General features: G+C 35.2%; 2 protein-coding genes across 5 annotated transcripts; both read left to right on the top strand.

Annotated features, from left to right (window-relative positions):
• The first annotated feature begins 48064 nt into the window (after positions 1-48064).
• LOC149829414 (uncharacterized) lies at positions 48065-97257 on the top strand. 4 transcript variants are annotated; one of them, XR_016433702.1, is made up of 11 exons: positions 48065-48221; positions 64732-64830; positions 64974-65365; positions 76811-76874; positions 76972-77025; positions 85493-85561; positions 85701-85766; positions 85851-85919; positions 86270-86350; positions 86845-86967; positions 97092-97257. XR_016433702.1 is itself a non-coding variant. In XM_090015926.1 (10 exons), exons 1-9 carry the CDS (start codon positions 48111-48113, stop codon positions 86330-86332), a joined length of 987 nt encoding a protein of 328 aa, XP_089872052.1. In that variant the 5' UTR covers positions 48065-48110; the 3' UTR covers positions 86333-86337; positions 86845-87196. The 4 variants fall into 4 exon arrangements, 3 of the variants coding, with proteins under 3 accessions (XP_089872052.1, XP_089872051.1, XP_089872053.1); XM_090015926.1 differs by lacking the exon at positions 97092-97257 and having other exon boundaries at positions 86270-86337; positions 86845-87196; XM_090015925.1 differs by lacking the exon at positions 97092-97257 and having other exon boundaries at positions 86845-87196.
• A 1502-nt stretch (positions 97258-98759) lies between these two features.
• Positions 98760-101882, top strand: LOC149829413 (acetyl transferase 1-like). The gene is made up of 2 exons (XM_090016185.1): positions 98760-99167; positions 100926-101882. The coding sequence occupies exons 1-2, from the start codon at positions 98760-98762 to the stop codon at positions 101880-101882; spliced, it is 1365 nt and encodes a 454-aa protein (XP_089872311.1).
• Positions 101883-144179: the final 42297 nt, after the last annotated feature.

Here is a 144179-nt window from a genome sequence, read left to right as displayed (position 1 = left end):
TAGTACGTAATGACTTTTAATATTAATTTATTGAAAATGTATTTTATGTACTTTAATATAAAAAATTGCTTTCTTATTCATTAAAATTTCAAAAAAAAATCCATGTTCTCATGTCCTTTTTTTTTTTTCAAAAAAACAAAAATAAAAATCGAATCTGCACGCCCGACTTTCATTCATCATGTGACGGGTGATACCCGTGTCCTTGTGACATTTTGTCAAAGCCAATAAGAGCAATGTATCTAAGGTCACGAACTCAGCGACCACTTAGTGGCAATTTAGCAATATGGCACGATAACGTGGTAGCAAACTGTTATACGATACAGATTGTAAAGAATATCTGAAATAGGAAACAGGAAAACCTCTGAAAATTATGGACTACTGCATCTTCCTTTCATGTGTTTCTAATATAATTGTGCATTTTCAAGGAATATTTTATGAAGCTTGATAGTGTGCAGAAAAAAAAATATTAGTGCCATGGGAAACTCGTCTCTCTTTTTTTTTTGTGGGGGGGGGGGGTTCTTAGAAGTTATAAATATTGTGTACACGTGTAGGAACATCATTAAGGACAATTGACATATTTTGCAATTGTGATAGATCCAAAGAGTACGAAGGCAGAGCACTTAACAAATTTGTTGGCGTTCTTTAGCTCTAAGTTCTTTGGTTTGGTGATTAAAATACCTGTATCCTAGCACTTTTGGATTGATTGTGTAATATTAAATAATTAGGGCATCTTGTTAGCTTTATATATCTGACACAAGGGAGTAATGCATCGTCCTCATTAAAGCAACGGTAGTGTGCACGTTGCTCGATTAACAATGGAGTCTGTTATTAAAAGAGTCAGATCCGTTCAAGTTACGTTTGAATGCTCTTTTGTATCTTAAATGAAAGCGATTTTTCACGTGATAATTTAGTATATTTGTGAATAATTGGCTAGTCACAACTGTCCCACATTTACAAGTGTTTCACGGACACAGCACTGCAGATGCCACTATGGTAGGGGAGTTGGAACAATTGTAGAAAAATGTTTTGGCCAACTTTAGGTGAGGAAGCTGTTTGTATGGATTGTGATAAAGTTGGACTCACAACACAAAGGAGGCAAGCACAAATTAAAACTTGTAGAACAATCAAGTCAAGACATAGATCAATTTGCTGCGGATGAAGAAAAGTGAAACCTAATTGGCACATAAAATAAGAATAAAATGTAATATTAATTTCTATATTTGAACATAATAACCTATAATCCAAAAGTTCAGGAACGTAAGACATCAGCCTCAACCTTTCTAAATAACAGATGGAAAGATGCCGTTCTCGTTTAGGACTTTGGGATAAAGCTGCAAGAGCTAGGTTTAATTTGGAAGATGGACACTATGTTCTTGTGCAACATGTGGAGCATGAATATCAAGACCCATTATGAATCAATACTAGGAAAAAACTTGAGAACCATTACTCTTTTAAGTACTATTACCACCACGGAGGTCACCCACATGGCCACTCTTTTAAGTATTATTGTCTAAGAGTGCAGGTTGAATGTGGCTAATATGAAGATCATAAATCTGGGTTTCCTTCGTATTCTGACTATGACCATCAATACGAATTCCAACGAGTTTTTCAACTCTCTAAGAGCTTGTGCATGTGTCATTCGTGTCAACCATAGTGGATTTGAAAAGAATATGCATGAATTATTCATTCATCAAGATATTGAAATTGCAAAATTAAACTATATGCAATGCATTCTATTCTAAGCAGAAATGTAAATTCTTATTCCAAATATTACAACTTGATATTACATTGAATTGAAATAAAATAAAAATAATAAAAGAGCTAAGTCCTTCACTTGAGTAATCCTGCAAAACTAGAAAACAAGTTAGCTCAAAATTGTAGGTTTATCTGGATTTATTCGAAAATATTTGGAAATTATCAGATATTATCCAGATATAAACCCAATTCATACCTCCCTGATATAAACATAAGAAATAAATGATGAAAATAAATGAAAAATCCGAAAATAAAGTTCAAAAAATTGAAATTGGGGTCAAAATACCCCTGATAGCAAGACTATGGCCTTAAAATCAGAGTTTTTTAGAAAAATATATTGTAAAATGAGATTTTGAAATTCAAATAAAAATAAATCAAACATAATATGATATAATATGATTAAAAATATGAAAATCAAAGTTTGGAAATTCGAAATTAAGGTAAAATGACCAAAATACCCCTGATAGCAAGACTATGGCTTTGAAATCAGGGTTTTTTGAAATAATTTTTGTAAAAATGCAAATTTTGAAATTCCAATGGATGCAAATGAGATGGAAAACAAACATAATATGATTTAAAATGATTATATGCATGGTAGAACCCTAAAAATGCAAGAATATTATAAAATCATTGAATTTCGCCTTTGATTTTAAAAATTAACTAACACAAAAGGCAAATGAGCTTGAAATTGGCTTAAATTTGGCATGAACACCTAGACTAACCTTAAGAATAGAATGGAATGCAAAATTTTATTTTTTTGGTATTTGCTAATATGGAAATTCAAATAAAAAACCTAAATTATATGATTTTTGCCTAAAAAACTAGATTTTCTCTAATGAAAACTGAATTTCGGATACTAACCTACCATAGAAATCTACCAAATTTTATGGGGTGATAGAAGGCAGTCAGACAAAGATTTTTTCCTTTTATAGATTCAAAATTTGACCTATGGTTGGAGATCTACAACTCTGGCAAGTCAGATCAAAATCCGATGATTCTAGAACTTGAGGCAGACTGATAGGGATTTACAAAAATTCAGAGAAAAATGGTAAACAAAGACCAAAAACTCTGAAATTTTAAGGGGAGGTCTCTGACACACAAAAGAATAGTTCCTATTTTGACAGTTTCAGCATTGGACCTATGGGTAGGGAGGACACAAAAGATTATCAGACCTCTAATTCTAATAAAATCGGATTAACAAAAATTTCAATAGTGAACTTGTAAAATCTAGAAAAATAGGAATCTGAACCCTAAAAATCATAAAATTTTGATAAATAGTATAAGAGTTCATGAGGAACAACTTCTTTTTTTATAGTTTTGGCATTGAACCTATGGATTGAAGTGCCACAGCAGATTAGGGTCGGTCCAGACCCTGACAAAGATATAACCAAATTCTCTCAGAGGTTTGAAATTTCAGGTTTTTTACAGAGACTAAATCTGTTTAGAAAAATCCAAAAAAATACTAGAAAATTACATGTTTTATCAGGGATCTACAATATTTTTTTAGAGAAGGATTTGGATCTCCCATGGGGGAAATCTCAGACCAAAACCCTGCTAAAAGGGAATCTGGAATTTCTAGAGGGTTAAAAACCTGATCTAGACTTCTATTTGTTCAGTGGGATTTCGAAACCCAAATGGATTCAAACCTTTGGCAGAAAATCAATAATATATAAACCTATTTACCATAAAATTCCTATGATTTATTGACAAAAAAAGTTACAGGAAATAATGACTGTCATATATACTAAAACCAATATCTAGAAGTCTTAATGTAAGTCTTAGTAACATTAAACAAGCTACCTACAAAACCATAAAACTAATTTAATAAAGTGCTTAGAATGCATATTTAACATAAAATAAAAATAAATGCATCAATGACCGGGAAATATGAACCACATTTATACATTTTTTTTGGCTATGAGAAGAGAGGGATCCATGGATCAGACGGATCCTCCTCTCTCATATAGCAAAGCATGACATATATGTAAATAGAAAGGAAAAACAATAAAAAAGAAAAAAACAATCAAATAACAAAAATTTTGCCAAAATGAAGGATCTTACCTTGGGAAGGGAGGCCTTGTTAGATCCGGTTGAAGGGAGAAAACTTGGACTGGTCGGCTACTTGGAAGAAACTGACTATGGCTGCCACCAAAGGGATGAAGAGCACCCTACTGAGATCGATTGGAGGATGGAGGCTGCAGTTTCAAGTTTGAAGGAGATGGCGCCAATTGAAGATGATGCCCAAAGTCTTGGAATTTGCAGGTGTTGTTGCTCCAATGTTGAAGTGGCTGGACCGGCTACAGTTGAAAGGGAGTGAAGCTATGGTGGAAGCCGCAGCTGTGATGGAGCTGGAACTGATTGATGATGCAAGGGGAACCGGCTAGAGGAGATGGTGCTATCGTTGATAGAGGCTAGGGAATGGCTGGACCTATTGTAGAGGAGGCTGCCTTAGAGGTGGCTGTAACCCAAGGGAGAACCAGTTGCTGTGGTGGATGTAGCAAAGGGAGAGAGAGAGAGAGAGATGATAGGCTTCAATGGGAGAGAAGAGGCTGGAAAGGCCAGCCGTATGTGTCATGGGAAATAGAAAGGGGAGTTAGGTTTTTAAGAATGAGAGGAAATGAGAATAGGAAAGGAGAGTGTATGGGCTGGAAGGAGAGAGAAGGTTAGAAAGAAAAGGAGAGGGAATAGGCCATGCGTGAATTCTTTTTTGTTTTTTGGGGAGATAAAGAGAGGCAGCCATGTGATACTTAGGGAATATGGAAAGAAGACCTAGGTTTTAATGAGAGATGGATTTAAGAAGGAGAGGTTCAGCCGTGCCTTGCTTTAGGTATTAGAAAGAGAGAAAGAAAGGAGAGGGAAAGGAGGGAAAGAAAAGAAGGAAAGAAAAGAAATAAGAGGAGGAAGAAGGAAAGGAAAAGGGGAAGGAAAAGAAGAGGAAAGGAAAGAAAAATCTGGAATTTTTTGTTTTATTTTTTATTATTATTATCTTTTACATGTGGCACCACCTTGGAGTGAGCCCACATGGTTTTTCAAAAAGGGTTTCAAAGTGGGCACTACTTTGGAGTGGGCCCACACAATTTCTAAAAAAAGAAATTTTAAAACCCAAAAAGGTTTCAGTGTGATGCCACTTAGAGTGGGTCCCACTTATGACCAAAACAAAAAAGGGTAAAAAATGATTTTATAAAATTCTTCAGAAAAATTTTGGCTATTTTTGGCAGTTTTTGAAATAAGCTCAGAATTTGAAGTTTTGTACCTCGTTGTGGAGCAAATACAATTTAGAATTTGAAAAACCAAGTTTGAAAAGAATTCATATTGTTTTCTCAGGAAAATATTTCCAAATTTAGAGTCTTGGGGGTAAAAATATGAATTTTGAAAACCCAGGGTTTGAAATTGATTTTTGAAGACTTTAAAATTCAAATCTAGATTGAAAATTTTAAAACTGGAGTTCTGGATCTCGAAAATGCAATAAAATGTGATGAAATGATATGAAATTCCATGCAAAATACTAACCATGGATGAAGAATTTTGGATATTAGACCCTGATTGACACCTGTATCAGTTCAAAAAGTGATAATTTTGATAAAATGTGCAAAATGGTTCAAGAAATGATTTTTGTCTCTGTCGGACCCAGAGTGACACTGAAAATTGAGAATTGAATTATCAGGAAAAGCTACCATTTTTAGAGAAATGGTCACTAGAGTGAAGTGAGTTGTAGACTAAAGCTGGAACAGAGATCAGTAATATTGAGATGAACTAAAATTAAAGCTCATACACTAGATCGACTGATTAGACTCAGCTCAATTTCAGCTAAATGAGCTAAAATGGGCTAAAAAGGGCTCCTAGACACTTGAAAGTGGTTTTGAACTGAAACTAGACCACTTAAACTCCTGGTGAGCTCAAACTAGACTCGGAAGAATATGACTGACTAACACAGAGACAATTAACTTGGATTTGAGTGAGAAATAAACTCATTTTTTAAGAAATGATCCCATTTTGACAAGAATGGTTAGAAATGAACATGGTCTGCTCATTGTGAGCTCAGGTGAGCTAGAAATGACTGACATTCTAATTGTTCTGAGCTTACAAATGAGCTTGGTTGACTCCGACTGACCAGGGGTCTGGGATGACCTAGGGGTAAAATGGTAATTTTCTAATAAGAAGGGTAAAATGGTAATTTCTTAAGATAGACTCAGGGTTGGACTCCTATACTGACCTACCAGGGTTGGCATCCACACGAGGGGGGTTGTCTGAGAATGGATGAGAAACATTTAGGGTGTTTACACGCGGGCTTGCAAACCTTTAACCATTTAGCCATTTCCTTCAACTGTACTCGGATTGGATTGTCCACTGCTTGATCCTTTGGTTTGTTGGTCTCCCCTTGTCCATGAGAAGATTTTTGAAATGCCTGCAAGATTTTACATTCTTTATCTATGTCTTTCGCTAATTCGGCTTCATCAAAAGTATCCTCATGTTGAATGCGCTTCTTGGATATTTTTACCGACTTCTTGACTGTCTGACCCTTGACCTTCTTCTTGCTAGAAATCTTCTCTAAACTGGCTCCAGCCTATTCACTCATCATCTTTTTCATCATTTTTTGGAATAGGGCGTACATCTAAGGATCGATGTTATCCTTGGTTTGCTGACCTTAGCTCCTAGCTGACCGAGGGGAGTCCATCTCTTCTTCTGAGGCTGTTGAATATACGATATGTTGAACTGGTTTAGTTTTCTTTCTTGACCTCATCTGAACCATTAAATACCATGAACGCTCTCTGCAGAGTAAAAGTGAGGGTTAGGTTCTAAGAATGATTTTGAATGGGAAGAAAATATTTGTTGAGAATTTGGTAGACAATTGGAAGGATATCCCATTACTAAGAATTGAGTCATCATTGGAATCACGACAATTATGTTATCATTCTTTGCAAGATAAACAACTAAAAATGTGCCTTGTTACATAGGCAAGGTCGTCAAACCATGCTAGAATGAAAATTGGAGGAATTTATTAAAGAAAAACATGATTAATAATAGACTTGACAAAGAGGGGGCAAACAGACAATTTTCCACCACTTATGATAGTCCACAGACACTCTAGAACCTGGAAAAAGAGTAAGATTGACAAAGGAATCCCATCCATATCTGGCAGAATGGTATGCTCCGGTCCATTACACTGATGCGAGATCGAACTCTGACATGATCCCTGATAGTAGTCGAGCTTCTACGCACTTCTATCTTTGAGAAAACTGCCTGATGCATTGCTCTGGATGGTAGTAGACACAGAAGAATGGACCAAATAGCTTGAACCGTTTGCCATATGCATGTGTATCTGGGAGGGGATATCTGACGATCAAAGTAGTCACACACTACTTCTTCCTCTTGGAGGTTATTGATCAAGAATCGGTATTGCGCAACTGAAAGAAGCTCTTTGTCATTGTACTTGAATGAGCTAGCTTTGGTTGGTACATGCTGAAATAACCAGGACTATAGTGCGTAGGTGCACCCTTCTACTAGAATTGATTCCTCGAGTGTGAAACGAGTCAACCCTCGGTATAAGAAAGTGAGTGTGGCCATGGCTATCAAGAGGCGGCTGGTCTGTCGACTTCTCCACCTTCGCAGAAGTTGAACTATCCTGACATCCACATAATTTTGTTTGTTTGGAAAAAAGGTCAGTAGCACAGTGCATAAGACCATTGTGTGTTGAATTCTTTTTTGAGTTGTTCGGGATAATGAGCTGACTTCTGTGAATGTTCCATACTAACGATAGAGCTCGCGCAAATTCACATATTCATTCATATATGCTTAAATTAGTGGCCAAGATTTATGTTCTGTCATGCGTGCTAAGGCATCTCGGGGGTCCAAACCCTTGACATTCATCAAGAATTGTTGCTCCAATGGATCTCCAGGCTGATCGGCTGGCTCGGATAGTCCCATAATCTCTAAAAATTTATCCATCGGTAGGGTCATCTCTCCCCACGAGAATCAGAAAGTACAAGTGTGTGAGTTCTACCGCTTTGCCAGTGCATGGATCAACTTGTCATTGATGGTATGCTTTTCCACTGCTGATGGCAGTTCTAACCCACAATTGCTGAGATGGTCTAAAAACATACGAAAAAAATTCTTGAGCCAGGAATAATACCACCGGGGAATGAAGGATCCGATGCTAAGAGTTTGATGCTCGGGAAGACCTTGTCGTACCTCGTAGGGGATATGGCCCTCAGGAAAGACTGAGTCAAGCTGACTGGATGCCATTGGAATGGAAAACAGGGAAAAAATTGGAATGAGACTTAGAAAAATATAGAAATTTTGAAAATTTGCAGGCAGGATAAAATGAAGCTGGAAACTCGAGATCCATAGGAACGAAAGGATGGAAAATCACCTAGAGTTTTGAGAAAAAGTAGATAATTTGGAAAAATCATTCAGGATTTTGAGAAAACAGAGATATTTCACAAAAAGATGGAAAATGAGGTATTTCAAAAAATCATCTAGTATATTTGGGAAAAATTATAAAAAATATGAGAAAATAAAAGAGAAAATGACTATAAGACAATCAATCGCATCCTGCATAAACAATAATGCACATACAACACTCTTTAAGAAGCTGACTCTAAATACATCAGTTTAAAAATGGTTGTAGGACCCTAATCTTGACTCTAGGCTCAGATCATCTATGTCCAATCATGTTATACCGATATACTCGTATCGAAACTCGAAGTACGTGGCATAAAATTTTATCTCCGGTTCTAGGCTTGTGTTTTTCCAACATCTTTGAGCGCCTGTCGATATACTTTGGACTATGGCCCTTGGTACGTGGCAGGGGGTGTTAGCCCAAATAAGTGGCCCAGTTGTGAGGCTTTATTCCATACTATGGTTCTGGAAGAAGGCCAAGCAACGTAAAGACCAGGTAGAAATAGGTGGGTGGTTTTTGAAATATGAGCACATGCAAGAAAATCAGAAGGCTCTAAAACCTAAAGAAGTAGAATTTTGAAAACTTTAAAGAAGCAAACAATGTTTACATACAAATCCTAGATTAAGGAGGGTTGTATAAGACCTAAGTCTATGTGAACATGAATAATTCCTCCTTAATTTGGTCCTATCAAACCATGCCTAATCTATATGTAATCCATGTCAGCTGGGTTCAAGTCTAGGCTCCTAGGTTCATATGATATTAGAAAGTAAAAGTTGACATTTTGTAGAACACAATTTTGATAATTGAGCTAAGTCAAGGCACATGATTGATCAAACGAAGACAAGTCCCATCACGGTTGCCAAACCTGTTATCATCATAAAAAATTTCCCTCCCTCTGCGAGAGAGAAATGATTCTGCGAGTCAAACTCAACCAAAGTTTTGAAAATGGTTTTTAAAAATTACTCACCTCCAATTTTGAAATTTACAGGAAAAATCTGTAGAATGGGACTCGCTTGTCGGTACAAGGTTCAACCATTTCTGGAGCCTTTACCAGAGGTAATTGAACCAAGGATCAAAAGTGTGCTCAGCTAGGCTTGAATATCGAAATTATGTTCTACTTCGTAAAATGCATGAAGAATCAGGCATGTGCTATGAGATTTTTGAAAAATGCATATTTTGAAAGATATGATGTTTGCTTCTATTGCTTGGAAAATAATGATTCTGGGAAAATCGTGAATTGCATTGAGAAAGCATTTCTGGAGAAAATAAAGGTCGATTTCTAAAGAAATAATGAGATTTTGAAAAATTGATTTCTGATAAAATCCCAATGACTTTGAGAAAATCGATTTCTTGGAGCTTTAAATCTTGAAATTGAGGAAGTTAGAACATTTGAAAATCATGATTTGAACTGGGGAAATATTTGAAACATTATTGAAAAGTCAGAGTTTTGAGAAAATCAATTTCTGAGAAATTCTTAGAAATTTTTGAGAAAATTGATTTCTCTAAATTAGAATTGGAAAGTAAGTCAGAAAAAGAGGCATGTGGCCCTGTGAAAGATTTTCATGATGCACTCTAAATTAAACGAATGAATTCTACTTTGAGAAATTGTTTGTGAAAAATTGAAATATGCAATTGGTTTTCGAAGATAGCCTAAGAGTGTAGGTTGAATGTGGCTTATATGAAGATGACAAATTTGGGTTTCGTTCGTATTCTAACTATGGCCATAAATATGAATTTCATCGAGTTTATCAACTCCCTAAAAGCTCATGCATGTGCCATTCGTGTCAACCATAGTGGATTTTGAAAATGCATGAATTGGCATTCATTAGATATCAGAATTACAAAAGCAAACTATATGCAGTACACCCTATTCCATGCAGGAAATGTAACTCTTATTTCAATATTACATTTGCTTTTACATCAATAAAATAAAATAAAAATAAATAAAATCTTCCTTATGAATATACATGCAAAACTAGAAAATGAGTTAGCACAAATATGTAGGTTTTTCTAGATTTATCTGATAATATCAAGAAATTATCTGATTTTTATCGAGATATAAACTCAATTCATACCTCCCTAATATAAACATAAGAAATAAATTATGCTAATGCATGAAAAATCAAAACTAAAGATTGAAAATTCGAAATTAAGGTGAAAATGACCAAAATGCCCTTGAAAACAAGACTATGGTCTTGAAATCAAGGTTTTCAGAAATAAATTTGATAAAAATAAGAAATTTGAAATTCAAATGAATGAAAATGAGATTGAAATCAAACATAAGATGATATGATATGATTATATGCATGCTAAAACCCTAAAAATACAAAAAAATATCACCAAGACATTGAATTTTGCCTTAATTTCGCGCGAATTAAACCTTTCTTTAGACAGTTTGACTAACACACATGACAATTGAACTCAAAATCACACCATTTTGACATGGACGATTAAATTGATCCTAAGAATAGAATAGAATAATAAAATCATTTTTTTGGTATTATTTCAATATGAAAATTAATAAAAAAACCCTAAAAATGCATGCTTTTGCCTACAAGTCTATACCTACCCTAATGACAACTTGATTTTGGGTACTAACTTACCATATAAATTCACCAAATTTCACAGGGTGACAGTAGACAGTTAGGCAATGACTTTTTCCTTTTACAGATTTAGGATTTGACCTACGGTCGGAGAATTATAACTCTGGCAATATCGATCGAAATCTGATGAGTTTAAAATTGATGGTAAACTAATAGACTTTCATAAAAATTAGGGGTAAAATAGTAAATAGTAACAAAAATTTCTAAAATTTTAAAGGAGAATTGCAAACAAACAGAGGAGCATATCATTTTCTTACAATTTTAGCATTTGATCTACGTTTGCAGAGGACACACTAGATTATCAGATACCTAAATCTAATGAAATTGTAATAACTGGAAATTAGCAGATCTACTTTAAATATCTATCAAAAATAAAAATATGAATCCTAAAATCCTAAAATTCTGAAAAATGACAGGAGACATTATAAGGATCAATTCCTCTTTTGACAGACAGAGCATCCGACTTACAGGTCAGAGAGCCATAATCAATTTAAGTCTGTTCAGGGCTTTGACGACCTGTAACAAGCTTGATATAGTGGTCCACAGAAACTGATTTTTGAAAAATAGCCACCTTTATTAGAAAAATCTAGTAAAATCCAGTTAAATATTAGATCTTTCCATTAATCCACTATATTTTAGAGATTGTGAATCGTATCTCTCATGAGGGAGATCTCAGATTAACAATTCTGCCTCCGGGGGATCCAGTGTTTTCACAGTGTTGAAAACCTAGTTCAGTATTGGATTTTAAAAATGAGAATACAGACACCAAAAGGACCTGGATTTTTTGCAAAAAATCGAGAGTAAACATGTGCATCTACCATAAAAAAATTATGATTTATTGATGAGAAATTAAACATAAAATAATAACTCGACTGGATACCTGAATTACCCTCTACAAACTAAAAGGTATATATTAATGAAACTAAACAAGATACCTATAAAACAATAATATAAATTAAATATGATGCCTAGAATGATTAAACTTACATGAAAACAACAATAAAATAAAAGAAAATCAGGGGGATGAGGTATTCATTTGATATAGCTATTGAAATGAGGGATTCAATCCATCGTCTGGATGAATCCTCTTATTTACGCTTGCTTCATTATGAAAAGTAAGAAATAAAATCTATTATTTCCTATTATCTAATACCATAAAGGGGGCCTTACACCACCGTAAACTTCAATTTTTAACAATCTTTACATCATTTTCATAAAAGCCACGTTTAAGGGATTTATTTCAATGAACAGCAAGGATGATATCATACAAAATAATAAAATAAATAAGGGGTTTCTTACCACGACATCCTCCCTTGCAGCAGATGGGCTGGCGGCAGCAATGGAGGGGAATCAAGAGGTTGCTGAAGCTACTACGTTTTGCTGTGTAGATGGTTGTCACCAAAGAAGGGGTTGCAGCAGTGGTAGCATCAGCTGAAGGAGGCTTGAAATGGCTGAAGTACTGGTTGAAGGGTGTCTCCTTGTGTTTGCTGGGATCGATTGAAGGAGTGTTGGAGGATGGAAAGAGCTTGAGAGAAGGATAGCAAAGAGAGGATGAAGCTGCTGCAAAGGGGGGAGAGAGGAAAAGATAGAAAAGAAGAGGAGTTAGAGTTGTGAGAGACTAAGTGCCCAGCCGTATGGTGCTTTGGGGAATTAGAAAGAGAAGGAAAGTAAGAAAAAGGAAAGGAGGGAAAGGAAAGAAGGAAAGAAAAAGAAGGAAAGAAGAGAGGGAGAAGAAATGGAAGAAGAGAAAAGGGAAAAGAAAAGAAAAAGGGGAGGGAAAAGAAGAAGAAAGGAAAGAAAGAGGAGAGGGGGAAGAAAGGAAATGAAGGAGAGAGAGAGGGGGTCAACCACCTTGTGGTCCCCACCTCTCCTAGCTAGGCTACATATAAAATAAAATAAAAAAGAATAAAAAAAGGAATAAGAAAGGGAAAGAAAATAATTTCTTTTTAAAAGAAAATAAATTTTTTGAAAATTTGGAATATGTCATCACATTGACATGGGCCCACACACGATTTCAAAATTCATTTTGAAAACCAAAGGGGTAGAATGATTTCTAAAAAAAAAAATTGGATTAAATGAGAGATTTTGGCAATTTTAGAATAAAACTCAAAGTTTGAAATTCTATACCTCTTTGCAGAGCAGATCCAGTTTGATAATTTTAAAATCAAGTTTGAAAGGAATTCAGTTTGTGTTCTCGGGAAAATATTTTGAAATTTAAAGTTCTGGGGGTAAAATATCAATTTTGAAAACCCAGGGTTTGAAATTGATTTCGAAAAGCTTTAAAATTTGAATCTGGATTGTAATTTTCAAAATTGGAGTTCTGGATCTCAAAAATGAGATAAAATGTAATGAAATGATGAGAAATGATGTGAAATGTCATGTAAAATGCAAACCCTAGATGAAGGATTTTAGGTATTGGACCCTGATTGACAGTTATACCTGTTTAAAAAGTGATAAATTTGGTAAAATGAACGAAATGGTTCGAGAAATAGTTTTTTGTCCTTGCAGGGCCAAGAGTGACACTGAAAAATGGGGTTTGAACTGGAATGAACTGAGTTCTAGGGTTTCAAAACTCAAATAAACTGACAAGACACTGACTCAACTAAACTCCTAGACTGAATGGTCGAGGAATGGTGTCATTTTCAGAGAAATGATCACTGGAGTGAAGTGAGTTACGAACAAGAACTGGGTTTGTGCTGGAATAAAGATCAGTAATACTGAGATGAACTAAAACTAAAGCTCAAACACTAGCTCAACTGACTCGACTTAGCTCAATTTCAGCTAAAATGAGCTGAAATGGGCTAAAATGAACTCCTAGACAATGGAAAATGGATTTGAACTGAAACTGGAGCACTTGAACTCCTGATGAACTCAAGCAAGACTCAGAGGAATAGGATTGACTGACTCAAAGATAATTAGCTTGGATTCGAGTTAAAAATGAGCTTATTTCTCAGGAAATAAACCCATTTGGCAAGAATGATCAGAAATGAACAGGAGCTACTCATTGTGAGCTTAGGTGAGCTAAAAATGACTGACATTATAACTATTCTGAGCTTAAGAATGAGCTTGGTTAACTCTGACTAACAGAGATCTAGGATAACCTAGGGGGCAAAATGGCATCTAAACTGAGACAAACTTAGGGTTGGACTCTTATACTGACCTACCAGGGTTAGCATCTGCAAGAGAGGGATGTCTGAGAATGGATGAGGAAAATTTGGGATGTTTACATCAGACCATTTCCTCAAAGTTGTTTTCAGACTTATTTCAAAATCACTTGAAAAAATTCAAAATTTCTGAAGCATTTCTCAAAAGCATACATATTTGCTTCTTCATAAGCACAAGCATGATTCAATGTGCATTTTAGGATTTCAGAATAATCACTTAGACAAGTTTAGGCAAAGCAAAAGGCATTAATTTGATCCTTGGTTCAATTACCTCTAGTAAAAGCTCCCAGAACGATTGAACCTCGTACCAATGAGTAAATTCCATCTCTCTATTTTTCCCATAAATTTTCAAAAATAGAGGCAAGTTAATTTTTCAAAATATATATTTTTTTAAATAAAGGTCAAGTGAGACCTTGCAAAAGTTTTTCTTTTCTTTCTTTTTCTTCTCTCTTTTTTCTTTCTTTTTCCCCTTAAAAAATGGGAAAAGGCGAAAAGGAAAATGAAGAGGAAAGAGAGAAAACAAAAGGAAAAAAATTGCAACGATCACAGTAGTGGCGGTCGTGATGGGACTCATCTTCGTCCAGTTGGATTTATACTTTTGCTTTGCTTAAAATTGTCTAAGTCATTATTCTACAAATGTCAACTTCATTTTCATGCAAACCTTAGGAGCCTAGACTATGTCCCAGCTAACATAGTGCATATAGAACTTAAGTATGGTTTGGTAGGACCATATTGAGAAGATTATTGCATGCTCACTTAGACTTAAGTCTAAAATAAAACACTCCTCAATTTAGGGATTGAATGAAAACAATGTATGCAAGTGCATGCTTTTTTATAAATTTCAAAATTTTATCTCTTTAGGACTCTGCATTTGAGCCATCTGATTTCTTGCATGTTGAGCATATTTTCAAAAAATATCCCCACCTATATTGTCCTGATATTCATGTTATTGGGCTGTCTCACTGAACTATAGTTTGGGAAAGAGCCCCACAACTAGACCACTTATTTGGGTAGACACCCCCCTGCCACGTACTAAGGGCCATAGTCTAAAGTATATCGGCAGACACTCAAGGATGTTGGAAAGTCATTGCCTTAGAATCAGAGAAATTTCTATGCCACGTACTTCGAGCTTCGGCTTGAGTATATCGGTGTATCTTGATCAGAATCAGATGATCTAAACCCTAGAGTTAGGATTAAGGTCCTACATGCCTTTTCAAATATTGCATTTAGAGTCAGCTTCTAGGAAATGTTGTTTTGTGCATCATTGCTTGTATAGCTTTGCTTCTTTTGTGAATATTACCTTGTAATCCTCATTTACTTCACATTTTTAAAACCCTTGATGTTTATTTCAAAATTTTCTCTATTTCACAAAATCCAAGTATGTATATTTCTCTTTCTTTATTTTTTCAAAATAATTTTTCAAACCCTTGATATTTTTTAAAACTTTCCCTATATTTCTCAAAATCCAGATTATATATTTCTCTCTCTTTATTTCTTTAGAATAATTTTCTTAAACCCTGGACATTTTTTCAAGATTTTCCTATATTTCTCAAAATCTAGGTATATATTTCCTTTTCTTTATAATTTTTAAAACCCCAGATATTCTTTTTAAAAATTTTCTGTATTTCTCAAAATCTAGGTATATATTTCTTTTCCTTTTATTCTTTTAGAATAATTTTTAAACCCTATACATGCTTTTTAAAATTTTGTTTTATTTCTCAAAATCTAGGTATATATTTCTTTTTTTCTATTTCTTTAGAATTATTTTCTAAAAAACTAGATATTTGTTTTGAAGTCTTCTTCTATTTTTCAAAGTCTAGGTGTATATTTTCTCTTATTTCTTCATAATTATTTTTTCCAAACCCTGGAAATCCTTTTTTTAGATTTCCAAAACTCCATGTGTATTTTTCTTTCTTCTTCTGATTTCTTCAATTTCTCTGATCCTGCCTGCAATTTTTTAAATGTTGAAATCTTACCATCTACTTTCCAAATTTTTCTTCTTCATATATGTCTCCCAAATTCTATTCAAAATTTTCATTTTCTCACATAAAATCTCTTTTGTCAAGAGATGCCTTTTTCAAGATTGTCAACCTAATTCTTAAATATCTCCTTCATCATCTCTTTTCTTCCAAAAATTCTTCAGTCTAAAATATTCCTTTATTTTGCAGAAAACATTGGCATTTCATCATGGTTCAGACAAGGACGGAAAAAGAAACTCTTTAACAACCCAGTGACAGTGAGGCAGAAGAAATGAATTCCCCCAGATCATCTAGGGAGTGGGGCCAAGAATTAGAAAGCGATGTTGATCCAGACATGTACAAAATATTTCAGAAAACGATGACAAAAATGATATCTGAATAGGGCAGGGCAAGTCCAAAGACCTTTAAGATCAAGATCAAGAGAAAACCCGCAAAAAAGCATGTCAGGATCAGTAGGAAGAGAGTTCAGCAAGACAACGCTTCTAAAGATACATAATCAACAAAGGAGGATTCAGAAGAAGAACAGTCTGTGTTCATTCCAAAACATCTACGACAGTCCAAGAAGGTGGCAGAAGAGCCTAAATTAGCAAACAAACCCAAATATGGGGTCCCTACAGAAGATCCAATCCAAGCACTGACCAAGATAGTCAAGGACTTATAGGTCCAAGACAAGGGGAAGAAAGTGTATACCCGGCAAGACTTTTATGTCAGATTAGATGGAGATGAAAGCTCGAAAAATCTCCCCAGAAAATTCATTAAGTTTGATGGATCAGGAGATCCCAAGGCTCACCTCGCGTTGTTTTTCGTGGAATGTGTCAGATTTAAGGAGGACAATTATGCTCTCTTCTTATGCTTCTCTCATAGTTTGGAAGGCATAACGACTAAGTGGTATGCAGAGCACATCAACCCCATTGAGTTGCAAGATTTTGACAAGGTTGTTAATTTGTTCGTTGAGCGTTTCCTGTTCACTACTAGGGATGGCAGTGGGGTGGGGCGGGGTGGGGGACAAGGTTTCCACCCCCGCCACTCCTCAAGATTTTATCCTCCACCCCCGCCCCGCCTCTCTGGTGGGGATGGATTTTATCCTCCACCCCCGCCTTGATCCCCGTTTCATGTCCTCCATCCCCGGTTCAAACGGGGATGAGGCGGGGCGGGGCGGGGATATTGCGGGGAAAAGTGGTCGGAGCAGGGTTGGGGTGGGGATCGTGGCAGAGCGGTGAAAAGTGCACGTCCATCCCCGTCTCCACCCCCGGACGGGGATGGATTTTAACCTTCGTCCCCGCCTCCATCCCTGTTTCATACCCTTCATCCCCGGTCCAAACGGGGCGAGGCGAGGCGGGGCCCCGCTTTCACCCGGTCCACTGCCATCCCTACTCACTACTGAGGCACTGCCAACCCTCAATCACCTATACAATCTGAGGTAGGATAACAAAGAAAAAGCCAGAGATTTCATTCGCAGATGGAAAGACATCTGTAACAAAATGAGAACTTTGATCTCAGAGGAGCATGCACTTTAGATTATCCTGAACAACTTCTCTCAACCTCTAAGAGGTCTTATTTTCACTTCACCTTCCAAGTTGTTCATCGAACTTAATGAACAAGCTGAATGACTCAAGATGGGAATGGATAACGGAGTCTATGAAGGCATCACCCTCATCAAGAACAATCAAGATCCAAAAAAGAAGACAAATTTCTCCTTCTTCGTCAACTCTAGCGACAATAACAGTAAAGGTAGCAAGAACCACCGTGCATCTCAAGGGGTAGCAAGTTTTTTTAGTCCAGCTTTCAATAAAAAGAAAAGATAAAGTGTGACGGTTGGGAAAGCGACCACAAGTTTACTCCTCTAGAGCATCCGCTCGAAGAAGTCCTTGAATACATGCTAACCAAGGGAATGGTGAAGCTCCCAAAAGCCACAGATCCCCCCACAATCATGGAAAGATTCATGAATCAGTTTTGCAAATTCCATCGAGTAGTGGGGCATGATACCGATCATTGTTTCATCTTCAAAAATATTGTCCAAGACTGCATTGACAAGAATTTCCTTATTGAAAATGAAGAAGAGGACCAGTCGGCCATCCTGTCCAAACCTTTCTCCAACCATTCAAAGAACTGACAATGCCGATGCTCTTTCATTTCTGTCATTTTGCTTTCATAGGGATGATGTAATCCCCGTTGCTTTTCCTTTTCTTTTCAATTTGTCATCATCTTCTCAATGCATCAATGAAATTGTCAAATTTCTCCATATCCTGTTATCACCTTCTTTATGATTTGCTCAAATCTCCTGTGATAGGTGATTTTTCTAAAAAAAAAATCTTTTTCTTGACTTATTACCAATTCTAATTTTTTTCTATTATTTTTTTATTTTCTCAAAGAACCTTCTTTAAATATTATTCTTCCTTCTCCATTATACTAGGGCATTTTTTATTATTTTATAAAAATCCATTTTTTCAGAAAACCTGTATGCAGGCAGGATCAAATAAAATCTTTTCACCATTCAGATTTTCATTTCCCGCTTAGGTTAAGGGATAAACCTAAATCATTTTCCATGATTTTCTCAAAATTCTCCTCAATCTTTATTAATTTTCTCTTCCGGTTAAGGGACAAACCTGAAACCTCCTTCTAGCAAGGTATCTTTTCATCATCATTCAGGATAAGGGGATGATCCAGAAAGCGGACTGCATACAATTAACTATGATGGTCTACTGAATTCAAAATCTTCATCAATTTTTATCTATTTTCATCTATTTTCCTCAATTTTTATTAATTTCTATCAATCTTTCATCAATTGCTACCCTTTTTCATCAATTCTCCTCAATTTTTATTCATCCTCATTCACGATAAGGGGATAATCCTGAAAGCGGACAACAGACAATTAACTATGATGGTCTATTGAATTAAGAATTTTTCATCTTCTAAAATTCAATTTGCAAGTTGGGTCCTTTTCAAAACCCAATCCTCGAACTGGTCATTTTTTAAAATTTTTGATCCTAGATCGAACCATTTTCAGAACCTAGTCCTCGAACTGGTCATCTTCAAAATATTTGATCCTAGATCGAACCATTTTCAAAACACAGTCCTTGAGCTTGTCATTTTCAAAATCTTCTATCTTAGATCGAACCATTTTCGAAACCCAGTCCTCGAGCTGGTCATTTTTAAAATCTTCGATCTTAGATCAAACCATTTTTGGAACTCAGTCCTCGAGCTGGTCATTTTCTAAATCTTTGATCTTAGACTGAACCATTTTTGGTACCAAGTCCTTGAACTGGTCATTTTAAAAAAAAAATTAGCTTAGATAGAACCGTTTTCAGGACCCAGTCCTCGAACTGGTTATTAAAAAAAAATGATCTTAGATCAAACCATTTTCGGAACCCAGTCCTCGAACTGGCATTTTTCAAAATTTTCAATCTTAGATCGAACCATCTTCTGCACCTAGTCCTCGCACTGGCGATTTTCAAAATTCAATCTTCTAATTAAAAAAAATTCTTTGAGATTCAAGATTCGAGTTTTGACTCGAACTTCCAATTTTTCTTTGAGATTTGAGTTTTGACTCAAATTTTCAACTTTCCTTTGAGATTTGAGTCCTGACTCGAACTTTCCAACTTTTCTTTGAAGACCTGAGTTTTAACTCGAGTTTTTTTCCTTCAAAAACTGAATTTTCCAGTTTTCCTTTGAGATTCAAGCCCTGACTCGAATTTTTCAGGTTTCCTTTGAAGATTTGAGTTTTAACTCGAGTTTTCTTTCCCTCAAAAACTGAGCTTTCCAGTTTCCCTTTGAGATTCAAGCTCTGACTCAAACTTTTTAGCTTTCCTTTGAAGATTTGAGTTTTAACTCGAGTTTTCTTTCCCTCAAAAACTAAACTTTCTAGTTTTTTTTTTTAGATTCAAGCCCTCACTCGAACTTTCCAGCTTTCCTTTGAAGATTTGAGTTTCGACTCAAATTTTCTTTCCTTCAAAATCTGAACTTTCCAGTTTCCCTTTGAGATTCGATCTCTAACTTGAACTTTTCAGTTTTCCTTTGAAGATTTGAGTTTTCTCTCAAATTTTCTTTCTTTTAAAATTCAAGTTGGTCTAGTTTTCGTTTGAAGATTTGGGTTTTTGACCCGAGTTTTCTCTCCTTAAAAACCAGAATTTCTAGTTTCCTTTGAAGACTCGAGCCTTGACTCGAATTTTCCAGTTTTCCTTGCAGAATCTGAGTTTTGATTCAGATGTTCTTTCAAAACCAACTTCTGAGTTGGGCTTACCTTCAAAATCGAGTATTATGCCAGGGCTTACCTTCAGAATTCCAATTTCATATTGGATTTACCTTCAGAGCACAACTTCAAGTTGGACTTTCCTCCAGAATCCCATTAATGTGTTAAACTTGATGTTAGGCAATTTACGTCATCAAAGATTTCAAGAATATTTTGCCAATTTGCCATAAAAAAATAGTTGTTGATCTCAAGCTTTTATTGCATAAAGAATTACCTCAAATCTCATTTAGTATTCTTTCCAAAAGGGTAAAGCTTTTGTGAAGAAAGACACAAAATTCAGATTTCCTATTGGCCAACCAAAAGGATGAAAAATCCTCGATATGATTAACAAGGAGAATTCATTGATATCAAAAAGCCATAAGTGATTGATATTGATCGCAGCTATGACACATTTTTAAAGATCATTCTTATGTTAATAAGGCAGCGAAAATATCCTAGGTGATAAAGAAAAAGGAATCCACTCAATTTTCATATCTCTTCAATTATCAAGCTGCAACTATCTATCTGCAAAAGGGATCTCTCAATCATCATCAAGTTGAAAATTGATGGATGAGTCAGACCCCCGGGGCCAAAAAAGACTCGGATCATCTCCAAGTTGAAGGAGCATGTGACATGTCCTTCTAAGGAACGTTCAAACCATCATCAAGTTGAAGACTGATGTAATGAACCTCTCGCTAATCTCTAAATAATATTTGGTCAATGTTATCATCAAAAGAGATTTTCAATCAAAGAGACAATATTATCAATCTTATTCTCGGGACCAATGAAGACTCAGATCATCTCCAAGTTGAAGGAGTTTGTGATGTGCCCTTCTAGTGAAAATTAGAGCATCTCCAAGTTGAAGGTTGATGCGATGAAATTCTCGCCAAACCCAAAGAAAACTCAAATTTTATGTCTCAAAAAGAGTGCAAAAAAATTATCATGGGTAAATCCCAGATGTCAAGCTGCCAAAACTGTCAAGAATCATCTTTATTTATGTGAAATTCCCCTATCAATATTCTTTTCACCCAATCGCTTTTATGATATTGAGAACACGTTTCCTTTCTTCTCATACCAAGGAAATTGATAGCTTCCTTGAAGAAACCCAATAACAATAATTTGACCTTGATTCTGGATTCTACGGAGTTAGCCCAGTTGAAGATAATACTCTAAGTAGAAGAAGGAATATCTTTCGAATGTGCTTACTTTCATTTACCTTGAATCAACCGCAATTTTTATCATTTTGGCAATATTTTCTAGCTTTCCTAATATGAAATAAAAACTTAATGTTCATTTTGATATATCCTGGTGTTGCCTTTTCCTTTTTTCGCATAGTCAAAAGAATTGTCTTTCTCTCTTTCATAGAGTTGCCTTATCCGTCTTTCGCATTGTCGAAAGAATTGCTATGCTCCTTTTTTGAAGGGATTGACTTATCCGTCTTTTTCATTGTCGAAAGAATTGCCATGCTCTTTTTTAAAAAAGGATTGTTGTATTCATCTTTCATTTTGACCGAAAGATTTACCTTTCTCCTTTCAAAAGAATTGCTTTATTCATCTTTCGCTTTGCCAAAAGATTTGACTTTCTCTTTTAAAAAAATATTGCCTTATTCATCTTTTGCTTTGATCGAAAGATTTGTCTTTCTCCTTTCAAAAGGATTGTCTTATTCATCTTTTGCATTGCCGAAAGATTTGCCTTTTTCCTTTCAAAAGGATTGCCTTATTCATCTTTTGCATTGCCGAAAGATTTGCCTTTCTCCTTTTAAAAGGATTGTCTTATTTATCTTTTGCATTTTCGAAAGATTTACCTTTCTCCTTTCAAAAGGATTGCCTTATTCATCTTTCGCTTTGACCGAAAGATTTGCCTTTCTTCTTTCAAAAAGATTGCCTTATTCATCTTTCACTTTTACCAAAAGATTTGCCTTTCTCCTTTAAAAAAGGATTGCATTATTCATCTTTCGCTTTGATCGAAAGATTTACCCTTCTCCTTTCCAAAAGGATTGCTTTATTCATCTTTCTCTTTGATCGAAAGATTTTCCCTTCTTCTTTCCAAAAGGATTGCCTTATTCATCTTTCACTTTGATAAAAAAAATTGCCTTTCTCCTTTGCAAAAGGATTGCTTTATTCATCTTTTGCTTTGATCAAAAGATTTGCCTTTCTCCTTTCCAAAAGGATTGTCTTATTCATCTTTCGCTTTGATCAAAAGATTTGATGCATTATTCGTCTTTCACATTGTCAAAAGAATCGCCCTGCTCCTTTGAATCACCTTATTCGTCTTTCGCATTATCGAAAGAATCACCTTGCTCTTTTGGATTGCCTTATTTGTCTTTCGCATTGTCGAAAGAATCACCTTGCTCCTCTGGATTGCCTTATCTGTCTTTCGCATTGTCGAAAGAATTGCCTCATGTTACCTTATTTGTCTTTCATATTGTCGGAAGAAATAGCTTCACGTTACCTTATTCATCTTTTGCATTGTCGAAAGAATTGCCTCATATTTTTCTATTTCATCTTTCGCATTTTCAAAAGAATTGCCTCATATTGCTTTATTCCTCTGTTCACACTAATAAAGTCTCACCTTATACTTCTTCAAAAGAATTGCCTTATTCATCTTCTTCCAGTTGTTTCACTTTCCTTGCCTTTTGGCAACCTCTTTCGAATCCTTTGTGCAAAATCCAAAAACCCTCATCATGGTTTTCCCTATTATCACGAGGAATCCATATTCTCCATTCCTCTTTCAGGTTAAGAGCTAAACCTGAACCTCATTTTTTGAGGTGTTTTCTTCCCATTTAGGTAAGAGTAAAACCTGAGCCTTGTTTTGACGAGGTATTTCTTCTAGTCCCATCATGGTTTTCCCCATCGTAGCAAAGAATTCATGCTTTTCATATCCATTCAGGTAAGGATTATACATGAACCTCATCTCACGAGGTATTTTTCAAAAATGTCCCATCATGTTTTCATGTATTCTTTCCCCATTCAGGTAAGGGATAAACCTGAACCTCATTTTTTAAGGTATTTCTTCCCCATTCAGGTAAGGGTTAAACCTGAAATTTATTTTGAGATATCTTTGTCCCATCCAGGTTAAGGACCAAAACTTGAGTCTTTCCCAAAAAAGTTTATTTGGTCTCACCCCTGAGACCTTCATTTGTTCAAAATCTCTATTTTTCTTGGAATCTTCATCCCAAAGTCCCGTCACGATTTTCTCAATTTTTTTTTTCCAATTATTTCATTCTTGAGGATTTCATTTTTTTTCGTAAGCCATTCAAGACAAGGTGTTAAACCTGAAAATAATGCTTCACGAAACAATTCTTTCACACCCAGTTCAGATTTTCTGACTGGGCATTTTAAAATTTGTTGTGTTTTCTTTGCCACTAAGCTCGACTTTCAACCAGCTTAGCAGCAAAGAGGGGCATCTGTGAACACCCCAAATTTTTAAAAAATAAAAAATAAAAAATCCTTTTTTACCCCTAGCCCCCAACTTCTGAATAATTGGGTCAACATCTAATCAAATTTCATTCATTTCTTAGATTCACTGGTTGAAGATCCAAAATCCAAATTCAATTTCCATATCTGACCCAATTTCGAATCTAGATCAAATATCTAAATTCAATTCTGAGCCCTATTATCTAATTTTCAATTTAAAATTTAAAAATAGAAAAATAATTTTTTAAATGGCTCAGACAGTTCATTCGGTATCCATTTGGATCCACTCATTTCATTCCCTAAATTTTGAGATCCAAACTCGAACATTTACCAAAAATCTCAGATCCAGATCCATTTTAAAACTCGATTTCTGAAATCAACCATGTATCTTCCTAAAAACCTCATTTCAGAAAATCTTAAAATTCTAAAACAAATATTTTACAAAAATATTTCTAAAAACCTTATCTGGATCCCATTTCCTAAAATCCCTCTATTTCTCTCATGTTTTTAGGTTTTCTTTCAAACATAAAAAGATTTTAGAAAAAAATATAGCTTTCACATTATTTTTGAAAAACTTGGTAAATTATAACCTTACTTCCGAAAATTTTTGAAAGTTGAAGGACTCATCTGAAATTTTTCCTAACAGTCTCTCATTATAAAAGAGACCGCGGGGGTTGTTTCTTCGGGCATCCACTATTCATCCATCCTTTGCATCCCCCATCAAGCTTCCCCTCTCCTTCTTCTCTCTCTTCTTCCCCTTTTCTTATTCCTTTTCCTCTCTCCTTCCCTCTGTTCATCTTTTCCCCTTTCTTTTCTGAAGGAGTCCGATCCACCCGGCGTTCAGAAGAGGCGCCTCCTTCCTCCAGAGCTCCAACAATTCGGTAAGAATCCACTTCTTCTCCTCCCTGTTTGAATTTTGTTTCTTACTCTATTAATTCACATGTTGCAGTATCGATTTGCCTATGGAAATTTCAATCTATACATGTGTAATATTAACCGGAATGATCACATTCCAACATTCTTTCTTCATTTCTTTGCAATTTCTTTAAGTTATGTAATTTGAACATTTGTCATTTGGTGCTCTCCTTTTACCTTCTGTTGTTTTGTTTTTGAAGCTTTGTTGATTTCATTATGGTTTGTGTATAATTAGTTCTGGCTTTGCTTGTTATGCATCATTATATTTGCTTCATTTCTTCCTGATTCAATGGCTTTATCACATCATATAGTCACTTTTTGTCATATACATTCACAATTTTAGGAAATCAACTTCATGTTGGTATTGCCTATGGCAAATCCATTGCATCTATTGATGTGGTTTGCATCCACGACAGTATCATATGTTGGTAATCAGTGATGTCTTGCAATGACATCCTCGATTCACCTGGACATCACAAATCATTGAATTAGTCTCATAGCATCTTCTTTATTGTTGATAGTTTTCAGCATCATCCTTTTTACTTTCTCTTCTTCTTTGCCTTTTCTGTCTTTTTTTTTTTTTGCACCTTGATTGATTCCTTATCGGTATCATTCTTATCATCGTAGATATATCAACATTATATATCTGTTAAGCATTCATTACATTGTCTTTTTTAACTCATTTGTTTGCAATGTCTATTAATTTCATTTTGTTTCCCTTGCTTAGCATTAATTTTACTGTTTGTATCTTATTCCTAAACTATAAATTTAGATTTTAAAATATAAATTTAGATTTTAAAATTTCATCTTTTGTATTGTTAATTGTAAATGTATGGATACATCCTTAGATCATGTATACTCTCATACAACCTATTCAGAATATTGTCGATCATCATTTCCTTCTGATTTTATCTCAAATCGTTTTGTGATTTCTCTTTTTAGTCATCCTAATCTTTTGGGTGTTATGTCCATTTGTGCGTCTCTATATTGCAAATTTTGGTTAATTTTCACTCATCATGTTATCTCACTGATCCTCCATCCCAACGTCATTTGTTTTAAAATCCAGATCAGAGTTGGGTTAAAACCCAGCATATGATCTGGATTCGCTGTGGAAGTGAACTCTGTGCTGATTTGTCTTCCTCCAAACCACGGTCCAACAGATTGGATTTGCTATGCACCAAGCAAGAATCGACTCACTGTGCACTTGAACAGTGGAGATCCATTTACTGCTTAAGCTTTGAGAGTCTGATGTCAGAGTTGGATTTGCTAATCAGTTTACTGCTTAAGCTTTATGTCTGAAATTGATCTGTTAATCAATTTACTATTTGAATTTTGAGAGTCTGATATCTAAAATTGATTTGTTAATTTGTTTATTGCATTAGGCTTGAAGCACCGATGTCGGCTGTTGATTTACTATGTGAAATATAAAGTCATAATATAAGCTCTCGTTGATTGCAGTTGTGTCGTCCAAAACATGAAAGTATGTGTTGTTGTTCCCAATTCTCGGATTAGTTTATCTAATACCTATCCTCAAAAGTGGTTTGAACAAGTTGAGGAGAACTTTATGTGCATTATCCTTTGAATCGATGTGTTGCTTATTTGATCTGATATCTTCAACTACTGGGTTGGGAACTTGCAATTCGGGTAGAGAAATGTTCATATGATTTACTCAGACTAATATTGGCTATGTATAGAGATTCTGTAAGGGTTTCCAATACTCTTCATACCTGCACTTTTCTTCTAAGAACAGCGAGTGGGGCTTGGTTCATAAATCTAAGTATATCAGATTATCCATTTGTCACACAAGATGACCTTCTATATACATCCTCATCTCTACCAAGAAATTAGAATTCCAAACACTCACAACACTTGTCGTCTTCAACACTTCCCTCACCACCTCACTTCCAATCCTCAGCATGCTCCCTATCCGCAATCTTTCACTGCCTCATAAAGCATGGGTATTGAACCACTTATCTTGTGAAGTTGGGTTAACAGTGGAACTAAAAGGCCCATTCTTTGATGTATATACTTCTTTTGGTTGGTTCTTTGAGAGTGAAAGAGTCCATGATAACCGAAGTAGTTGGGAAGCATTTATCATTGACATTGATTCCAGCTCTTTCATCCTACATTTTGCTTTTCTGTAGAATGTTTCTTGCATTCGTCACACTTACAACACATTCCTTGTTCACCCATTGCATTTAGGCATCATTAGATCATTCCCTACACTCCTCACTCTAGCATATGCACCTGCCATTTCACCGTTCCATTCACACTTTTGCAGCACATCCACTATATCACATTTCCATCTGCTATATCCCCACAAGCCCAGCACCCTGTACACCTACAACATACCATTTCACTTCACCACTCATTCCTTCATCCCACCTTGCACTTTATTCCCAGCTACATCACAACACCTTCACTCCCTCACCTGCTGCAACTATAGCAGCATCAATACTCATTTTTGTACTTACTACACCACCCGCCCTCCTCCACAGTACCTACATTTCACAGAATTTTCTTTTAGTGGTTGTAGCTTGTCACCTTACATGTTGCACATGCTTTCATCACCTGCACTCTGTTATATATATTTCCTTCACTTGTACACAACATCCTCACTCATTCCACCTATCCATAAGCCTCACCTGCACTTCGATGCTACGCACCACCTGTGCACTTTCATCGATGGTAGCACACCATCTTCATCACTGCCCAGCACTTTGTATACCTGCTGCACCTTATTACCTCGACATATTTATTTGCATATACCCCTGTAGCATCATTACACCTATACATCACTCACCTCTGCATCTCCACTATCACCCTTTGCAACTCACATTTAGTAGCATTTGCATCCTTACCCTTGCTACACCTTGCACACCTGCACTCACTCCACGATGTATACATTCATCCCAGCACATAACCTCTTTCACTTGCACTTATTTCACTGTATCCCACATCCTTGCACATTTTCACTAGCCACACCCTCATCTTCTTGTGCTACACTCATGTTGTCACTTACAGTAGCACCTATCACTCACTTCCACTTATACACACCTGTAGCATCTCGCTGCTCTGCTTACATTCCATTACAGTACGCTAGCACCAATATTTCGGTTTCAGCACCTGTGTAAATGCCTGCCATTATGAATTGTTATAACATTTGGGCATCTTGACTCCTATACACCTGCCACTTGTTATTTCCTACATATCATATCCTCACTTCTACTATGCCCCACCATTTCTGCACATTCACTATGGCAACTCACACTGCACCTCACTTTCCAAAATGCACCACCAACACTCGCAGCACATCTTCCACCTGCACTTCCACTGTCGCTGCCACCTTCACAGCAATCTTCACACTTACTTGTTGCACCTGTTGCCTTCACAGCAGCACTTACCATTCCCCTATCACCTGTGCAATTCACTTTTAGCCACCAAATCCACTCAGTTGTTGTGGCTTCGTGCCCTCATGTCACCTTGCCATGGGCATTCACAGTAGCTTGAAAAGCTACTGTGGCCCTTTTGCCTTCACTGCACCTATTGCCATGTGCATGACATATGCATTATAACATGCATTTTCGCATTAGCTCAATGCATCACATATGCATTTTAATACCCATTTTCTCATTAGCTTAGGGTATTATCTATACATTCTAGCATCCATTTTCCCATTAGCTTAGGATATTATATGTGCATTTTAATCTCTATTTCCTCATTATCTTAGTGCATTACATATGTGTTTCAATATATGTTTTCTCATCAACATGATGCATTGCATTTTCATTAGTGTTATCATCGCAAAATTTTACTTTTGCAAGTCCAATTGACCTTCGAAAAAGATTTTGCAAATAACTAGCCTCCATTTTAAAATGCGGGATAATTCCGAAGAATGGGACTCGCATGTCGATACGAGGTTCAATCGTTCCTGGCGCCTTTACCAGGGGTAATTGAACTAAGGATCAAAAGTGTGTTTAATACTTGAAAAATTCTTGGAAAGATGTCACTTGGAAAATCGTGAATCATGGTGAAAGAATATTTCTGGGGAAAATGAAAATCGATTTCTGAAGAATCCAAGTGCTTTGTGAAAATGGATTTCTGAGGAATTTCAAGTAATTTTGGAAAAGTTGATTTTTCTAAATTTAAACTTTGAAATTGAATATATCACTTGGAAAATTAAATTTTAAACTTTGAAAAATACTTGAAATACCATTTGAGAGCTCAAAGTTTTGAGAAAATCAATTTCTGAGTAAGACTTAGAAAATTTTGAGAAAATCGATTTCTCTGAATTGGAATTGGAATTGGAATTTATAAATTAAATGAAATGAATAAATATGGATTTGAAAGACTTGATTTTGAGGAATTGAGAAAATTCTTTTGTATTTTTGAGAAATGTAGTGCATTTTGAAGTTAGCCTAAAAGTGTAGGTTGAATGTGGCTAATACAAAGATCACAAATTTGGGTCTCATTCGCATTCTGACTATGGCCATAAATACGAATTCCACCGAGTTTGTCAACTCCCTAAGAGCTAGTGCACATGCCATTCGTGTAGACCATGGTGAATTTATAAAAATATGCACATGAATGTCAAGCATAACAATTATATATAAAAGTTCAAACTATATGTAATGCAAATCTTAATCTAAGCATAAATTGAAATTCTTATTCCAAAGTTTACATTTAATTTACATCACTAATTGAATCTAAATAAAGGAAATAAAAGTCTTCAATATCCCTGCAAAACTAGAAAACTTGTTAGTGAAGATATGTTGGCTTTTCTAGATTTATCTAATAATATCTGGTAATTATTGGATTTTGCTAGATATAAGCCTTTTTCCATGATTTCTTGAGATAAACATAATGAAATAAGAAATAAAATTAAAGAAATATGAAAATGAGATTTGAAAATTTTGAAATTGGGGTCAAAAAGACAAAAATACCCTTGATAGTAAGACTATGGTCTTGAAAACAGGGTTTTTCAGAAATATATTTTGTAAAATGAGGTTTTGAAATTCAAATAAAAACAAATCAAATAGAAGATGATATGACATGATAAAAAACAAGAAAATCTAGGTTACGGATTTCAAAATTGATGTCAAATGACCAAAATACCTCCGATAGCAAGACTATGGTCTTGAAATCAGGGTTTTTAGAAAATATTTTGGTAAAAACTTTGGGTTTAGTGTTTAAAAATATTCAAATGAACATAAAATAAACCATGAAGCATCCTAATATGATTCTAAATATGAAAAAACCCTAAAAACATAAACTTATTCATAAAAAACTAAAAATATCACAAAATCATGATTTCGGCAATGTTTCAGGATTCTGCGGGCACCCTGTTGTGCAATTTGGCTCATCCAAGCATCAAATGGATTACAAAATTTATAAAAATCAGCACCTGAACTTATTATCACTCTAAAATCAGTTTGGGATCATAAAAATATATTTTTGACGTTATTCCAATTCGAAAATTATACTAAAACCCTAAAATATGCTATTTTTACCCATGGCCACATACCAGTTTTAGTGCTAGACCCGAATTAGGGGTCAATTCACCATAAAAATTTCTGGAAATTTACAGAGACAATATAGACAAAAAAACAAAAAAATCTCTTTTTCACAGATCATAAAAATCATCTTCAGTTAGGGAGATATCATTCTGGCAATTTGAACTTAAATTTAACAAATATGAAATTGATCAAAACAGGCTCTTCCAGTTGCAAATACAGGGAAAAATAGCCGATTTCATCAAAAATTTCTGATATTTCATAAGTAAATAGTAGAAAAAAAAATCAACTTCTTTTTGTATAGATCATGAATCGAATCTACGGTTAAGGATCTATCATCAACACAAGTTGAATTAGAGTTTTAGTAAATCATAATGAGTTTTAAAACATGGATCCAACTTTTTGAAAGAGGAAAAATAGTAAACTGGGATATAAAAATACAGAAAAATTATAGTAAATACTAGGCATTAACACAAATCTACTGCACTTTAAAGATCTTGAATCGTATATCGAATGAAAGAAATAACACATTTGCAAGTTATGCTTGATGTTGAATAATGATTTTAATCAACAGAAAATCTGATTTGACTTTGTGTTTTTTTTAATAAGGTTTTGAATCTCAAAACGTCTGATTTTTTTACAGGAGATTAATGACATATTTGTGTATCATATATAAAAAAAATCAGCAATTTCTAGCAAAGTTTTAAATACAAAATAACATACTTTTCACATATATAGAATTAAAACACATGAAAATCCAATAAAACATTAAAAAAATATGATTTAACAATAAAAAATAAAAAATATATATATAACAGCAAAACAAAATTAAATTTAATGTTGGAACACATGCAATGAACATTAATATGATAAAAAAATAAATAAAACATAGGGAATCCATGGCTGAAATTATTTTCACCTTTGAAAACATGGATTTAATCCATTTAACGGATAAATCTCATGTTTCTTTGGTTAAGAACATAAAAAACGATAATGTAAACGATTCTAATGAATTAGAATCTCAAAATACAGCATGGATTAGGGTTAGATTGTCTTCTTGGATGGAGCTTGAGGTTCTTGAAGTTGAATCCATGGTTAAAACCATGAAAGAGATGATGCCAATGGTTAAATCCATGTTAAAACTTGGAAAAGCATTAAATAAAGTAAAAAATAAATATGAAAAACCATACCTTGAGGTTGCAGCTGCAATTAAGGAAGGAGGAAGGGCTGGAAAAGAGAGAGAATCTCCAAGAATCACCAAAGGGAAGAGTGGGGCCGACCCCCCCTTGGGCTGTCTTTAAATAGATTTTTTTTTTAGTTTTCTTTTTCTAAAGGAATTCTAAAAAAATGGACTTCTAAGGGGGAGGGCGATTTTGGTGTGAAGTTACCTAATTACTCCTAACCTAATTATCTTAATCAACACCTAATTAAACTCCTAACTAGACCTAAAGACTCCCAAATGTGGCGCCACTTGGCATTTTTCCACATTGGGTTTTTAAAGTTTTTAATTCAAAACTTTTAAAAATAAGTGGTTAAAAATCCAAACAAAATGGGTTTGTCAAAATTGTTTTTGACTTTTATAAACCTCTAAACTGACTAAGACACTGTGACTAAACCTAGTCTAACCCTGACTTCCTCAAATGTGGTGCCACCTCGAGTTGGCCCCACTTGAATTTTAAAAAATGATTCTAAAACTTGAAATTGAGAGGTTTTTTAATAGATATTCAAAAGTGAACTTGAAATTGAAAGTTTTGAAATTGTACAAAGTTCTGACTGGGTCAGGACTCCTCCAGATATAGCACCAACTGAATGGGCCCCACATTAGGTTTTAAAATTTTGAAATAAATACTGAAAATAGCTTTGAAAAGGGGTTAAAATCAACATTTGAGATTCAAAGTTTTAAAAATAGAGTTCTAAGAGAACTGGAACTCTGGGCTAGAGTCCTGAAATTTTAGAACTCTGAGATTTTAGATTTTAAAAGCCAAATGAAGGAGTTTTTGAAAGATTTTATGAGAACTAGTAAAAAAATAAGTCAGAAAACACAGTCAGGGTTAGAGTCCTAACTCAACTAAAACTCTGAAATAGAGTCCTGAATTAATTGGACTCTGTAAAATGACCTAATTTTTAAAAAACAAATGAAAATGAATGAAAAATGGAAGTAAAAATAGACCTCAAAACAGACTCATGACTAGATTAGGACTCTGGGACAGAGTCCTGATCAGACTAAAACTTTAGATTTTTTTTAGTGTTTTCTTAAAAACAAATGAAAGAAATTGCAAAAACAGTAAAAACCATAACAAATATTGAAATCAAAACAGAGTCTTGATCTAACTAGGACTCTAGGGACAAAGTCCTAATTGGATTAAGACTCTCAGAATTTTTTTATTTTCTGAGAAACAACTGAGGGGATTTTTAAAAAAACAAGTAAAACAAGATAGAATTGAAGTTCGGTTTAGAGTCCTGATCTTATTAGGACTCTGAAGAAGAGTCCTAATTCGACTAGGAATCTGATTTTTTTTTTTGGGTTTTCTGAGAAGCAAGTGATGAGATTTGAACAAAGCTTTTGAAAATCAATGAAAATGAAGTGAGAAAACAAACTTTGGATAGAGTCCTGATTCGATCAGGACTCTGGGATAAAATCCCATAATTTTGAAATTCCATGATAAAGGTATAACAATTTTGATTCCTGAAGAGATAAATAGAAGGATTTTTGAAAGATTCTCTCAAAATTAAAATGAGGGTCAGAGTCCTGATCCAACTGGGACTCTTCAAATAGAGTCCTGGTTTAACCAAAACTCTGGGTTTTTGACTTTCCTTTGAAAGATTTTATTAAAAATAGGTAAGAATAACGGTGAAAGATAGAGTCCTGATTCGATTAGGACTCTAAGAAAGAGTCCTAATTTGATTGGGACTCTATAATTTTGGCCAAAAATAAAGGATTTTGATCGGTTTTCTCAAAAACAGGTAAAAACGATAGTTAAAAATATTGAGTTTTGATCCGACTAGGACTCTGAAAAAAGAGTCTTGATCCAACTAGAATTCTAGAAAAAGAGTCCTGATTGGACTGGGATTATGAAATTTTGGACAAAAATGACCAGAATGGGCAAGGATACGACCACAACTGGTTTAAAATCAGAATGGTGTTTTAAAAAGGTTTAAAAAGATTCAAAAAGATGAAAATACAGAGTCTTGATCCAACTAGAACTCTAAAATTTTTGAGATTTTTGATAAATAAAGGAATCTAAAAGCGACACCACCTATATGGGTCTCATCTGAGAATTGAAATCAATTGAAATTGAGTTTAAAATGAATCCAAATTGTTTTTTGAGGAAAACATTTCGAAATATAAGATCTTGGGTGTTGACAAATGGCAAGAATGTCGATTTAAAACCCATGTTTTGAAATTGATTTTGAAAGAAAAGTTTTAAAACTCGAATCTGGATTTAATATTTTGAAGACAAGAATTCTGGATCTTGATAATGAGATGCAATGGCATGCAATACTATGCAATGCAATGAAAGGATATGTCAAATGCATGCAATGATATGCAGTGACATCTGAAATGTAAGTACTGGATGAGGGGTAAAAATTTGGGGTGTTTGCAATTAGCATAAGGTATATGTATGAACGTTTCATCATTTGCATGCTAAATTCAATATGATATTTACAATTTCTTTCTATATTTGTTTGTCATCTTGCGTTAACTCAGTTTTTGCAGGACGAAGATGGAAAATGCTAATTTTCTTTCTCAGATTAAGAATTTTATAATTTCAAGTTCAATTCAAGATTGTAATAATCAGATATTAATGAAAATTTCTATTTTTCAGTTAAGAATAGAATGTATGAGCATATAGTTCTCATAATTGCCTGTGACATCTTATTTTATTTTTCATTTTTATTTAAAAAATCCACAATGGTGAAACATGAATGACACGCATACCATTCTAATAAAAGGTAATTAATCCTAAGTAAATGATTCACATTTATAGCCATAGTCAAAATGTGAACAATACTTAGGATTTTTATCTTTCATGAAATAACACTTGATTTTCATCAAATTTTTATGAAATATTTTTTTCTTCCTCTATTAGAATTTAAGATATAAATTATCTTGAGATATATTTGTAGCCATAGTCATGGATATATTAGAAGTTAATTTTATTTTAAATCCTATAGAGGCACAAAAATTTATCTTATTTTTCATTAAAATTCAAATATAGAATCTATTATAATATATTTGTGATCATAGTCATGAATGTATTATGATTTAATCTTATTTCAATTCTATTAAAGAATAAAATATGCTTTTAAACTTCAATCTTTAAATTCTTTCAAAACTTTCATCATTCAGGATAGAATTGCATTCTTTCTCAAATTATTTCAAATCATTTTCTAAATGCCAAGTGATTTTTGAAATAAACTTTCAAAAAAACAGTTTTCATTTCTAAGTTCATTTTCAATTTCCATTTGCAAACTCACATTCATTTTTTATTTTCAAAATTCTATCTTATTTCAAATTCCAACTTCCAATTCTTATTTCTGAATTTCATATTTTAAATTTCATTCAAAATTCATCGTTTCTATTTTTTGAATTCTATCTAGAATCCTAAGTTTTAAATCAAAGTTTTAAAATCCATTTTGAGATTCCAAATCAAATTCTGAGATCTACCTTGAAATTGAATCCAATTTTCATATTTCCTTTAGATATCAAATTTCAAGTTTGAATTCAACTTCTATTCTCAAATTCAAAATCCAAAGTTTATTCTAAACGTTCAATTTGTAAATTCATTCTTATGTTCCAGTTTCAAAGTTCTAACTTTAAATTCAAGTTTCAATTTCTAAATTTCAATTTTCAATCCCATTTCTCAATTCAATTCTGATTTCAAAATATCAAATCAAATTTCAAAGTCAATTTTAGCTTCCAATTTAAATCCAATTTCCATTCTAAACTTTACATTTCAAACTCCAAATTTGATTTTGAACTTCAGCTTCAAAATTCAGATCTCTTCCAATCTTCATTCATTTCTAAATTCCATTTTTCAAATCTTCCTTTTTAATTCGAAGTTTCAAATTCAGAAACTCCCAAAAATCAAAGATTATATTTTAATTATGGATTTCAGTTATGATTTCAATTTCAAACTTCAAGTTTCCTTTTTCAAATCTCAAATTTACTTCAAATTCCAAGTTTTGGATTCAAATTCCTGTTTTTCAAAACAGTTTCAATCTCTGGACCATTTCTTCAAAGATGTTTTCAGACTTATTTCAAAATCACTTGGAAAAATCCAAAATTTCTGAAGCATTTCTCAAAAGCATACATCTTTGCATCTTCATAAGCACAAGCATGATTTAATGTGCATTTTAGGATTTCATAATAATCACTTAGACAAGTTTAGGCAAAGCAAAAGGCATTAATTCGATCATTGGTTCAATTACCCCTAGTAAAGGTGTCAGGAACGGTTGAACCTCGTACCAACAAACGAATCTCGTCTCTCCATTTTTCTCACAGATTTTCAAAAATGAAGGCAAGTTAATTTTTTAAAATATTTTGTTTTCAAATAAAGGTCAAGTGAGATCTTGCAAAAGATTTTCTTTTCTTTCTTTTCTTTCTTTTCTTTCTTTTCTTTCTTTTCTTCTTTCTTCTTTTTTTCTTTTTCTCCTTCAAAAAGAGGAAAAGGCAGAAAAGAAAAAGAAGATGAAAAAGAGAAAACAGGAAGAAAAAAAATTACAACGATCACAATATCCTATAAATTTATAGTAGACATCGTGTTAGAAAGCAATATCTGCAAATCGATGATAAAATATCATAAAAATTGAGAGGAAAATTCTAATTAATAGCTTAGAAATAGATATTAAGAATAAGCATACAAATCGATATTAAGAATCAATTTGTAATATATTATGCATTATTATATTGATTTGTAAGATGTGTCGATTTGCAAGATACTTGTATTGTGATTTTGAAACGTGTGCCTTTTGAGCGCTTGAGGTGGTGATTTGTGTATTCAACACGTGTGTGTCATGTTCGTAATTTTGGTTTATGGATCAATATGAATTTTGTACACAGTCTTACAAAATTTGTATACATAATCTATAAAATTTGTTACAAATGGTTATACACAAAAAATTTGTAATGTTCAGAAAATTGAATGTTGAACAAAAAATTGTTGTCTCTCTCTCAACAGTAGAACGTAACCCTCTTCATGTTATCCTTAGAAACAGGTAGACTTTTAAAATGACTTCCTCTTACTCCTAGGGGCCTCACATCCTTTGTTGCTTTTTAGGTAATCTTGCAGTTTGGGTTTTTGTATCTTTCGCAATTAGAAAATCCATCATTTTTTTTGCATAGTTCTGTGCGGAATCTAAGTATATCATCCTGAAGAAAAAACTCAAAAGTCAGACCAATATAGAAATGTAGTCACCAATAATATAGGATAATGAAATATGTTTAAGTGTACAACATACAACGGTGAATTCTAGTGCTCGTCCATAGTATATTGCTTCAATATACTTCATTACAAAGATGCCACAATCGATGTCATTATTTTATAAATAAGTATCATCTGCGACGTGAAGCCTCCACTAGCCAATGACGACACCCAACATGTCTCTGAAAAATCTAACCTATGGTTTATGCAAAAGCAAGTAAATTTTGGGTCACGGTATAAGATACAATAATCTTATTAAGAGAAACTTACCAAATGTACAATGTCACAGTCTACATCAATGTTATAGTCTAAGGAGTTGTATAACCATATTTTTTGTTTTCGTACATCCAACATGTATAAGACTCAATGCTTTTCTAATTGCCACAATGTTGGAATCAATATCTGCAAATTGATTATAAAATATCTTACAAAATCGATATGAAAATGCGTATTTATAGCATAAAAATTGATGTGAAGAATCAACATATAAATCAATATTAAAAATCAAAACAATATCTTAAATCGATATTAGGAATCAACATAGAAATCGATATTAAGAGTTAGAACAATATCTTAAATCGATATGGAAATTTCTATTGATAGCTTAAAAATAGATATAAGAATCAGCATACAAATCGATATTAAGAATCAAAACAATATCTTAAATCGATATTAAGAATCAACATAGAAACTAATATTAAGATTCAGAACAATATCTTAAATTGATTTGAAAATTCATATTGATATCTTAAAAATTGATATTTAGAATCAAAACAATATCTTAAATCGATATTAAGAATCAAAACAACATCTTAAATCGATATGAAAATTCCTATTGATATCTTAAAAACCGGTATTTAGAATCAAAACAATATCTTAAGTCGATATTAAGAATCAAAATAATATCTTAAATCAATATTAAGAATCAAAACATCTTAAATCGATATGGAAATTCCTATTGATATCTTAAAAATCAATATTTAGAATCAAAACAATATCTTAAATCAATATTAAGAATCGAAACAATATCTTAAATCGATATTAAGAATCAACATATAAATCGATATTAAGAACCAAAACAATATCTTAAATCAATATTAGGAATCAACATATAAATCAATATTAAGAATCAGAACAATATCTTAAAATGATATGAAAATTGCTATTGATAGCTTAAAAATAGATATTAAGAATCAGCATAAAAATCGATATTCAGAATCAAAACAATATCTTAAATCGATTTGGAAATTTCTATTGATATCTTAAAAATCGATATTTAGAATCAACATAGAAATAGATATTAAAAATCAAAACAATATCTTAAATTGATATGCAAATTCTTATTGATAGCTTAAAAATCAATATTAAGAATCAAAACAAGATCTTAAATAGATTGAATATCTTACAAATCGATATGGTCATAAAACTTTTCACTTGACCAAAAGTCTGTCATTTGGTGATCGATACCTTATTATTGTAGTCCGTCTAGAAATCCAGCCACATATGGCGTTCGGTGGACAATACTTTGTTGAACAAAACATTAATAATAGTAAGTTTAAAACATGAATGTACATTAGTAAATAAAAAAAGAAAGTAAACATATAAGATAACCGATATACCATAAAATAAGGGGTGACAACACGGATCAACATGATTGTTTCCTTGCTTTGAATATACATGACAAAATCATGTATAGTATGTTTACAACAAATATGCACTTGTTAATATACATACCCATGGCATACATAAATGTATAACTTATAGTGGTTTCATACGTACAAAATTACAGATATTGTTTCCTTCTGAAAATTCATCTCGCATCCGGTCGATGTTCTCTTCGAGCACTTTGCTAAGTTTTTTGGCACCTTGTTTTGTGGATGTTGCACCGAAATTAGCTGAATATTCAATAAATGAATTATAGCATTATATTCAGTAAACAAACTATAAACGACATAAAAAAAAGATAAAGCAGGTTAAAGGAATCGAATGTACCCTTTTTTGTGGGTGTTCGACTGAATCACAACATTCTTCTTCAACATCGATACAATTTTTGCAATGAAGGAGGTTAAAGAAAATGTCAGTTTTTCTATTTATTGCTCACAAAGCAAGTTATAGAAAAGACTTCAGTTCTTATTTAAATGAAATGTCGCTTGTTCCATGCTCTTAAAGGAAACATCTTGTGTTCCTAGCGGAACACACTACTGAAGTTATGTGATGCTTCATTTATTTATTTTTCACGTCGTTTCATGTCCCGCCTATTTTCAAAAATCATGCCTAAAGAATATTAACAAATAAATAAATTACATTATGGATTAATTAAAAGATGTCATTTCATTTGCTAGTATCATCAAAATGACATTAGTACATGCAAATGAATGACACGTTGCATAACATCAGTAGTGTGTCAGATGACATTTTCCTAAACTCTAGACCCTAAACCCTAAACTAATGTTATGCGACGTTCCTTGCACTTAAAGAAAGCACTATAAATAATAAACTCTAAACCAGTAATCGCTTAACGATTGAGCAAACCTAAGTACAAATCGTGGTAACTTCATAATCATTATACCTAGTAATCGCTATTACAGAAATCATTATACAAAATAAACTCAAAACTAGTAATTGCTATACAATTTAGCAAATGTAAGTACAAATCATGGTAACTTCATAATCGCTATACTAAGTAATCACTATCACAGAAAATGCTATAAATAATAAAATCTAAACCAGTAATCCCTATACGATTTAGCAAATGTAAGTACAAATCATGATAACTTCATAACCGTTATACTGAAGAAATTCCATATTAAGTAATCGCTATCACAAGAAACATTATAAGTAATAAACCCTAAACCAGTAATCGCTATACGATTTAGCAAACGTAAGTACAAATCATTATAACTTCATAGTCACTATACTGAGTAATCTCTATTACAGGAATCACTATACATAATAAACTCAAAACTAGTAATTCCTATACAATTTAGCAAACATAAGTATAAATTGTGGTAACTTCATAATCGCTATACTTATTAATTGTTGTACTAAGTAATCACTATCACAAAAATCGCTATAAATAATAAACCCTAAACTAGTAATCACTATATGATTTAGCAAACGTAAGTATAAATCATGGTAACTTTATAATCGCTATACATAGTAATCACTATACAGAATAATCACTATCACAAGAATCACGATACATAATAAATCCTAAGCCAGTAATTGTTATATGATTTAGAAAACGTAAATACAAATCATAAAAAATTTATATAATTATAAACCTAAGTTTATGTAGTTTTGTCGATTTTTTAGTGGCATTTTTGTGTTACACTTATTAAGGAAAGAATTATATAATTACAACAAAGAATGACAGAATTACAACATTAAATTACTGAGATACACAAATCACATAATATGTTTATTCACTGGCACTTCACAACTAAGATAGACATACAAATCGTCTCTTTCTTTACCTTATTGGAGTCTCTTTATTCGGTGGCCTCTTCGTTCCCTTGATTTTATTAAACCCACTGGTAATCATCTCAACCAGTGACCTAATTTGTCTCTCTAAATTTTGCATGTCCTTTCGTAACTCCTTATTCTCCCTTTCTAGCATCGCTAACCATTTGCCGAACAATATCTTCTCCTTTGGCAGTTGTGTTTGCTCCTTATCATGTACTACAACAAAGAGAATCATAGTATTCGTCAAAGGGACACGATGGGCATTACGTCTATGCTGAAAGACGACATGCTCAGAGACAAGAGTGACTTTACTTTCAGGTTGCTTCTCCTCAAACTATCGATTTTGATGCATGGGTTGCCAATATTGTTTGAAATAGTTGGGGTCATATTGTCATTCTTTATAATCATATGGTATGACATAAACACCTTTTTTTAAGCTATCCAATTGTTTTCTGAAGCGTTCATGCCAATTCACGTTCCTAACCTTACCACTATTCATCATTCTTCTCAATAGCACAGGCACTTTTGGTATCGACTGTCCCAAGCTAGCTTGTAGAAGTACTTGACTACCATGATGCAACTCGGCTTCACATTTGCTAAGGAGTCAAATATCGTAGACAGACAGTCTCGCAGCCACAACAACAACCTCTTCATCTTCGTCCTCCTCATCTCCATACGATCTCCATACAACTTGTGCAATCGAGGTTGTGGTTTAGATATAAACATAATTATTCATGCAAAATGATGAATGCGATAACGATTTGTACTAAGGAAAATAAAATCCTAAAGCAATGATTACTTAATAATGTTAAATATTATACTAATTTACGCTAATAAAAGTTAGATGCAAATGTGATAACTATTTATACTAAGGAAGACAAAATCCTAAAGCGATGATTACTTAAGAATGCTAAACATTATAATGATTTACACTAATAAAAGTTAGATGCAAATGCGATAATGATTTGTACTAAAAAAGACAAAATCCTAAGGCGATGATTACTTAAGAATGCTAAACATTATAACGATTTACGCTAATGAAAGTTAGATGCTAAGGAGATAATGATTTGTACTAAAAAAGACATAATACTAAAGTGATGATTACTTAAGAATGCTAAACATTACAACGATTTACGCTAATGAAAGTTAGATGCTAAAAAGATAATGATTTGTATTAAGAAAGACAAAATCCTAAAGTGATGATTACTTAAGAATGCTAAACATTACAACGATTTGAAACCATTTACCTCATTTAATTGCAGACCATCTAAAATGAATTGAGCATTTTCCTCCTTGACATTTATTGAAGCTCAATGGCCGATCTTGAGAAAACTATAAACCGTAGGGCCACACTAAGGATGCAAGACGACAATATGCTCCCACATCCAAGCCTAAAAAAATAATATATTAGTAAGACTACAACATTCAACGAGCTTAGTCTACAAGTACTAATTATATAATAAATAAATACCCAAACAAATTGCCAAAACCCCCCGATGGTTTTCGTACCCTTACTTGCACGGTAAAGTTGATTATGTAAGTGTGCGAGCATAGCAACACTCCATGCCCAATTGTCGACTTCATCTAAGTCTCCCAGGAACTGCAGCCACAAGTAACTTATTCTCAAACTAGAATAATCGAAAAATAAAGTAAGTACAAAAAAATAAAGAAGGAAGTCACGCAACTCTTGGTCAGGTGCTTCAGATGCATATGTAGCGGACTGACCTTCCCATTTATTATAGAAAAAATGAACTTTCATTGATGAGGAATTGCTTTCACTAGAAATACACTCACATCATTCCTCTATCGACATTCCTAGAAGGGTTGTGCAATTGTCCCTTGGGTTATAGTTTGAATCTTGTGTTAGGACAACACCTCCATGACACTTAAGACCCGTAATTTGTGCCATATCTTTTAGGGTCACGGTGATCTCAAAACCCCCAAATTATAACATATTCATCTTATGGTTTCACTTATTGACCAACTGGGTCATGGTGTTTCAACAATTTTCAAAATAATGTTGGTCTAGAAGGCCATCAAAGTGCATCTTTCGTAATCGGTACTTCTGATATTCACTCAATTTTTTGTACCACCACAAACCTACAGGCCACTCACACCGCCATTTCAGTTTTTCACCTGTTGCTCTACTTCTCTTCTGACCTGTCTGTAATACAAAATATCAAATCATAATTAATCGTTATACATAGTAATCGCTATCGCAATAATCACTATCATAGTAATCATTATACAGAGTAGTCGTTATACAGGGTAATCACTATACATAGTAATCACTATCACAGTAATCACTATATAGAGTAATCATTATACATAGTAATCGCTATACAGAGTAATCACTATACATAGTAATACCTACCATAGTACATCGTGACATCCAGTAGCGATTAACGTACCTTGGTCATACTTTTCTCCTCTTTATCCCCTCTTTTTCTCTACTTTTGTACTTCTTCCTTCTTTCACTCTTTCGCGCCCATCCTCTGCTTTTTCCTTTCTCTTTCCTTCTCCTGCTTTTTTCTTTTCCTTTTCTTCTCTTCCTCCCCCTGCTTCTTTCTTTCTCTTTTCTTCTCTTCTGCGTTCTCCTTCTCCTTCCTTTGCCTTTTTTTCTCTTTTTCATCTTCCTTCTCCTTCTTTTGTCCTTCATTCTCTTTCTCATCCTCCTTCTCCTTCCTTTGCCTTTCATTCTCTTTCTCATTCTGAATCTGCTTCCTTTGCCTTTCATCTTCCTTCTTCTTTAATTGTCTTTACTTCTCTTCCTCCTTCTTTTTCAATTGTCTTTGCTTCTCTTCCTCCTTCTTCTTCTTTAATTGTCTTTGCTTCTCTTCCTCCTTCTCGTTATTCTTCCTTTGTTTTTTCATCTCCTCATCCTCCTTTTTTTGCCTTCGCTTCTCTTCTTCCTCCTTATTCTTTCATTGCTTTTCCCTCTCCTCTTCCTCCTCCTTCTTTTGCCTTCGCTTCTCTTCATCTTTTTCCTTATTCTTCCTTTGGTTTTCCCTCTCCTCCTCCTTTTGCCTTCGCTTATCTTTTGCCTTCTCCTTATTCTTCCTTTGCTTTTCCCTATCCTCCACCTCCTCCTTCTTTTGCCTTGATTTCTTTTGTTTTTTTTCATTATCCTCCTCCTTCCTTTTCTTTTGCTTCTCTTCATCATCCTTCTTCTTTTTCATCTGTACTACTTTCTCATCATTCTTCGTTGGATTATCATCTTCAATATCTAACAAATTAGGCTCTGATCTATACTTTACTAACAATTTCTCTCTTTCTTTATCATTCTTAATCATCATTATTATGTAGTACGCTTCTAATTGCTCATACATAGCATACTGCTCGACGATTTTGTCAAGAGATTTTCTCTCTAACGATGAAATATTTTTTCTCTTACGAATGTAAGCCATTAGTAACCTGCACAACACAAAAACTCACCAAGACGACAATGGGTGCTCTGACAGAAGAAGACAAAGTGTTAGATTTTTTTGTGAAATGTTTAGGGGGAAATATTGCGAGGAACTCCTTTTATAGTAGAGGAGTTTAATGCTTATGAGACCCGCCAAAGATGTTATAATAAAATAACATATACCTTTAAGCGGTTTACGCAATGATGTCTTTGTTGGCCACAGAGATTTGCTTTTATTACGAAAATATTGTCATAGTATAATGCAAATCGATGATCAAATATCATACAAATCAATATAAAAATTTCTATTGATAGCTTATAAATCAATATACATAATCAGAATAAAAATCAATATTAAGAATAAAAACAATATCTTAAATTGATATCAAGAATTAACATAGAAATCAATATTAAGATTCAGAAAAATATCTTAAATCGATTTAGAAATTCGTATTGATATCTTAAAAATCGATATTTAGAATCAAAACAATATCTTAAATCAATATTAAGAATCAAAACAACATCTTAAATCGATACGGAAATTCTTATTGATATCTTAAAAATTAATATTTAAAATCAAAATAATATCTTAAATCGATATTAAGAATCAAAACAATATCTTAAATCAATATTAAGAATTAACATATAAATCAATATTAAGATTCAGAACAACATCTTAAATTGATTTAGAAATTCGTATTGATATCTTAAAAATCAATATTTAGAATCAAAATAATATCTTAAATCGATATTAAGAATCAAAACAATATCTTAAGGTTTAAGGTTTATGGTTTAGGTTTAGGGTATAGGTTTTAGGGTCAGGGTTTAGGCATTAGGGTTTACGGTTTAGGGTTTTGGTTTATGGTTTACGGTTTAGGGTTAAACGGTTGGGGTTTAGGCATTAGGGTTTACAGTTTAGGGTTTAGTAATATATTATGGGTTTAAGGTTAGAGTTTAGTAAGATATTAAGAGTTTAGGGTATAGGGTTAGGTATAGTAATATATTACGGGATATATGTACTGATTTGTAAAATATTAAGTGCTTTCTAATATCGATTTGTTAGATATTGTAGTATGTAATTGAAAACTGTGCGTGAGAAATTTACATTGTAGCGACATGAGGTGGTCATTTGTGTGTTCAAATTGTTGCTCATTTAGCGATTTCTATGAAAATCGCTTCAAAGCTTTGTACCTATAATAAAATAGCTATCACATGAATCACTATTGTTAACAAGTATAAATCGCTATTTCATCAAACATATAAATCGTTCCTGCTTTAAACGTACAAATTGCTGCTTTAAACATACAAATTAACGTAGAAATCACACCCTTCATAAGTATATATCGTTTAGGGTTTAAGGTTTAGGGTTTAAGGTTTAGGGTTTAGGGTTTACGGTTTAGGGTTTAGAGTTTAGGGTTTAGGGTTAAAGGGTTAAAGGGTTTAGGTTTAGGTTTTAAGGTTAGGTTTTAGGGTTAGGGTTTAAGGTTTAGGGTTTCATAATATATTAAGGGTTTAGGGTTTAACGTTAGAGTTTAGTAAGATATTAAGAGTTTAGGGTTAGGGTTTAGGTTTTAGGCTTAGGATTTAGGTTTAGTAATATATTATGGATTTAGGGTTAGGGTTTAGTAAGATATTAAGGGTTTAGGGTATATGGTTATGTATAGTAATATATTATGAGATATATGTACCGATTTATAAAATATTAAGTGCTTTCTAGTGTCAATTTGTTAGATATTATAGTATGTAATTGAAAACTGTGCATAAGAAATTTACATTGTAGCGACATGAGGTGGCTATTTGCGTGTTCAAATCATTGCTTATTTAGCGATTTCTATGGAAATCGCTTCAATGCTTTGTACCTATAATTAAATAGTTGTCATGTGAATCGCTATCGTCAACAAGTATAAATTGCTATTTCATCAAACATATAAATTGTTTCTGCTTTAAACATACAAATCGCTGCTTCAAACGTACAAATCGATGTAGGAATCTCACCCTTCATAAGTACATATCATTGTAACATTTGGGCTTCAATAGTAAACGTCGTTCCACATCCCGCTGGTTGTCAAAAATCGATATGCCTTATGAGACCTGGATTTCGATTGACGATTTATGTGATTTACGCAATGATGTGTATGTCGGTCACAAGGATTTATCTTTGTATAGAAAATATTGGAATAGTATAAGGCAAATCGCGGATGTAGTAACATACCATCGATTTGCAAGATATTGTTTTATTTATTAATATCGATTTGTAAGCTATTATGCTAATTTTTTGTATCAATTTGTAATACATTATACAATATGTATATCGATTTGTAACATATTATGTGTTTGCTAGTGTCGATTTGTAAGATATTTGTATTATGATATTGAAACATGTGCATATGGCATTTACATTGTTGCACGATTACGGTGGCAATTTGGGTATTCAAATCACTGTTTATTTAGAGATTAAAATTGAAATCACTTCACAGCATCATAGCTGTCATTAAATCGTTGTCACATGAATCACTATCGTCAACACACATATATGATAAGTTGTTTCTTTTATTGGCATGGTAAATAACAACTCGATGCATAGTATAGTGCGATGTAACTGACGATCATGACAGATAACATGAAGAATGATGTGCATGTAGATTTAATTTTGCATAGTCGGCAAGAAGAAATCCTTTTGCCTCATAAGTGCATATAGTTTTCATTCTCCTTCTTCCTTTGCTTTTCCTTCTCTTTGTCATCTTTCTTCTTCTTTTTCATTCTTAGTTCTTCCTCATCTTTCTTCATTTGCTTTTCATCTTCAATATTTGATGGATCAGGCTCCGCATAATAAAAATCCAATAATTTATTTCTGTTTTTTTCATTCTCAATGTTCATTATATTTTGGTACTTTACATAACCCTCATATATATCAGATTGGTGGATGATTTCTTCAAGAGTCATCGTCTCTAACAGCGAAGGCTTTCTTGTCTTACAAATTGTAGTCATTGCTAACTTGCACAACACATAAATTTAACCGCATTATTATATGCTACAACCGCCTCCACGAGTATATATTATTACAAATTATCACATTTGTTACACAATCACCAACATTACAAGTTATCACAATAATTGGCTTCATAAGTAAACATCGTAGTACGATTTAGCAAAATTAAGTAAAAATCGAGGTAACTTCATAATTACACATCGCTACTGCATCAAACATATAAATTGTTGCTGCTTCAAACATACAAATCGTTGTACAAATTGCACCCTTAATAAGTACATATCGTTGTAACGTTTTGGCTTCGTAAGTAAATATCATAGTACGATTTAGCAAACTTAAGTACAAATCCTGGTAACTTCATAGATCATAAATACACATGTCTAATGCTTCAAAAGTATAAATCGTTGCTGCATCGAACGTACAAATCACTAATTCAAACGTATAAATGGTTGTCGAAATCAAACCCTACATTGTGGCTGCTGTAAATCACTATTGCATTAAATATATAAATTGTGGCTGCTGTAAATGTATAAATCATGAATCATAAATCATAAATCGTAAATCGCTACTGCTTCAAACGTATAAATTATTGCTGCATCAAACAAATCACAACTACATTAAATGTATAAATCATTGTTAAATTCAAACTTATAAATTGTTGTAGAAATTTAGCCTTCATAAATATATATCGTTGTAATGTTTGACCTTCATAAGAATAAATCATGCTAACCGTTTTTCGACGCCTAGAAGGTGGATAGGTATAAATCGATTTATTTCAGTATGAAAATAGGTGTTATTTAACATGAATAGTACAACCAGTTGTAAGATTTAACATTCAGATTTATAAATTGATTTGTTTACATAACGAATTCTTACACAAAACTCACCAAAAGGACACAAGTTTTGCTAATTCGATAGTGGAGGAGAAACACTTAGAAGGTAGATGCAGCCGATGGTGGCAACGATACTCCAACTATGCTTCAACGACAATAGACGATGAAAATGGGTGCTCTGGCGACAACAGACGATGACAAAGGGTGATCCCGCGATAGCAGACGATGACAAAGGGTGATCCCGTGGCGGCATACGACGTCAAAGGCTGCATCGTCAAAGGGAGCTCCTGTTACAGCAGATGGTGCATCGTCAAAGGGTGATCCAGAACGTTTAGGGTGACATATTGCAAGGAGCTCCTGTTAAAGCAGAACCGTTTACTCCTTAGGGCGAAAATGATGATGATTTTAACCCTTTCTCTCTTCTGATAGGAGAATATTTTTGTCCTTTACTCAAAACATCGTTTCATGATGCTAATGGTGGGAAAGGGTACTTAAGCCTTTGCAAACAAACTAGACTCCGATGCTAATTGATGCTGACACACACGGGGAAACGAGCTCCACGTGCTTACATACGTGACACTCATTCAGACTTGAGAACACGCACCTGCTTGTTTCGGGGGAAACATATAACCGGGTTCGGAGGGAAAGGGGAAGGAGGAAGAGGAAAAAAAGGGGAAAGCAAAGGTGGTAACCAAAAAGGGGAAAAGCTAACTCAAGTCCTGACCGTCAGATCCAACGGTCTTGAGTTTTAAATAGCTCTCAAGCACAGCTACACCGTTCTCTATATATAAAACCCTCCCAAACCTACCAAATGGGAGAGCGGATCCTGTCAAACGCTGGGTGAGATTTTTGACAGGATCCGCTCTCACCCAATGGACCCTTTTTTGGAAATTTCTCTTTGCCGAGAAAATCCCGATAACGAGATTTATGACTGGGTATGGGATGCACCATATATGCTCTCTCTCTCTCTCTCTCTCTGTAACGTCTTCTTCCGCGTCTGCGTTTCTTCCCTGTGGGCGATGACGATCGACGATGACAAATCGATTTACGTTGGAGGGCTCCCCTACGACGCCACTGAGGAGAGCCTCCGAAGAGCCTTCGACTTGTACGGAGCCGTCGTTGCTGTCAAGGTAGACACCTTCCCTTCTCTCTCTCCCATCCCCACTACCCCTTTCATTCCATGGTTACCCAAATTTTGAGCTCTAATGCTTGCTGGGTTATTGAGTATATAGCATTTGGGTAAGTGCGTTGCCTTTATTTCTCTAACTCAGCAAAACAATGGTTTCTCCTTTCTTTCGTATATGATTTCTTTGTCATTTGCTTCATTTCAAGTCGCAACCATGGTCACCGATTTCCTTCTTATCTCTTGCACTCTCTTTTTGGGTATTTGTTATGAATCTGGCAGTGGGCTTTTCCTCCATTTCTTAACTTCTTCTATCCCTGTAAATTCGTTACTTTGAGTGTAAGGTGTGCGATAGTCGCAACGAGTACACATTGTACAGTCCGTAATCGTACTGGAGTCATCGAGACCTAACACTAATAGTTATCTATGGGGAAACCACTCCCCGGTGCATCTTTGTATAAAGCTTTTCTCGTATAAAATGCTGGATTTAATCGGTCAATGGATGAGGTTATAATAGCAAAGATTCCATGTGACTGAAGATCTTGTTTCCTGCTGCTGCTCTCTCTATTCATTTTTCATGTTTTTATGTGTTACTAAGAATGTGATCTCCAATGAGCGTAATCCAGAACTGTTGGCATAAAAAAGTCAATAAAATTAAAGAGAAAAGGAATAAATAAAGTAAATAAAGGATGTTAAAAATGAAGAAAACAACGGATATTTGATGCTCAGGCAAAAGTTTTTGATCCATGGGAAATAAGGCTCATGCTTTCTCTTTCTTTTTTTTTTTCTTTTTTACTTTGTTTTAACAACTTCTGTCACGCATTTATGCAAGTTTATGTTCCAGATAAGGAAATAATCTCAAAGAAGAGTGGAAGTAAATATTAATTATGAGAGGGAAATAAGGAGAAATCAAATACTAATCTTCCTGTTGCGTAATTGTAAATTTAACAAAAGACACACCCAAATCTTGCATAATCAAGATTAGAATGCATCCACTAAGGCCCAAATCATGCATAATAATCAAGTCTCAACGAGTGTTAGTTTAACTCTTCACAATAAGTTTAAGCCTAATGCTCTCATATGTAAATTTCTTGGATGTAGAAATCATTGAAAAGGGGTTTGCGCAGTTTGAGAGACTGTTCAGTGAATAATATAGTAACGGTTAGCATTATTATGAAGTGCTAGAAACATTGGAGTCACAGTTCAGTAAGTACTATGGTAAGGTTTTCATTGTTATGAAGTGCTAGAAGCAATGAAGTGATAGGCGAGGTTCAGTAAGTGCTATGGTAAAGATAGCATTGTTATGAAGTGCTAGAAACAACGAAGTGACAAGGAAGAAAATCGAGAAATTTGTTTTTCATAATAGTGGATGATGGTTGCTTTTACCCAATTTAATTACATGAGCCAGCATGAGGTGTCCCCTTGATCCAAAACAAACAGATCTAGCCTTCTTGCCAAACAAGCATAAAGATGGTTCAAAGTAAAAGGCTAACTTCAAATAGGGCATAATTTTTTATGCTGATAATAGAATAGGTGATTACCGAGTAAGTATTGGGATGTTGAAAAGCCCTTTGGACTGTAATGAAAACACAAGTTCACAAGAACAATGCCACTAAGGGCTACAATGTGTGCACACACACAAAAGCCTCTATGGGCAAAATACAATAAGCCACAAATGGCTAATAGATCGCACTCACAAAAGGAGCAAGCGAGCACAATAAAAATAAATATAATTTATATTCAAAATGCTTAAGAAAAGCATTAACAAGAGAGGGGCTGAAATCCTCTTTAAATAGGCCACAAGGCAGCTCAATAGAGTTGTTGGGGATCTCCCAATAGCTATAATTATATAGCTGTCTATGTCACACGGACTCGGCTAAGGAGGTGCCGCACCCGAGTCGACACGCCCCGACATGGGTGCGGACTCGGGTGCGGCTTCGGACTCGGCCCGGACTCGGTCAACGCCGAGTCGGACTCGGTCAACGAGTCCAGGCCGAGTCCGTCTACATTTTGGACTTGGTCAACTTTGACCGAGTCCAAAAATGTCCCTAAAAAATCAATTTTTTATATTTTTTATTTTAAAAAATATATATAAAAAGATGCACAGACTGTGACTGTGCTGCAGTCACAGACTGTGACTGTGCACAGTCACATACTGTGACTGTGCACAGTCACAGGCTGTGCAGTGTGCACAGTCTGTGACTGTGCACAGTGCACAGTCTGTGTCTGTGACTGTGACTGTGACTGTGACTGTGCACAGTCACAGTGCTGTGGACTGTGCCTGTGCACAGTCACACTGTGGCATTTTAAAAATAAAATAAAATAAATACATTTTGTGCATCCATGCGACTATTGAAGAAATCCAATACCTAAAGAAAAGAATGTTTCAGTTAATAAAAAGGCTTCCATCTCCATGATATTTTAAACTAGAAATTATTTAACACACTTAGTAAATCTTGAGAAGATGAATCACAAAAATCTCACATAACAGGAAAAGTCAATACCGTATAAATGTTTTCAACAAGCTCAATAAAATTATAAATAAATATATATATATATATATATATATATATATATATATATATATATATATATATATTTTTGCCGAGTCCCCGTGTCCAAAAATTTTAAAATTGTGCCGCACCTGTGTCGCACCCGCACCCGCACCCGCACCCGCACCCGCACCCATGTGACATAGATAGCTGTTGGGGAGCCCCAACAAGTCTATTGGCTGTTTACAAAAATTCCCTTTCACATTAGTGAAAGGGACACCAAACAGAAAAATAAAAAAATAAAAAAATATTATAATGCTGCCCCTAATGGGCCACTCTTATTACATAGTGAGAAAATGACAAAAATGCCCCTGGTAGGCATTACAAATTTACAATCATAGGAACATAATATATGTACATATAAATGTATACATATAAACAAGAAAAATATATATATATATATATATATATATACATTTACATGTATATATATAAACAAATATATACATATATGAATATATGCATATATTTTAACACCACCCTCATAATGACAAGATCACCAAGAAGAAAAGAGAAGTGAGGCGGCTATAGAGCTTTGGTGAAGAAGTCTGCAAGTTGATATTCCTTATGTAACATAAGGAAACTCAATAGAGTCTTTCGGAAATTCTTCTCTAACATTAATGGCAATTCATCTCAATATGCTTTGTGTATTCGTGGAAGGTGTGGTTGCTAGCAATATAGATCACACTTGTGTTGTCACAACATATGTTTCAAGTAGGGGAGATGACTCCTATATCCTTGATTAGAATCCTCAGCCAAACAAGTTTAGTAGTAGTAGTCGCCATTGCCCTGTACTTAGCTTCAGTGGAAGACAAAGACATATTTTGTTGTTTCTTACATCTCCATGATATAAGTGAATCCCCAAGAAATACACAGTATCCTGTAGTAGAAATACGATCATTGGGGTTACCACCCCAATTAGAGGCAATATACACAATTAAGTTAAGAGGTGAAGAAGAGGATAAAAAAGTGCTTTTGTTACTATCCCCTTTAGATATCTGACAATTTGTATGAAATTGACTTGCACTATGAACACCATGTGCTATATCCGGCCTAGTGATAAATAAGTAGGTAAGAGACCTAATCAACTTATGATAGGGAGTGAGATCCTTTAAAGGAGTTCCATCATTAACCCTCATCTTTGCATTGATCACTTCTGGGGAATATGTAATTTCAATACTTAAAAAATATCTCAAAAAACCAAGGGCAGACAATATCAAAATTTCTTTTAAGAATATTTTAAATTTTTTTCAATTCCTTTTTATCACTCATGTGATAATCATTTCGTCAACTTATAATAATAAGATAATTGTACTGTTTCCTGCATTTTTCACAAAAAGAGCAGTATCAATATAACAAGAAACAAAACCACTATCAATAACAACTCTACTAAATTGGTCATACCAAGCTTGTAGGGCCTGTTTAAGACCATATAAAGCCTTTATGAGTTTAAACACTTTACCCTTTTCAATATCAAACCGAGGAGGAGGATCCATTTAAACTTCTTCACAAAGGTCACCATTAAAAAATACATTTTTGACATCTAAATGATAAATAGGCCATTGTTTGATGGATGCTAAGGCAATCAAAGTCTTAACACTAGTCATCCTAGCAACAAGGGCAAAAATTTCTTTATAATCAATACCATACTTCTGCAAGTATCCTTTGGCAACTAGCCTAGCTTTATATCTTTCTAAAGAATCATCACTTTTGGTTTTTACTTTAAAAACCCATCAGCGTCCAATAGTCTTTTTCTTAAAGGGTAAGTTTAATGCTTCCCATGTGTTGCCTTTGTTAAGAGCTTCTAATTCTAATGTCATGAGATCTACCCAATGTGAATGTTGCTTGGCTTCATAGAAATTTGATGGTTCATAATATACATGAATCATCATCAAACAAGCTCTATATCTCGGTGAAAAAGACTCATAGGACACAAATCGTTGAGGAAGTCTAGACATCCTAAGAGTTTTTCTAGGCAATGGTTCAACTAGATTTTCTTCTAAAGGCATATTTTGGGAATAGGTTTCAAAAGCATTTTGAGAAATGGTGATCTAAAACCAAGTACTCACCAACCCACCTACTAGGATACCCCTTTTAGGTAATTGAGCATTTAGTTTGATTTCTGTCTCTTTAACTGCACTTGAGTGGTGGCTGTTTATTTGCTTTCACTTATTATCTGTCGTGGTTTGTTCGTTAGATAGAATTTTAATTAGGTTAGGTGGATAACTGGTGTAGTGCCAGTTTATGCAAGGCCGCAGGTTGCAACTTGCCCCATTACATCCATTTGTAGACGATCCTGAGAAGATTTTACATTTTTCTCGTAAATTGAATACAATGAGTGACCAACGACAACAAATTACGTCAGCACGGTCTTTTCAGGAGTAGTTCCCTACGGAGTATACCTAGGCCTCCTGCATTAGAAGACCCGATGTAGGAGCGCCACACTACGAGATTAAGGCAAACGTTATTCAAATGTTGCCCTCATTTTATGGCCTTAATCATGAAGATCCCTATAGGCACCTCGACGATTTTTAGAGATCTGCTCTGCAGTTCGGATCCATAATTTTAATGAGGATGCCGTGCGTCTCACCTTGTTCCCGTTTTCACTCAAAGATAAAGCTAAGCATTGGTTTTATTCTTTGAACACGGTTGAAATATGCACATGAGATCCTTAGGAAATACTTTTCCATAGGCCGTACGAAACAGTTCAGGCAAGCCATTACGAGTTTTTCTCAACTCGATGGCGTGCAATTCCATGAAACTTGAGAAAGAATGAAGGACCTCCTTAAGAAGTGTCCCCACCACCATGTGCCTAAGTGGCAGTTGGTGTAGTGCTTCTATGATAGATTGTCTGAACGAAACCGTCAGATGATAGATGCCTCATGTGGAGGTACTTTCATGCTTAAGAGCGATGATGAAACATGTTTGAAACGTTGAGTGAAAATTCACTTCATCATGCTTCTACCTCACTACCTGAGATGGTCGCACCAAGAAACCCCAAGAAAGGAGGTGTCTTCGAAATTGGTGCGATGATTGAATTGTAAAGCAAAGTGGATTTACTCACTCAGAAATTCGACCAGTTTCTTGCAGGACCCTCTACAGTCCATCCAGTGTGTACCTTATGTTCTAGTCCTGCCCATCTGTAACTCAGTATCCCGAGTTCGTTCAAGAGCAAGTCCAAATTGCTCAGGGATTTCTCAAACCTGTGAACAACCTATATTCCAACACATATAACCCAGGTTGGAGGAACTACCTCAATTTTTCCAGGAAGAACTCAGAGCCCACTACTTTTGCCCCACCTCCACCCCAGGCTAAACCTAATGCTTTTGACCAGTTGTATGCTAGGCCTGCGTTTCCTCAAGCATACGCGAGGCCTACCCAACCCATTCCCCCTCTTGTAGAGTCCACACCCCAACCATTCGAAGAGACTTTTTCAGGCACTTGCAGACATGAAAACAAGCAACCAAAGTGTCATGGATAAGTATAACCAGATCCTGCATTCTCATACCCAGTCCATTTCTAAGTTGGAATTTCAGATGGGACAGCTTGCAGAGACCTTGAACAGACGGGGAGAGGATAGCCTACCTAGCATGCCTGTAGAAAATCCCAAGGGGAAGGAGCATATGTTTGTCGGCCTGCACATGACTGACTCACATCTAGCGTAGGCAAAGACGGTTGTAGCCATTTGGAGCAAAAAATAGTACTATCGTAAGGCACCAGTGTCCTCTGAGCCAAAGAGACAAGACCATACTACATCCAAGGCTCAGGAGGACCCAAAAGAGAAAGTCCAGGGGACAAGGGAGCCAAACCCCCAAGTTTATATTCCCAAGCCTCTCTTCCCTCAAGCACTTCATAACCCTAAACCTTTAGGCAAGCAGAGAGTGAAGATACAAGAGATGTTGGATTTGTTTAAGCAAGTGCATATTAATCTTCCTCAGCTTGATGCAATACAACAAGTCCCAACCTATGCTAAGTTTCTCAAGGAGTTATGCACGTAGAAGAGGAAATCTAGAGCCATGACTCCTACTAGAGTTGTACTCCCCGAGCAGGTGAGTTCGGTGCTACAACACCAAACGCCACCAAAGCTCAAAGATCCAGGGGTCTCAATCATTTCATGTGTGGTGTGTGAATTTTAGAAAGGTAGAAAGAGAAATTTTACTTCTATGGTGGTGTGATTTGACTCTAATTTGTTATGAGAATGCAATTTCACGAAATATGTATTTAAACTATTTTTCTTGAATGCCTAATATTTTTGAAAAAGATTAAATGTATACATGTCAGAGATGTTTGTGGGTAGCATCACTACAGACTCTCACGAGACCTTACTCGTCAACTGGGGTAACCAAGGGGTTTAAAGGGTTTGTTACAACAACAACAACAACAACAACAACAACAACTACGCCTTCATCCCAAAACAATTGGGGTCAGCGATATGAACCAAAAAAGAAATTCATTTTGGGTCTTCCACATGAATCCTTTTCCTCCAATCATTTCTATCCAATGCCATGTTCTCGGTGAGGTTCAAAGCATTCATATCCTTTCCTATCATCTTCATCCAAGTCTTCCTAGGCCTACCCCGACCTCTTTTAACTAATATATTTTCCCATTTCTCCAACCTTCTAAGTGGAGCATCATTAGGCCTTCGCCGAATATGTCCAAACCACCGTAAACGATTCTCTCTCATCTTATTTTCAATGGGTGCAACGCCTACCTTCTTACGTATCTCCTCGTTCCGAATCTTATCTTTTATTGTATTTCCACACATCCATCTAAGCATCCGCATCTCAGCTACACACATTTTTTGAATATGATGTCTCTTGGCAGCCCAACATTCCGTACCATATAGTAAAGCGGGTCTAATAGTCGTCCTATAAAACTTTCCCTTCAACCGCAATGTCATTCTACGATCGCACAACACTCCAGTTGCACTTTTCCATTTCATCCACCCAACCTTTATCCTATGGTTTACATCTCCATCAATTTCTCCATAGTTTTGAATGATGGATCCCAAATATTTGAAATAATCATTCGCCAGTATTTCTTGCTCACCAAGCTTCACTACACTCCCATCACTACTTCGTTGCTTACTAAACCGACATTCCATATATTCAGTCTTACTCTTACTCAACTTAAAACCTCTTGCTTCCAATGTCTGTCTCTATAATTCTAACTTAGCATTAACCCCAACTCTAGACTCATCAATCAAAAAATATCATCAGTAAACAACATACACCACGATACATTTTCTTGAATTGATCTCGTAAGCTCATCCATCACTATCGCAAATAGGAAAAGGCTTAAAGCAGATCCTTGGTGTAACCCAACCGTTATCGGAAAATTGGTTGTCACCCCTCCACAAGTGCAGACATTGGTTACTACTCCTTCATACATATCTAAGAAGATGTATAACTTCCATAGTTGATCTTCCAGGCATAAAACCAAATTGATTCTCCGATATCATGACAACCTTCCTCAACCTAGACTCAATCACCCTCTCCCAAAGTTTCATAGTATGACTCATGAGTTTTATACCACGATAGTTTGTGCAATCTTGTATATCACCCTTATTCTTATATAAAGGCACCAAAGTACTCTTCCTTCACTCATTAGGCATCTTATTTGTTCGCCAAATCATGTTAAAAAGATTTGTCAACCATTCTAAACCTTTCTCTCCCAAGCATTTCCAAGCCTCGATAGGTATACCATCTGGGCCAACTGCCCTTCTTGATTTCATTTTCTTCAAAGCCTATGCAATTTCTTTCTTTTGAATCTTGCGCATGAAGTCACGATTTATCTCATGAAAAGGAATGGAGAAGTCTCAAAGATCTTGAGCATGACTTTCATTAAATAACTTATCAAAATAATCTTTCCATCTCTCCTTAATCTCCTCATCTTTGACTAAAACCCTTTGCGTTTCATCTTTGATACATCTAACCATACCCAAATCCCTCGATTTCCTATCTCTCATCTTTACAAGCCTATAAATATCCTTCTCGCCTTCTTTGGTATCCAACTTGTCATAAACCTCCTTATATACCTTAGCCCTCGCGTTTCGAACTACTTTTTTAGCTTCCTTCTTTGCTATCATATACTTCTCCAAATTCTCATTATCACGACTCTTACTTAGATTTCTATAACACTCTCTTTTAACCTTAATAACTAATTTGACATCCTCGTTCCACCATGATGTATCCTTACCTAGTGGTGCACCGCCTTTAGACTCACCCAATACCTCCTTAGCCACTTTTCTCATGCCACCCGCTATCTTATTCCACATTGATTCTGAATCCTCCTCGAGACACCAATCAGCTTCCTTAACTACCTGCTCTACAAACATTCCTTGTTTAGCTCCTTTCAGTTCCCACAACTTAATTCTAGGATCTATCCTATGTCTATCCCTTTTGCGGCATTGTCTAATTCTAAGATCTAAAATTAAGACTCTATGTTGTGTTGCTACACTTTCTCCCGGTATAACCTTACAATCGATGCAACAACCCCTTTCTCTCTTTCTAAGTAGGGAAAAAATTATCTGACTCGTATTAACCCCACTTTTAAATGTTACTAGGTGAGACTCCCTCTTCCTAAACCAAGTGTTTGCTAAGATCATATCATAGGACAAACAAAAATCTAAAATCCTTTCTCCACTTTCATTTCTTTCTCCTATACCATAGCCTCCATGGATACTCTCAAATCCATCACTACTAATGCCTACATGTCCATTAAGGTCACCGCTGATGAAAAGCTTTTCTCCATAAGATATCCCTTGTACTACTCCATCTAAATCTTCCCAAAATTGATGCTTAATGGAATCATCTAAACCTACTTGAGGTGCATAAACACTAATAATATTAATAATATCCGTACCTAATACTAATTTAATAAGTAAAATTCTATCACCCTTCTTACGGACCTCAACTACATTATCTATAAACTCACGACTCATAATAATCCCTACTCCATTCCTATTCCTATTCCTATTTATTCCTGTATACCAAATCTTATATCCCCAAGGTTCTATCACTTTTGCTTTCTCACCTACCCATTTGGTCTCTTGTAGACATAAAATATCAATCTTTCTCCTACACATAACATCTACTAACTCTACCAACTTACCAGTTAAAGACCCTATGTTCCAAGTGGCTAACCTAATTTTATGGTCTTGGACTAACTTCTTTACCCCCACCTGTCTAACAAAGTGAGGGAACCCTTGCCTATTTGACACCACCCGGGCGCCGGTGTGACGCGTCGCTTCTGGGCGACGACCTAGCAACCCTTGCCCATTTATCACTGCCTCCGGGCCTAGAGAGTATAGCGCGTCGCTCAGTAGGGAACGCCCCAACGAAATTCTCATATTGGTTCATTTTCATAGGGTATGACTAAGTTTTTATGCTGGCTGTCACTGGCCTACCGCAACCCTCCTCCTTTATCCGAGCTTGGGACCGGTAGTGTATAACTAAACAGTTATAACTAACCGGGTTTAAAGGGTTTGTTACATATGCTAAATACAACCGTGATTCCTACTAAAGTGAGTTAGGCCAGTTAGGTGTTGTACACTAGTTTTTGCATTCAGGCCTTTGCTTTGCATGACTTGTTTTGTTTTCATTTAAGTTAGGAATAAAGTTTGCTCGAGGACTAGCAAACAATAAACATGAGGAAATTTGATCATGCATATTTTATGCATATTTTTATATATTCTTATACACGATCTTGTACATATTTAATGTTCAAACGCTCATGTTTAGTTGTTTTATGTGTGTTTTCTGGTAGGAAAGCCTTAGTTCGAATTTTGTGAGAAACAGAGCTAAAACGAGCAATTTGAAGCCGTTTATAGGTATTCGGATCAAATCCCGAGATAAGTACCAATCTAAATCCATAATTCGAGATTTGATCAATTTTTTAGAGGGCCTAAAATACTTAAATACCCTTAGTGGGGCATCAACCACTTTTTAGAGTTAGTGTAAATTCTAACCTTGTTTTAGAAAATAGTTGTTAAACTTAGGTGTTTTGTAAATTTTGAAAAACAAGCCTCTCTTTAATAATTTTACAAAACCTCTCATCTAACCTTGGAATAACATATTTAAGCATTAGTTAGAACAGAGAGCCTGTCTTGTACCTCATTAGAATTGCCGCCCCCTCCTTCGTCCTCTTTCCCCTTCTTACCCAAGGCCTTACCTCGATCGTGGTGCCATCAAAGCCTCTCTTCTAGCTTTTATGCTGCCATGACACTGGTTGAACCCTTCTTTCTCCCTAGCCATCATCTTCTTTTCTCATGCACACTTCTCTCACATCCGTTGCTCGGCAAAGAAGGCCACACGCAAGCGAGAGAATAGCGAACCTTGTGGATTTCAACTCGGAAGGAAGGCAACCATGTGCGTGAACAAGTATAGACTGCTCTCTTCTTCCCCAAGCTCCTCGGAGATGCCGAAAGGTACACTCTTTCCTACCCTTTCTTTAGTTTAGGTGCATATAGATTAGTGATTTATTTTTGCTTTTATTCTTGCTGCATATAGATTATGGATTGTTCCATTTATTTTAGCATTAAAAAATCAGTTTTTATTTTTATTACAATCTGTTCTTGAAAACCGGCAACTGGGGCAGCCAGTCGGCCCAACCCAATCTGCCGGCTAGGGCTGAACAAACGGTCGGCCAGACCTGTTTGTGTTGATTTTTTTTATTAGTTTTAGGAGCCAATTGTTAACTTCATTAAGCTTTTATATTAGGTTAGCGTGTTAGTTAGCAGTCAGCAGGTTAGGGTAGCGATTTTGCAAAAGATTCACACGAGTTTAAGGATAAAAATCTGGTTCTGCGCAGATCCTATAAAATCAAGTTTCAGGTGTTTTCCAAAACCGTGTTTCACGTGCTTTATAAAAGCAGTTTTTTAGCAAAGCTGTGTCCTAACCGTGTCCTGACCTTGTCCGTGTCCTAGCCGTGTCCTGACCTTGTCCGTGTCCTAGCCGTGTCCTGACCGTGCCTGTGTTTGTGTCCTAGCCGTGTCCTGACTGTGTCCGTGTCCTAACCATATCCTGGTCGTGTCCTAGTTGTGTCCCAGTGAGAGTTATTTATTTTCTTAAATTTAGTTGCAGCAACCCATTATAATTAGGTTTATTTCAAGTATTTGTTTCACTTGGACTAACCGTAGCTAGGGTAGATAGATTAGCTTGTCTTCGTGTTTTTTTGTATGTTTTATGTTTTGCAGGTGGTGCCGTGGGCTGATTGAGTTTAAGCCCTACGAGTGGGCTTCAGTGGACATACCAAGGTATGCCCATACAAACGAGGACAACGAGAGCGAGTTCGCGAGCAGACAAAGACTTGCTATTTGTTTAATTTCTTTATTATTAGGGCATTAGGCCAATTATTTATTCTGGATTGTAATAATTTTTATTTTCGCTCGAACATTTGTAATATGTTTAATTGTGCATTCGTTTATTCCCAAGACAATAAAGAATGTGTTTGTGTGGAGTACAAGACTTTGACCCATTTCCTTATGTTCGACCCAGACTTCACCACTAGTGTGAACCGGTTATTTATAATTTGATGCACGGTTTACACTAATAAATTTTTATTAAAAATATCTTTTAAAAATACTGTTGAAAAAAGTTGCATAAGAGGCTACCCCTGGAGGCCAATGAGTTGCCCATTTTCAAATTGTTTGTCCTATTCTTCTCTTTAATGGCCAACGAGGAGCCACCAAGGGAGAATGGACTGGTGGCCTTGGGCGGTACCTCCATTCTAGACCAAAGATGGTTGAGGGAAGGTGGCTAGCTATGGTTGGCCACTTAAGTGGCCACCTCCCTCCAAAACCAATCACATTAAACCATTTGTCAAGTGGGATCCATACTCAATTGGATTCTGAAAAAAGAAAAATCTACCCATTTACCCACTACACCCTCAAGTACCCAAAAGAAAGCTTACTGGATACTAGAACTATTCGGATCCATAAGATCCAACCCCTATAAAAAAAATAAGAATAAATAAAATAAAATATTACAATATTGTTTTAGGTTCCGAAAATCACAAATAGGAACCAAATGTTAGAATAAAATTTCTGAGATGTGAAAACCAGAACTCTCAGAAAATTATGAAATTGAAATTACTAAAATGCCCTCAAGATCCGTTTGGACCCAAATGGGTCAAATTTGGATCAGATCTTTTTGGGTAAGCTTTCTCATATCACGTAATCATCGGCGGATCCTCCTCTTGCTTTCCGTAGAGTGTGGGATGGCCTGAATGCTTTGCATCAGGAGATCTATCTCATGTTTGGTGCTTCATTAGTTCCAGTCTGCAAGAACTTTGAATCATACTCTTAAAACTCATCCTCTTTATCCTAAATGATATGGTGTGAAATGACCTGACCCAATGGTAAAGTCCCAACTTGTTGGGTTATCCAACTTATCCTTTTTTATTTTGTTGATTTTGCATAGCTTTGGTCAAATAGGAAGCTTGCTGCTTGATGTTAAGAACTTTTAGCAGTTATTTAATTCATTTGTGGGATGTTCAGAAGTTTTTCCATTAAGTTTATTATTCAGAATTGAAATTAGGGTTCTATATATTATGAATATACTTTCTTATTGGCTAAGGTCACAGCTATGAATACGGTCTCAATTATGCTAAGAAGTTCAGCTCATTCATTTTGAATGACTGCCATCTGATTTTCGCTTTCACCTGCACATGAATATGAAGTTCAGATCACATGCTAAAGAAATATGTGAGAAAATGCTTTCCTCCATTGTGTACAAACAGGTTTTTGGCTTTGCTTTTGATGACCCCAGCCAAAGCTTTCTGGATAAAGGACCTTTATAATGTGTCTAGTAAATGGTTTCTTTTGTTTTTGTTGCTAATACCTTATAGTTTCCCATAGTGCCATAGTGCCATTGATCAGTTCTTGTTAGTTAGATGTCATCCAAGTGCCTTACTATCATCCTTCTTTACATGGATATGCTTGATGATACAAGTCAGTGGTAACAGTGTTATCAAAAACGCGCCTTGAGGGGCAAAAGGCGCGCCTCGCCTTGAAGCGCGGCCCTCTGTGCCTCAAGGCGCAATTTTTTATTTTTTTTTACAACAAGATTTCGGAGACATAATCAACAAAGTTTTTGTAGGTTAATCTCATATATTTTCCAATTATTTCAGTTATGTAATAAGTTTATTAGTATATTACTATATTTTAACTTTTGTTGGTTAATCTTGTATATTTTTCAGTTATTTCAGTCATGTAATTAGTTTCTTAATATATTTTAACTTTTTGTTGATTTATCTTATATATTTTTCAGTTATGTAATCAGTTTTTTAGTTAATTTTATATGTTAATCTCATATTTTTAGAATAATCTCATATATTTTAACTTTTGTAGGTTAATCTCATATATTTTTCAGTTATTTCAGTTATGTAATCAGTTTCTTAGTATATTTTAACTTTTGTTGGTTAATCTCATATATTTTCCAGTTATGTAATCAGTTTTTAGTTACTTTTATATGTTAATCTCACATTTTTTAGAATAATCTCATATATTTTAACTTTTGTAGGTTAATCTTATATATTTTCAGTTATTTCAGTTATGTAATCAGTTTCTTAGTATATTTTAACTTTTTTTGGTTAATCTCATATATTTTCCAGTTGTGTAATCAGTTTTTTAGTTACTTTTATATGTTAATCTCATATTTTTTAGAATAATATCATATATTTTAACTTTTGTTGGTTAATCTCATATATTTTCCAGTTATGTAATCGGTTTCTTAGTATATTTTATCTTTTGTTGGTTAATCTCATATATTTTCCAGTTATGTAATCATTTTTTTAGTTACTTTTATATGTTAATCTCATATTTTTTAGAATAATCTCATATATTTTAACTTTTGTAGGTTAATCTCATATATTTTCCAGTTATTTCAGTTATGTAATTAGTTTCTTAGTAAATTTTAACTTTTTTTGGTTAATCTCATATATTTTCCAGTTATATAATCAGTTTTTAGTTACTTTTATATGTTAATCTCATATTTTTTAGTACTTATTTGAGATTTTCTATTTCTTATTAGTTGTTATTTCATCAATATAGCATTTCTTTATTTATTTGTATTTTTAGATATTTTTTATAATTTTTTTAAAGTTTTCAATTTTTTTTTTGAGGCTTACGCTTTACGCCTCGCCTCGGTTTTTGGTGGAGTGCCTCGCTACGCCTCAACACTTTTCACAACACTGGTGGTAACTGATACTAAAATTAAGCACATCAAGGTTACACTGGCTTTCTTTAAGATGAAGACCTTTGGATCTTAGGTACATTCTTTGTTAGGGGATCTATTTCAGTAAGATTCATCTGATCATAAGTAGAACCTACTTGACAAATATACTAGTAGCCTATTGGCCTCAATGGCCGACTGGATGACTATGAAGATGCATTGCTTTTGGATCCATCCTTGGTTGCAACATCCATGAGGTCTTATGAAATCTGATATAGTCTGTGCCGTCAATCCAGCATCCTGATGTATATGCACACCTGGAGATGGAAATACGGGAACTGTAAAGCATGTTTCAAGGCATATCAGAAAGACTGCAAATGTGTTTACCAGAGGCCAAAGTGACCTGGCCAGCATCATTAACCTACTCCAAGCTGGATTATGAGGGTGATATTAGTCTTAGTCTATGTCACAGGGATTCGGCTAGCAGGGTGCCGCACCCGCGTCGACGCGACTCGATGCGGCTGCGGCACCGGGTGCGGTCAACCCGATCCTGGGTGTGTTGACCGCACCCAGGATCATTTAGGTTCATTTTTTTTTTAAAATGGCCTATGAAATGGGCTGCGATTTTTTTTTTTAAAAAAAATCTGCTGACAGCAGCTGTCTGTCAGCTGCTGACAGCAGCTGTCTGTCAGCAGAAAAACCCTCGGGGAACCCCGACCCCCTTTATATATATACATACATTTTTGCCCCTACCGCAACCCCGCACCCGGGTTTTTTGTAAGTGCCGAATCCCCGCACCCGCACCCATGTGACATAGGTCTTAGTGTTTGGTTACTGTACCTTTGATGCACGTAGTATCTTCTTGAAGCCATAAGTTGGTCACATTGTGCTAGCTCTAGTATAGGATCTATCACATTCTCTACTAGTGAAGTTCAGCCATTCACCAAAGTAAAGCAACAGCTTATAGGCCACCATGTTCATTAGCTTACCTCCCTCCTACATTGGCAGCTGCCATTCCAATTATTCAATCACTTCGTGACCTGTTCTATGTCTATTGCCAACCAATTGAATTGAGGACCATGAGATGTTCTTTGGCTTCATGTCTTCAGTGCTCATTAATTTAATTAAATCTCTAGGTTTCTTGTTTGAATTAGGTTTTCTGCAGGTAATGTCATTGGATCTTTGAATCTGTATAGGAATATTTACTGCAATCTCTTTTTCCTGATGATGACTTGGACACACGACTGCTTTAGCATGTTCAACTTGTGAAATCTTGAATTATTATGTATACATTAGTTATTACCGTTATTCTAACAACATACATATTTAGTTCTTCTACTGTGAACTGATTTCAATAAAAGACAATGTTATGGGGCTTTATTATGCCTTGAATGATTGTACTAATTTGAGGCCACAAGAATAAAACCATCATATTAAGTTTAAAGTTTAAAGTTTAAAGTTTAAACGCTTATGCATAGTTCAGATTTGGTGTATGGCTGTTTAGTGAACCACTGAGAAGTTTCATTGGCTTATACTTTTCCATCATGCCTTCATGGACTAATTTGTTTGAATCACATTTAGCTTCCATGTAATGGTCATTCAAGTTTGAAAGTTGATTTCTATCGATACCAATTGTTGTTTATTTTTTCTCTTTTGTAATAAAATCTTTTGATATTATTTGAAACTTTTTCATACATGAAAGGATCTATGCTGTGGTATATGCCATAAAATGCATAAGTTATTATTGTCTTTGGCTCCGGAAATAAGTAACTCAAGTCTTATTTCGCTGCAGATAATAAATGATCATCATATTGGTGGTAAATGCTATGGTTTTGTTACTTTCACAAATCCAAGATCTGCAGTCGATGCAATCAATGATATGAATGGGAGGGTGAGCGATCATTACTGTTTTTTTACAAGGCAATAGATTTTGTATTTTAGCTTTTCCTTCTTGATTTGCCGTACACTGCTATACAATGCTCTCTCTCTCATTGTTTCCTCATGTGATTTTGCTGTTTAAAAACTTTGAACCAGACCATAGGTGGTAGAGTCGTAAGAGTTAATGAAGTGCGAACTAGAGGTGGAAGGTCAAGTCATATGCATGAGCGTTTCCGAGAAAATGAAAGGGACATGGACTGGAACAGAGACAGGGATAGAGGTCACTTTCAGGATCATGACAGACATCGGTATCGGGATGGGAACAGTGATAGATCTCGAGTGCACGACCGTGATCATGGACGTGATGATCATAAGAGGGACCGTGATGCTGATCAAATGAGAGATCAAGAAAGTAACAGGGTATATGATCGCGATTGGCAAAGAGATCATGATGTAGATTGGAACCAAGATAGAGGCATTGAAAGGAGTAAGGATCATGAGAGAAATAATCTTAAGAGTAAGGAGGAACGATCAAATGATCAATTTGGGTAAGACTCCGAATATTTGTTGTATTCCTATGTACTATCATATTAAATTACAAGATTTTGTTTATGGTGTGTAAGAAAAACAGATGGATTTTCATAAAATAAAATAGGGAATACATCTATCTTGAACCTAAGCTGGTGCATTGCAGCATAGACATGGTAATGCACGTTTTAAAAAACATGAATTCTGTTTGTGTTGTTTCAATGAATAATCTCTTTGGTCATCATGACTCTTTTATGCAAGTCAATAATTCTTTGTCTCGATATCTAGCAGTGAATTAGCAACATGCATTTTTATGCCGCATTATTCATACACATTGTGCCCTCATGAAATATTTTTCTTAGGCATTATTTCTGGTCTTGGCATTTGATTTTTGGAACACCTGCACCATACAAATTTATGGTGTTGTTATCTAGTTTATACTTGTCTCTTTTGCCAAGAAATGACAATTAATTTGATCATCTTGGGGAACTTCTCCATCTTTGCTTAGTTTTGGTTTCTATATTTTCATCATTGTTGTTTTTGTTGATGAATGTAACTTTTTTTTTCTTGTATTAATTTGTCTTCTAACATATTGATGAATACAACTTTAGTTTTAAATTAGAAAATGAAGCTACTACATAATTTAAACAAGGAAAAAAAGGGTGAACAAGGCCACTGATCTATGGGACCCTTAAATGAATATAACTTTAGTTTTAGGTTAGAAAATGAAGCTACTACATAGTTTAAACAAGGAAAAAAAACGGTGAACAAGGCCACTGACCTATGGGACCCTTAAATGTTAAGAAGTAACCAAAAGCCTTTCAAAGATTAACTTTTGCATGCCTTCCTGCTTCAGGGGCATACATGAGTTGGGCCATCAGGAATAATGGCTACTCTAGTAGGTTAGTAGAGGGCTGAAGTTCATCTAGTATAACCAAATCTTGTCTAAATGGGTTCTGATATCATCATATATGGGTTCAGACCTTCACTTGGGTTCAAAACCTCCCAATGTACTCAAACTGGGGTTAGTTCCTGACCTAGTGGGTTCTAAATTTTACATGCAAAAAGTTTTAATCTAGTTCTGATCCTTAAGAGGTTTTTTTGGATGAACAAGTCACTTCTTCAACAAGAAGAAAAATAAGTCATGTTGTGTGTGTGTGTATATATATATATATATATATATATATATATATATATATATAGAGAGAGAGAGAGAGAGAGAGAGAGAGAGAGAGAGAGAGAGAGAGAGAGAGAGAGAGAGAGAGAGAGAGTCATCAAATTCGTTTCTGCCGTTGATCGCGCAAGATCGGCAGCGGAAATATTTTTTTTTAATAACGACCCTTTAGCGGCGGTCACGACCGCCGCTAAAGGTCGCCAAAATGCAAAAAATATAAAAAAATAACATTGATGCGCTGGGCGCATCCGACATTACTCTGTTCTCTCTCTCTCTCTCTATATATATATATATATATATATATCTGTATGTACAATCTAGTAAAACTGCGATGCTTTTTACATCATTTTTTATTTTTCTTGAATCTAGCCTTACAGATGTAACTACATGTTTTTTAGCAGGAAACATGTGTTGGATCACTGAATTGTGTTATGTGAGTAGTTTTTTGAAGGGCTTAAAAAACAATGGTTCACAATCTACCAAAATGTCATGACTTAGGAAAACATATTCTTGAGTTGAAATAATGCAATTCACGATGCAATCCCACAAAAACAAACCTTGCTGAATGCATCTATGGAGTCAGATTGACTAGACAAAGCTTGCATATATGATTTTTAACTAGATAGCATGGTACAATAGACCATATATATGTATGTCATATGTGTGTGTGTGTGTGTGGTCACAACACCATTACATCAAATGAGTAGATTTTTTGCATTTTTTTTTCGATAGATCAGACCCTACAATGTTATCCACAAGGTTTGCGTAGTAGAAAACATGTTTCAAATAATTGTGATGTGTAATTAAGTTTTCTGACAGCTTAAAAGAAATCAATGGATCACAATGTGCAAATTTTTTTAGCTCAAAAAGTCCTTATATAAAAAAATCACCATCCAATGTGTGATTCCTACAAATCAGATCATATTGAATGCATTCATGAGGACAGATTGAGTTGATACAGCTTGTTGGAAGGTCACGGCACCATTTATTTTTATATATATAGAGATAGATAGATAGATGGTGATTGGTAAGTGCAGCACTTAAAGTGAGCACCTAATGTGCACTCTGTCAACAGCCTCTCTCACTCAATCCGACACTGTGGATTTGTTTGCTAGGGGTCACACCTTGGGTTGTGTTTTTTCATATTAAAATCAAATCTTTTTTGAGGCACAAAATTTTGGTGTGTTGGCCATTGATTTTTAAAGCCCTTGAAATATCCTTCTTATGCATCTCAATCACGTGACTCAAAACCTGTTTTTTGCTAAACATCTTTTTCTTTTATGACATTGGAACCTGTCCATGGTGTCAGACCATCTCAGGAGGTTTCTACACCCACATGGAATGGCCCCTTGCTTAGACAATAAGACCCCAGGTTCACCCCTTTGGCCACATGGGAAATCAATTGTGGGATATCTGGAAGAGAACAGACAATCATACTTCCCCTTAACCATGTGAACGAGCCCATGTTGAGCACTAAACAAAGCATATAGATAATGTTGGTAGTTTTGTTTTATCATGTAATCATTTGATACTTCTGTGCATGAACAGGAAGTCAAATATCATAATCCAGACTAGTGCATGAATCATAATTATATATTGGTTAATACAGGTTATTCATCAATTTCTCTACTGAAAATTGAACCTTACAATTTATGGGCTATGACTACAGATTCACAGTAGTAAATAGTCCATGCTGAACGTCTCAACGGTTACTGCTAGCTTTTGAAATTGGATCTACACAAGGGTCATATTGGCAATATCAATACGAGCAATGTTGACAAGGGACAATATTTAAAGAAAAAGTATAAATAACATAAAAAAGGAACGAAAAGAAGAATCTTTATGTACTTTGAAAAATGATTAAAAAGGGGCCGTGGTGTCTTTCTGGTACTTTCATGATATTTGTGAAAATCTCTCTAAAAAGTGATTTTGTGTATAAACACAATGCTCAAAACACGAAGTGTGCACAAAGGCACAAAGGAGAACTCTCACAAGTGCACAAAGGCACGGATACAAATGCACAAGAGCATAAAAAATATCAACTTCAATATATTGGGTCCCAAGAGGGGCTTTACCAAAGCATAGAGAAACCTAAAGGGGATACCTCTATTTATAATAGAATGGAGCAATGGGGGGGGGGCTCCAATACACATGTTGGAGCCCCTCCAATGATTAGAATTCTAACCACTGGAGGGGGGCTCCAACATGGAGGGGGGCTCCAACATATGCATTGAGAGCCCCCCCCCATGTCACATCAAACCAAAAAGAAAAAATAAAAAAGACAAGAGAAAAAAATACAACAAAAGAAAAAGGAAAAATGTACAATCATATTCTCAAGTGAGAATATGCCGTAAAAGCTGTGAAATTACATAAATACCCTTATCGAGTTTGATATATATATATATATATTTAGATAGATACATATACATATATAGATCTATATATGCATATTCATCTTTCTCTCTCTCTCTCTCTCTCTCTCTATATATATATATATATATATATATATATATATATATATATATATATATATAAGAGACAACATTTTAACACCCCTCCCTCAAACTTACGGTGTTACAACCGAAAGTTTGCCAAGAAGGAAGTTAAATCTTGTAGAGTATAATGCCTTGGTGAAGAAGTCTGCCAGTTGATATTCCGATGTAACATAAGGAAGGTCAATGGCTCTTCTTAAATATTCTTCACGAACATAGTGGCAGTCCATCTCGATATGCTTCGTGCGCTCATGAAATGTGTGATTTTTGGTAATGTAGATTGCACTTTTATTATCACAACATAATTTTGTGGGCTCTAGAACTTGAATATTCATATCTTCCAACAAGCTGCGAATCCAAACAATCTCCATGGTAGTAGATGCCATGGCTCTATAATCAGCTTCGGTGGATGAAAGCGATACTTTTTGTTGCTTCTTGCATCTCCAAAAAATTAATGATTCTCCTAAAAAAATACAAAAACCAGTGGAGTGACGATTATTTGGATCGACCCCCAATCAGAGTCAATATAAGAAATTAAATTCAATTCAGAAGAAGATAGAAATGCCCCCTTGTTTACTGTACCCTTTATGTATCTGATGATGCAGAGAATGACACTTATATGAACTGTAGTAGGTGCATGTTGAAACTAACTAGCAACATGCACCGCATGAGAAATATCAGGCCTTGTAATGCTGAGATACATTAATGATCCAACCAGCTGTCGGTAAGGTGTGAGATCTTTTAGGAGAATCCCATCATCAATCTTCTTCTTTGAACCTACTATTTCAGGAGTTTCACAGATCTTGTTATCTGTGATTCTTGATCTGTCAATAATCTCACAAGCAAGTTTAGTTTGAGACAAAAAATAGCCTCTGTGAGAATAGACAACCTCAATTCCCCAAAAATATGTCAGAAATCCTAAGTCTGACATTTCAAATCTTGAGGTCACAATAGATTTAATGTTCTTGATTTCTTTGACATCATCACCTGTTATTAACATATCATCAACATATAATAGTAATATAACAATCCCTGCATCATATTTATTAACAAACAATGCAGTGTCAATATAGCATGAAGTGAAACAATTTTCAATCATTACATTGTTAAACCTATCGTGCCAAGCCTTGGGAGCTTGTTTCAAGCCATAAAGAGCCTTACGAAGACGAATAACTTTATTTTTAGGAATTTTCATACCAGGTGGAGCATCCATGTAGACTTCTTCATTAAGATCACCATTTAGAAAAACATTTTTGACATCCATTTGATAAATATTCTATTTTCTAATAGAAGCAATGGCGATGAGACATCTGACAATAACCATACGAGCTACTGGAGCAAATGCCTCTTCATAGTCAATCCCGTATTCTTGACTATACCCTTTAGCAACTAGACGAGCTTTATATCTCTCAAGAGATCCATCACTCTTGGTTTTGACTTTGAACACCCATCGACATCCTATAGTTTTCTTTCTACTGGGAAGCGTTTGAAATTCCCAAGTGTTGGCTTTCCTAAGCGCTTTGAGTTCACTTTCCATGGCTTCTCTCCATTCAACATATCGTTTGACATCTTAAAAAATTTTCGGTTCAAAATATGAGTGAATGACACTTAAGCAAGTTCGATATTTAGGAGAGAAAGAATCAAAAGATACAAATCTAGAGGGAGTTCTTCTAGTTCTTTCGGATCTTCTAGGGTTTGAATCACGTGGGGAGATAGATTCACTAGGTTCACTATATTGTTCAATAGCACTTCTAAAGGTGCGTCTATCTCTATGAGTATAGGTGATTGGATTTCTAGTTATATTTTCTTATTGAGAGGTAGAAGGGTTAGAGTTATTGTTGATTTCAACCACTTCTTTGTCATTGTTATATGTTGATTCATTATCACTAGAGAAATCATCATCTTTAGATAACATATCAAAAAGAAAGGAATAATCGACATTTTCTAAGTGAGATTCATTCTTTTCAAAACCACTATCATTTTCTAAAAAGGTTACATTCCTTGAGACATATAGCTTATCATTTTTAGTATCATAACATCGAAACCCTTTTTGGGTTTCGGAGTAGCCAAAAAAAGCACAATGAATGACTTTTGGTGAGAGTTTGTCATTCTTATCTGTAAGGACAAAGCACTTACAACAAAAAACTCTCAATCTATTATAATTGGGTTCTTTTTCATATAGAGTTTCGAAAGGAGAGATTTTATCTAAATTTTTGGATGGAAGACGATTAATAAGATAAACTGAAGCAAGAGCCGCTTCGGCTCAATTTTTTTTTGGAATACTTTGGAAAATAAGAAGGATTCTAGTGGTTTCAATGATATGCCTATGCTTCCTTTTGGCTAAACCATTTTGTTGTGGGGTCTTAGGACACTATCTTTGATGGACAATACCATAGTCATCAAGATATTTTTTAAAATCATTAGAAAGATATTCACCTCCGTAATTGGTCCTAAATATTTTCAAATTACTATTAAATTGATTCTTAATTATCATATGATATGTTTTAAAACATGAAAACACTTCATGCTTATGTTTAAGGAAATATATCCAACAATATCGAGAATAATCATCCACAAAAATCACATAATAGGCAAATCCTCTCTTGGATATGACAGGTGTCAGTCTCCAAACATCCGAATGAACAATTTCAAAAGGTTTTGTGGTAAACATAGATCTTTGTTCAAAAGGTATACTTCTCATTTTTTCAAGAATACAATCATTACAAGAGAAAATACTTTTACAAAGTTTTTTAATAAAATGCAAATAGGATAACTTGGTGATGTTGGGATGACCAAGTCTTTTGTGCCAAACGTTTATGTCTTTATGTTGGGCCACATTACAAAAAGGGGTTTTAGGGATTTGAAGGGAATCTACATAGTACAAGTCTCCCTTCCTAGAGCCTTCCCTAATCAACTTCCTGGATCAGTGATTCTGTATTAAACATTTATTAGATTAAAATTGAATGTCACATCTATGGTCCGAGAGTTGAGAGACAGAAAGTAAGTTCAAATTCAATTTAGGTGTAAATCTAATTTTGAGAATAAAGAAATTTTGAGTTTCAAAGTTTTCAATCCCCTTAATTTCAAGAGAAGTTCCATCAGCTGTTGAAACAAAAGATGGTGACAAACTTTTAGAATATTCAGAAAGAGAAGAAATGTTTGGAGACATATGAAATGAAGCACCCGAGTGTAGAAGCCAAGAAGTTTTACCTGGAGGGGAAGGAGTAGATACGACGACACCGAAGAAGTGGTTGAAGAGCTTTCATAATTTGATTGAGAGAGCTCAATTTGTGGAAGTAGATGTACCTTCTTCCTTTTGTGGTTGGGATGTGGTTGCCATGGCCAATAATTTCTTCTATTTGGGACAAACCGGTTTGATGTGTCCTGGTTCCTTGCAAAAGTGACACACAATTTTGCTATAGCCCCTTCTTTCGCCTTGTCCTCCATTGGATCCTTGATTTTGATTTTTAAAATGAGGGCTTATATGTCCTCAAGTTGTTTTCGGGCCTAAAAACAACATTCACCCCATCCTATTCTTCTTGATTTGTGGGCATTGCAAGAACACTTTGACTTTGCTTGCTAATGCCCATACGAGTTTCCTCTCCACTTAACTTTGTAATGACGTCTTTTAGAGATGGAGAGGTGGTGGATAGAAGAGAAGCTCTAATTTGCTCGAACTCGGGCCTTAGCCCATTCAAAAAATTAAAAAATCGATCTTCTTCTAATTGCTTATGACGAAGTTCTATGGCCTCTCCACTCCACTTTGGTTCGAGCATAGCAAGCTCATCCCAAACAGAAGAGAGTTCGGCAAAATACTCCCTTATAGTCATTTCTCCTTGGAGGAGAGTTAACACCTTCTTTTGGAGATAATACTTATGGGATAAGTCCCTAGAGGTGTACATCTTTTCAAGATACTCCCATGCTTGAGATGTTTTTTTGAACTTTATGATATTGACATTGATTCTTGTCTCAACGGAAGAGAAAATCCATGACAAGATTTTGAAGTTCTTCATTTCCCGCTCATGTTTTTTTGCTATATTCTTCAAAAGCCTTGGTTCGTTCATCTCCCTCAAAAATTTTTATTTTCCCTCTTTCAACCAAAGTGATTTTAGGCTCCGGTTCCGGAATCAAGCCTTAAACGTAACTCCAAAGCCCTATTCCTTTAATGTGAGCTTCCATATTTCCATCCCACACGTGATAATTAGAGTCATTTATCTTGAAACCAAGAGAAAAATGAGTCTTTTTCACCCATTAGAGAGGAAAGATGAAAGAAGAAATGCGTACCACAACAAGACTTATAAGTCTTGTTGAAAAACCTTTCTAAAATATTGAATGAAGAGAAGTCTTCACACCAATTTAAAAAATGTTGAAGGCACACTTTTCAAGGCACTCAATATTTGTGAAAAACCGCACCACTTTCTTTCTCCAAGTGACCTTACTTTGATACCATGTGAAAATCTCTCTAAAAAGAGATTTTGTGTATAAACACAATCCTCAAAACACGAAGTGTGCACAAAGGCACAAAGGCGAACTCTCACAAGTGCACAAAGGCACGAATACAAATGCACAAGAGCATAAAAAATATCAACTTCAATATATTGGGTCCCAAGAGGGGCTTTACAAAATCATAGAGAAACCTAAAGGGGATCACCCCTATTTATAAGAGAATGGAGCAATGGTGGGGTGGGGGGGCTCCAATACACATGTTGGAGCGGGGCTCCAACATGTGCATTGAGAGCCCCCATGTCACATCAAACAAAAAAGAAAAAATAAAAAAGACAAAAGAGAAAAAAATACAACAAAAGAAAAAAAATGTACAATCATATTCTCAAGTGAGAATATGCGTAAAAGCTGTGGAATTACATAAATACCATTATTGGGTTTGATATATATATATATATATATATATATATATATAAAGAGAGAGACAACATTTTAACAATATTCTCATGATATTTCAAAAATACTGAAGAATATACATGAATGGTGAGAAACCTGTGGACAGATAAAATGCCTCCGACTCATTTGGGTGAAAATATTTAAGCATTGGACTTCAAATGCATTAAATCAAAGTTTAATTGCATAACACTCTGCCTTCTGTTCATTCTTCAATGATCAATAAGCAGTCCATTCACTTCAAACTCGATTTCTTTGGTTGGAGCAATGTTGTGAATAGCGTTGAGGCGTAGGGAGGCATAAGACCCGTTCATGAAGCAAGGTAAGCTTCACAAAAAATATAAAAAAATTAACCAAATAAAAAAACAAAATTAAAGATGCATCATTTATGTACTATTAATAAATAATTGGATATTAAGTGAAGAATCTAAACTAGATTATAAAACGATTTTCAAGCAACAACTACAATGCAATAATTTAACTGATCCAACAAAGAAGATGTGATTATTTAACGAAGAAACAAGACAATTAATATAAATACAACATAAAGAAATAAATGTGTGAATTGTGAAGTAAAAACTAATAAAATATCAACAACTAGATAACAGGAACAGAAAAAAAAAAAATTAAAAACGAAAAGAAAAAAAAAGGGAAAAAAAGAAAAGAAGAAGAAAGAAAGAAAGAAAGAGAAGATGAAAAAAAAAAACTGAGGAAGAGAAGAATGAAATAAAGAAAAGAAGAACAGAGGGCACGAAAGAAGAAGGAAAAACTGAAAGAAGGAACAAATAAGAAGAAAAAAAAGAAAAGTAAAAAAGGAAGAAGAAAGATGACAAAAGCATAGAAGAAGAAAAATAAGAAGGAAAGATTAAAAATGAAAAAAAAGAGGAAGGAAAAAAAAAAGAACAAGAAAGAAAGGAGATGGAAAAAAACTGAAGAAGAAGAATGAAATAAAGAAAAGAAGTTTTCTGTCAAAAAAAGAAACAAGGAAAAGAAGAATAGAGGGAACGAAAGAAGAAGAAGGAACATAGAAGAAGAAAAAGAAGAAAAGGAAAAAAAAGGAAAAAGAAAGATGATGATAGAAATAGAGAAGAAGAAAAAGAAGAAAGATTAAAAACGAAAATAAAACAAAAAGAAAAATAAGAAAAGAATAAGAAGAACGAAAAAAAGATGGAAAAAAATCGAGGAAGAAGAAGAATGAAATAAAGAAAAGAAGTTTTCTCTCAAAAAAAAAAAATAAATAAAGAAAAGAAGGAAAAAAACTGAAAGAAGAAGGAACAGAGAAGAAGAAGAAAAAAAAACTGAAAGAAGGAAAAAACCAAAAGAGAAGGTGGAGAGAGAGTGCCATGTGAAGTGCCGGAAGGTTGCTGAAAGGATGCCGCTAGGTCGCCGGAAGGTTTCCGCTCGTTGAAGGGAGGTGGAGGAGGAAAAAGGGGAAGATGGGTTTGCCCTACTCAATCGGAACCACATTCCATTTCATGTCTCTTTGTTTTTCTAATGAGTAATGACTTAAAAAGGTCAAATGGGGCCTTTGACCCCATTTGACCATGTGAGTGTGTGGTGTGCGCCTCATGTTTGAGGCGCGCCTCGAGGCAAAAGCGCACCTCAAATCACATGAGCCACACACCTTAGCTCTTATTGCATTTTCTATGTGCCCCTCGAGGCATACATGCTTGTCCCTCGCTTCGAGGCACACTTTTTACCTATGTCACAGGGATTCTTCAACTAGGACCCGCACCCGCACCCAATGCGGTCAACCTGACCCTAGGTGCAGTCAACGCATCCAGGGTCATTTATGTCCAACTTTTGGACTTTATATATATATATATATATATATATATATATATATATATATATATATATATATATATATATATATATATATATATATATATATATATATATATATATATTTGCCGCACCCCCGCACCCATGTTTTTTGAAAGTGCCGCACCTCCGCACCCGCACCCATGTGACATAGCTTTTTACACCTCAAAGCGAGCTTTTTACAACAGTGGGTTGGAGAATGATTTCATTATTCTAGTTGCTTTACATCCAAAGAAGAGGTTGTTAAATGCTCGTGTCTTCCTTTGTCTACATTTACCCCTATCTCAATGATTGTGGAAGCTGAGAGAATGTCTTGATTGTTGGGAAAATCGTAAACTCCTTCAATGTTTCCCTTCCCTATGGGCAACCCTCCCCTCTCTCATAAGCTCCTTCGTGATGTTTTGTATGACACACTAGGCCACAATGATGAACTCCTGTCTTGGAACTCAACAGCATTTATACAATAAATATTATCAATAACGCTGATTCTTTAAGATGCATGCTGAAACATTGAACAAATTAAGCTCCATCAGTGTTAAAGAATGGATCTTAAAGAATCAACTTAATTGGTAATATTGAAATGTAAAAATGCTGCTGAGTTACAAAGATAGGAGTCAGTAACCGGGACCTAGTTTCTCATATATAACATCATGTGGATGTTGGTTCAAATGATAAAGCCATGATATGTCAAAATTGGTTACTAGCGATGTCAATATAGAATGGGAGTTTCCGAAAATGATTTACGAGAAAGTTTATTATTTTGGAACTATGATATGGCTATTTCCTACGTGAAGGGCTTCTCTCTACTAATTAGTCATCTTTCAAATGTAGGCCAAATGAGATGGAAATAGTAAAAATGCATCTTTATCCACTCATTTATTCCTTAATGGTTAATCATATGGGTTTGCTACTGTGCATGGGATATTAGCATTTGTATTGGATATAGTATTAGATGAGTGTTGCAGCTAAATTTACTTGTCTCTTGTTGTTTCTGTGATCTTGGCTACTTCATAGTCACAATAAGTTACTGGCTGAAGAAAGATGCATTATTAACTTCTTTTCTTGGACTATGCAAGCAGTTCTGATTTTGTTGACCGGCAAACTAGAGAGCTTTCAAAGTCTAGCAATGAATTTCATAACCTGGTAAAAGCAACAAGTGATTTGCGATTACTCTTTAGGTTAATCTATTTGATGATGAAATTGCATTTGTATTCAACTTTTTTGGAAACTGCCATATTAGGTGGAGGAGGAGTTGGAAGTAGCTGTTCAAAGGCAAAATGAGCTACAAAGAGAGGTATATTTATTTCTAATCTTTCTTATCTATGGCCTGTAAGATTGTCTTTCTTCCATTACAATTGGAAACTTATCTGGTCTGTTTGAATGCCTTGCATCTCAACTGCAAGGGTTTGGATTTGAGATATGACGATCCTAGACTTGCATCCCTCTGGCCTGAAGAGACAGATTTTCATCTATGGTTGAAGTGCTTGAATTTTTGGGGGATCCACACCAAATCTTATCCCTCCGAATTGAGGTCATCTACCATCTATTATTACGAGTCATAAATATCTACATGAATGCTATAGTCACTAATACAGTCCTTGGCCTTAAAGTGGTGCTTTCAGTAGTACTCCTCAAGCATGGTTTCCAAGGTTGTACTGTATCAACCATTGGGCCAAGGAATACTACATTCCAAAGAGGTTTGTGTGATGAGAAAGGTTTTATGTGCGTGTATGCATGTGTTATGGGACTGAGATTTCTATAGACCAATAGTGATTGCTGTTTATGCGAAAAAAATAGAGCAAATATAGTGGTGCTATAATAAATACAAGGTGAGGTGTGTTTGTCGCAGTGTTATTAAAAACATGCCTCAAGGCGCAAAAAGCGTGCCTCGCCTCAAGGTGAGGGCCTTTGTGCCTTGAGGCGCATGCATAAAACGTAAAACCATGGAGGCGTACGCCTCATACGCTTTGAGGCATACGCCTCGAGGCGAGGCACTCCTCAGGGTGAGGCACGCACGCCTCATGTTGCTGGTTGACCAAAATAAAAACGTTACCCCCGACCCTAATGAGGTTCGGGGGCCCTAATTTATCTATTGCCCCTCTCTCATCTCTGTCTCTCCCCCTCTCTCTCAGCCTCTCCCTCTCTCTCTCGTCTCTCCCTCGTTCTCTCGTCTCGTCTCTCACAGTCTCTCCCTTCTCGGCCTCCTTCTCGCCGAAAGCAGCCGCGACGCCGATAGCCTTTGCCAGACCCCAGGTAACCCGACCCCCTACCTCCCTCTCTTCAATCTCTCCAGTCTCTCACACAAGGTATTATCTCTTTACTGTACAATGTACAGTTTCTGAAAATGCCAGCTTGTAGATTTCTTTACGAATTAAATTGTATTTATTTTACATATTGCAGTCGTATAGAGGTATTTTAGCCATTTTTTTCTTATCATAGGTATTATTCTTTTTATTTTTATTATAATTACATTCTTTCAAGAGAGTTTGTCTGTCTTTTGTAATGTACTTAGTGACTGTTGCATATGGTCATGGTCTTTTTTTATCTTATTCTATTTTTAACTGTTGTAATGGATCTTATAAGTATGACTTGATTGTTCTATAAATTACTGAAACCATTTGGGGTTCAAACTTGCAACATCCCAACACAACGCCGACAGGCCCCTCGAAAAAAATTCTTCCAGGGTTGCATTGTAACTGTCTTTTATTTCATAAAATTTGTTTATATTTGAATTGACCTTATGTATTCACATTCATTGAGGTCAGAGTTGCAACTTCAATGCTTACTACATGTGTAATCTGGTAGGGTTTACTTCGCTTTGCCCATGATCTGTACCATTCACATTGAATCTTTGCAAGTCAGCCCATGATTTGTTATCATTTATATTGAATCTTTTCCCATTTACTTAGATTTGCTCGTAATCTGTTATCATTCACATTGAATACATTGTTCGTTTTTTCTAGATTCTCCTTTTAGTGGCAAGTAATTCAAATTGGTTCCTAAATAAAAAAAATTTAAACTAATAATTTTCTAGTTCTCACTGACTTCATGTGTTTGTGTTTCCATTAGTTTTCAATTTATATATATTGATTCTTCTTGAATATGATTCTAATTTTTTGTGTTAATATATATTTTGTTATATATATTTTTGTAGTTGAACAATGAGAAAAGATGTAGGATGTGATCATGGAGTTAAATTTTCAAATCCCACTAAAGATCTCAAACTCGTAGGACACGTAATTTGCAATTACTGTTATAAACATACTATAAGAGACATCTATAGGTTAAAGCATCACTTAGCTGACACAAAACATGGTGTAAGCATGTGCGAAACAGTTTCACCTGATAATAACAAACAACAACAACAACAACTACGCCTTCATCCCAAAATAATTGGGGTCGGCGATATGAACCAAAAAAGAAATTCATTTTGGGTCTTCCATATGAATCCTTCTCCTCCAATCATTTCTATCCAATGCCATGTCCTCGGTGAGGTTCAAAGCATTCATATCCTTTCCTATCATCTCCATCCAAGTCTTCCTAGGCCTACCCCGACCTCTTTTAACTAATATATTTTCCCATTTCTCCATCCTTCTAACTGGAGCATCATTAGGCCTTCGCCGAATATGTCCAAACCACTGTAAATGATTCTCTCTCATCTTATTTTCAATGGGTGCAACACCTACCTTCTTACGTATCTCCTTGTTTCGAATCTTATCTTTTATTGTATTTCCACATATCCATCTAAGCATACACATCTCAGCTACACTCATTTTTTGAATATGATGTCTCTTGGCAGCCCAACATTCCATACCATATAGTAAAGCGGGCCTAATAGTCGTCCTATAAAACTTTCCCTTCAATCGCAATGACATTCTACGATCGCACAACACTCCAGTTGCAGTTTTCCATTTCATCCACCCAACCTTTATCCTATGATTTACATCTCCATCAATTTCTCCATACTTTTGAATGATAGATCCCAAATATTTGAAACAATCATCCACCGATATTTCTTTCTCACCAAGCTTCACTACACTCCCATCACTACTTCATTGCTTACTAAACCGACATTCCATATATTCAGTCTTACTCTTACTCAACTTAAAACCTCTTGCTTCTAATGTCTGTCTCCATAATTCTAATTTAGCATTAACCCCATCTCTAGACTCATCAATCAAAAAATATCATCAGTAAACAACATACACCACGACACATTTTCTTGAATTGATCTCGTAAGCTCATCCATCACTGTAGCAAATAGGAAATGGCTTAAAGCAGATCCTTGATGTAACCCAACCGTTATAGGAAAATTGGTTGTCACCCCTCCAAAAGTGCGGACATTGGTTACTACTCCTTCATACATATCTTTAATTATACTAATGTACTTGAGAGAAACACCTTTCTTTATCATTGTCCACCAGAGAACGTCCCTAGGTACTCTATCGTATGCCTTCTCCAAATCAACAAAAACCATATGTAAATCTTTGTTCCTCTCTCTATATCTCTCAATAAGTTGTCTAAGAAGATGTATAGCTTCCATAGTTGATCTTTCAGGCATAAAACCAAATTGATTCTCCGATATCATGACAATCTTCCTCAACCTAGACTCAATGACCCTCTCTCAAAGTTTTATAGTATGACTCATGAGTTTTATACCACGATAGTTTGTGCAATCTTATATATCACCCTTATTCTTATATAGAGGCACCAAAGTACTCTTCCTCCACTCATTAGGCATCTTATTTGTCCGTCAAATCTTGTTAAAAAGATTTGTCAACTATTCTAAACCTTTCTCTCCTAAGCATTTTCAAGCCTCGATAGGTATACCATCTGGGCCAACTGCCCTTCTTGATTTCATTTTCTTCAAAGCCTCTGCAATTTCTTTCTTTTGAATCTTGCGCATGAAGTCACAATTTATCTCATGAAAAGGAATGGAGAAGTCTCCAAGATTTGGGATTTTTGTGCCCAGGCATTTAGGAGAACCATTTTTTTTAGTAAAAACTATCAAAACTCAACTTAACCTGTTTTCTGTTTACCCTGTTTGGATCTATCCAAAATTACTTTTGGATCTATTTCGAACCTCGTGGGCTCGAAACGTTTCAAGATGGTATCAAAGCAAACCTGGTTTACCCTCATGCTTCCTAACAAGGGTAATAATAACCCTCCAAAGATGAACCTCGAGTTCATCCAAAAGCTTACCGAAGAAACCCTCACTAGAATAGACGCTTTCAAAATGAGGGCAACCACTCTCAAAACCAATATGAAAGCCATTTAAGAACAATTGCAACAAATCCGTGCACTTTTACTAGCAAACCAATTTACGGATGATGGTGGCAGAGCCCTTGAAGAGGAGCACAACGATCAGGAGGAGGACGATGTGCAAGGTTATATTCTTGGACGATACTAGGAGGAACAACAAGGCGGATCGAGACACGCAACTCTTCCAGAGTTTCTCTTCTGAGGCCAATCAAAATTCCATTCCCCACCTTTTCGGGAAAGGAGCCTTACGAATGGTTGTATAAATCCAAGCAATACTTTTTAACCCAAGGCATATTAGTGGAAAATAGACCAGGGTACGCGGTAGCTCACCTTGATGGTGAGGCTATTTGTTGGTATCGTTGGCATGAATTTGAGTGGGAAGTACTCAAACGATTTTGACCATCTTCCTACGTTAATGACAATGTAGAGATCAACCTTATACAAAAGGGGTTGGTCTGGGAATATAAAATCAGATTTTAAGGATCTTTGCATCCTGTGTGGTGATTGGTTTGAGTCCGCTTTGATAGATGCTTTTGTGGGAGGACTTTAAGATGAAATATGGGTTGAATTAATGGCCTTAGACCCGCAAACCCTCGAACAATATTATGTCAAGACGGGTGATCGAAAACTATTTGAAGAAATCAGCTCAAGTGAAGAGGCCCAATCGACCCCTCGATGGGTACAATAATAAAAAATCGGGCAAAGAGGTTGGACCCAAATCCAAATCGGGTTTCAATATCTGAACTATTTTCCAAGGCCCAAATGGCAGATCGTAGGAGCAAGGGCCTCTGCTATAACCGTGATGAGAAGTGGACACCGGGTCACAAGTGCAAGGCCCTTAAAATGTTTTTGGTGTGTGAAAACAAATGAGAAGAAGAATCGAGTGATTCAGAAGAGGAAACTGAGCAAGGCCTTGGGATCTCATACCATGCCTTGGTTGGGGTATCCATCCCAATCTCCTTGCGAGTTAGGGAGCGTTGGAACAAGTGTTGAGGTGCTGATCGACACGGGATCAACCCATAATTTTGTAAGGGAAGATCTTGTGCCAACCATGGGCTGCCCGACCATGAATTAACCAATGTTCGATGTCATGGTTGGAGACGGAAGCCACCTCAAGTATTCATATATTTGCATAGAGGTGGAATTGGATCTCCAAGGATCCAAATTCATGGTGGACCTCTCTGTGCTGCCCATGAAAGGGGCGCACATAGTCCTTGGGCAAGGTCCAATGAAATTTTAGTCAAATGAAAATGTGCTTCAAACTCGTGAGAGAAAGGGTTTGCCTTAAGGGTCATGCACCTAATAGAAGTGTAGGAGAGGAGTTAGAAGAAGCTCTCAAACTTTATAAAGCAAGACTCAATTCTTCTAGTTGTGACTTGCAAAATGTGGGGGGAAGCATTTAGGGTGAAACATGGGAGCGAGCCAATTCAAAAGATTAAGAAGGCTCTCAAGGAGGATCCAAGTAGCCGGCCACATCACCAACTGAAAGGAGACTTTGTCTTCTACAAAGAGTGGTTCTTGCTCCCTAGCGATGCGGAGATCATACCAAATCTCTTACATCACTACCACTCATCTCCTATGGGTGGTAATGAAGATGCCTATAAAACCCAACAACACATCAAGGGCGAGTTCTATTGGCCCAAGATGAAGGAGCAAGTGATAAAGTTTATTCGGGAGTGTCGTGTATGCCAAGCCAATAAGTATGAAGCAACTAAACCGGTAGGATACTTGCAGTTACCCATTCTCGATAGAGCATGGTCCGATATATTGATGAACTTCATAGAGGCCTTACCCCTTTCTAACCGAAAAAAAGTCATCTACGTAGTCGTTGATAGGTTGACCAAGTTTTTCCACTTCTTAACCCTACCTTGAAAGTATTCCACCCAAACCGTAGTCAAAACCTTCTATGAAAATATTAGTAAGCTCTATGAGATGCCAAAATCCTTAGTGTGCAATTGAGACTCCCTTTTCACCAATCACTTCTGGAAAGAGTACTTCAACCTATTAGAGACCAAAATAAAATTTAGCACAACCTATCACCCATAAACTAATGGCCAAACCGAGGTAGTTAATCAAACCATTGAAACCTACCTCTGATGCTTCATACAAGAGAAACCCAAAACCTGAACCGACTACCTTCCTTGGGCCGAATGGTTCTACAACACCTCTTACCATTCTTCCATTAGGATGACCCCTTATGAAGCCCTGTATGATGGACAAACTCTACCCCAAACCTTGGCCTTTGATGGCGAAGTCCATCGAGGTTGATCGGCAATTGAGACAAAGAGATGTAGTCTTGCGGAAATTGAAGGAAAATTTGGCAATGGCACAAAATCAGATGAAGCAAATTTATGACAAAAATAAGAAAGAACGAGAGTTTCAACCGGGTGAATGGGTATGGCTTAAGCAAAGATCCAAGGGGCAAGCTGAAATTGAGGGGAGCAACCACAAACTTTCTGCACGTTACCATGGGCCATACCAAGTGATTGAGCATATCGGACCAACGACTTACAAACTCCGATTACCTTCTACCGCTCAAGTCCACCCCGTATTCCATGTGTCAAAGTTGAAGGCATATCATGGTGACCATCCTGCATGGAGCACGGCTATTCCAGAAGTCGTCAGCCCCAAGACCCCAATTCAAATTCTTAAAACCCAAAATTTGCGGGTCAACGATAGGATGATTAAGAAGCACTTAGTTGAATGGAGCAATGAATGGAAATCAACTTGGGAGTTCGAATATACTCTTCGGAATCAATATTCAGGTTTCTTGCCTAGTGGACTAGGCAATTTTCAAGAGGGAGGGGATGATATAGACCCATTCGAAACTGGATCGGTGTCGACATTGGATGAACCAGAGAAAGAAGAGAACCAACCCAAATCAACCCTGGGCGGATCAGAGCATGGAGCAGAGCGGATCGGCAATGCTGGACCCAGATCCATGGAGGAGCCGGTTGGCCTTGGTGGAGCCCACCAAGGTGTCGACCTTCCCTTGAGAGGTGCCTAGATGGCCGTGCAAGGTTGTTATGAGGCCTCTTAGGTGTTACCTCTAAGCCAACGAAGGTTTTACCTATTTTTGAAAAAGACTTAGAATTTTTGAATTGCTTTTATGAGATCTTGTAAAGAGTGATGGCTTTATGAGCCCCCCTTGAGCCTGTAAATAGAGGCTCCATTTTGTAAGCACAATATGAAAAAATATATGAAATGAGCTGAAGCTCCCTTTCTCAAATTCGTCTCTCTCTCTCTCTTTGGGCGTGACCCTCTCTTATCTTCCCTTGGCCCCTAGGCCTTCGTTCAATTGGGCCCCTTCTTTGACCTTGTTGCGAGTCCCTCCCCTTGACTTGTCTACCTTTCCAGTGAGGTCTAGAGCTTACTCAAGTGTGGTGACTGATCCTTAGTAGGTCTATTTATCACAAGACGACCAACCCCAGCCAGCTCGTTTAATGGACTCAAAAGTTTACTGGGTGCAGTCGTGCGTTCCATGCAGTACCATCCCAGCCATGTCAACCTTCGTAGACCAATCCCAGCAAGCCTACCTAAGTCCAGTAAGTGGTCCTAGCCGTTGTCCTTAGCCCCAACCCATCTAAGAACTCTCCCAAACCGTGTGAACCTAGTTAAGGTTCAGTTTCAGCCTGATGATAAATGCAGAATCTGGACCGACTTTGAACAGACATAATTCCCTAACCAGAACGAGTTTGGTACTCAAATTTGAACCACAACTCCCTCTACGTGTCCTTAGCCTCTCTGCCAAAAATCAGCCCCAAACTCTGATCCAATTAGGATAACCAACCTATTTTTCGGACCCTGCCAACCCTGAAACCCAGTCCTGTCCTGATTTCCAGTTTTCTATTTCCGACCTCATGAAACCCAAACCCCGTGGAGTTAGACCCTCAAATTTTAACCAGACCTTCTCGGACGTATCTAGATCAATCCATGAAAATTTTAGATTTTTCTGTCGAGCCATTTAGAAGAACCATTTTTTTTTGCAAAACCTGTAAGAACCCAACTGAACTTGTTTTTTGTTTTCCCTGTTACGATCTATTCAAAATTACTTTTGGATCTAGTCTGAACCCTATGGGCCCAGAACGTATCAGAGTGTGCCCACCTTGACCCTACCTTTCTGAGGGTTATGGTGGGCATTCACTGCCCAACGTGTCGGGTCAGGGTGCCGAACCCCCTCATTGGGGAAATTTGGGTTAGGGTGTGCACGTGCCCACCCTAGCCCGAATGTGGCTCCGCCCTTGTATATAATAGGTGAAGCATTGTGTTTCCTGCTTTTACTCTTTGACAAGCATTTTGTAAACCCTTGTTTGTTTCATTTATGCTTTAGCTTGTGCTCTGTCGATTCTTCCAACAGCTTGTCCTGCTACTGAGGTGTCGTGCTTACATTGTCTTGGCATATATTTCTTTAAACATCATATAAAAATCCATCTCTTTCTCGACTACTTTTATTGTAATTTATCAGTATGAAAAAGTTTTTCTGGATCTTTTGTCATCAGATTGCCGAGATAAATGAGAAGCTTAAGACAAAGCAACTACTAGTTGCAGATTTGCAAGAGAAATCACAGGTTTGAGCCATATAAATTATGAAAAATCTGGCTTCCATTTGATTGTATCACTACCTTTAGTCATTTTTTTTACTATTGAGAGCTAATTTACACTAAAGTAGTGTACTGTTCTCTGACATGCTTATTGGGATGATCACAGAAGCTAGAGGAATCACTGACTAATGCCAAGAAGCTCTTCTCTTATCGTGATACGCAGCTAACAAAGGTAAGGTTCTATTTCTAAATTGCTTCAACTTGAAACATTTCACAGAATCATGGATCTTAACTTTCAGTATTCTATCTTATACAGTTGCAGAAATGTTTTCTTCAAGTAAAAGACTGCACAGAAAGGCTAAAAAGCTATGAACAGGAACTAGAGGTATTCTTTTTCTTCATGCTTTAAATGTGCATCTTGAAGGTTCTCAAACTTGGAAGAAGTCCACTTGCAATCAGCAGTGTTCATGTTTTTATGTATTTTGCGGTATACAAACATGCACTATTTTTCTTTCTGAAAAGCTTTTTGTAGGCCACTTTCTGAAAGCTGTGGCCCATATGTATTTCGTAATGAAGTTTGCTATGAAATTGTATGCACCTTTATCCTATGGCTGTCATGGTAACGTGGATTCTAAGTCAGCCTATGATGGAATTCACTTCTGATGTCTTAAAACCTACTTAAGCAATTACTTTGAATGCAATTCTAATGCTTCTGTGCACCCTCACGTTCTTCAGTCTCTTGTGGATGTGGCAATGATGGAAACTGATGATGGTGAGACAGCATACCCAGAGCGATAGTCATGGTACATTATGAAGGTTTATCTTCTGAAGTTTATTATATCAGTAACCTATTTCATCTTCTGTATCTGTTTCTTAAAAGCACTGTCAAATGTATATATTATTACATTTGCAGCAGGCAAATGTACTGGTTTATACTTTCAACTGTCTTCTATGGATAAGCATGATGTTCTTCTATCCTGCATTTATCTGTCACTCATCTCCAAGCGGTTTCCTAGTCTGGGACTAGTCCTTTGAAGCCCTTTTCTTTCTGCTATCTGTGGTCGGTGATGAACCAGTCGCACTCATCGGTGGGAGGGGACCGGAAGAAAGGCTGGGCTGGCATCAATAGCATGAGTTCAGCTCCTCTCTGAGAGATTCTATGAGCTCGGCTACTTGATCCAGATATCTTTCCGACCTTCTATCTTCAATGAATAGTCAAGCCAATTACAGCAAAGATTAGTTTATGCTTGGCTATTTTTATCCTATATTGAACATTTTTAATTTTATTTTTATCTTTTTTCTCTGTACAGGTGTTGATGACAATTAGTCAGTGGTGAAGCTGATCTGGTTCTCTCTTGTTAATGAATTTCCTACAACTACAGTCTAGATTAGAAGAGCTTACATTAGTAGTCAAAGTGGAAATACGCTTGAAGGTTGTTTAGATGTACCTTCAAATGAAATGTTCTTCAATGTATTATGTCATCCATTTTTCTTTTACCTAATTGTCTTGCCTTACCTGTATTTGGTAGCGCTGATGCTTGAGGAAGTTAAAATCTTGCATGGAATTTAAGGGTTCAGCTTTTGTGCACAGTTGTAAGATATTATCTTCATGAGTCATGAAATATCAATTACTAGAGCTAAATGGAAATCATCTTGTGGGTATAGGATTTTCTGGAGGTTTTCATGTCCATAAAATATTTTTACATAATATAAGGTTCTCAGTATCAAGCTGCATACCATGTAAGCATTTTTTTAAATCCAGATATAACCCTATAGGTACTTAAACAGAGCAGATAAAGTTAAAGAATAGATTCTTTGTTTTGAAATCTTGTGATGGAATTTGGCTTAAAACTATCCTTAAGTTTTGTCTTTATTTTCCATTTTTTTATAAGTTTGTAGGTAATGAGTTCTCTATAAAAGTTGTCTCACATTGAAGGTTTTTGAGAAAACTCTTGTCCTTGTATAACTGCCTTAAGGCGCAAGGCCCTCAAGGGCATTAGATCTTGGGTTTGTGCATTATTTTATTCTTGGATCTTGGATCTTGATCTTGACTCTTAACCTTAGATCTTGGATCTTGGGTTTGGGGTTTGACTTGCCTTTTTAGTACTTAGGATGAATGTAATTTTCAAGTCTAAAACCGACCATTGACCAAGCCTTAAAATTGTCATTGACTTTGCATCAAACTTATTCAGATATTTTTATATTTTATCCAGATTCAGTTAACAATTTTGATCCTGACCCCGTTGCTATTCGGATCCAGATTCAATTATAGTTTGGATCTTGATCCAATTGTTATTCAGGTCATGGTTTAGATTCAATTGTTATTCAAATCTTGATTGAGTTACAATTTGGATCTTGATTTAGATCCAATTGCTATTTAGATCCTGATCCAATTGCTATTCAGATCTAAATTCAATTACAATTTGGATCTTGATTATGTTGCTGTTCGGATTCAGATCCATATCAAGTTAGAGGTTGGATTTATATCCAATTATAGTTTGGTTCCTTATCCACTATACTCATACCCAGGATCTATATCCAATTTGAACTTAGATCTTTCTATCTTAGTCAAGAGGTTGTTTAAGGTGGTTTATGTCGAAGTTAGCGGTCTCACCCAGTGCAGGGTATGGACAAACTTTTCGTGAGTAGGTGAAAGCTCAGTTGTATCATGAGAGAATAGTTGCATGAGTACCCATTATGTTGAGGACTTGATCCTAAGTAGTATAACTATCGCTTGAAAGACAACGCGTTTATGCATGCCTTCTAGCTCACTAGTTCAATATCAGTTGCCTGACCCACTAAGGTAAAATTTTCAATAATTTTTAACAAATGGCGACTGTAAGGGTTGAAAACTAGGAGTTGCCTAAGTTGTCTTAGTTTGATGGCACAAATTTCAAACGATAGCAATACAAGGTGCATATCTTCCTCACTATTACAAAAGTAGCATATGTGCTCATAGAAGACTATTCAAAAGAATGGGAGGACAGAACCATTGCTGAAAATCACAGGAGATTAAAGTGAAAACAAGATGACTTCGTGTGTCATGGACTCATACTAAATACACTTTTCGATACCCTGTTCGACCTCTATTCAAAAGTCAGCACTGCAAAGAAGCTGTGAGAAGCTCTTGAAAGGAAGTACAAAACGGAGGGTGCATGAAATCATAAGTTTTTAATTAATAAGTATATGAATTTCAAATTCTTCAATGATAAGCCACTGCTACCTCAAGTCCATGAGATGCACATCTTGACTAATCAGATCAAGTCTGAGGGTATGAACCTTGATGAATCATTCCAGGTGGTTGCAACCATTAGCAGATTGCCCCCATCTAGGGATGCACATGAGCTGAGATTGGGTTGTTTGAACTCGACTCAGTTCAAAATCACTTTGTCTAAGCTCGGCTCGAGCTCAGCTAAGCTTATAAGGCATTGTTCGAACCTGACTCGGTTTTGAGCTCGAGCCGAGTCGAGCTTAAAAAAGATTTATTAAAAAAAATTATTACGGAGGAGGGATTTGATCCCCGACCTGCTTAATGTGAACCAAGGGACCTACCATTAAGCCAAAACATGTCTTTTGATTATTATTATTGAAAAAATTCTATACTTACTAAAAATTCTCAGCGAAAAAAGGCACAAAAGGCAGGATTCAAACCCAACACGCTCTTAATAAAGACTAACGCCCTACCCATTATAGTAATAATGCAACAATTTTGAATATTTTTGCAAAGATATTATATATATGGGGTTTGCAATGAACTGAGTTTTATCAAGCCTGTCGAGCCTTATCGCGCTCGATAGCTCATTCAAGCTTCATACATCAGTTCAAGCTCAACTCATTTACGAAGCGGACGAGCCTGAGCCAGTCCAGTTCGGTGTGCATCCCTACCCCCATCTTGGAAAGATTATCAAAATGAATTAAAACATAAGAATAAGGAGTTTACCTTAGAACAACTTCTTCAACATTTTAAAATCAAGGGGGAAGCTCGATCTTGAGATAAGAAAGATGAAGTAAAAGTAGTTTGTGCTAAGGTAAACATAGCTGAATACAAACCAAAGTTCAAACCCGAACTTGGGAACAAGAACAAGGAATCCAAGTTCATTGTTAAGAAGAAAAATAATGTTTCCTGCAATACTTGTGGAAAACCGGGTCACTATGGGAGAGAATGCCGACACAAGAAGAAATTTCAAGGTAATAAAGCTAGTAAACCCGATGATGACCTCGTGGTTGTAGTTAGTAAGATATTTATGATTAATTATGGATCAACAATTCATTCATGCAATGACAAAAGTATGTTCAAAACATACGAAACTGTGGGTGAAGACCATATGATTTATATGAGTGATAAACATGACGTTAAGGCTCATGGAAAAGTGAGTATGAAACTTCACTTCACCTCTGATAAATATTTAACCTTAAAAATTGTGTATTATGTACCCACCGTCATGAAAAATTTTGTATCTGCCTATTTGCTTACAACTCATGGTTTTAAAGTTGTATTAAAATTCAACAGTATTATACTATCGAAAAATCACAAGTTTGTAAGCAAAGGCTATGTCACAAATGTGTTGTTCAAACTCAAGAAAGTTGATTCTTATTTTGTTTATATACTTGACTCATATGATTTGTATTAAGACATGTTAATTAAAAGTTTTTTGAGAAGCATGGATAACTTAAGACTTATTTCTAAACGCAAATATGAACATGTTAGAAAATGTGATGTCTAAGTTATTAGATATAATACACAATGATGTGTGTGATTTGAAAAATACTCCAACTTGTGAGGGTAACAATTATTTTATAACTTTTATTTGATGATTTCACAAAATATGCTTATGTCGATCTCATGAAAATAAAAGATGAATCATTTAAAAAAAAAATTAAGATTTTCAAAGCTGAGGTAGTGAATATCTTTCAACTGAATTCATTGATTTTTGTGAAATTCATCGAATACATAGACAAAATACTGGTGAAGAAAAGAAAGTTTGCAAACTGTTAAGGTCATTTTATGATTTAAAACAATCACCTAAACAATAATATGAGAAGTTTGATAAAATAATCATTTCATATGGTTTTAGAATTCATGACTTTGATAAATGCATATATAGTAAAGTACAATATAGTCATGTTATAATTATTTATCTCTATATAGATGATATGCTAAACATGAATAATAATGCATAAATAATACTAAAAGATTTCTTTTATCTAAATTTAACATGAAAGATATGGGTTTAGCTGATGTTATACTTGGTATTAAACTAATTAGACATGAAAGCTCTTATGCATGAACTCAATCTCATTACATTGAGAAAATATAATCATTATGATTGTAAGCTTGTTGTTACTCCGATTGATCCTAATGTTAAGCTATCGATTAACACTGGAAGAAGTATATTCCAATTGGATTATGCAAATATTATTAGTAGTCTCATGTATGCTATAAATGGAACAAAATCAGACATAGTTTTCATCATGAGTAAGTTGAGCCGATATACTAGTAATCCAAGACAAGAGCATTGAGATGCAATATATCGAGTCCTGAAGTACTTGAGAGAAACTCTAGAATATAAAATATTCTATGAGAGAGAATTCATTTTACTGAAGGGTACAATGGTGCAAACTGAAATTCTGATTCCAATGAGTTATTATCCAAAAGTGTTTGGATATGTATCCTTGGATCTGAAGCTATTGCTTGAGAATCCAAGACGCAAACTGTGATAACTCATTCTACAATGAAAAAAGAGTTGATAACACCAACATCAGCTAGTTTAGGGTTTTGGGTACACCTGAAAGACGATGTATGCTACTAGACCCATGTTCTACCTTGAAGAGGGTAGATGGTACAAGCTTCGTGAGGCAATTGTATTTTTGTAAGAGCGAAGCATCTCACTCGGTCTCCAGTCTTCGGAGTTATTGGACCAAGATTATCAATGTGTCCTAGGTGATAGATCCAAGTCTTCTGCAAAAGTTTTATGGTGCATCCTATTTCTAGCTGCCATTGGGTATCTGTACGGTTAGTCACATAGGGTATTAATTGAAAAAAAGTACCACAAACCCCCGTGTGGTCTCAGTCCCCTATGATGTCGAATGCTTATGCGTACCCACACAGTAATTAACAAGAGAAACATAAAGTCAGTTCACTTTTAAATGTCTTTAAGTACATTCAATGCTTGAATTTACAATTGTTATAATATAAATGTGATTCATTCATATGGTGCATAGCTTCATTAATGTTTTCCTTTATATTCCATTTGTTATAATATAGTTGTGATTCATTTATTGGATGTGTAGCTTTATTAATGTTTTTCTTTATGTACCAAACCATGAGTTGGTTCTATTGAATTAATCTCATAGAACTTACATTAATTTTATCATTTCATTATCATTATCCGAATGTCTTAAACATCATACATGTACACATGACACTGAGCACATTCATATTGATATTATGCTTCTTATTCAGACGAGGAGTAGTTTGATCCCATCTAATTTATTATTTTTTAGGTAGTGATTAAAAATACCAGAGTAATTACGAACGTCGCTGCGAACGAAACCATGAGATTCAACATTATGATCCTGCATAACTCTAATAGTTCTCTTGATATTTTTATTTATGAGTTTAAAGTAATTTTTGGACATATCATTTATTAATTGTATTAAATGTTGCAATAGTATCATGATCTGTTATACCCTGTAACTCACTCTACTATTTGACTGGATAATTTAACCGTTATTTTGCTGTGATGAAAATAAAAATAAAAATTTATTCCAAATTTTTTGAGTTAAATTATTGGAGCGTTACAGATTTGGTATCAGAGTAGGATAAAAATGTAAACGCATGGCTCTTCCTGCGACCTACAATAGCTTTGTAAGTATATAAAACTCCTAAATATAATGTAAAGTAGAATAAATAAATCGTACTGTATGAATAAAAAAATAATAACTTAGCCTATTTTGGTCTTCTCTGTCTGTTGCAACTAGATGTCATGGGCAAATAGGTGCAACGACATCATGAATACCTTGCACAACCTGACTGAGGTTGTGGGACAACATGCATCAGACATGCAACAAATGGGTGACAACCTATAACAAGTGACCCAAGAGAAGGCAACCAATGTCGGGGGCATGTCCTACAAGAAGTTTATGGACATGGACCCACCCGCCTTTCTGGAGAAGATGGATCCGGAAGCGGCTGAAAATTGGCTAAGAGAGATTGAGCGAATATTCTGAGTGCTCGATGTTTCAGAGGACTGTCAGGTCGATTTTGGAACTTATTGTCTTAAAGAACATCAGATAAATGGTGGGAGACCACCCACAAAGTTAAGTTTCAGAATGATCCTGTGACTTGGGTGCAATTCGTGGAGGCCTTCAATGCCATGTATGTTTTGAAGCACGAGCGAACCAAGAAGCTGCATAAATTCTTGAACCTGCAGTAGGGGAAAATGTTCCTGGCAGAGTACATCACTAAATTCCATAGCCTGAAACAGTATTGCCCGAACATGTACACTATTGATGAGGATAGGGCAATAAAATTTGCCCGAGGATTGAAGGCGGGTTTAAGAAACTGCCTATACACTAGAGAACCAAAAACCCTCGACGAGGCCATCCAGGTAGCTACCCTGCTAGAAGAAGATTGAAAGGAGGGACAAAGGTCCTAGAAGAATTGAACTGGGGTGCAGAAACCCGAGTTCAAGAAGATATTTGGAGGAAAGAAATTCACCCTGCTAGCCATGAAGCAAAAGCACAATGGAGAAACAAAGCGAAGACTAGTGCAAACCCAGAGATACCCGATCTGCAATCGTTTTCACCCTGAGCAGCAATGTCCCCGTGAGACATGTGCTTGTCTCTATTGCGAAAAGATGGGACACTACATCAAGGAGTGTCGAAAATAGCAGGCAGATGAAGCAAGGCGTGAGACCGGGGGACAACATCAGTAGCAATGACAACCACCACAAAAATCGCAAGCAACACAAAGGAAGGTGGCGGGTAGAGTCTATGCTACCTCAGCGGAACAACTGTAGAGGGGAGATTTGGTGCAAGGTACTGTGCCTATATTTGATCAAGCTACCCTGATACCTTTTTATTATAGTGCAACACATTCCTTCATATCTATACATTTTGCTAAACAACTTAGAGTACCCACTAAATCATTGAATCAAGAACTATTAGTGTACAATCCCATAGGATTCAATGAGATACGTGTGAATTACATGCCAGAAGTAGAAGTCATACTAGGAGAACAAAAATTGCCTGCCAACCTAATTCTACTCAACATGACAGAATATAATGTCATATTGGGTATGGATTGACACTTTGAACATTATGTTAGACTCCTATATAAGGAAGGAAATGTAATCTTATTCCAACCAGGTGTACTGGAGGTTGAATTCTGAATTTTGGGACTCATGATAAAAAAAAGAGTGATCTCTGCTCTCAAGGCTCAAAAATATCTACAAAGAGGAGATATGACTTTCCTGGTTAGTGTGACAGGAGGAGAAGCCAAACACATATCGATCGAGGAACTAAAAATTATCTGTGATTTTTTTGACGTGTTTCTGGAGAAACTTCCATGATTACCTCCACAATGGGAAGTGGAATTCGGGATCGAGTTGGTGCCTAGTATGAAGCCAATTTTTAGTGCACCTTACAGGATGTCACCAGCGGAACTGGAGGAGTTAAAGAAGCAGCTGCAAGAATTGATGAAACATGGTTTTATGCGACCGAGCATATTTCCTTGGAGAGCACCAGTTCTATTTGTGAAAAGGAAAGATGTGTCTATGAGGTTATGCATAGATTACTGAATGCTTAACCAGACGACAATGAAGAATAAATACCTATTACCACACATAGAAGATTTGTTCGACTAGTTAAAAACAATAAAGCTCTTTTCGAAGATTGACTCAAGATCGGGTTACCATCAGTTGAGAATAAAGGATGAAGACATTCCAAAGTCGATATTTTGAACAAAATACAAACATTATGAATTTATAGTGATGCCATTTGGAGTCACCAATACTCCAACTGCCTTCATGGATCTGATGAATTAGGTATTCAGGCCATATCTGGATACCTTCTTCATCATTTTCATTGATGATATATTGGTGTATTCTGAGAATGCAAAGAAACATCGTGAACATCTAAGGATCATCCTAGAAACCCTCTCAACATACCAGTTGTACGCAAAATTCTTAAAATATGAATTTTGGCTCGAGGAGGTCATATTCCTAGGGCATGTGATCTCAAAGGATGGAGTCTCGGTGGATCCAACAAAGGTGATTGCTTAACCCTACTGAAATTTTCATAAATTTCTTAACACATTCTTTTTATTGAAAATTTATAATTCAAGTGTTTTAATAGGTTGAGGCCGTAATGAATTCGGCACAACCGAAGAATGTCAGTGAGATCCAGAGTTTTCTCGGACTGGCATGGTATTACAGGCGATTTATACAGGTTTTCTCACAAATAGCTATGCCTATGACAAAACTCCTAAGGAAGGCAATGAAGTTTGAATGAAATGACAAATGCGAAGAGAGCTTTCAGAAACTCAAGGCGAAGCTCACGACAACACCAATACTAGCCTTGCCATCAGAAAGCGGTGAATTTGTGGTTTATACTAATGCTTCTGGTACCGGTTTGAGTTGCGTATTAATGCAACATGACAAAGTCATCGCCTATGCATCACGATAGTTGAAGACCCATGAAAGGAATTATGCAACCCATGATCTGGAATTGGCACCAGTAGTTTTTTGCCTTAAAAGTCTAGAGGCATTATCTGTACGGAGAACATTTCGTAGTCTTTACGGACCATAAAATTTTGAAGTATTTGTTCTCATAGAAGGAGCTTAACATGTGACAAAGAAGGTGGCTGCAATTCATAAAGGACTATCAGTTCACTATTTCCTACCATCTCGAAAAAGCAAATACGGTTGTCGATGACCTTAATTGTAAGGTTGGGGGTACTTTGGCCAATCTAATGAATAGAATCCCTTCTTAGACGATCGAGGCACGATCAAGATGGCAAGTCTGACTGCATGACCTGAATTCCAAGAGAAATTAATAGTTAAGCAGAAGGAAGACCTGCAATATGGGAAGATGGAGGCCCTAGCACAACAAGAGGATACCATATTTTGGCATAAAGAAGATGGAAGCATATGGATGCGAGAGCGACTTTGGGTGCCAAATGATTCAAAATTAAGAGAAGAATGGTTAGAAGATGCACACAAAAGTAAGTACACCATCCACCCGAGTAGTACCAAGATGTTCAAAGATCTACAATGTGGGTACTAGTGGAATGGAATGAAATGTGATGTCACTAGGTAAGCAAAATCTTAAAAAAATTCTATAGATTTTAAATAGATTATCTCCTTGTCAACTCAAATTAATAATATAAAAACTTTAATGTGCATTCAGATTTGTCGCAAATTGCTTAACTTGCCAACAAATCAAGATTGAACATCAGAGACTTAAAGGAACAATGCAGTTGATGGAGATTCCTCAATGGAAATGAGAGAATATCATGATGGACTTCATAATGGGTTTGACATGAACCCGTAGAAATTATGATGCTATTTGGGTAGTGGTCGATCGACTTACCAAATCAACATATTTTTTACCGATAAGAAAGGGACAATCCCTGCAAAGCTTGACTGATTTATATATTAAGGCGATAGTGAGGTTACATAGAATACCTGTCTCGATTATCTCAAATAGAGATCCTCGATTCACCTCTCGATTGTGGGGTCAGTTACAGACGACTTTGGGCATAAAGTTGAAATTCAGCACAACCTTTCATTCCCAGACCGAGGGTCAGTCCGAAAGAACTATACAAACATTATAAGACATGTTGCATGCGTGTATATTGGACTGAAAGAGAGAATGTGATGCTCACGTGGTACTAGCCGAATTTACTTACAACAACAGTTATCACGCAAGCATCAGTATGACTCCCTTTGAGGCGCTATACGAGCGACCCTGCAGATCACTAATGCATTAGAACGAAGATGGTGAAAGGGCGGTGGAGTCACCAATAGTACTCCAACATTATACTGAACATATCCAAATGATACGGGATAGACTGCGTATTGCTTAGAGTCGACAAAAAGGTTACGCGGATCAATGATGCAAGGAGCTCACTTTCGAGGTGGAGGATACAATATTTGTCAAGGTGTCGCGAACCAAAAGTATCTTCCAATTCAGAACGAAGGGAAAGTAAACTCATAGATATGTGAGACCTTTTGTTATATTGAAATGGATCAGTGAGACTGCACACTGAGTGGAGTTACCCCCTCAACTTGCCTGGATTCATAATGTATTTTATGTGTTGATGTTGAGAAAATATATACAGGATCTCTCACATGTGATTCATTTCGAAGACATAAGTGTGCAAGAAGTCCTGTAAAGCATTGGACATATGCATCCTTAGCGTGATTAATTAATGTTTGGACGTGTGAGTGTCAGATTAATCTTTTGCATGCGTGTTTTAATTTATGTGTGTTGAATAGCTCTGCCCTACTGAGGACTTAATTGTCTGACCCTATTATTATTAAATATTTTTCAGGTAGCGAATAAAGGACTAAGCGATGGTGGAAGATTGCGACGAAAACCAATTCAGACCTTTCTACCTTTTTAGTGTGTTTTGGATTGTGAGCATTCACAAGTGTTCTAAGACTGATAATATTTTCATTTGAAGAACTCTGATATTATTTAATTCAAAGTTTGTGATGGACATTTATTTTTTTACGAATGTTCAATTTTAAATTTGAAGTTATTTGAAAAGGATATGATAGATCTGTAATACACCAAAGCTTTTACCCCGTTCGAATTTTTGGTGCAATTTATAAAACCATTAAAAAAAAAATTACATGATTTTTGTGGTAGAAATTTTGGGATGTTACTATTTATGTGCTGTTAAAAGTAAGAAAATGATTTTTCCCTGATCATGGAGTTACCTTAAACAAATAAATTGAGATAATGTTCTTAATCCAAACAAATGGATTATGAGGTTTTAGTGTTCTAGGACCATAATCCAAAAAGAGAAGAATAATAAAGGCTATACCTATGCAAAACAAACCAGAATACTGGGCCTATGTGGTGTTTTTCTGCTATTTTTCTTTTGAGTGTCTCTGCGATCTGACCATTAATGACATGCAAGTGATCTTGAGTAGACAAATGGTTACTGGAATGTTGAACACAATCACGTCCATTCTAATGTGATATAAAATAACCAGACCTGGTTGAGGTTCGAAGAACTTTTCCATTAACTCCGTATCTTTCATGACATGTACATGTAAAATAACCTAATCAAATTCCTTTAACATTTTTGTTGGATTCTAATCCCTTGATAGTTACCCGACTTTGGCAATGAAAAAGGTAATATCCTAATGGACTAATAAACTAAAATAGTAATGACATTGTGATCATGCAATATTTCTAAAAAAATAAAGCTCTAAATTTTCCATGTTCTGGTTTGAAAAATCCTACTTGCAAGATAACCTGATTTTAACGCTCTTCAAGCTGAGTTCATGCTCTTGGTGCTATGGATGCAAACATGCAAAGTGCAACAGCCTCCGTTCCGGCACCTATGCGGCACACAGTTGTGCAGGTCAATTGTTCTGTTAATCTTGTTAGACAGGTCACTGGTGCAAACTACATGAACAGGGATCATGGGTAGTTCATGGCCATACTTCTAGTGTTTTTTCTAGTTGGCACAGATAGGATCCATGTAATGCAGTTCGTTATAAAAATTCATTGTCGTGTGAATAAATTATGTGAAAATAGTTTTTTTTATCAATCAAAATAAGAAAAAAAAATCATAATGGCGCTCATGATGTTCATGAAAGACGCAAGCTAGAAATATGTGGGAAACTCCATTCTAGCATACTTTCATGTTACTATTGTAATTACAAAATGTGAGGTTGACCCATAAAAGAGGTCACAAGTGCAATGTAATGGTTCTAAAATTTTGCTGTTTTCTCTCTCTAAACAAAGTCTGTTACTGATCAATTATGATATACTTATTCCATGTATCATGGAAGGATTTGGTGCCGTACATCATGATGATGAACGGCGCTAAGCATGATAGCCCCACTATATTGGTGAAGATCTTATTGCCCTCCACCAAGCTTGTGGCTCTGAACTTACACTATAAATTTCAAGTACCAGCAATGGTGTAGGCAAGAGATAAAAAAGACCAATAGCAGAGAAAGGCCTTCCTTATAAAAGCGCAATGGCCGAGGTCTGCATTAGATGTGTAAGAACGGTTCCAAGTACTAAGCAGTTGATGCCAGGGAAAATTTTGCCGTTATCGGCCCTTGATCATAGCATGCAACTGAACAACCTCCACATTGTTTACTACTACAAGTTTCATGGGAAAGAGTCAATTACCAGAAAGTTGCTACAGTCACTTTCCGAAGCACTAACGAGCTTCCCGGCCATAACTGGACGGCTCCAGAGGGATGTCAATGGAAATTGGCAGATCAAGAGCAATGATGCAGGAGTCAGGGTGATAGAAGCTACATCAAGAGTTAGCCTGGATGAGTGGATGAAGATTGCCGATACTAGTGATGAGCTTAGGCTTACATATTGGGACTATGAGCATGAGAAGTCATATGTCTGGTCCCCCCTTCACATTCAGGTATCAACTTGTCCTCCATTGCCGTTGCCTTTAGCTGCGGAGTTAAGTAGAGCTAGGAACAAAAGCTACTACCCTTGCCTATCAACACCCAATTGTTTGAGCTCTGCCACCCGTGATGACTCCTGGAGAGGGCCTTTTGTGGGTCAGGGTTCTCACCCGGCGACCACTTTCTTTTTTTTTTAAGGGTTAGGCAGACCCTTACCAGTTACACAACTATACCATTGTGTTTTGAACCTGCAACGTCCCAATACAAGGTGACGTGTACTAGCTGCTCCTATCAGACAAGTGGAGCCCCCATTTGTGCTCGGCAACTAGGGCTGGTAAACGAGCAGAACGAACCAAACAGGGCACGTTCAGGCTAGACTCATTTACTAGTGGATTGAGCTCGTGTTTGTGTTTAGCAGAGCCAAGCTCAAGCTCGGCTCGGCCCTGAATGAGATGAGCCGAACACAAGCTGGCTCGTGTAAAAACATTTCATGCTTTTTATACATAATATATACGTTTTTATATATTATACTTGAAAATATATATAACTTTTTATAATTTACTCTTCATAGTCCATATTTTATGTATATATTTTTTATTCATCCTTTTTTTAATATATATTTTCTGCATTTTTCTTTATATATATACATATATATATATAAGAGTACTATATATAGAGCTGAGCTGAACACCTTGTGTTCGGGCTCGACTCGTTTAAGGTAAACGAGCTGCTCGTGACTCGGCTTGCCAACTATACGAACCGATCACAAACGAGTTCGTGATGAGCCGAACCGAGCCGAGTCACGAGCAGCTTGGTTCGTTTACCAGCCCTACCGGCAACCACTTTCCAAGCAGTGGACCTCACTCAAAAAAAAAAAATGTCATGCATGATGTTTGGACCAAGCCACCATGACTTGGTGCTGGTTCGTTCATACTTGGCTCGTGTGCTCGGTGAAGTTGGAAGAGAGATTTTCTTGCAATTGACTTGAACGAAAGACAATAAATATGTCTCGATGAATCAAACTTTTGGGTCAAACTTAGACGAGCCACCTGTTTTCTGTCCTTTGCCGCAAGGTAAAAGCCGTTTATTTGACATAGCCGATCACATGACCGCATTTTATGTGGGGCCTGCACTTTGCAGTTGTGGACCCCGCTGTCATGTGATTGGCTAGTTACAAAGCCAACCGCACGCCTGCCAATGAACGGTTGGTCATTTGGTTTGGGGAACGGGGTTCCCTTGGGATAGCAAAAAAACAGGGCCATGAGCTTCGTGGGAGAAGCCATTTTTGGCCCCATGTTTAGTGATGCAACGCGGCACACTATTTTATTAATTTTAATAACTTTTACCAAATTTAAGTAATATTTTTTACATTGAAATGTCAAAAATGCTTTTAATCAATTAAATTATAAAAAAAAATTGTGTCTTCGTCTCCTATTTTTGAAAAAAAGATTGCAAACTCGTGTCTGGAAGTCGTATCCAGTCATGTTTTGTTTTCCGTGTCTTTTTGAGATAGACCATGAGTTTGGCCCATTGGATACCATGGTTGTATAAAATTACACGACTTAACTCTTAGCCTATATAATTTACAAACACATGCCTAACTTTTGAGATATTACAAACACACCTAACTTTTGAGAATTATTTTAGGTGTGTTATTGTATTTTTTTCTTAATTTTTTTTATTTGGCTTAGGCAAAATAGTTACATGCTGGTGAATTTGACATACTAATGGTCATGTGGATTCTTTTTGTTTGTTTGTTGCTTTTTTTGAAGCTGACAGAGTTTGAAGGTGGAGGACTGGCTATTGGACTGAGCTGCACTCATCTAGTAGCAGACATGGCCTCTCTCACCATGCTAGTGAAGGCTTGGGCAGACACAAATGCATCCAAATCAGACCTACAACCTCCACTTTTCTATCCCTTGGCCTCAAAATTTGGTGGAAAACCACTTTCCAAGCTTACCAATGACATGATAGAGTGCTACAAGTCCATGTCTAAACTGACATGTGCTGACATCATCCCAAGTTTGGATCCCAGCAAGTCCAAATACCCGATGCTCGTGTTTCTCTTTACCGAGGACAAGGTCAGCAAGTGCTTGAGAGAGGCACAACTTGGCTCAGTCAATGGGCCCACTTTGACAGTGTTTGAGGCCTTAGCAGCCTTGTTTTGGATCGCTTGCAGCAAAGCAAAGAAAAAGCCTGAGCTACTAGACTTGTTAGTATGTGTTGAGACTAGGAAGACAATCAGGTTCGGAAATGATTTTTTCGGCAATTCCATGGTTTTCAGTAAAGTAGATGGTGTAAAGGAGTTACTAGGAGGTGATGAGCTAGGTTCTGCATCAATGGCCATACATGATATTGTTGGGAAGATGGGGAAGGAGGAGATAATGGATCTTCTTGAATTCATGGAATCAGATAGAGATGAGTGTGGTCAACTTCCAAAGTCTACCTTGCACTATGGACCTGACTTGGTCTGTGCGAACTTGGAGAACTTGGCACCATACTCCACGATATTTCAGAAGGGGATAGAGCCCCTCCATGTCTCCTACCGCATATTACCTGTCGTGGGCGAGGGCCAGATTTTGATCCTTCCTTCCCCACAAGGGGGTTTGAGTAGGATGGTCATGGCTACACTTCCCATGGATCAAATAAGCAGACTTAGAGAAGATGCAAACATACTAAGCTTTAATCCAACCGTAATTCAGGGGATGAAGAAGCAAGGAGTTGTGTAGTCTTAGGTTATGCTTTAAATAAGGATTTGCACAAGTTGAATTCATCCATGAAGGGAGCAATGTATCCTTTTTGTTGTAATGAAAAGTATCTCAGGCTTTCTAGTCCTTGAGTTATGGGCTATCTACTTTGCCATGACTTGACAACAATGTCGATATTTATGTTAATAATTATGTGATTTTCCAACTCTTGATTTAGAAATTTCTCTTAGTCTATGTTTGGGAACCTTGCAATGGGATGGAAATACGGTTTTAATGTGTTGCCAAAACATCGTTTTGCCAATGTGTGGTGCTGAGAGATGGAGTGGCCAAAAACATCCTCTCGTGAAAGGTGTTGGGCTTGCCAACACCATTCCCAACAAGTTTTTTTTTTGAAAGGCAAGTTGGGGTTAGGCAGACCCCTACCAGACTTCATTAGAATAAAAAAAAATTAGGGTGTGAATATTATCCCTTGAAGGGATCCAGATCCTTGGGGGTTGATCTTTCCATGATTTACATAGATCTTCTTTTGCTAAAAATAGCTAGGTGTTTGGAGGGGAAATTAGAATTACAACTTGGTTTTTGAACTGTACACCTCTCATAGCTATACAAAATGTGAAGTAATTCTTGGGAATTGTCAGAAGATGAGACCCTTCCCCCAAGGGCTGTCTTGACCTTAGATAGAAGGTCCGTGCATAGGGCCAGATCCATCGATACTGAGTTTTGGTTCGACAGGCAAATGATCCTACTAACGACTGTAGCATCAAAGTTACAAAAAAATAGTAGCTTGAGAACTCTTTCTCCATTATAGGAGTCTGATCGAAAGAGATCTTGGAATCTAATGAAACAACCACATCAATTGAATGCTTCTTGATCATGTGTAAACCCTACAAATTTTCAATATTTTTATGAGGAATAAAGAATTGTTATTCGAGCTTTAGTTTTGATTTGAAATGAGTCTCAAACTAAGAATTTACTTTGAATTAGGTTTTGATTTTTAATCGGATTTAATCTGGATTTAAGTTGGAATTAATTAAAATTTAAATTAAGTTTTAATTTAATTGGGATCCAAATTGAGTGTGCATTTGAATTTGGAGTCTCATTGAATTTCAATTTCAATTTTTGGAATGGGTAAGGTTCCTGCCCTGAGCCGAGTGGTCCTATAACATGAGCCACCATTCCGTGATTCAGGAAACACCCTTCCAGGCCATTTATGGATGACCACCTCCCACCATTGGAGATTACATCGGAGGTGCGATGCAGGCAGATGCCATAGAGGCCTCGTCAGCGAGATCATCTCTTGCATTTACTACTACAAAACCTGATGATCGTGCAAGAGAGAATGAAGCAAGCATATGACAAGAAGCATCGGCCATGCCAGTTCCATGTGAGTGATGGTGTGCTCCTTCGACTGCCATCCTACTGGCAAGGCACCATCTGACTTGTCCCCTATTACAAGTTGGTACTGTGGTCCTGTACAATTATTCATAGTCAATTTTCTTAGGCGTTTATATCTTCTATCAGAGATAGGTCAAAACAGTCTTGTAAAACAAACATTTCTTCCTCAATACGAATCCAAAACAGATAAAACAAGATTCTAAAATCAAGAGAAAGATGCATAGATCAACCTATTATTTTTATTTATATTTTTTGGACTGATATACACAACGATATCGATTTATTTCCAAAACTGGTCGAGAATAACATACCAATCATCACAAACTTATTTATTTTGAATTAGGTTTTGATTTTTAATCGAATTTAATCTAGATTTAAGTTGAAATTAATTAAAATTTAATTTGAGTTTTAATTTAATCAGGATCCAAATTGAGTGTGCGCTTGAATTTGGAGTCTCATTGAATTTTGATTTTAATTTCTGGAATGAGTAAGGCTCCTGCCTTGGGCCGAGTGGTCCTATAACATGAGCCACCATTTTGTAATTCAAGAAACACCCTTCCAAGCCATTTATAGATGACCACCTCCCACCATTAGAGATTACATCAGAGGTGCAGCGAGGGAAGATGCCATAGCGGCCTCCTTACTTAAGCGAGATCATTTCTTGCATTGACTATTGCAAAACCCGATGACCGTGCATGAGAGAATGAAGCAAGTGTATGACAAGAAGCATCAACCATGCAGTTCCATGTGGGTGATGGTGTGATCCTTCGACTGCCATCCTACTGGCAAGGCATCGTCTGACGTGTCCCCTATTACAAGTTGGTACTGTGGTCTTGTATAATTATTCAGAGTATTTTTTCTTGAGCATTTATATCGTTTATCAGCAATAGGTCAAAACAATCCTATAACTAGAGCAAAAAACTGAAGCTCTGTTAAAACAAATGTTTATTCCTCAATATGAATCCAAAACAGGTAAAACAAGATTCTAAAATGAAGAGAAAGATGCATAGATCAACCTAGTATTTTTATTTATATTTTTTGGACTGATATACACAGAGATATCGATTTATTTTCAAAACTGGTAGAGAATAACATACCAGTCATCACAGACTTAGGTTTCTCAGAAAACGTTTTTGTTAAAAATCTTCTTGAATCCATAATACCTTTGAAAACTCAATATTTTAGATTCAATCAAATACAATATGAGTTTAACTTATGAATAACTCTAATAATAATCAAGTTATGACTGAATCTAATACGAAACAACAAAGAAACCCTATTTAGGCATGTTTTTCAAAATCTTTTTTATGAAAAACTCATGATTCACCTTCTTTGAACCCAAATAACGATTTCTTCATAAAACAAAACATGTATAACAGATCTAGTTATGTAAATATGGTGTTGAAAATAAAAATAACTCAAATATGCATGCTTAATATACATAAAAAGTATCTACTACGTAAATCTTACCTAAAAAATCAATAGATCTTTAAGATAAAGAAGAAATCGGGTAGTCTGATCTCTATACCACCACCATCAGAAGTTTGTGCAAGTTTAATGGCTGCACACCCTACTCCAGACCTCATAGACATTTTTAAGAGAAGAGGAAAAAGAAAAACCAAAAAGAGAAAAGAAGAGAGAGAGAGAAGAAGAAGAAATAGGATTTTTTTTGAAAAAATAAGGGAGGGGCGTGTGAGGGGGTATATATAGCCCTCTCCACAAATCCCTAACCTATTGATATTAAAATATCCTCTCTAAAATCATGTGGAGGAGATGAGTCCTTTCTAGAAAAAGTTAATTAGCTTTTAGACTCCATCTTCGCTAATTATTTGATTTTTCACAAATTTATTTAATTAAAATTATGAGATTTGACTATTCAACAACCAACTCTAAAAATTCTAACTAATATTGACTCTTCAAGAGGTGTGGGACATCCCACCCTCTTAAATCTCTCATTTAGTAATTTAAATAAATTTTCTAATTAAGAATCTTAATTATCACTTTTATTTATTTATTTAATTTATTTGTCTGAATTTAAAACTAGATAATATCTTAATTCATAAGGACTCCTAGATCCAAATGGGGGTCCACATAGGACGTACCCTATGAGGGTCCAATCCATAACCATTGGATCCAATTGATATTTTAAATTAGATCCAATCCAAACAACACCTCTGATTCATATTGGATCCAAATGGCGATTTTAGATCCATAACAGAAGTCTGAAATCCAAAACCACACCAACTCATATAGTCTTCATAATTTAGCTTTTTCAATTATTCTTGAAATATTCTTCGTAGCTTGAGACAAAGGTTCATAATTAATTAAAATCAAGAATATCAAGAAATCACCATAATAGTCATAAATGCACCAATAATTCATCATTTATTTATTTTAATTATTAAGAAAAATCTTGGGTTTTACATCCTACCCCCCTTAAAAATAATTTCGTCCCTGAAATTTGATAAAAGTGAGACTCAAAACAAATAGGGATATCTCTCTCGCATACTAGCTTCAGGTTCCTAAGTGCACTCTTTGATACCACGATGTTACCACCAGACTTTCACTAAGGGAATAATCTTCGTCCTCAATACCTGCTCTTTTCAATCAACAATCACTACGAGACTCTCTTCAATGAATAAATCTTTTCTGATACTCATATCCTCATATTGGATCATGTGTGAGGGATCCAAAACATACTTCCTCAGCATAGACACATGAAAGACATCATGTATCTGTGAGTACTGAAGAAGTAACACTATATGATAAGCAACTTTGCCTATCCACTCTAGAATCTCAAACGGTCTGACGTATTTGTGACTCAACTTTCCTTTCTTTCCGAATCAAAACACACTTTTGGTAGGAGACACCCTAACAAATATGAAATCTCCCACTGTAAAAGTGAGCTCCCTGCACCGTCTATCTATGTAACTCTTCTGTTGACTCTGGGCCACTCGAAGTCTGTCGTGAATCCTCTAAAACTGCTCAGTGTAATGTTGCAAAATGACAAGTGACTCCATTGCATTCTCACCAATCTCATCCCAATAAACTTGGGATTGAAAAGGTTGCCAAAAAAAAGCCTTACATGGAGCTATCCCAATACTAGCATGATAACTATTGTTATATACAAACTCGGCTAGTGCTTGATGTGTGTCCCAATCACCCTTCTAATCGAGAATGCAAGCTCACAACATGTCTTCAAGGGTCTGAATCATGCACTTTGACTGTTCGTCTGTCTAGGGATGAAAAGTTGTACTGAACTTTAGTTTCATACCCAGAGCTATCTACAACTATCCTAAAAAATGCAAAGTGAAACGAGGGTCTCAGTCAAATATAATTGATAAGGGAATACCGTGCAAACAAAGTATTTCCTGAATGTACAACTCTGCTAGGTTGTCTAATTACTGAATGGTCCAGATCGGTAGAAAGTGTGCCAATTTGGTGAGTTTGTTGATAATCACCCAAATCGCATCATGCTGGCATCGAGTCCTAGGTAAACCTACAATGAAATCCATCATGATCTCCTCTCATTTTCACTGCAGGATCTCCAACAACTGCATCGTAGCACCTAGTCTTTGATGTTCGATCTTGACCTATTGGCAAGTCAAACATCTCGAAACAAACCTTGCCAAAAGAAACAATAATAAGGTTATAAATTTTATAAAATATATTATAATATTATTCAGAAACTATTAAAACTACTTACTTGTCTATCTCCTGCTTCATTCCATTTCACCAATACCTCCTCTGCAAGTCCTTAAACATCTTAGTACTACTCAAATGTATGGTGTACTTGTCTCTATGAGCCTCCTCTAGCAACTCTTCAATTTGGGATCGTTGGGAACCCAAATTCGCTCTTCCATCTGTATACTCTCATCTTCTTTGTGCTTAAAGGACGAATGCTCCAACTGAGCAAGTGCTTGCAATCTAACACACTAGAGGTCTTCCTTCTGGGCTTCGATGATCCGAGCGATGAGATCAGACTGGACGGTCACACTAGACAACTAAATCACTCCTGTATCAAATGCAAAGGGTTGCTAAGCCATGAAATCTAACAACAATTTTCACCATGCTCCCAACAAACTCGCTAAAATACCTCTTGTCATTCTACTAAGCGCATTAGCTACCACGTTGGCCTTCCCTAGATGGTAAAGATATTAAAATCGTAGTCCTTAATGAACTCCAACAATCTTCACTGCCTCATGTTGAGCTTCTTCTGCGAGAACAATTATTTTAGACTCGTATGATTCAATTACAACACACCTTATGCATGATTCCTCTACATGAGTTACTATGCATGAAACATGTCATAGATGATTCAATTTTTTATGCATAATACATGTCACATCATAATTAGCACACAAACAAGATATGCACTAACACTTATTTATGTTCACATGCATGATACATTCATTCTAAGACATGCACTCATAATACATGCTTTACATACATGACATGATCATGTCAAACACACCAATTTATGCAACATACATTTTACACAATGTATGCTCAAACATGTACCTGCAACAAACACACTCCATATTCTGCTAACTAAAATCATCATATGCATGATCTCGGAACTACAAAAATAAGATCACTTCTATTCTCATACATTCAAATCATACTCAACATGATCTCCAGACTACAGTCACAACAATCCTAGATATCCACAACTAAATGACGTATGTGAGCAGAAAAATGTTGCATATAATAAAAGTAAATCCATTATGTGATGCATTTGCACCACATACCCACCACGGGTAAATACCTAATTTGAAAGTTGCATTAATTTCAATGTGCATGACTTCTAGTTGCAAGCGATACTTAGCATTAAGTATCATTTATTTTCTCATCCTTGTACCTGCAAATCAATTGGCACAATGCAATATATTTACCTCTAAGCATCATCTACAATTACAACTAAACTCTTGCTTTAATCTAAGTACACTTCAATTGCGAATATAAATGATGCACGTGCATATGCAAAGTTCGCATTAGCGATGTGCATGTTACCATGGTTAACTATGCACTTTCATGCACTCTCAAGGGCATGTTTACGATCCAAACTATGAAGTTAAAAGTCTATCTATACATATATCAAGACATACTTAACTTCGCCCTTATACAACATGCTTAACAATGTTAATACACTACACTAAATCATTCTAATGACAATATAAGCGAAATTGCTAATTTATTTCATGCAATACCATCTAATTAGGCAATTCTAACATGAGTTGCTAAATTTGTACCATGCTAGGATTCCTACTCAACATAGTACTTGAAATACATGAGATTAATACCAAACAACAAGAATTTACATTCTGCAAATTTAGTTTAAGAATCCTACATTTGAGATGCAGTGAAAATATATAGCTGAACTCAAAAACCAAGAACTTCCGCAGAAACCACAACCGATTTGCCGCATAGACGAAACACCAGACACTTGGTGCGTGACACACAACACCAAGAAAAAAACAAAAAAACTCTAGAACGGATCAGCTAGCGATCCTCTCATAGTAAGAGAGTGTTACAGTGTTGTACACATAATAAGAAACTTATCAAAATATGCTTTCGCACACGAGTGACAAAATTTTCAATGTAAGTCGGTCATTCGATTGCCAAAATCCATGAAACAACAAACTAGAGAGTCCAAAACTAGATTGGGCAGCTCTGTGGAGCATCTCCATGGCTCTACACATTATCCAATGCATCACCATGATGATGGCACAAAAACCGAGGCACATAATTTCAAGAAAAATTATATTCTCTTGGAAATCAAATCCAAAACCTTGAAAACACATAGAAAAATAATGGTGAAGTGAAGGACACACGTGTTATCATGGCTGATAGTGGTGTTGATGACAAACTAGCATGATTCCCAATGATGAGGATCAGGCACGCAAAACAAGGCAAGCAAAAACAAGAAAAAATGGTTAGAAATTTACTTAAGAAACGAGGGACTGCCTACTAAGAATGAAAAACAATGAATACTATAAACCTATAGCCACTAATGAACGTGGAATCAAGTTCAACCTACTCGACACAGATTCAAATGCAGGAAGAAAAATATATAAAAAAGATTCCAAGCTACTAAACAAGTTAGACCCCCATTTGATCCATCCTGTTGCTCAGAGAAAATGGATTCAACCCATGATTACCCATATTACACGAAAAACCACCCGCATTCTCACCACTGCTTTTTAAAACAAAATACACAAAAATCATCCATGTTCATGGCACACTCTTCATTGAGATTCTTAACATAGACACCATTCTTGACATCGACTAATCTACCAACCATGCACAATCAACCAAAAAAAACAAAGCTGGTTCCTCCTAGCAAGGAATCCATGCTTTTCATATCCATTTAGGTAAGGATTGTACCTAAACCTCGTCTCACGAGGAATGCTTCAAAAATGTCCCATCATGGTTTTCCACATTCTGACAAGGAATCCATATTTTTATTTCATATTCAGGTAAGGGTTAAACCTGAATCTCAGTTTTTTCGAGATATTTTCGTCCCATCCAGGTTAAGAGCTAAACCTGAATCTTTTTCAAAAAAACTTATTTTGTCTCAACCATGAGACTTTTTCCAAAATCTCCATTTTTCACAAATTCGGGATATCATTCAAAAGTCCCATCATGATTTTCTCATTTTCAAGGATTTTGTCTCTTTCCAAGCCATTCAGGATAAGGTGCAAAACTTGGGAATCATTTTCACAAAATAATTCTTCCACACTCAGTTCAGATTTTTTGACTAGAGCATTTTTGTTGTAAAATTTGATGTGTTTTCTTTGCTACTAAGCTCAACTTTTAACCGGCTTAGCAACAAAGAGGAGCATCTGTGAACACCCCAAATTTTTCAAAATTTAAAAAATTCTTTTTTTGCCCCTAGCTCCTATCTTCTGAATAATTGAGTCAACTTTTGATCAACTTCTAATCATTTCTCGAATTTATTTGGAGATCTGAAATCCAATTTCATCTTTTGTGCTTGATCCAATTTCGGATCTAGATCAAATATCTAGTCCTGAGCTCGATTCTCTTGTTTTTAATTTAAAATCTAAAAATACAAGATCAATTTTCTGAATGGCTCATTTCATTCAGATCCAATATCCATTTGGATCCACTCTTTTCTTTTCTTCAATTCAAGATCCAAACTTGAATATTTACTCGTTTCTTGGATCCAGATCCATTTTTTTGAAATTCAATTTCTAAAATTTAACCATGTATTTTCACAAAATCTTCTTTTGTAAAAACCTCAATTTTCAAAATGAATATCTTACAAAATTTCTTGAAAACCTCATCTGGATCCCATCTTTTAAATCCCGCATATTTCCCTCATACTTTTAGGTCTTTTTCCTAAAAAATATAAAAGAAAAAATTTCAGAAAAAACAAGCGTTAGCCTTTTGAAAATCTTCATAACTTGGAGCCTTCTTTTTGAATTTTTTTAAAACAAGGAGGGACCCATTTGGAAAATTTCCTAACGGCTCCTCCCTATTTAACAAACATCGCAGGAGGATCTCTCTTCATCCATTTTTCACCCCAGCGTCCTCGATCATCCCCCGTCTCCCTCTTCTCTTTCCCCCTTTTCCCTTCTCCTCTTCCTCTCTTCTTCTTCTTCTTGTTCTTCTTTCTCCTCTTTATTTCTCTGGTTCTCTTCCCAATTGGCTGAAGGAGGTCGACCCTACTACACAAGGCCATGGTAAGAATCCTCTTCTTCTCTCTTTTGAATTTTATTTTCTTGGTTTTCTGTTTTTGCTCCATCAATGCATCCATTGTAGTGTTGATCTGCTTATGGCATCATCAACCTACATGCTGCAACATCATCGGAATGATTACATTCCAACATTTGTTTTCTCTTCTTAGCAATTCATTTTTGAATTTCCTTGTTTTTTCGTATGTTTTGCATAATTTGCAATTTATTTCTGCATCGTTCCTTTCTTTGCATCAATTGCACCTTTATATCACAATTCCAATCCATAGCTTGTTTTATTTTTTATTTCCTTTTCTTATTTCAATTTCCTGTTTGCATGTGATTTCATGTTCCATTTTGATAATCGGCTTGCATTTTGATTTCTCTTTTGGTTTTCAGTTTTCTGTTTGCATTTTGATTATCCTTTGATTTTCGATCTCCTGTTTTGTTTTTCTGTTGATCTTGATTATCTGTTGTGTCTCGATTTTCTGTGTTCATCCTGATTTCCAATATGTATCTATATTGTTCACGGCATTTTCGTTTATCATTTGTGTGTGTACCTTCACACAGACTCCATATAGCATCACACACCACTTTGGATCTGCACCTCATGTTCTTTTGAATAATCTGCGCATCTCCTGTTTTATCATCCTCTTCATTGTCATCCATCTGCATATGTAACTTCATCTCCCACTGTTCTGGGTCTCGTTGATGGAAAGAACCTATAAAATGGTTCGATTGGAACATCGGTATAACCTGAAATAGCTGGATTAACTCGGTAAGCTGCTGCTTATGACAAGCATATTAGTGACCGAGTTGACATGACTGTATCGAACATACCTCTGTAAAAAACTCCCACTGAGGAGATGCTGGTGGAATGACCTGATGTTACTAATGCAACATCATATGATTCTACCGAAACCAATATTGTTGAAGTTGATTGAAAAGAATACTGAATTAATTGATGAACCTTTAAAGAATTGGCCTGAATAGTGCAACATGTTAAGTATGGTGTCCACCATTGATATCTTAAGATGGAATTTCTTTGTCAGCAGGCAATGGTTCAGCCTTGGCCCCATCTTGAAATGGAACAACTATCCATGAAAGATCTGTAGATATCTGTGACAGTAGCTTGTATAGTCTAAACTATATCACAGAATTCTATTGGGTATTGGATTATACTGCTCTAAGGTGAATCCGATGGCATATTGGGGTATCATTTTTTTTTGTTAGGTGAACAAATAGACTCAAATTTTACTCTGTTCCTTTTTTGGGGATTATAAATATATGTGATGAAGCAATATGTTTGTTCCATGCTAAATATTTTATGCCTTTACCATGGAAACATATGTATATTTATCCATAGTGATTCTTATGTCATTTTACAACAATGTGCTCTTTGTATCAGGTGAAAGCATCAGTCATTTCCAACAAAATTTGTTTTCCCTTTGCATATATTGAGAATTTTCGCCAAATATTAATAACGTTTAATGCATTTAGAAAGTTGCGATATGATTTTCCGACAACTTTAAGTATATGACTCTGTTCTATGGATAGTAATCGAATACTTTGCAGAGAAGATGAAGCTTGGCCTAATTTCGTTCCAGTCTTATTTCAGTAATCTGTTATTGATTTTTTTTTTTTGTTTTTTTTTTCTCTTAGCTAATGTAAACTATAGTTTTGAATCTCTTGATAAAAGACAGAACATTCATGAATCGGACATGGTGGAAATACTTTTTTTAAGTTGTGATACATAGAAAATTGCCCTCTTCCTGTATCTGCAACAACCAATTTTGTCAACTTTAGGGTTGCTTTATCACAATGGAAAATGTATCATGATTTCTGAAAACACCAGTTAGTGCCACCTACAAGGTCACATATGGTTGCCTAACATAGTCTTGATAGTGTCTTCCACCCTAGCAGACCTGGCATAGTTTAGAGATTTATTGCACTAACATCACAGTTCACCCCACTGTGTATATATTCATTGTATACTCATGTACTTTTGCACATTACCTACACAACACTTTCACAACACCCTACTTGAGTTTTCACAGTAAAGTGTTGTGCATTTTCACAACACTTTACTTGAATCTTCTCAGTAAAATGTTGTTTGCTTTCACAGCACCTTGAGTTTTCACAAGTGAGATGTTGTGCACTTTCAGAACACTTTCACATCTCCCTATGGTTTCACGTATACACAACACATTGTGTACTTGCTGCACTTCTCACACCACCTTCAACCTCTCATTCCGTCAGCACATCACTTCACTTTACTAGCACAACATCCTTGCATTCACACTTAGTTATTTACTCATCACTGTTTACCTGTGCTTCAGATTTGATATCAGTCTATATGTATATGTGTTGGCTTAACCTTCCAACATTTCAATTTGTATACTCTCCCAAAATTTCGCAACTTGGTGATAATGTTTGCTTAGGATTTTGCGCCGAATGGATTTCTAGAGGTAATTCCTTGATGTTAATTGGGCCAGACCTCGGAGCTACTGTGAATTACGTCAGGTCACTGGTTTAAAAGGCTAGATTGTCAAGTTACTGTGAAATGCATTCTTGGCTGGTGTCATGCTCTGGTCGCAGATGACTGACTTACCTTTCTCACTGTGCTCAATCTTGGTGATCGAGGTTCACCATGGCTTAACAATATGGTTGTTTTTCAGCAAATTTGTTCAAGGGAATGGGTTGTCAATTGTATTTGGTCCACCTGTTGTGGCTGCCACAATGGTGATATGTGCATTCATAGCACAACAGCCCCATGGGTTGTTGTGGCCTCCTATATGTTCATGGCACAGCAACCCTAAGGCTGCTGTGGTTTCCTATGCTTTCATAGCATACCACCTGTGCTCCTTACTTGCACCACCAGATACACCGTTGCACCTGCCACAACATGTCAATCCCCTGCACCATCAGCAACATCCAGCAGTACTTACCCTTTGCACTTTCACCTTCTTCACCACTTGCATAACACTTTCTCTTGCATATTTCACTATACATCACTTGTTGTTTTCATAGCATCACATGATGTCTTCAACAACACCACCTGCTATATCTCCACATGCTTTCATCCACACCTTCAATCACAGTTTCCTAGTGCTGTGCATCTTCACAGTACAACACTCGAGTTTCTCGCCATATGTTGTTGTGCATCCTTACATCATAGCACCTGCTGTTTTCTAGCATCATCTGTTGTTTTTCACTGGATATCACTTGCCACCTTCACAACATCTTCACAGTTTCCTACTGCTTCATGTGCACACAACACCCCCACGAATGGTTGTAACTTCATAAACACCTACAACAGCAGCTGCTGTAGCCTCCTAGCAACTCATGAGTTGCTATATCTCCATCACCATTGCATATATATTTCTCATTAGGCATACACATTTTCCATTATCTTAGTGCATTAAATATGCATTCTAATATACATTTTCCTATTAGCTTAGTGCATTACATATGCATTCCAATATACATTTTCTCATTAGCTTAATACATTACATATGCATTCTAATATACATTTTTCTCATTAGTCTAATGCATCAGATATGTATTCTAATGTATAGACCTTCATAAACATATGCATTGCACTTAGGCATTGCATATGCATTTCTTCATAAACATAGGCATTGCACTTAGTCATTGCATATGCATTTCTTCATTGACATCTGCACTTAGGCATAATCATATGCACATTAGTTTTAACATTGCATTTTCCATTTTCTCCTATATTTTGCATTCTATTGGCTTGTGCCAACTCACATTTGCAGAGAAGCTCAGGAGATTTTGATTTCTTTTCCTAGATTAGGAATTTTGATATTTCAATTTCAATTTAAGACTGTAATAATTTGATATTAATGAGAATTTCTACTTTTCAGTTTAGAATAGAATGTATGAGCATATAGTTCTCATAATTGCTTGTGATATCTCATTTTATTTTTATTTTTATTTCAAAAATTTATTGTGGTATAACACGAATGGCACGTGCACCTTTCTAATAAAAGGTAAATAACCCTAAGTAAATGATTCACATTTATGACCATAGTCAAAATGTGAACAATACTTAGGATTTTTATCTTTTATGAAATAACATTTGTTTTTCATCATATTTTTCTAAATATCTTTGCTTCCTCTATCAGAATTTAAGATATAAATTAACTTGAGATATATTTGTGGCCATAGTCATGGATATATTAAAAGTTAATTTCATTTTAAATCCTATAAAGACACCAAAAATTTATTTTATTCTTTATTAGAATTTCAATAAAGATTATATTATAATATATTTATGACCATAGTCATGAATGTATTATAATTTAATCTTATTTCAATTCTATTAAAGAATAAAATTTTCTTTTGAATTCCAAATTTTTAAATTCTTTCATAGCATTCATCATTTAGGATAGAATTCACTGTGATGCAACATGGAGATCAGATTCAGGGATGCACTTGGGGTGCAACAAGTAGGGGCACAACTTCCACAGTCATGCGATATGCCAAAATGAGTAAAGAGATCACCGTAAACTAACGGTGCTGGAACTGCTGATTTCATTCAATAGAAATTGAAACAAGCAATGGGAAATAAAACAATAGGCAACAAAGGAAGCAATGCAAAAAAAAGAAAAAAGAAAAAAGAAAAAAAACAAAGACTTGCAAACTGACGTGACAAGGAAATGAAGAAATGAAAAGGCTGCTGAATGAGACAAAAAGGAAGAAAACTTTTGAAGATCCCAAAATCCCCCTCCATGCAACCCTAGAATAGGGTTTTAAAAGGTTGCTAACGGATCTGGATCTCCGGTCCAATCCCTGGACCTGAGACAAACCCGATGCTGCTAACGTGCTGAAATGCTGTCGAGCTGGAACGTTGTTGACGTGCGTGTGCATGCTTCAGACCTTCACTCTGACGAGCCTCCACCGTCCCATTGGCGCCGATCTGGATCATTCTGTAGGGACCGAACCTAGTTCTGCTCTACATCATTCTCCCCTGGTTGGGAAGAAGTCGACTCTGACAACTTGTTGTCACCACAATATGCATATAAATCAGACATATTGATGATAGGCAATATGTATTTATATTCCTGGACGACTCCAAATCAAAGCTTGTAGATTGGTTTTGAAATTGACTGTTTATACCATCTGCTATGGCACCCCATGGAAGCACAAGCAGAATTTTTGTCTCTCCAGCACGCGGTCTTAGGGGTCGTCCATAGAGAAACCTCTGGATCTCGTCCCCAAAAGCAATCCCAAACGGATTCAAAAAATCATGGTAGCTGCTAAACCGAGCAATGTCTAGTGATCGCTCAACATAGCCAGATTTGTAAACCTTCACAAATATTTGGTCAAGTGGGTCAAGTCCCAAATTTTGGAGAATTCCTGGTGAATCTACAAGACAACCATAACCACTTAGCATAGGATTCTGGAACTCAGAAGTAGTAAATTGCATGGTGGACATGTCAACATGGCCTCTAGCCATTGCAAGACTTGAAACAACATTATGGAGTATTAGTGACTGAGAATCAATGTTAGCACCAAACAAGGCATTCTGGTTCTGGTAGTCACGGGTTTAATTTTCTGGCTCCACTCCAGTTTCTTTACCATCAAATGGTGGAAGAAAACCTGAGTTTCCAAAAGATTCGACTTGAGGAAATAGAATATTGGATGCCCAGGACTCCTCATGTGGCTCAACAATGTTAGCCTGATTATCTCTCATATTGCTCAAAAGACATGCATTTTCTTCAACAGACAGAGGGTCTAACAACTTTGTATGCATGGAGTTAAAGAAGATGAGAAGGCACCATTTGATTCTGCAAGCAGAGGCTTTTGGCATAAGGCAGTCAAAAAGGACAATTGTGGTTGTTGACTACTTGAAGAATCGAATGACTCATTATCGTTTTGCAACTGTCGTTGCTGCTGTTCACTGAATGGTTGAAACAATTGTTGATGCAAAAGGCGACTCTCAACCTGGTTATCAAACATTGCATGTACCTCTTGCTGGAACATCGTGCAACTGGCATCCCTGTGCAGGCTCACTTCGATGAACTCCGGTGGCACAACTGACAGTTAGAGGTTCGCTGGGCATGGGTCGACTGCCACCGCACTCGAGAGGCCAACAACATCGACGCCCAATCCACCACTCGCTTTCAGCGTGGACGTTGGTTGGGTCTCCACTGACGACTCTAGGACAGCAAGTCGATCTTCGAATCCATCCATACGCTTTGATAGACCGGCTACCTCCTTTTCTAAGTGTAGCATATCTTTCTGCATCTCCATCACCATGTCAAGTATCCGCTTCATGATCTTCTCTCATGCCTTTCCGCTCGTAGGACCGTTCCTCGCTTCTTGCATCATGTCATCGACCAAGGAGGAGGAGCTGTGCTCTGATACCATTTTGATGCAGTGCAGAAACCGAAAACTCTCGCTAATGGGTGCCGGCGTCGACACTCATTGATGCAACATGGAGATCAGAGTTTCGATCATTGTGATGCAACATGGAAATTGGATTCAGGGATGCACTTGAGGTGAAACAAGTAGGGGCACAACTTCCACGGTTGTGCGACGTGCCAAAATGAGTAAAGAGATCACCGTAAACTAACTGTGCTGGAATTGTTGATTTTATTCAATAGAAATTGTAACAAGCAATGGGAAATAAAACAATAGGCAACAAAGGAAGCAATGAAAAAAAACAAAAAGAAAAAAGAAAAAAGAAAAAAAAAAACAAAGACTGTTGCAAACTGACGTGACAGAGAAATAAAGAAATGAAAAGGTTGCTGAATGCGATGACAAGGAAGAAAACTTCTGAAGATCCCAAAATCCCCCTCCACGCAACCCTAGAATAGGGTATTTAAAAGGTTGCTAACAGATCTGGATCTCGAGTCCAATCCATGGACCCGAGACAAACCCGATGCTACTGACGTGCTGAAACGCTGTCGAGCTGGAACGTTGTTGACGTGCGTGTGCATGCTTTAGACCTTCACTCTGACGAGCCTCCACTGTCCCATTGGCGCCAGCCTGGGTCATTCTATAGGGACCGGACCCGGTTCTGCTCTACATCAGAATTGCATTCTTTTTCAAATTATTTCAAATCATCTTCAAAATTTTCAGTGATTTTTGAAATAAATCTTCAAAAACACAGTTTTCATTTCTAAAATTCAAAATCCTTTTAAAACTTCATTTACAAATTCAAATTCATCTTTTATTCTCAATTCCATCTTATTTCAAATTCCAACTTTCAATTCTTATTTCTGAATTTCACCTTTCTGAATTTCACATTTTAACTTCAAATTTTATTAAAATTCTTTTTCAAATTTTTGAATTCTAACTCAAAATTTCGAGTTCTCAATTCAATTCTAAATCAAAGTTTTGAAATTCACTTTGAAATTCCAAAGTCAAATTTCAAAATCAATTCAATATTCCAATTTCAAAGTTTGATTCAACTTTCAAATTCCATTCTGATTTCAAATTCCAAGTCCAATTTCAAAATCCTAATTTCAATTTCAGAATCCAATTTCAAAGTTTATTTTCAAGATTCCAAATATTCAATTTCTAAATTCATTCTTAAGTTTCAGTTTCAATTTCAGATTCTAAATTCAATTTCAATTTTCAAATTCATTTCCAAGTTCAAAGTTAAACTTCAATTTCAAAATCAAGTCAAAGTTCTAATTTGAATTTCCAATCAAATTTCCAAGTTCAAATTCTGATTTCAAACATCAAAATCTAAATTCAAATTTCAATTTTCAAATTTTAAATTTGAAGCTCAAATCTCAATTTCAGTATCAATTCCAATTTTAAAAATCCAAATTCAATTCTTATTTTCAATTTCTATTTTCAAGGTTACAATTTCAACTTCTAAATTTTGAATTTTCTTTTCAAATCTCAAATTCATTTCATATTTAAGTTTGAATTTAAAATTTCAAAACTTCCAAATCAAGTTTAATTTTTACCACTTCTTCAAAGATGTTTTCAAAACCTCTTTCAAAATCACTTGGGAAATCCAAATTTCTAAAATATCTCCAAAGCATACATCATATACCAAACCATCATTTTCAAAGTTCATTGCACAAGCATGATTCAATGTGCATTTAGGATTTTGTAATAATCACTTAGTCAAATTTTGGGCAAAGCAAAAGGCATTGATTCGATCCTTGGTTCAATTACCTCTGGTAAAGGCGCCAGAAACGGTTGAACCTCGTACTGATGAGCGAATCCCGTCTCTCCATTTTTCCAGCAAAATTTTCAAAACGGAGGCAAGTTAATTTTTCAAAATAAATCTTTTTCAAATAAAGGTCAAGTGAGACCTTGCAAAGAGTTTCCTTCATTCTTTCTTTCTTTCTTTTTCCCCTTCAAAAAGGAAAAAAAAGGCTAAAAGGGAAAAAAAGGAAAAGAGGAAAAGGAACTTTTTTGCAATGATCACAATTAGTTTATTTATTTATTATTCCAGTTTAATGTATTAGTTAGTTAGTTTTGCTATTTTGTAATTTAGGGCTTTAGTTTGTTACATGTTAGTTCATATTTGTTACATGTAATTAGTTTGTTATTAGTAGTTAGATTCTTGTTTTTTTGTGATTTTTCTTTGAACTAACATTGAATTTTTGTCTAGTTCTTCTATGTTTTGTTCGTGTTTTGTAATTCTGTCTTGCAAGAAAGCAGTTGGATGTACGGTAGGCCCTCAAAAGAACCCCCAAAGAGCCCTCTGAGGTCCCCAAAAGGTTCCCTCAAAAGGCCTTTAGAGCCCTTAGAGAGATCTCATGAATACAAGACATTTAAATAAGAATAAAATACGAGTAACATTCTGAGGTCAAAGGGAAGCCGTGAAGATAAAAGAGACTAGAAGCTCAAGCACTGAAGACCCTGTTTTTAATTTCTTTTAGATTATGGTTGTTTATTTTATTAATTTAAATTTGTAAAAGGCTTATAATTAATTATTATTTGTTTAAGCCCTCTGCAGAGGGGCGTACTCTTAGTTGATTAGTTAATTAATTATTTTTGTTTTCAAGGCAATAATGAGTAGTGATGCAACTTTTTTAATAAAGCATTTAAAAATATATTTTCAATAAAAATGTTTGTGCAAACTGTGCATCAAATAATAAAAATCGACTCGCATGAGTGGTGAAGTCCGGTTCAATCTCAGGGAACGGAAAAAATACATTGTATTCCATAGAAAAGCTAACATACTCTTTATTGCCTTGAAATAAAAAATAATTAATTGAATAAATGAGAGTGTGGCCCTCTGCGGAGGGCTTAAACAAATAAAAATAATAAGTACCGTATTACAAACCTAAATTGAATTAAATTAAATAAAATAAAAGCCTATGCTAAAAAGAAAAGAAAAGGTCTTCAATGCTTTGAGCTTCTAGTCCTTTTTTAGCATCTCATGTTTCACTCTTGTTGCTATAATCTTTCCTTGCTTTGGAGGGTTTCTTGGTTTCTTGAAGGGCTCCCGGAGGGGCCTTTTGAGGAGACCTTTTAAGCACCTAAGAGAGCTCTTTGGGGGTACTTTTGAGGGCTCAATGCACGATCAACAACTTCTTTGCAAAACCAAATCACAAAACACAAAGCAACAATAGGTAAAAACTAATTCTAAAACTCAGGTTAGTCAATTCAAAACAAGAAAAAGACAAGATTCTAACAAACTAACAAATTTGTAACAAACTAAGAACAAACTAAACTAATATATAACAAACTACTAACTACTTTGAAACAAACTAACTACTCAAATTAAGAAACACATGAATCTAAATTAACTAGACTTAAATTACTGAATTAAATCTAACTAAGATGGACTAAAACAAATTAATAAATCTAATTCAAAAACCACGTGAACTAAGAAAGAAAAAAAACTAGCTAATTAAAATAATGCACTTTAACTAATTTGCAAAAGAGACTTAACTCTAGATAATGAAAACATGTGAATTAAAAACTACTTAAGACACTGATGATGCATGAAATACACATCATTTTCATATCAAATTCATGCATTTTCACACGTTTTTAATGGTTTAGAACTCATGTATTGATGTATTTAGGTACCAAGAGGCTACAATTTGAATTTTACTCAAATCAGAGTTATAGCGAGAGAATTAGAGCATTTTCAGGGTTTTAGAGCAATTTTTGAGGCAAATCGAATCCATATCCGACCCAAGAGCCCACTTTCGGATCATGGATCAATTCTTAAACTGTTATAATCCAATCCACACATGATCCAAGGTCCAAAGGATAAAATATTTCAGAAACCCCCCCTCAAGAAGTGGCGCCTAGCAAATACTTTTATTTCAAACCAGTTTTTGAATTTTCAAAACTCCGTAATAGGTTTAAATACTTTTTGAAAAATCGTGTAAGGGGTTTTTGGGCTGTAGGGCTGACGCCCCTCCCTTCTTCTCTCTCTCCACTGTCTTCTCTCTTTCTGACTCCTTTCATTCTCCCCCATTTCTCACTCTATCCTCCATTTTGTAGCCACCTTTCTTCCCCAAACACTCACCTTGTTTTTCTTTCTCTTCTTTAGTTAGTTTTCATGCTTCATCAATGTATTTTACTTTAATATTGTTGCTGCATTTTTGCAGGTTGTAGCCGTACAAGTAGCACCTTCAACTCGGATTCGGTTCGCCGTCTACCACTCCTGAAGATCGGTCGTTCTTCTCCTTCAATCGATCTTCCATCTTTGCTTCCACTATGTGCCTTCCTCTTCGTACTTTGGGTCTACTTCAAAGCAACAACCATTAGAGGTTCAACAACAACATCAAGGCTGTGTAGAGTGTCATCCTACACTAAAAGACCTCTCTATTTCACCCCCTCCCTCGTCGGACCTCCCTTGAGGTAGGTCTTCTCTTCCTCTTCTCTTTTAGCATAGATCAAGTCTACCCCCTTGTCGAGTCCAATAAAAATCCCATTTGTGTCTTTCTTTTCTAATTTTTTACAGTGGCTACAACTGCTGTAATTCATACCTCTGTCAGCCTAAAGATTGAATTTGGTCTTACATTAAGTGCCAATTCAATCGCTAGTTTCGTTTTTGCCCAATTGCTAGAATCGGCTAGATCTTGTCTAGCCGATTTGTGTGATTTTTTGTGAATTATTTTTTTTTATATTTGTTTTTGCTGATATGGTCATGTCTGTAAACCATTGTTATCTGCATGTTAAGACCGAGTTCTAGTTTCATTTAGGGTGTTAAATCAGTTTTGTGAATTGCGTTTGGTCTAAGTGTTAAAATTGGCTAAGTATAGCTTAGCCGATTTTAAGGTTGTGTCCACTCTTTTAGTCTGTTTTGTTTGCCGATAATAGTAGGTTAGTGGTGTGTTTAACAGTCTAGAGTCATGCTTAGTTATGGATTAAGGTAAATAGAAATTAGTTTTGATTGTTAGAAATTTTGTCTAAGTAAAAATCGAGTTTTCATAAAGTAGGAAAAATCGTTTGATGTATTTTAATGGCTGTCGTCTTCCTCACAGAGGAAGGCAGCCATGACTGTAGCTTAGAGTTTAGAAAAGTCTTCTAGAGTGTCTAGATTTAAGGTATGTCAGTTTTGCTAGGCTCTAACATTTAGTTAATTAGTTTATCTTTGTGATTTTAGTTAAAATAGCATTGCACGATTTTCTTAATTGCATTCCCAATTAGCCCATGCATTTAGTTAGTTTTAATTAGCTTAGGTTAGCTAACTTTAATATTTTGAATTTCAAATGAGGGGCATTTTCGGTCTTTTATGCAATTGGCGATTTTGACAAGTGGTAAGATTTTCTAAAAAATCGTAAATCCAATTGAGGCAAGTTTTGACCTTTCTTAAGAGTCCATCCAAGAGAGAATCCTTCCTTTTTTTTATTTAGGAAATAGATTTGAGTTTCAAATCTATTTCTAAATTCAGATTGTATTGCTTGGGGAAAGATTTTGACTTGGCAATTAAGTTTTAAGGCAGTTCAAAACCATGTGGAGTCAATAGGGTTGGCGAGTTTGACTTTACACAATCAACATTTCTCTTTGGAAGGTTGTCAGGGGCCCACTTAATACTAAATCAGCTAATTTCTTTAATGCCTCTTTCATTAGTTAGATTATATCTATATATTCTGTAGTTAATATTCCTCTAACCATTTTAGTAAGATTTGACTTTGCTTTAGGGTTTCAAATCATGAATTCTAATTTTGTTAGGTTTCTTGGTTACTTGTCTAACGTTAAGTAATTTCCAAACCTTGCAGTGCTAGGTTAGCTATTAGATATTTATGATTTATGATAGTGTTAGTTAGTATTAATAATAGTAGGTTTTCATTAGTAATTTGTGTGTCTTTGCATTTCGTTTTTAGAAATAATTGACTACCTAGATTTGTTGCAAATTCGTGAGATAAGTTAGTACTAACATAGGCAAGTGTGTGATTGTCTTATTTACTTAATTGCTTATTTTTATTAACCTTAGTGGGGTCCATCTAGGGGGGCGTGAGCCTCTAAGTCAAGTCAAACTCAAAACCATCCCCTTTAGACCCTAGTTAAGTCAACTAACCTTAGTTAGGTCAATTAATTCTAGTTAGGGTTAAGTTAGTTTTTAACTTTGTTTTAAAGTAGTTTTAAATTCAATTGTTTTTTTAGAGTTAAGTAGTTAGCTTATATTAAGTTAATTACATTAGGATAGTCAATTAGAATATTATAGTTCTTAATTGTATTTTAGTTTAATATAGTTTAGTTATGGCGTGTAATTTAGACTTGATTTAGAATTAATTTGTGTAAGTTCTTGTGATGTTTATGTAATTAGTTTAGTTGAATTCATGTACTGATTTTTAGTATAGTCTTAGGTCTATAAATGACTGTTATTGCAAGTGTTTTAAATTAATAGTGCATGGAGTGAATTAGTGTAAGTGAATAGTGCACTGAATTTCAAAACCGGATTTGGCACCATTTTGCAGCCATTATTTTATGCATTTTTTTTGAGTTTTTATGATTTTTTTTTCTATTATCTTGATTGGAGTGTTAACTATCAACAAACCAAAAATCTCTCAATTGGAGTTGATTTGGTCTGATTTTTAAGCGTTTTGCGAAAACAGGTTTTTAGGGTTTTCTAATTTTGGGACAAACGATTTCTAGGATTTTATCAGATTTGAAACACTTATATCTGAATCTTCCGGATGAATTTTTCAATTCTGTAAAATCTGACAGATTTTTGAATCTGTCAGAAATAAAACAAAATAAAAATCAGTAAAATCGGACTTTGTTTTCTCCTCTAAACAGTCTATTTTTGAAAACCTATTACAATTCACTTTTGAATTATATTAAGAGCAAAATAGTCTTTTTGTTACTTAGTTGGTTTTCGATAAATTTTTTTGTTTTTCTGCATATTAGTTAGTATATTTACAGTAGTTAGTTTAGTTAGATTTTATTTAATTAGTTAGTTTAATTAGAAATTATATTTTAGTTATTTTTTATTTTAATTATAATTTAGTTTTAGTAATTAACTTTAGAATTAGTTTTAGTGTAATTTTTAGATTCAATTATCATAATTGCTTACTAACTTTGTGTTTTATTTGGTTTAGATTGATAAGTTCACTATAGGTCAAAAGGTGTTTTCATACTAAGAGTGCGAATGCAGAAGTGGTGAAATGATAGAAATGCCCCTGGCGATCTGGAGAAGCTTGATCAACTTAGTTTAGGATTTGTTTTGCTTAAACTTTATCCTGTAACTTAACTGTAGTTGTTTTAACTTAGTTTTAAACTTTTATGATATTAATAAATTAAAATTTTTAGATTTAATTTGAATATTCTCTCGTTCCCTGAGGATTCGACCCGTACTTGCCACATTCGTGGAAAGTCATTTTTTAATATTTGGTTATCGGTTTTCCCAAGTTTTTTATTGAAAAATATGTTTTAAAAATACCATTGCAAAAAGATCAACCAGACCGGTTATCTTAATCTAATTAAACTAATATCAATGTAAACAAGAGGTCACGACTGAGTATACTAACAATAAATAAAAGAACGTCAGGTTAACAAATTCGGCCTACTTGTGAACCACTTTAAAACGAATTAAAAATCAACTTAACATCAAATAAAATAAACCATGTGACTAACCTATAACATGAATCATGCAAGCAAATCTAATCTATTCTAACTAATCTTAGCATAAATAAAGAAATTGACTCTACTTAATGAATGTTGGAACATTTGAGCGAACTGATAAATCATGAAACTACAGTTAGTTAATTTCTAATAAAGTCATGTATAGAATACTCCACTATGCAGCCTACATCATGTTCAACGTCAATCACGCTTAAACAAAAGTTGCGTGAATGACGTTGAACATGACAACACAAAAATATAATGCAATGAACTCTAAGCTACGCTAACTAAAAAAATCACAGATTTAATCTAAAGATTACCTAAATGACTATTGAATCTGAACACGTTAGTTGCACATATAACCGATTTGAATAAAATATTATTATTCTATGTACAAATCAAGAAAATTGGCTAAACTAAACTATTTTATATATTTTTCTTTTTATATTTTCAGATGCTGAATCTAAAACTAATATAATCTAAATATGATGAATATGCAATGATCAAACAAAACTACATGCAATGATATGATTTATGATATAAAAAAAAACACAAATCTATGAAACTACAGAGAAACGGGAAAGAAGAAGCAAACCGTACAATCCACTTCTGATAGAGGGGTTAAGAGGAAGAAGGTAGTCTTTTCTGCTGTAACCAAACAAATTCTGCTCTCTCTCTTTGACAAAGGGGATGAGAAGAACCGGTGACGACAAGGTTTAGAAGAAGGAGTGAAAAGCATAACAAACAAGAAGAAGGAAGTAGGCAACCAATCTATCGAACAAGGGGGAGAAAGGAAGAAGGGGAGGCAGAAAGGAGAGAGAGAGAGGGGCGTAGGCTACAATGGAAAAAACATGTGCTTTGGCTAAAAAATTACTATTTATACTAAGAAATTAGGTTTACATATTTTTTCCAGAAAACCCCAATTTATTTTCAAAACTTTCAAAATAGTGCTTCTAAAAAAAATGTGTTTCACAAAAATACCTTTCCTAAACTAAATAAAATATGAAAACTTCTAAGCTAATTAGAGCATTAATTAAAAAGTCTTAAATAAAATTAAACATTGAAAAATGCAGGAAAGTATTCAAAACATGCGGTTTTTCCTTTATTTTTTGTTTAAATGCAGTTTCTCAAAAATACCAATAAGATTGGTTTTTTAACATGATTTTTCAACAGATCATGCATAAAACTGAATGAATAAAATACAAAATATATGCATGATCAAGTAGACTTGTGTGGGATACAATGTTTTCTCTCGTTCCTTGAGTTCGACCTGAACTTTACCCTAATGTGAGTCAGTTTTTATCATTTGGTGTTTGGCTTGCATAAATCATTTTTATCAAAAATATCATTTAAAAATCTATTTCAAAAACTCACACCAAGGAAGATGAAGAAGGAAGAAGGGAGCTTTTGGCTTGTGATTGGGGTAAAGAAGGAGAAGAGAGGGGCGAGACAAGAAGCAACGACTCAAGTAGGTCGTCGGCTGGGGTGGAATGAGAGAACGAAAGAGTGAGATGAGAAAGGGTTCAAGAAGAGGGGATTTAGGGGTTTCGGGTTCTTTTTTTTTGTTTTGTTGTTGCGTGAATGGTGTTGGGTCCGAATCAGACCCGATTTGGGTTTGGGTTTGGGTTTGTTGCAAACCAAAAGACATAAAATAATAATAATAATAATAATAATAATAATAATAATAATAATAATAATAAAGAATTAAAAACCTAGACCTATTTAACGAATAACAATTTATTTTTAGAAAAAAATTTGTTTTAAAACAAATCCATGATAAAAATATAATATAATATATGTTTTATTGTGAAAAATCTTTCAAATTTTATGTTCAAGTCGACCTAGTTGGGTCCAAAGTGTATAAAGTTCGGTCCCTTATAAAATTCTCAATTTATTTTCCAAATTTGTTTCTTACGTTTTATTCACATTAATTACTTATATAATTTTAAATAGTTCAAGGGTTTTGGTACTTTCTAAAATAATAATTTATTTGATTCAAATATTTTCCCTAATTTATTTTATAACCAAAACACCCTTCGTAAGAATTTCTTTCAAAAATCACCAAAATGCATCTAGTTAAGTTCAAAAAATATTGAAAACACCTAGATGAGTTTTTGACCCTCTAAAACAATTAATTTTCATGATAATTTGAATATTTTAATAATATTTTATCTAAAGAGAATTCTTAAAATAATCATTTTACCTTTATTCGTAAGAAAGATATAATTAAGCGTATAAAACACCCAAAATTGACATTTAAAAGATAGAAGCATATTTTTTAACTTGAAGATAAGTCTAATTCTTTATTTATTTAATATTTCAAAAATTTACAGGTTTTACAATATCCCAATTGGAGTATACAAATATTATTGGCAATCTCATGTATGGTGTAAATGAAACTAGACCAAACATAGCTTTCAGCATGAGCAAGTTGAGTCAATATACTAGTAATCTTAGATAAGAGCATTATGATGCAATATATCGAGTCCTGAAGTACTTGAGAGAAATTCTAGAATATAGAGTATTCTATGAAAGAGAACTTGTTGTACTTAAAGGGTACTTTGATGCGAACTGGAATTCTGATTCTAATGAGTCATTATCCACAAGTGGTTGAATATTTACCCTTGGATCTAGAGCAATTGCTTTGAGATCTAAGAAGCAAAATGTGATAACTCATTCTACAATTGAAGCAGAGTTGATAGCACTAGCTTCAACTAATATGAAAGCTGAGTGGCTGAAAAATCTCTTATTGGCGATACCATTAAGAGACAAGCCAGTACCTCTGATAGCTATGTATTGTGATAGTCAAACAACTATATACAAAGCGGGAAGTAATATTTATGGTGAAAAATTTAGACATGCCAGTCTAAAGCACAATTACATGAATAGTTTACTCAAGCAAGAAGTATATGTATATTTTTATTTATATATAGTAAATAGTTAATTAGTCACAAGAATATGCGTGTAGACACTGAAGCAAGCTTGCGATGCCCTAGAGGGCATAATCCAAGGACTAAGACTCTATGACACTTAGTTCATTATAAATATCAAGCGAAAGTCACAAGGCTATGCATGTAGACACCGAAGCAAGCTTGCGGTGTCCTAGAGGGCATGGACTAAGGACTGAATATTATTTTAAAAAGACATACGAAAAGGAAAATTTCACCGTACACAATAGTTATTTTACAAAATAACTTGAAAGAGAGGGATTGGCATACAAACCTACCAAGAATCGACGGTGGTGGCTCAATGCGGCATTTGAGACACTCTTAGGTCATGGCCGTTATGTCTGGTATGGTCATTACCAAGAGTGTCTCTTGCAGAACTCGATGGTGCAACGAATCGATGAGGTTTAGACCAAAATCAGATTGGACATAGTTTAGGTCCAACTAGGTTTGAACCTACCTCAAGTGGGCTAGGCTAGGTCAGATGGGTTGAACCTAGTTAAGGAAATGGTAGAGTAGGTTAAGCAACCAAGGCTAAGGGGTTTTGTCCCAATTAGGTTCAGTCTAGGTCAGGTGGGTCCAAGCTCGCCCCAAGTTGGCTCAGTCTAGGTCAAGTGGACTTGACCTAAGCTAAGACCAAAATAAAGGAAGATAGAGAAAGGCTAACCTATTAGGTCAAGTTGACTTGACCCAACTATGCTCAACCTAGGCTAGGCAGGTCCAAGCTCATTACAAGTGGACTTGGTCTAGGCTAGAACCTAGAGAGATGAGAGAGGGGAGAGAGAGAGAAAGTGGAGAGAGAGGGAGGGACAATTTTTCCAAGAGGGGTCGCCTCCTATTTATAGAAAAAAATGAATCTTGGATCTACATGGAATTTGATTCTGATCTAGATGGCGCACCTGATCCAAGATCCAAACTTAAGGGCAAAGTAACTAAATAACATTCATGTCCCTCTAAGGCCCACTTAATAATTTTAGGAGATATTTATATGGAGCCCACCAAATATTTTTGGTGAGATATTTTTATGGAACCCACCAGATATTTTTGTGGGGCCCATATATTTTCAGGTTTTCTCCCATATGTTTTGTGAAAAAATGTGAGTACACATTTTTCTTCGTCTGGACGAGACGAATCAGAATGACTTTGCAAAATATCCTAATTTCATATAGGGAGCGAGTTATGACTCTTTGACGGTTTGAACATATTTTCTTGAGGATATATACATCATAAGCATAATTAGCTCTATAAAATTCGTTCGTTTCGCATTTTGGGTCAATATGATAATTTTACATAGAATACCTCTTAATTTTATTCAGAATTTTTATTGAGAAAATATGGGTCTTACACTAAGGGAGGCAATTATCACTTAAAAAATAGCTCATTTGCGCGTGCCTTTGAGCTCATTGGTTCAATCTCAGTTGCCTGACCCACTAAAGTAAGGTAAAGTTTCTAACAAAAAAGAATGGCTGATAAGTTTTCAAATTGTGATAAGCTTCTTAATGCTATAAACTTAGTGTGTTCGAATGCACATCGCATATATAGATCCAATATCCAGGTACAAAAAGATTCAAATAAATATTCAAATATAAGATAGATGACCCCACAAAAACCGATGCATATAGTGTGAATGGCCCCACCCGCCATTCAAAATCCGAACCTAACTGGAGTCATTAATGTTTTTCATTTCGTCAAGTTGGATACGGGTCTAGGACTGAATGGTTGGTTTAAAGACTTAGGGTCCACCTAGGCCTTGTAAGGATCTGGGATTGCATGTTGGGTTAGGATCAGGATCCACCTGAGTCTGACCCGGATTCGACCTGTCGTGACATCTTTATTATCTACCCCAAAGCTAAACAACGGGAGATGCTCTGCACGTGACATGTGAGGCATGGGACAATGTGAGTTTGGTGAACATAATTCAGGCGGCGCAGTGGGTTCCTGAATATAAACCAGGCGGCTAAACCCAGCCAGATCAATCAAACTGTCCAGTTGCATCCTAGGAACATTGGCATATGAAAAAACCACACACATCCCATCGTCTCTAGTGAGATTCTTCGCTTTTTGGTGAGTCCCACAGGACACACACGCGATCTCTACATGGGATATGGGTCCTGCCCAAACGTGTACTCTGCACAGAGACCGGGATCATCTGCGCATGGGATCACGCTCTCCTGTTCCTATCATTGATTTTATTGATGTGTTAAAAAGGTATATATGCATATAGATAGCTGTCATCCATGCCATATCAATCGCTCTTGTTAATAATTCAAAGCATATTTGAACTCAAACTTCCCAAATACCATTGGCATGACGAACCTCGTGAAATCTGCAATTATGTGGCCATTGATTCTGCAGTCTGTACTATTGTCAATCTATAACAAACTAGGAATAAATTCCCTCGTGATAGTTTTTTATTCAAGTTATAATTATCCTTCATGCATCTTATAGTTCCTCTAATAATAGTATTAGAGTAAAAAGTGGTCACGAAAGGCAATGCGTGGTGTGTGAAGATTTTGTTTTTAAATGCAAATGTCGGAGAATTGCTCCGAATTCTATTTTGACAAATTACAATGATCACGCCATAGGCGGGAGCCAATCCGATGACTTATCTTTTCACAACACAGAAGAAACCTTACGTAACAAAAGAAAGACATAACTCATCGACATACACAGCCCCTTGAAGAAAACCAATTTAACATCAACAGTAGACACCAAAAAGTCAGCAGCAGGACAACTTCCCATGCCCAAGCACTGCTGCCTGAATGCTCATAGACTATCTCCTACTGTTGGATTAAATGGCGACCTGGATCCCATGGCTGAGTTGCTGAATCAACGAACCACACTCTGCTTCCAAAAGAGGTCTGGTTGAGGAACACCGTTGTCCACCGATGAACAGAAATTTTTGGGAAGATAAAGCAGCATAAACAAGCATCTCAATCTCACCAAACTGGGCCACCGCATAACATAATTAACACTACCTAGTTCTCACATGGCTGCACCATGGGAACACATGCAAATATAAGCTTCACCATCGAACCCATTTCGAACGACCACCAAAGAGCCAAAAAATTTGCTGCCCAAGCATGCCAAAAGGATCTCGCGATTATGTCTTTGGAATAAACCTCATCTTGATGAAGAATTGCATTTCTAATCCTCCACAGCTGCAAAAATACAATATGCAAAACTGTGCCCCAACATCGTTGGAGCCATAATTGTTGATATTTAATAGAGGACCACTATGATAACCCGTTTGTAATCGACGAGTGCGGGATCCGTCTCCTTCCGAACCTGCCAAAAATAAAAGACCACACCTACTGCATAATATGACATGAAAGAAATAAGTAATCATGATTTTCCTCTTCTTTGCCACATAAATAACACCAATTAGGGAAATGTAACCCATATCTTTTTAGTCGATCTTGCGTTAACAATCTTTGAAAGCTTGTTAAATACACAACCCAAGAAGCTCTTGAAATGACTCCCTTAGCCCAAACAAAACGTGAATGTACCCTTCTTCCAGAAATGAGTGCCAAAGGTCCTTTGGAGAAATTAGATCAGCACTAGAGGTCCCATTCCAACACAATAAATCATAACCTTTTGAGAAAGAAAACCCATGTACCCGGTCCCAAAACGTATCCAAGGAGGTAAATGGGGGATGGACACGCCCCAAAAATGTGTATTCGCTCCATGACAAACATACTTTTAATACTACTTAAACATCTTCTTTCACTCTCACTAATCTCAACCACGTACCAGTACAAAACTTAGTGGTAGATTCATCCTTTACATCACACAAAATAAACACTTCAATAGTTTATCATCCCCAAAAGATGACCTCTACACACCGACCCTTTACATATTTTAGGCAATCCCCAAAAGCATTTTTTTGAGAAATACTTGGCTCGCATACCCTGCCCAAATGGATTCTTTCAAGTAAACATCAATGGCCAATTTAGCAAGAAAACCCCTATTCACTTCCTGCACTCTCCGAATACCAACTCCACTCTCTAACATAGGTTCGCATAAAGTGTCCCACTCCACCAAGTGAAGCCTCTTACCCGGAAACTCATCTTGCCATAAAAAATCTTAAACAATGTTTTCAACAAACGAATAATTTTCTTAGGAATCCTGAAAGAAAGCAGATAAAAAACGGAATGCTACTTGAGTGTCTAAAAATGCTTTAATGATTGAAGTGTAAAGCATCTTAAAAATGCTTTTAATGATTAAAGTGTGAAGTGGTTTATATATATATATATATATATATATATATATATATATATATATATATATATATATATATATATATATATATATATGGGGACTGTCCAACAAAACTAAGGTCCAAAATCTACAACCGAGGTTAATCGACGACGTTCCTTCTCTAATGATCGAGTTTTTCATTGATCAGACTTTACACATTCATTTTTTTTGTGATTCATTTAGTGAGCAACATGTTATGGATTATGAATTTTCGATGTTTAGATGCATTTTTTAAACAGAAATGATCATACTATCCTTTAAAATAATGTGCTCTCTCAAAAATTCACAAATATGTCAAAATTTTCTGTATGTCAAAAATAATTGATTCTGAATTTATTTAGTTCATTTTACCTTTTGTAACATATTTGTGCAAACCTTCTGACATTCACACAAATATGTTGTGAACATCACATCTTGACGTTCATACAAATATGTTGTGAACCTCCAAATATGGTTAAAATCAAACTAAAAAAAATCACATGATATTCACAGAATCTCTAACAATTGCATAAAATATCTTATTAACCTCCGAAAGTTTATAGTTACATGATTTCAGACTCGTATAATACGTGTTTTTTTTGTGACTCTTTGCCCTTTAGAGAACCCTAATTGTGTGTTATCCTCCAACTCTATGTGATTCTTGGGTGAATTGTACAAACGTCAGTAGGTATGCACAACTATCATGTTAATCTTCTCATTGTTTTTTACCATATTCAGAGGTTCACATGATAATTGTGTTAATGTTGAGAGATCCACAGAAATGAGAACGAAAAGTTATACCAAGTGTGAATCTTTGCATAGAGTTTCATCTTTCAAAGGTTCACATCATATTTATGTGAACATGAGGAGGCTTACACAAATATGTTATGAATCTCCTTGGTGATTTAGACCATATTTAGAGGTTTTCAACATATTTAAGTGAAAGTGATGAGGTCCGCGCAAATATATTATGAATCTCTTCTGTGATTTTAACCATATTCGGAGGTTCACATCATATTTGTGCAAACATAATGAGGTCCACACAAATATGTTGTAAATCTTCTGGGTGATTTTAACTATATTCATAGGTTCATAACATATTTGTGCAAACTTTAGGAGGTTCACACAAATATATTCAGAGGTTTACAATATATTTGTTTGAATGTCAGGGGTCTAGGCAAATATTTGTACAAATGTCAGAAGGTTCACAACATATTTGTATGAATGTCAAGAGCTTCACAACATATTTGTGCGAACATCAGGAGGTCCACACAAATATGTTGTGAAGAGTAAAATGGTCTTAAATAAATTAGAAATCAATGATTTTGATCATGTGGAGAATTTTGGCATATTTGTGGATTTTTGCGAGAAAACACCATTTTTAGAGAGCAGTATGGCCATGTTTTGTTTTTTAAAGTGCTAAAACTCAGTGGCTCACAATACTTTGTATTGTAAAGTTTTAAATACATTTTAAGTCATCAATTTTTCATGTTTCAAAAAACATGTTTATATATCATAAAAGCATATTTGTTACTAAATAAATTATAAAGAACAAATATATGAGGTCTGAACAATGAGATGCTCAAGCATTGGAGAAGAAAAACCGTTCGATCATCATTGGTTGTAGATTTTAGACCTTCCTTTAGTTGGACATTCCCCTCCTGTATATATCTATATATATCTATCTATCTATCTATCTATCTCTCTCTCTCTCTCTCTCTCTCTATATATATATATATATATATATATATATATATATATATATATATATATATATATATATATATATATATATAGTACTAGAGAACAAGTGAATACAGGAAGGGTGCATAAAGCATGAAATAAGAAGCAAAGGTTTAAAAAATGCCTTAATGACTGAAGTTTGAAGCGTTTAGGATGTATAAGAGAAAGCAAGTAGGAAAGAACATGGAAAAAGAGAGGATAAAGTTGTATTTTTATATAAATGCATCTTTAAATATTTTGCACAAAATATCCATCGAATATAAATTTTTACAAATAATTTTTTTTTTAAAAAATTTAAAAATAAAAAATGTGTTAGTTGTCGACATAAATGGACATTTCATTTTATATTGGAGGAAGATGTGCATGCATAACCCATTTTGTGTTGTTGGGTCAAAGTCAAATGTCAATGACTTGTAATTGATTATTTTAGTAAAGTATCAAGGGAAAAAATTAAAAGAAATCTTGGTATTTGCACAATAATGTAAGAGCAACATGAGCATAAAAAAATTTAAAGATGTAGTTAAATGTAATGTGCAGAGTCATGCATATACATGTAGGTGATAGAAGCATGCTGTCACACATGTTTATAGTGGCATATAAAGTGCCCTCATGTAGAGTTTATAGAGCAATGAGGGCCAATGGTGCACAACATTTTTTTCTTTATATATTTTTTAAAAGTGATACAAAAGTTTTGCTTGGTATGGATGTCTTTTTAAATATGTTTAAAAGGTTTTCCATACTACCTTCATCATGCACATATGTCATGCACATATGTGAGAGAGAAGCGGGGGGGGGGGGGGGGGACGGTGGTCTTACTAGTAAATTAGCAATTATTATCCCCTTAAACTGAGACAGAGAGAGAGGAAATATCTCCTTAAACTTAGAGAGAGAAAGTAGATATATATTGGTGACCTGTGACTAAATTATATTCATATGATGAACCACATTAGCCTATTTTATATAGATGTTTTTTTTAGGAGAAAGAAAAGAAATTTATCAAGCAAAAATATAATCAGTAACAACATAATGTCGATCAAGAATGAATGCATCCTATTTGATCCATTTTCATCCTAGGTATCTTTTAAATCACAGTATGACAACTACATGAAGTAAACTCATACCCAATGAACATGGGCAAATTTGAGATGAAAGTCAATGAGAACCCAACCTGTTTCATAATAAATTGGGTTTAAATTTGAGTTTGATTTCAAATCCAATTTAAAATTGTGTCTAAAGACTAATCCAAACTTGATTCAATGTTTTAGAGCCAAACTAACATGCCACCTGGTTTAGGTGTTCTAAAAACAGCTTGGATCCATATGGATATATTAAAGATCATACATAAAAGCTAAAAAGGATTAAAATATATTTCAGTTTATAAAATTAAAATGAAGTGAGGTGGAAAATAAGGGTGAAAATAGATTGAGTTTGTTATGGTATCCAATGAGAATCTATAACCTTTTTATTAGATGCAAAGAAAAAAATAAGATAAAATCACAAATGTGCTGGTTTTTGATAAAAAGAAATCCATGAAAATGTGCCTTTAAGTATAAAAAATATGCAATTTGTAAAGTTATTTGAAATTAAATTAATCAAAGTTTTTACATTTTCTTCTAAAATTGATTCTTACTCTTTTAGCATGATCCGTCCATAAGGATGGGCTGTTTTCTAGTATACACTAATTAAGAAAGAAGGCCAAAAATCATTATGGTTACTTAAGATTAATCATGGAAATTTGGGCTCAGTATTATGACCAAAAGAAAGAAGCCCAAGCTTCAGTATACTTGCATTTAAGTGTGTACAAAGATCTTCAACATTATATATATAACCCACTAAAAATAAATTTTTTATAAGAGCCAAGAAGATTAAAAGAAAATAAGAGAAATATTCGAGGGTTGCTTTCATCTTCAGTTTATGTTTTAAGAATGGTGCTTATCACAAAACGAGTTTTTCATAATTTTTAATTAGACATATTCTAAAAGAAGCTTTTGAGGTTCTTAGAAGTTTCTGGTAACTATGCCATTAACATCATGCATCAAATCATCCTTTGGTGGAAGGGTGCATTACAGGTATTATAGGATATACATGAACCACACACTTGCACGACGTTACCTTGATATTTCCTTTTCTATTGCTATTGCTTTAGTTGATACACTGAACTCTTATAACATGTTTAAATATTTTACATACATGCCTTAACATGTGCTTGCAAGCTTTTCATTCACTGCATTTTCGTAGCATTTTTGTAATGACCCAAACTGGGGCCTCTCGAGCTGGGTATGTGGACGTTAATTTTTAGAGAGAAATTACCAACATGGCCTCAAAACAAAGACATTAATATTTTTTTTGCTTAGTCTCATCCATATTAAACTCTAATTTAACTAACAGGTCCAACCATACAAATTATCCAAGTTCATGCAAGTTTAACAATCCAAAATACATATCCAAAACAGAAATATGAAAATAAAATGAGTACTTTTGATCACCAATAGCCAAGTCCACATCAAAGAGTCAAGTCCTCCTTTCCATTGTGTTTCCTGATCCTATAGTTGTAACCAAGTGGAGGTGAGTTGAAAACTCAGTAAAGTTTCATTCACAAATGTAAGCATATAACCATTACAACTGTAGTGAGCTCTAAGCTTCTATTCTTAGTTTAGTTCTCTAACTAAGCATACATGTTGTTTACATATTTTATTCTCTTTTTACCATTTTCTTACCCTTCATGAAATCATTCATTATCTCAAGAATAAACATTTTTTAATGTCGTCCTCTGCACTAAGCGAATATTCTAAAAATAGCCTCTTGGGGCATAGCAACCAATATAGACAACTCTAGAGTCTACAATGTTGGTCAGACATATGAACCACCTGCAAACCACATAGTCCAAACCGGTCTAGACTATGGACTTTCAATCGCTGCAGCTTTGCTCACTGGTTGCAAGCCGAAGAGCCCAATATGCTCATCGGTAGCTAGCCGAAGAGCCTAGAGGGCTATACCTACCCTAAAGTGTCCGAAGAGCTATATCTGCTCCCAAAGTTTGTGATTCATGCTACTTCCTACATGTATCTAATAGGCAATGTCTTAACTCATCCGAGTTACTTAGGAATTCTTCAAAATCTCAAGTAATAATAAAGTACAGACACCTTTAACACAACCTTAGACCATGTCCTTCATGGTAAAGTTCCTAACTACATTGTTACCCTAGGTGCATTATTCATTTTCTTTCCTTTCCTTTCTCAATGCTAGTGTGTTATACCGATTAAATGTATATTCACTAACTAGTGTTCAACATGTAATCACATGGACACATTAACAATTTTAGGGATAACAATTAAAACTCTAACTATCCTAAACTAACTTAAATACCTTCAAATGTGACACCACCTAATGTGGGCCCCATTTGGTTTTCAAATTTTTTTTAAATGGCAAAATAAAGGGGTTAAAAACAAGATTTTCAAAAGCTTTTAAAAAGACACCTAGATTTATAAAAATTTTTGTATTTTTAAAATAAATAAAACATAGAAATGAGATAAAATTGAATAAAGATAGAAAAATGAGGGTTTGGCGCCCCCTGCAGGGTGGGCCCCACTTGAAAAAAAAAAGTGGAAATCGATTTTGGAATCAAATTTAAAATGAATCCAGATAATTTTTCTAAGAAAATTACTTTGAAATAAAGGGATATAAAGCCCTAGGGGTTGGCCAAATGACAAAAATTGGTTTTAAAACCCAGGTTTTTTGAAATTGATTTTGAAAGAAAGGTTTTAAAATCAAGTCTGGATTTGATATTTTGAAAACAAGAGTGTTGGATCTCAAAAATGATATGGAATGACATGAAATATAATAAAATGACATGAAATACAATACAATGACATAAAATGACTATGAAATGCAAACCCTAGATGAGGGATTTGAAGTCTCGGACTCCTGGCAGAGACAAGGAATTGAAAATTCTCGCCTAAGGATGTAAATTATATATTGAATATCAGATCTGATATGGGATCCAATCCAAATATGAATTGGATCTTGGATATAGCTAAAATTTTAGAGAAGGAATTGATCCGAGCACAGATTGACACTTGTACTAGCTTGGAAAAATGATAGAATTGAGGTTTTGGATAAAATGACCTGAGAAATGATTTTGCCTCTGCAGGGCAAAGAATGATACTGAAAAATGAGGTTTGAACTGGTTTAAACTGGATTGAGCTGAGTTTTAGGGTTTCTAAACTCAGATGAACTAAAAAGATACTGACTCAACTAAACTCCTAGACTGAATGATCGAGAAATGACATCATTCTTAGGGAAATGGTGAGAAATAAACACCAGAGTGAAGTGGATAACGAGAGTGTACTGGGTTTGAGCTAAAATAGAGGTCAGTTGTATCGAGATGAACTAAATTTAGATCTTAAACACTAGCTAGATTGACTGAGATTAGCTCAATTTTAGTTGAAATGAGCTTAAATGAGCAGAAATGGACTCCAAGACTGTGGGAAATGAATTTGAACTAGAATAGGGCTACTTAAACTTCTGATGAGCTCAAGTTAGACTCAGAAAAATAGGATCGACTGGAATTCACTGACTTAGAGATAATTGACTAGAATTCGAGCTAGAATTGAGCTCATTCCTTAGAAAATGGATCAAATTTAGCTGAAATGGTCAGAAATAAACAAGATTCACTCATCATGAGCTTTGGGGAGCTAGAAATGACATACACTCTAACTATTTTGAACTTTAAATGAGCTTGGTTGAGCCTAACTAACATGGGTCTAAGGTGACCTAAGGGTAAAATGGTAAATTTTTAGGTAAAAAATGGGGGTAAAATGATACCTAAACTGGGACAAACCTAGGGGTTAGACTCCTACACTGTACTACAGGGGTTGGCATCTGTGAGAAAGAGTGTCCGGAAATGAATAGGGAAAATTTGAGGTGTTTACAGATGTCCCTCTTTGCTACTAAGCCGGTTGAAAGCCGAGCTTAGTGGCAAAGAAAAACACACCAAATTTGGGCTATAAAAATACCCCAGTTAGAAAAATCTGACTGGGTATGAAAGAATTGGCTCTTGTGATAACAGTAGATATGGAATGAAGAATGGAGAAGAAGATTCACCTCATCGAAATGAGGCTCAGGCTTAACTACCATGACATGATGACCCCTCTCAAGGTACAAACATGTCTTTCGTAGAACTAACCCCTGTTCTTAAAAATTAGAACTCTACCCCCATAACCTTAATGCCTAACATTCCTTTCCTTTTTCCTATATTATATGCAACAAACCATTTACCTACTTTTCTACAGCCAAACACCTTCATGACATGTACCATATCATATACCAACATTTTTACAAAATGGCAAAGTGCTAGGATAAACATGTAATATGTCCCATAGTTCACATTCATCTTTCTGAAAGCCTCACATATAGATTCCTAAACATGCATTCAGTAAATCTACTTCATGCATGAAACAATCAGCATACACATATTGCAAGAGTACAAGGAATCATAACATCAATCTGTAACAAGATGCATTTACATAAAAAGATGATATTTCATTATCTAGGGAGTCATTTGTGAATGTCCCCTTACCTCAAAATCAAGAACAAATACCTCACCTTGCATTTGATTACCTCACAGTCGTCAGATCTGTTATTCTAGGGATTCATTAATTATTAGATCAATATTACTTTTAAATTTACAAATTTACCAAACTACCCTTCCCAAAGATAGTTCGTTAGACCTCATTTTTATGTTGTGTGTTTGACCATAAAAATAGAACAAGCAAATTCTTCCTTGTGTCTCAGTTCCAATGCACTAAAAATCACCCGATTCTGAGTTCAAAGTGAAGAGTTGTGCCTAATTTACCTATGTAGGTAAAATAAGGGCAAAATAGTCATTTTACCAATCAAGCGGGTCTGAATCCATATAACATCACTTGCAATGTATCCAACCAATTTTCTTGGTCTATTTTTCAATTCTGGATTAGATCTGACCCATATCCAAATCCCATACATATATCAAGTATATATACAATAAGCTTGTTACTTCTAACCAATAAATGGCCTACTGATTAGTAGTAGTGTAACACCCCAATTTTTTAAATAAAAAAATTAGGAATTTTTTTTAAACCCCTTTACACGATCTTCAAGAAATACACTTTTTGTTCATGTTTAAGTGAATGATTAATTGAAAGCAAGTTCAAAAATGAATGTTTATATGACATATTAAGAATTCATGTTTATATTTGTGTCGCATTTTACCTTATTGAATGAACAAAAAATCAAAGTAATTCTTGCTTACTTGTTTTAGTTTATGTGTTCTGAATAGCTTTACCCTACTAAGACATTATTTGTCTAACCCTATTGATTTTAAATGTTTTCAGGTAGTGAGTGAATTCACATATGATGGCAGTAGGTTGCAATGGGGGCCGAGCCAAGCCTTTCCCATTCCTTTATGTGTTTTAGATTGTGACCATTTATAAATGTGCAAAACTTTGATTTAAATTTTAAAACTGTCTATTATTATTAAATTTCAAACATAATGGATATTTATTTGATTTATGAATGTGTAATCTTTGAATTAAATGCATGTATGGAAATGAATGTGATCGAAAAGTAATGTGCCAAGTTTTTGTCCTGTTTGAATTTTTTGTTGCAACTTGTCTTTAAAAAAAAATTTACACGAGTTTTGAGATAAAAAATTTGAGGTGTTACAACTTGGTATCAAAGCAAGAATTAGTGTCTCTAGAGATACCAATTTGTCTTTAGGTAAAGACAATTTTGTATCAATGTAGAAGGGAAAGACTTTCAAATCCTGTCCAACTAACCGACATCGTTGTGAGTATATATATATTTTTTATTTTGTTATTTTTATGTATTGCTATTAAATTGTTCTTGAAAAGTTTAATTTCTATATTTTGTTCAAATTCTAGACTTAGATGCTAAATAGGGATATCAATAGAAAAAAAATTATGCATGTTTATAAGCTATAGATGTTTCATGTTATGAAATACACGTAGTTCAAATTATGTGACAACTGATTTAAGGAATCATAAAAGATTTAAAAATAAGATATTGCGTAGTGAGAGTATAATGATTTCTATTTTGAATTTGTTAGGTTTGATTATTTAATATTAAATTTTGGGGATGAAATTGTTTTTATGGGTGGAATAATGTAATACCCATAAATTTTTTTCAATTATTAAACATATAGATGATAAAAATAAAACATCTAGAACTGTGTCGATAAATAACCTTAGTTAACTTTTGATGACAAAATTTCTTCAAGGAGGAAAGTACGTAAAAACTCACAAAATTTTGATATTTTACGAGAAATAATAGCAAACTTAAGGCTAAAATATTATTTGAACTTAAGATAAAAATTAAATTATAATTTGAGCATTAATTAGAATTAAGAATGAAATTCAAGTTGAGAATTTATTTTGAATCAGGGTTTTTTATTTTAATAGGATTTAATCTGGGTTTAAGCTGAAATTAACGAGAATTTAATTTGAGTTTTAATATTAGTCAAGGTTCGAATTGAGTATATATTTCAATTTAAAATCTTATTGAATCTTGATTTCAATTTTTAGAGTTTATTTAATTTGGATTTCGATTTGAAAATTTGAATTCAGATCGGATTTGGATTTGAACTCAGATTTAATAAATATGTCTCGAATATTATAACTAGATTCGAGTTTGTTTCAAATCTAAATCAAGACTTGATTGAATGTCAATTCAAATTTGAATTGTTTAATAATTTGATTTTTTTTTTTAAATTGAATTTGGAATCTTAAATTCAATTTAAAGGTAATACCTGCGAATTCTTTAGGGTATTTTTAATGAATAAAATAATATTAATGATGAATTTTATGAAAATAAAATGTAAAAATATAAATTAGCATAAGATGAATTATAAGAAATATCTTATGAAAAATTCAAGTTGATTTAAGTTAATTTTAGTGAAATTTGCATCCAGAATTGAATTTATGAAAAAGATAAAATTTAGTAAAATAACTGGTAAATTTTATCGAAATAAAGCCGGATAGGATTTCAGACAAATTTAAGGTAAGTTGATATGTATGTAATGTAAATTCAATAAATTTGAATTTAGTTTCTTGAGTTGGAAGCTAATTTATAAAAAAATAAAATAAAATACTCAAAATGACAACGGGTCCTACCGACCCTAATGGAAATTGCTTTTGAGGTTCAATTATGATAAAATGACATTTTTAGAAAAGAAATTACGTAATCTAGATAAATTAAAAATGATAACTAGAACTAAGTGTTATGCTATAGACTATGTAGAACCTAGAGATTCTTTTTAAGTGTATGAAATACACTTACACGCCCAAGGGTCTCATCGACCTTAGTAAATTCCCTTTCTTCGAAAGTTATTTTTGAAGAATTTGAATTATCTTGAGCAAAGAAAATTATATATTAAATAATTAATATATATCTAAAATTTCAATAAGAGGACATGCCTTACATTTGAACATAATTTAAATTTCATTTAATATCATTTCACTTAATTTTACATTTTAGTTTTGAAAGAATTGAATTCCATATTTTAATTTAATTAATTAGGAATTTATTTAGTGGAATGGAACTTATAATTAAACTAAATTTTATAAAACTGTAGGAGTCCATAGGTGGGCCATCCCATCCTACGTGGCACTCCATTTTAAACTTTAAAAATGCTAAAATAAAACTCAAGCTTTAAAAACCAAGTTAAAATAAAAATTACCAAATTACAAGACAAGTTTTGAAAAGTCAAAACTTGCCTTTTTTGCAATTTGGAGTTTTCTTAGAGAGGGACATCCCCTCCTAGATGATTCTAGGAGGGGGATGGCTGGACCAAAAAAGAAGAAAATAGTAACTCAAAGAAAAAAAAAGAAATAAAGAATATATATATATATATATATATATATATATATATATATAAAGAAGAAAATAGTAACTCAAAGGAAAAAAAAGAAATAAAGAATATATATATATATATATATATATATATATATATATATATATATATATATATATATATATATATATATATATATATATATATAAGACTAGTCAAACTTGCTTGCCAAGCCCTCCACTCAAACCCTATATAAGCATGGGAGGGGCTCATGCCCCCCCCCGCCCCCTATTTGTTATTTTGAAGATTTTCCCCCTCTTTGCTTCCTTTTTCCCCCTTTGCTCCCATATTTCCCTTATTTTCCTCCTCTTCTTCCCTACGTATTCTTTGTAGCCCAACAAGGAGGACACCCATGTACATGTGAGGAGCGAAAGGATTTCATTGGTGTGGTCTGTCACACATGTTGGGCGGCCGGTTCGTGGTTAAACTTTGTTTTTGCAAGTATAGAAGCCAATTTTGCCAAAAAGGTAGGGGGTTCTATTCTCTACACGTAAATTAGAACTCGTAGGCACGAGTTCCTCTATTTTTTTTATAAGGATAGACCCTAAACCATGCCTCCCACAAGTGGGTTTGCCTTAGGGTTGTCGAAATACAAGATGGAAAGGGTTTTTGAAAGAAAACCCTCCCTAAAAATCGGTTTATCCAAAATCGGGTTTGAGGACCTGATTCAAACTTTTGGTAAAAATAATTAAAAAGAAAATTTGTGAAAGAATGAATATTGAACTCAATAGAAAGGGGTTAATTTTGATTTCCTTAGAAGAAATCGATTCACCCCCAAAAGTAACCAAATTATTGAATTAAAAATGAAAAAAAATCAAGTATGCTTGATATCGATTTTGTCAGAAATAAAATTTGTAATTTTTAGAAAATACGTATAATACCTAATTGGTTTCCTGCAAAATTTAGTTATAATTAGTAGATAGTGTCCATGTAAATGTACTATAATGACTAACATAATTTTTCTTATTTTTGTCATGGAAAAGTTCATGTTTTTACATGCTCTATTGCAAAATTTATCGAAACTATTTATTAGGAAATAGGCTTCCGAGAGACAGGTCTATTTTCCAGCCTAATAGCTGTGAAAATGAGATTTGTCCATAGTAGATTAGTTAAAAATAGTGTAGTTATGTTTTTATAATTTTTCTCAACCTGTTCATGTAAAAAAAATCGAAAAACATGAATTCGGGTGGCCTGTTTTGGCCCACTCGAATGCATATTTCCCGTTAACAAGTATTTTCGGCCTGACACCTTATCAGTAAATCGCTCGTATCTCCCTCATTCGGAGGAGTTTTTATGAGTGATTTATTGCATTGGAAATCTAACAAAATTTCATAGATTCTGTCAAATTTTAAGCTTTGTT

Source organism: Nuphar pumila, chromosome 8, assembly GCF_984573655.1.
Source record: "Nuphar pumila chromosome 8, dmNupPumi1.hap1.1, whole genome shotgun sequence".
Taxonomy (NCBI): domain Eukaryota; kingdom Viridiplantae; phylum Streptophyta; class Magnoliopsida; order Nymphaeales; family Nymphaeaceae; genus Nuphar; species Nuphar pumila.
This window is presented reverse-complemented; position numbering and strand designations above follow the sequence as displayed.

Excerpts from the sequence above, each read along its gene's own strand:
- LOC149829414 (XM_090015926.1), top strand. The coding sequence starts at position 48,111 with ATGACGATCGACGATGACAAATCGATTTACGTTGGAGGGCTCCCCTAC. Across the intron at positions 65,366-76,810 it reads CGATCAAATGATCAATTTGG|TTCTGATTTTGTTGACCGGC; the intron begins GTAAGACTCCGA and ends CTATGCAAGCAG. Across the intron at positions 85,767-85,850 it reads GTGATACGCAGCTAACAAAG|TTGCAGAAATGTTTTCTTCA; the intron begins GTAAGGTTCTAT and ends TATCTTATACAG.
- LOC149829413 (XM_090016185.1), top strand. The coding sequence starts at position 98,760 with ATGGCCGAGGTCTGCATTAGATGTGTAAGAACGGTTCCAAGTACTAAG. Across the intron at positions 99,168-100,925 it reads GGTCCCCCCTTCACATTCAG|CTGACAGAGTTTGAAGGTGG; the intron begins GTATCAACTTGT and ends CTTTTTTTGAAG.